The sequence below is a fragment of the Saccopteryx bilineata genome, chromosome 6 (assembly GCF_036850765.1).
Source record: "Saccopteryx bilineata isolate mSacBil1 chromosome 6, mSacBil1_pri_phased_curated, whole genome shotgun sequence".
NCBI classification, from domain to species: Eukaryota; Metazoa; Chordata; class Mammalia; order Chiroptera; family Emballonuridae; genus Saccopteryx; species Saccopteryx bilineata.
In genome coordinates, this window is record NC_089495.1 from 190,110,220 (window position 1) to 190,254,398 (window position 144,179).

At 45.1% G+C, this 144,179-nt stretch overlaps 1 protein-coding gene across 5 annotated transcripts; it reads left to right on the top strand.

The window, feature by feature from the left end:
- Window positions 1-49,395: 49,395 nt before the first annotated feature.
- On the top strand, window positions 49,396-120,704 carry ZFP64 (ZFP64 zinc finger protein). Of its 5 annotated transcripts, XM_066235875.1 has the most exons (9): window positions 49,396-49,593; window positions 52,893-53,132; window positions 66,533-66,694; window positions 68,111-68,173; window positions 73,033-73,284; window positions 103,718-103,867; window positions 104,098-104,160; window positions 115,752-116,003; window positions 119,370-120,686. In XM_066235875.1, exons 1-9 carry the CDS (start codon window positions 49,548-49,550, stop codon window positions 120,077-120,079), a joined length of 1,938 nt encoding a protein of 645 aa, XP_066091972.1. In that variant the 5' UTR covers window positions 49,396-49,547; the 3' UTR covers window positions 120,080-120,686. The 5 variants fall into 5 exon arrangements, with proteins under 5 accessions (XP_066091972.1, XP_066091974.1, XP_066091971.1 ...); XM_066235877.1 differs by lacking the exon at window positions 104,098-104,160 and having other exon boundaries at window positions 119,370-120,687; XM_066235874.1 differs by lacking the exons at window positions 103,718-103,867; window positions 104,098-104,160; window positions 115,752-116,003; window positions 119,370-120,686 and adding an exon at window positions 79,116-81,202 and having other exon boundaries at window positions 52,899-53,132.
- Window positions 120,705-144,179: the final 23,475 nt, after the last annotated feature.

The window sequence follows — 144,179 nt, forward strand, 5'->3', positions numbered from 1 at the left end:
TCAAACAGCAACTAAATTTATCTGCCTGTCATTTTGCTTCACTCTCTCCATACCGGCACTCTCTCCCGGAGCTTATGAGAACATGTCAAGCGACTGGCTTTAAACAAACGAAAATCCACCTGGTCAACACTGGTCCCAAGGTGTACGGAGAGGACATGCATGGCTGCAGTGGCTGGCGTGTGATCTGTGCCTGACTCCGGTGTTCCTCCAGCCCTCGGAGACCTCTCTCCTGAGCCGACGGGTGTTTGCTCTTATCTACTGTTCCCTCCTTATCACAAAAACCGGTGTGCTGTTCTCCAGAGTGTGACCCTGTGGCCCAAGTTCGGCTCCATCATAAAAGCAATCATTTGGAAAGCGTGCCGAAGGAGTAAAAGACACACGGTACCTGTCAGAAGTTCTTCACTTTGAACGGGAATAGGCATTTACTCATTGGCTTGACAGTTGATGGCTTTCAGCTGTAGACTGTCTGTAAAAATAACAAGGGTTTTAACAACCTAACTTCTGTCTTGCTTGCAGATGAGCATACCGACAAAGGCGGTTTGGATCCACGGAACGCACGAGAGCAGACTCCAAGTCGTGTCTTAGAGGAGCCACCGCTGTGATGACCCATTTGGCTGCCTGGGTACAACGTTCATGTGGCTCCTGTTTCCAGATGGCCACCACCTGTCCAAGGTCAAAGTCCAACGATGCAACTGGCCGACTGTCTCTGCTTCCTCGAACCCAAGATTTCTCTAAGTCAGCACTACTGACATTTGGGGCCAGATAATTCTTCGCTGTGGAGGGCTGCCCTGGGCATTGGAGGATGTTGAGCAGCCTCCCTGGTCTCTGCCCACTAGATGCCAGTAGCACACACCTCTCTACCCAAGTGCTGACAACCCAAGCATCCCAGCCATTATTACCAAGTGCACCCGGGGAAGTGAGGGGAGCAGACTCACTCTCAGTTGGAATGCACTGTTCTAGTTCTTACTGCATGTTAGAGTCACCCGGAGGGGGCTCAGATGCCTTGGCCCCATCCCAGTGCAATGAGAATGTCTGAACACAGAACCCAGGCACCAGCCTTGCTTGGCACAGCTTCCCAGGGATTCTAGAGCACAGCCTGAGTTGGGAATCCCCACCCCTAACACTGCGACGGAGCTTCTCAGGGGTCCTTCAATATTTTTACAATCAGCCTCTCCAGTCAGCAACACATGAGCAACCAGGGACAGTATTAGCTATCGTGTCAAGTACTGTCTTGTGGAATTTGCAATTTAATGAGGTCATGAGAGTTCAAGGGAAATAAATTGTTTTTCATATGTGAGTACATATGGAAAAATATCTAGAAAGGACGTTTAAAAGGAATGAGAGAAAATGAGTGCCGGTCTGCGCAAGAAAGGAACGAAAAGTTAATGGACAGATTGGAACCTGGGAAGCTCATCAGAGGTGAATGTGCCCGATACCTTCCGAGAGAACAGGGGAGGCCTGGGATACTGATTTTTTTTGAAGTTTCTGGTATATTTTAAAATGTAAGGTGTTACAAAAATTATAGCACACGTTTAACATTCACCTTCCTAAGAATAAACAGCTTTGTTATGATTCGCACACACCATAAAGTTCACTGCTTCTAAGTGGATAATCAGTGATTTTTTAAGGATATTTACAGTGCTGTGATCATCACCACTACCAAAATTCAGAATAGTTTTATCACCCCAAAAAAGAAACCCATTCCATTTAGTAGTCACCATTCCCCCATTCCCCACAATCCCCAGTCCCTGGTAACCAATCTAATTTTTGTCACTATACGTTTACCCATTTTAGACATTTCATATTAACAGAATCATGCAATAGATGGCATTTTATGTTTAACTTCTTAGAGTCTAAAAACAAGCAAGGCAAAATGACAGGGAAAACAAACCCTTCCTTCCAAGAGGTAATGAAACTTAGTGCTTAAGAGACAGAATTTGGCATCAGCCAAAACTCCAATCACATTACTCTCTAGCTGTAGAATCTTGAGCAGACATACCATTGGTTGATGACCCAAAAACACCCCAACACCCTTCTCACCACCCAACTCTTATGCCACAGAGACTGGAAAGGCTACATAGGCATTGTCCTAAGCCCTTCGGTTTTGTCAAAAAGAGAAAATGAGAGGTCTCAGGTTGCTCCTAGAAAAGATATTTCCTTCTGTAGTCAGAGAGAGATGTACTTGAAGAAAACCCAATGCTGCTTGTTTTTCACCCCTTCCTTCCTTCCTTCCTTCCTTTGGAGAATGTGTGAGGGCAGGATGTGTGGCTACCATGTTATGACCATGAGGGAAGGGCCAAGAGAATCCCAGAAATGTCAGCCCCAGTTCTGATACTGTTGAGCTGCTGAACCAGTATCAGCAATTGCCTCCTCACAGATTGGGATTTGTATACATAAAAAATAAGCCCTCATATATCTAAGCTAAAATTTCTTGGGTTTTGGTTGCTTGAAGCATCAAGCGTTCCTAACTGAGACAATCATTTTACTTCTATGCACTAGTTCACACATTGGTGGATATAGTTCCCTCACCTCTGAGCCAAAAATTTGTAACTATTTGTTGAATACAAGGAAGAATTTCCTTTTGGGAGAGTCTCTTCTCTTTGGGTGCAAGCTCATAGGACTCGTGTCTTGTTCTCCTTTAGCCAAGATGTGGGCATGTTAGCCAATGTATTCTCATCAGAAGCCCTACCCTGGAATTTGATTATTGAAATATAAAATTATTAGATTCATTCCTCCCACAAGGAGAGGGATGACAAATTAAACTTTCCATCACAGAGCTGTTCCTATATTCAATCGTGCATGAATTCATTCCTTCATGCCAAAAGAAGTATTTAGTGAGCATTTAATATGTGCCGGTGTGAGGATATGGAACTGAAGAAAACTAATTAAGAAACTTATACCCAAGCAAAGGGAGTTAGATTATATAACATCACATGGCAATGAGGCCATGAAGAAAAACAAAGAGAAAGGGCTAGATTGTAAGAGGAATGAGAAAACACTGACCTCTGTTTTACAGGATAGTTGGAGAAGGCCTCGCTATGAAAACTATATTTGAGCAGAATATAGTTTTGAGAGATACATTTCTGGCAAGACAATAGCAAGCAAGAAGCAGAAGGCAGAACAAGTGCAAAGGCCCTGAGGCAGGAAATGTTTGGTATGTCTAAGGGCAGTGAGGAGGCAGGAAGTCAGTGTGGCTGGAACAGAAGGATGGAGAGGAATTAGAATTGGTGAGAAGGCTAGAAAGGTGGGAGGAGCTGAATCAAGTCGGATCAAGCCATTCACCAAGACATGAGACATTCTTGGTAGAGTGACATGCTCCAGCTTAGGTTTTATAACAATCCCTCCGGCTGCTGGGTGAAGTATACACTGTCCACCCAGGGAAGAAGGAGAAAGGCAGGGAGACCAGTGAGGAGGCAACCGCAATGTTCCAGGTGAGAAATGATATATCTAGAACCAGGGTTGTAATTGTAAGGCTCATGGGAAGTAGTCAGATTCCAGATATATTAAGAGGACAGAGCTAACCTGCTTTACTGGAGGACTGGATGTGCAGTGTGAGAGAAGGGAAAGGTCACGGATAATTCCAACCTGCTGAGCTGAGGAACTCGGCCAATGGACATATACCACTTGCCAAAGTGGAGTAACCACAAGAAGGGCCAGGTTCTCGGTAGTCAGGGTGACAACAGACGTTAAGATGAGGGGTCCTGCTTTGTAACATTCTGGATCTGCCTCTTGGGAAGTCTGGTCCCTCAACCTTCCCATTCATTCAGAGCTCCCAATATCCTTCCAAGTACATTCCTTTTGGCTTAAATTAACCAGAATTAGAGCCTAGTGTTTTCAAGCAAACCCCTTCATTGATAAAATGGGCCAGCACAGGACACCACACTCCAGTCAGAACCATGGGCAAATGTGTGCTGCGCCACAACCAGCAAATGTGCAGAAGAGCTTTCGGACGCCACCCACGCCTCCGCTGGAGGCTGCTTCTCCCTCCTGTCGTCCTTCTGGGGGCAGACAGCTCCTGCCAGTACAAGGTGGGGAAGTGCCACACACTATTAAAACTTGATTGCTAATTCTAATGCTATCGTGCTGGACACGCCTGTCCCGGACAAACGCACGGTGTAGCTTTAATGAAATGGACAGAACCCCCTTTGAAGACGTTTCTGTCCCAGAGGTACTCAAGAAAACTGTTCTCACCCGCCCTTCTCCCTCTTCGACGTTCTGTTAGTGACACGTTTTCACGAACTGGTCCAGAGCCTAACAAAGCATGTTTTGTAAAGAATGTTGGGGTGGTTGGGGGGGGGAGGAGTGTTCAGATTTTTCTTTGCATTTCTTGTAATTAGGAAGACCTCTACCAACTGCTTAATGATGCAGTTCATCTGGGTCACTGGGAAACCAAAGCAAAGCTGTTTTGCTTCAGAGTCGTATGCGATCAAATAAATAACCCACAGAGGTTGATGAAGCTAACTCAGAAATAGCTAATTATGAATACCAAGACCAAGAATTAATCTGTTCAAAGAAATGTTTCTTTTCTCCTTGCCGCCGGCCAGCAAGTGTTTTCAGCCTGGGACCCTAGGGACTTTCAGATCTACATGCATTAACATGACAGTGGAGCTTGACGCTGTCTTTGGGCACTGCCAGGGTGGAACAGAAGTGCAGAAGTGGGTAAGTGCTTTCTTAGTGATGATACTGACCAGCCTTGCAGGGACACTGATCTGAATTCAAAACTGGGTGTTGTTGGGCAAATAATACAATCCTGGAGCTCAAAGTCCCACAACTGTAAGATGGGGACAAGATACTACTAGTAGTCCTCTTTGATTATTATTTCAGAGAGAGAGAAAGGGGGAGAGCGAGAAACATCGATCTGCTCCTGCAGGCGCCCTGACTGGGGACCGCACCAGCAACCCCTGCACAGCAGGACGACGCCCCAACCAGCCGAGCCAGCCAGCCAGGGCGAGAAGCAGTCCTCTTTTGATTGTGACAGAAAACCCAATTCAAACAGGCTTAAGAAAGCAAATGGAGATTAACTGACTCAAACACTTAAAAATTTTGAAGCTAGAGCCAATTTCTACCCCAGCCTGATTTGGGAGCTCAAAAGTCTCATCAGGACCTGGTACTTCTGTTTCTGGGCTCTGCTTCTGCCCTCCCCCCCCCCAGGCTATTGCTGGCTTTATTCTCAGGCTGACCAGCTCCATATGGTGGCAGGGTAGTGCCCAGCTACTGCTGGCTTAGAAATTTCTCTAATGGAAAAAAAGAACACCCTTTCCCAGCCATTCAAACAATGGCCCAAACTGTCTCCTGTGCCCAATCCCTAAACCCATCCCTAAATCAGTGACGCTGTGGTTGTTCTCACGCCCATATGAAGCCATGAGGGTATTAATACTACTCCAATCACATGGCTAAACCCGGAGAAGCGGAGCAGTATGTGCTGCCATCAGGACGAGGAAGAATTCACACCAGACAGAAAATATCCAACGCCAAGGCCCACGGTATGAAGACTGTTGAGAAAATTTGGTAAGATAATATTGGCCTAACACCCGTGTCAGTGAAGAATTATTTTGGTGTTAGGGTGATAAAAATATTTCTGGAACTACATAGCGGTGGTCGTTGCACTAAGTGTCACTGAATTGAATTCACTTTAACATGGTTAATTTTACATTATGTGAATTTCATCTCAATTTTTCTCTTTAAAAAAATAAAATAAAAGCATGCTTTGGCTACAAATAACAGAAACTCCTAAGAAAGTGGCTTAAAAAAAAGTAGAGCTCTGTCCATCTGCTATAGCAGTAAGCCCAAAGGCTGCAGAACAGTGCTAGTCAATGAAGTCATCTGGGACTTAGACCTTCCTTCTTTCTGCTCATCACCCTCCGCATGAAACACTGGTCCCCATGGTCACAGGATAGCTGCCTATCTCCGGACCTCACATCTGTATTCCTGATGGAAAAAATAGGAAAGGCAGGGACAACAGGGGGAAGCAGGAAAATAGAAGTTTTATAGAAAGATCAGCTTCAGTCTTACTGACTAGAACTGTGTCTGGTGGCCACCCTGCTCGTGAGAGAGATGAGAGAAGAGCATGTATTTTGTCTGGACACATTGCTTGCTTGAACAAAGTTGGGGCTCTACTAGCAAGGAAGAAAAGACAACAGATATTGGCTAGACATCTAGCGTCGTCTTTCACGTGCCTGGAGCAAGGTGGGACTTCACCAGAAGACAGTGGAGAAAGGAGGAGCAGGTTTTGATACTGAAAATCTGGAAACAAAATACATAGCCCTCCTAGTCAATGCCTCCTAAAATAAGGCTCACTGGTTTTCAGGTGTGAGTTTCTATTGGTTCGTAAACGCAAAATGTAAGCTGCTTGAACAAGAGAAATAGGTTAAAGAGATCAGTATTCCTCTTACACCCATCATTTGCCTTTTTCGTTTATTTCCTTTTCTTTTTAGGTTTTTTTTTTATTGTAGCTAAACCAAATCTGAAACAGCCCTTACCCTAACAAAACTTTACCAGACTCCAGATTTACTGCCTTTAGATGCCCCCGAAGAATAATTATTTGTAAACAGCATTATTTTTCAACCCTGATACCTACTCGTGTAATTCATGTCATTGCACAGTAAATTAACGTACTGAGAATGACTTCTCACTCAAGGGACAATGAAAACATGAGAAATGGGTTTTAATAAGGAGGGTTTGAAAAGGGATCTGAGAGACCGCAGAGGAGGGACCTGGTTTACCTCCAAACATTGAAAGGACATCAGAGGGCCCATGAAGTGGCCCCGTAATTACTCTCATCATGGAAGTTGTATCTGTTGATTGTCAATGTTTAGCTAACTATAAAATACACTTGCGGCATGATTAAATGTCATTTACATAAAGGATGAATTACACACCATCTGAACAGAAACTTCATTTTCTCACAGAAATATATTTCAGTTTTTGCCTCATGAAAAATAATGACTGTTTGCTTCTCAAAGTCAAATAATGCAGAAAAACTGAAAATCCTCCTCATAGCCCCAACCCACAGGGAAAACTACTTACTGCACATCCATCTTGGGCTCATTTTTATATCTATTTACAAAACATACACATATTTTTAAAACAAAAATGAAATCTCGTGATAACATTAGGGGCTGGGAACACTTATTCTCTAGCCCTTGTTTTCCCTGTGGAGGAGCCACAATCACAGTAACACCCCACAGAGGAAGGAGTTAAGTGATGGAAGAGCAATGGCCAGTGGTCCACATGGCTTAATTGGGCAGGCTAGCACATTAAAAGGCTAGTCATGCTTTGTTCCCTTTCCTCTCTGCCCCAGAACCAGGCAATCTTTGAGGCAGCAATCTTTGACAAGTGTGACTTTTCCTGGGGGGGGAGGGGGGGAGACACTGTACCCAGGGGATGCATTCCTACACCATATCCTCTAAAAACATTTTTTTAAACTTTCCTCAGTAATAAAGCTGACATTTTTATCTCCATCTGTTGACTTTCCTATGTACCTATCCAATTATTTCCCTAGATAAACTCCTAGAAGTGAACGTGCTGGATCAAGGCTCGGGGACGTATGAAGTTGTGGTACTTAGTGCCAGATTTCCTTTCCGAAAGTTTATATCCACGGAACTTCCAGCGTATGCTTCCCCACATCTTCATCAACACCGGTCACTTTCTGTTTAACCAGTTCCATCTCTGACATAAAAATAATACCTGAGTCGAGAAAGCAATTGATGAACAACTAAGGTGCCACAACTATGAGTTGATGCCTCTCATCTATCTCCCTATCTGTCCCTCTCTCTCTCTCTCTCTAATAATAATATCTGAGTTTATTAGCAATGTTATTAATGCCTAGGATGTATAATTTTCCTATGCTTACTACATTGTTCTAGAAAGTGTCTAAGGAACTCAATTTTATGACTATAGTCAATGACCTAGAGACCAGTGGTTCTCAAAGAGTGTGCCAGGATGCACTGGTGCACCCTAGAAGATTTCCAGGTGTGCCCTATGATATTCCAGAGAAATATTGATAATGTGCCTGTTGGGGGCCAAAACACCAACAGGGTTTTTGGAGTTTAGCTTTTTGGGGGACAGAGGTGTGGGGAATTGGCTGTAAGCTGACAGTCTGCCCAACCCCCCACCTCACTTGCCTGATTAGGTTGCAAAAGGCTGTTAAGCTGTGGCGCTGGATTGTTTACACTAACACACACACCCCCCCCCCCCCGTGTTCCCTGGAAAGACTGGAGGCAAGTTTCTTCTATCCTTTGTTTGGTGTAAAGTTAAGATGATATGTATGGTGGGGGTTTTCTGCATTCAACACAATTAAGAGTAAAAAGAGAGGAATTCTTCAATGTATTGATGAGGAATGAGAGTTTGCCTTTCAAATATATGCCCAAACATTGAAAAAATCGCTAGGACACATCAGGCTCATGTTTCTCATAAGCACAAGAATGAAAAAACGTAACATATTCATGCTGGGACCTGCCAAATTTACTAAATCTTACTAAGAATGTCTCTCTAATATATAAAAAAATAAGTTTTTGTCGTTTTTAATTTTTTAACCCCTTTTTCACAAATTCTAAAAAACATAACTCAAAAAATGTAACATAAAAATGTTTCTTAATGTCAGAATAAACTTAATTTTGTCATATTTATTTTGTTTAATTACCATAAAAGCATGCTTGGACTTTATATTTTTTCTTTAATATTTGATTTAGTTATTATAACATATTTCTCAGAAGTTTGTATATAGTTGTGCCTACAATTATTTGTAGGATTTTAAATGCGCCCCGACTTCAAAAAGTTTGAGAACCATTGACTTTGCTCCAGATCTAATTACATCACAAATGCCTTACCAGACTCCTTCTCTCACTACTCCTCCAATGCACTTATTCTAAACACAGTGTTGGAGTTGCATCAGAAGCCGTCTCTTTGTTGTTTTGGAGCGGAAAAATAACTTAATAAAGGATATCTCACGGTCAGAGAATCCTCATGAAGACAGAGAACCGTGCTTGGAGGAGCTCAACCGAGAAGAAAGCCCACAGCAGCATTGCAGGAATGCTCCGGGAAGGCCCCAGGGCCCCCTCGAGACTCACAGCCCGCAGCGTGCACCAGCTGCGGACATCCCTCCTCAAACCCCTGCAGCTGCTGCCTCCCAAACCCGGGTGGAGCTCCCACCTCACTCAGCAGAGTGGATTCAGGTGGTGCCTGCTTCTTCTCAATAGCAGGAATCTCAGGGTCTGCAGTGGGTGTCTGACTGGCTATGCCTGAACTGCCAGGGAGGCTAGGAGGATAAACATTCTATGATAGATGACCAGGACATACAATGTAGAGAATCTCTCCACCCTGGCTGTGTGGCTCAGTGGATAAAGTATTGTCCTGGAGCACGGAGGTTTCGGATTTGATCCCGGTTACTGTACAAGAAGCAATCAATAAGTATACAACTAAGTAGAACAACAAGTTGATGCTTCTGTCTCCTTCTCACTCTCTCCACCCCTTCCTTTCTATCTCTGTCTCTCAATCAATGGGAAAAAAATTTGTTTTAATGGGGAGACTCTCCCATGCCTAGGAAGGCTGTGCCACGATATGACGTGTGCCCACCACAGTTCTTGAGGACCTCATCTACAGATTACACCACCTCTGAATTTTCAGAAGCTTCCCTCAGTTCCGCCGAAGTCAGACAATTCAGAGCCCCTCCCCACCCCCAATACAACAGTATCCACGTTTACACCCGTTTCCTTTCTGAAGTGCTATCTCCTGCTTTCTGCCTGTGAAAACCCTGCTGGTCCAGGCTACGCTCCATTAAAAATTACGCATAAAATATACTGGAGTCAGCCCTGGCTGGTTAGCTCATTGGTTAGAGCACCCACCCAGTAGGCCGAGTTGGCGGTTTCACTCCGAGAGCGGGGTACACACAGGAGTCCACCAATGGATGCATGAGCGGGTCCAACCGCAAATCGATGTTTCTCTTTCTCCCTTCCTTCCTCTCTCACTAAAATCAGTAAAAATAAATTTTTTAAAAATTTAAATATACAGTTGTCCTCCTCCACTTATCCATGATTTTGCTTCCTGCAGTTTCACTTACCCTTAGTCACCACAGTCCAAAAATATTACGCAGAAAATTCCAGAAATAAACCACTCATCCATTTAAATTGCTCACCGTTGCAAGTAGCAGGATGGAATCTCGCAAATCCAGCTCCATCCGGTTGGGGGCGTGAATCGGCCCTTTATCCAGTGTTGCCACGCTCTAGGCGTAGACGCTCCCCACGCCCCCCACTCCCCTCACGCCCCCCACGCTCCCCGCCCATTAGTCACTTAGTACATCTTGATTATCAGACTGACTAGTGTTGGATCAAGGAAGGTACTTGTGTTCAAGTAACACTTATTTTGCTTAATAATGGCCTCAAAGTGCAGGACTAATAATGCTGGCACCTCAGAGAGGCCAGAGGGAAGCTGTGAAGTGCTTCCTTCTGTGTAAAAATGTGAAAGTTCTCGACTTAGGCATTTTATTACCTCCCATCGCTACAAGCAGGGCGAGAACAGTGCAAGTTATTTTGAGAGAGAGAGAGAGATCACGTTCAGGTAACTTTCATTACAGTGTATTATCATTATTCTATCCTATTAGTAGTTGTTGATAATCTCTTACTGCACCTAATTTATAAATAAAACGTTATCATACGTCTGTATGTATAGAAAATAACATGGTATGCATAGGGGTTCGGTACACGGTTTCAGGCATCCATTAGGGGTCTTGAACAACCCCTGCGGAAAGGGAGGAGTACGTATTGTGCGACCTGAACTCTCAAACAGTCTCTGAGAAGAAAAAATGAAACTCTGCTTCTTTCTTGCTACATTTAGGAAGCATTTGCCCATTCTTGTAGAAAGGCTAATTTTCCCCAGGATAGAAGACCAGCATCCTGAAACAGACGTGGTCCCTGTCTTCCTGGTGTTTACAAGTGTGTGTGTGTGTGTGTGTGTGTGTGTGTGTGTGTGTGCAGGTCCATATATATATATATATATGTATGTTTTGGGGGTTTTTTGATACTTTTTTGTTCTTTTAATGTTTGCTTAAGGAAGAGTAGAAACTTCTTCCTAAACCTGGAATTCTTTCACAACCATTCCTGCACTGGAATGATGGGCCCCTGTGGAGAAAAATAGACTAATGCTGTTAACTGACATCTTGACAAGTAACCATGTTTTGATAGGTAAATTCAGGTTGTTTGCCTCTCTCTTTGCTACACCAGCTGGTGCCTCCCAGAAACAGTGATCAGCCGATCGTGTATCCCAAAGACTGAGCTGGAGACAGGAGAGTGCAGTTTCAATTGTTAGCAACTGGAGCTCCTTTAACAGGCAATCAGGCCCTTCCCAAGGAGCTCTCAAGACAAGGAGGGACCATTTTGTTTACCTCTATGTTCAAAATGTTAGATGTTTACTGTTTGCATTGTTATGAAAGCATGTATCTATATGTTACGTGTATAATTATCAAGATTCAGAAGAAGTGTCCGTTTCAGGACATTGTGAGAATTCCCAAACATGTTTAGATGAAGACTTTTGTAGAACACCGTGGAAGTCGATTGATTATACTTTAAATAACTAAATTTTGCATGTCTACATTACATCCCTAACATATTAAACCACAGCCCTACGCTGTAACAGTTTAAGAACAATGTAATGCAGTGAAAGAACTTAAACCGAGAAACTCCTATTGATTCATTTGTTTTCCTTTTCTGAAAACTGGGGAGGAAAGCCATAATTTATTTTTAAATGCAGTTCCAAGAACGCCAACCTCTCACGCAATGCAGTTGGAGGAGCCCAAGTCCAAAAAGAAAGGTAAAGAGCCTAGAAAAACTAGAATCAAAGAAAAGAAAAGTAGGCCATGATTACTAGGGGATCTAAGACAATAAAAGCTAAACAGACTAAAGTCCTGAAACGAACATCCTGGAGATTGTTTTAGATAAAAATCACAATGGAAACACCTGCAGAATCACCCACCTGAACCACACTGCTTCTCTTTGTCTTTTCACAAAAGAGCTTAGCAGACGGTATTAATATTTACAATAAATTTTCTTGTGAAGTAACATGTAGAGAGAAACAATAATGGAAAGACCTATGGGATTACAATAATTTAAACTTATGTCTTTGGCTTCTATCATGCCATAATTCCATAGAGATTTTATACATATTGAAAGATTCGGGATCACGTTATACTTCTTAAAGTGGAATTTCACACATATAAGCTGAAAATAAAACAATGTCTGGGAGAAAATTTCATAACATGCTCAACAAGCATTGTATCAGAATTCATAGCCCTGAAGTCATTTTTTTTTTTTTTTACAAAAAGAAAGAAAATGTTCAAATGTACAATTAAAGATCGCCCTCTAGTGGGGTTTAGTGTTTATACAAAATACTCAGAATTGGACCTATTTGCAGAAAATGTTGCATGCACATTTGCTATCCATAAAACAGACTGTGCTTAGACTATATGGCTTCAAATCACAGCAATTTTATTTTTTTTTGTAAAAAGCCATTGCATTTTTTTAAATGTTCTTCTTTTCCACTATTTAATTAAATGTAATTGCTTAGTCTCTAAAACATCTTTTCCTTCTCAAAAGCACATCACGGCTTGAAACCACAATCACTTTTCCTTCTTAATGTACCCTCCTTTGTTTAGAAAACTTTGAATATAAACATGGCTCCAAATGAATATAAAACGGGGACACAGCGGTCCCCCTTAAAAGCTTCTCTTCTTTAAGCGTCAGTGCAAATCTGCTGATGCAGACGATGATAAGGAAGGACCACAATTGAAATTCCTCTTTGGGCAGAATTGAGAGGTGCCAGGGAAGCCTGCCACAGCGTATTTCAGAAAAATTCCCAAGACTGGCGATCTTTCTACAGCCATCCATCCTAGTCTGTCCCTGCTTAACACACCAAACCACATCCCACACACGTGAAGAGGGAAAAGGCTTTCCAAACCTAGCACAGTGAGGAGGTTTAACCTAGGATCAAGAAGGTCAACAGTAGGAGCGTCATCAAAACGAGAGTCTCCAAGAAGCAGAGAAACAGTAAACTGCTAACGTAGGAGGGCATTCTGGGTATATTTTACCCGACAGTCTCACCTTCACAATTTTTACCATATTAGTATCCCATCAACCAAGTTATTTATTTAGTGTTTGTCTTTAATTAGCATGGCTTCTGTTTACAAAAAGGAAGACCAAGATTGCATACTATCAAGTAGAAACTAACCATAAAAAGCAAAAGAAAAAAAAACAGTAGTTTTGCATTCTAGAAACTGGTTTGCATTGAGGTTGAGGCCTGCTCTCTTTTGTTTAAAAGGGGTGGTGGGGGCAGCTGTAAGAAGAAAGAGATGTTCAGGGAAAAGCAGCAGCACCCAGGGGGAGACGGTCGCATTCTGAGTCTAGAAGGACAAGAATCAGGAATCACTTTCCCCCTGTGAGTCAGCGTTCTTTCAAGCTAGTGCCTGGCTCACACGAATATCACCTCCCATGTGGCCAGGGCTCCAAGTCCATGTCCACAGGTTAGAAAATCCAGCTTCTCCGTAACCAGGGAAAATAAAGCTCAGGAGGGAAAGTGCTTTGCCCAAGTCTAGGGTGGGAGGGGCCTGGGGGTGCCATCCACAGCCCCCCAGCTGTGTTCACTGTAGTGCTTTCTATAGCAGCTTCACAATGCCAGCACCCACCTCTTTGCCTGGGGGCTTTCTGGTAGAGGGTACCCCCTCTGCTCCTGCGCTCAGGGCAGCCCAGGAATTCTGGAGAATTAACATTCCCCGGGAGCATTTCTCATCTAGTGACTGAGGGAATCAGTGTACAAATACCTAAGAATCCCTCTTTCTCCCGTGGGTGAGAGGCAACAGTCCGCATGGGCTCCAAACTCCTGCACGGAGTGAGGTTCCGGTTACTCACAGTGGTGACTTCCTTGATAGGACACCAGGATTGGCTGTTCAATCCTAGTCTCGCTTCTCCACTCCTTCACAGTGTTTCCTGGGGTCACCTCCCAAATAATCTACTTGTATTCAAATCTGTCTCTCAGGGTCTAATATTGGGGAAGCCCAAGTGAAGACAATTAAGTAGTGATTGGCTGAAGAAGAGTCCTTTTTTTTTTTCCATTTTTCCGAAGCTGGAAACAGAAAGGCAGTCAGACAGATTCCCGCATGCGCCCGACCGGGATCCACTCGGCACGCCCACCAGGGGGCGATGCTCTGCCCATCTGGGACATCGCTCTGTTGCAACCAGAGCCATTCTAGCGCCTGAGGCAGAGGCCACAGAGCCATCCCCAGTGCCCGGGCCATCTTTGCTCCAATGGAGCCTCGCTGCTGGAGGGGAAGAGAGAGAGAGGAAGGAGAGGGGGAGGGGTGGAGAAGCAAATGAGTTCCTCTCCTGTGTGCCCTGGCCGGGAATCGAACCCGGGACTCCTGCACGCCAGGCTGACGCTCTACCGCTGAACCAACCGGCCAGGGCCAGAAGAGTCCATTTTTAAACCCAGTTTTCTACCTCCACATCTAGGATGCCTTTTATATGGGTCTTTCTTGCCATTGCTTCCTGGACCCAAGAACTTTGGACTAATGGGGCCATCTCTAAACAGATAGTGGCTTTAAGTTATGAGAGTGCTAGCTAGAGGGTGACCAATCCTCCTGGTCTGCCCAGGAGTGAGGGGCATGCCAGGCAGTGGAACCAGACAGTGGTAGGTCCTGGGCAAACCACCCTAGCTTTCTACCCTAGCTTTCTACCACCTTTCCTGTGGAGAGGGCTATGCAGTTCTGAGCTCAGGGACCCTAACCGCCCAGGTGGGACAAATAGTGGTAATCCATGCAACCTTAGTAGCGAAGCACGTGGAGTCCCCCAAAGTGGAGCACCTACTCAAGCGGCGAAAGGGATGATTTTACACTAGTCTACCAGATACACATCCATTTCACCATGTCCACGGAAAACCTTAGCACAGCAAACCTGTGATACAGACGTTCATGTCAAAAGAATGATGAAATAGGCATGTAGGTTTGTATATTTATTTACTTATTTTAGAAAATCAGAGTTAACGGGGTGACGTTGATCAGTAAGAGTACCTATTTTCTGGTAAATATCTCTATAGCATTTTGAACTGTTCATGAGGTTGTATTATTTTCTAAAATGAGTTGATTTAATAAAAATAAGTAATAGTACACATTTTACATATCCGGGGCAGAAGTCTTGAGGAAGTTTGGGGAAACTGAGCTATATAGATATTAGAAATCATATGTTTATACCTTTTAGGTAAATTAAATTTAAGCTGTTAAGTAGCTGTCTGACTGGGCTAGAGTCACCGTTTCCGGTAACATGTTAAAGATAAGAATTTCTATTTGTCAGGATCACAGACAAATGAATCCAACAATTTCTACCAGGGAGCATATAGCAAAAAGCATGTTTCAGCTACCCTGTTTGCGAGTGGGGAGGGGGCTTACTATATGGGGAGAGAGAGATCAAATTACCGAGTAACTGTTGGGTGCCGGTCACTGGACTATCTGTTTGTTCATTCAGAACATGTGTCTGAACAACATACCCATGTGCCAGGGGCTCTCCTTAGCCCTTTAACCAGTTGTGGAAAAAGCAAATACAACCCTTGCGTTTAGGGAGTTTGTGGTCAAGAAGGCAAGACAGACATTAATTAAATAATTACACAAATAAATATACAATTATTGTAATTGGATTTTTTTACAGCACACTATGATTGGATGTGGAGGGGGAAATGTATCTTTATTTTCTATAATTTATCTAATCCTGCTCTCAGATCCCTGGGTCAGTGGGTTAGGCAGATGAGGACGATTGTGCAGAAATAAAAAATTTAAACTTGCCACATCTGGTATCTCAGTCTCTCCTTGTTTAAATACAGCCTGTTTTTAGTGTGTGTGTGTGTGTGTGTGTGTGTGGCCAAAAGGTGCAAGCTTTTTTTTTTTTTAATTATTGTTAAGTGATAGGTGTGGAGGGAGAGACACACTCCCACATGAGCCCCAACCGGGATCCACCCAGCAAGCCCCCTACCAGGTGAAGCTCTGCCCCTCTGGGGCCACTGCTCTGTTGCTTGGCAACTGAGCTATTCTAGCACCTGAGGTGAGGCCATGGAGCTATCCTCAATGCCTGGGGCCAACTTTGCTTGAACCATTCTAGCCATGACCTCAGGAGGGGAAGAGAAAGAGAAAGATGCGGGGGGGGGGGGGGGGGTAGAGAAACAGATGGTCACGTCTCCTGTGTACCCTGACTGGGAATCGAACCAGGACTTCTACACACCGGGCCAACACTCTACAGCTGAGCCAACTGGCCAGAGCCCCAACTTTTTTTTTTTTTACATTGAATATTTTGTATTACTTTCAGGTGTACAGCAAAGTGGTTAGACAATCAATCTCTTTTGGTTTAAAATAATATCTTTCGAGTAAGCTTCTCTCTCTTTTGGCTAAATACTGCGTTTTTCTGCAGCTCTCCCCGATCTTCTCGCTAAGATCAACTCTCCCCTCTGTAAAGAGGTTCAGTCTTTTAAAAACTTAATAACCCAGGAAGAGACCCTGTCTTATTCAGCTTGGGCTGCTGTATTAAAATACCACAGACTGGGTGGCTTTAACAACAAACATTAATTTGTCACCGTTCCGGAGGCTGGGAAGCCCAGGATGAGGGACCTGGTGTCTGGTGAGGACCCACCTCCTGGCTGGCTGTCTTTTCCATGTGCCCTCACAGGGCAGAAAAAGACAAGAATAAGCCAGTTGTAGCAAAGATGCTCTATTTGAGTAGCAGAATTTAGATTAGTGCCCTTATGAAAAATAAGGACATTAATCCCATCATGAGGGCTCCATCCTCATGACTTAACTACCTTCCAAATGCTACGTCATTGGGGATTAGGGCTTCAAACTATGAATTCAGTCCGTAGCAGACCCTAATGGTTATCTGTGGCCCTTCTCCCCTTATTCCTGTGGCTGTTCCCCATCCTGCTCTGCTCACCATTTCTGTCCCAGCCTCTGGTCCCTGGTCTGAATGTATGCACTTCCCCCAGAATTTCATAAATAGGGGCCACACCCACAGGTCCCTGGTTCACTAATTTAAACTCTATCACTCAAAGTAAAGGGGGCTACTTTATTTTCTACAACTGGCCTATGCTTCCTTGAGCTTAGCTTTCCAAAACAGTAGCAACAAACCACTTGTGACTATTTTAATTAAGATTAGAATTAATTAAAATTTAATAAAATTGACTCTTCCCCCTTCTCTCTCTCTCTCTCTCTCTCTCTCTCTCTCTCTCTCTCTCTCTCTCTCCCCTCTCTATAATGAATAAATAAAATCTTAAAATTTAATAAAATTACAAATTCAGTTTCTTAGGCTCACTCACTCAATAGCCCAGGTGCCTACTGGCTATCATATTAGACAGGGCGTACTGGTATACAGATGCCTGTGTGATGTGCATATCATCACAACATGTTCTCTTGGACAGTCAAGCTCAAGAGCCCACAGTCGGGAAAAGCTAACAAACTTGCCCAGTAACGGGTGGAGTCAGGATTCAAACTCTGAGACCTCAACTCTCTCTACTTCGTCCCACTGCCTTTTATATTCTTTGCAGTGCAATAAATCTCCTTGCTTACCGCACGGCCCAAGAAAGTCTTGCTTGACCATTTCAGAAATCTTTATAGGGGAACATCTGTGTCAATTGATCCTTGGCCCCCATAGTAAGGGTGAGGAGACATGTACACCCAGTGGCTTCTGAAAGGGTCAGGGGAAATAGGCAGCTGGAGTAGAAATGACCCAGCAACCTGATCGTACATCCTGGTTTAATCCAACTAGGGCTGTGGTTCAGAGGGTTCTGCATCTCACCAACTCCCCTACTGCTGAAGTACTATGATCTACTTGTCCCTACAACATCCAGAGATCCTGGATTTTATGCGGTAACTCCTCATTTCAGAATTATATGTACTGAGCACATATTGGATAACAGTGGTGGGTTAAGTGCTTTTGAGATTATTATCTTACACGGTCTTTGCACTAGTCGTGGGAGTAGATATTATTACTATCCCCATTCATAGATGAGGATTTCAACCATTGGCCGAGATGCAAACACAAGGCTGTTTGGTAGTTAGTTAAGACATGCTCTGACACTAAAGGAAATCAAAATAACCTTTGAAGACATACCTCTGAGAAGACATACCTCTGTCAGTTTCTCACTGAGATTTTGGGTAAGTCGTTTAGCCTCCCTGAACCCACAGTTGTCAGTTTATAGAATGGGAAATGGTGTACCTGCTCACCACTCCAATATGGTTAATAAGAAACATATACTCTATCAGCGTTCTTTGATAGCAAGTAACAGAAAATGGTATTGGCCAGCAAAAGCAAAAAAAAAAAAAAAAAAGGAATTCACTAGAAGGTTATTCAGAAGCCTCCAGAATTTCTGAGAAGTCTACAAATCCAGGCATGAATGCAGATCAGGAATCAAAGCAGGACCAAATGTGGAACATTTTTCAGAGGCCACTGCCCTTGGGCCATCTTTTCATCCCCAAGTCAGTTCACTCACAATTCAAATTCCTGGGAGAGACAGTCTGGTTTGTTGACCTTAGGCCGCTTGCCTACCCTCAGCCACAATGAATAAGTTTCTGGAAGGGACCCTTTGGTCTTGATAGTGGGAAGTCAGAACATTTTTATTGACCATGCTCATGGAAAAAAAAAAAAAAAGACAATTTCTGTTAAAGAAGCCAGGATACTGTTAGAAGAGAGTGGGACTATATGGGAGGTGGAGGGGAAGAGCAATGTCAACTGCAATACAAAAATCCACACAAATGTAAAGAAATGGCAACGTTACCATTTTTCTTATTCTTTTCAGGAAGCTCTGCTCTACGCATTTCAAGTGGGGGTGGCGAGCAGTATTCCCTTCTCCAAAGGGCTTTTTTTTCTCACTCCTGATTCCCAGTATTATAGTAAAAAAAATACAAGTTGGGGCTAAAGTAGGTTTACAGCTGTGAATACACGAAACACCAAGGTTCGTGTATTTTACATACAAACAACTGTAAATATACACCCTGTACATACCTAATTGTAAACCTAGGCTTTAAGTTTCAATTTATTCTAAATCCAGAGTCTTTTAACAAAAGTATCAACCATATATAGCAAAAATATAAATAAATAAGTATACATTGAACAGGAGGAAATCCATGGGCTTCATGACTCATGTATGAAATTACTGATAACAAGAGCATAATCAGATGATCATGCCTTTTTAAGGCAAAAACAATAGAGCACGTGGCCAGGATAAATGTGAGGCACGGCCATTCTTCTGGGAAAGAATGTTCTTGTTTAGGTTCAGAATAGAATAAGTCGTGGCCTGAAGGTCCAGGAGCATAAATTTTACTATCATCATTTACAAAACGTTACTCTTGAAACCTACGCCGTTATACAGAAAACATATGTCTTCAAAAGAAAATACTTCAAACATTAATGTAAATAATAATATGTTAAAGTTTTTAAAATATAACTAAGAGTGCAAGAGTTATATACATAATACTTTCTCTTTTTTTCTTAAATGCCATTCCAGGAAAAATGTCTTCTCTTGGGTACGAATATAACGGTTAAGAAATATTAGCAAATTATTTGTATATGTGGTTTAGTTTTCTACCATAAAAAAGAGAAAAATGTAGGAAAAATTAAACTTTTTTCACGCTTCATCTGAATTATATGTAGAAATATGCCCCCAAGAGGACAAGGAGAGGGGGAAGAGAAATCAAATGAAATAGAAGGGAAAAAAACCAAATTTGTTAAGCTAAAAGAACAACTTTACAACTCAAAAATTCATATGTGGTTATGTTGTAAATATTAAAACCAAGCTGTTACAAGTCACCTCTGAGAATCTTTTTTAATGTTTGATTGACAATATTTAAATAATCCACTTAAACACCAGTTGAATTTCAAAATGATTCAGCATGGCACGAGGCAGACCTGTAAGACGGACTTATTTTAAATTATATAGTATGTTACTATCAATATGTGTGGATCCAACATGTGTCTAATTTTTGCCTTTGCAGCTAGAAAATAATAGGTAACAAAAGCTTTTAAGAAATACACATTAGTATACAAGCTTCATTTTCTTTTCTCATTATTTATTGATGCTGTATCTCATGTTCTAATACTGTGGTTGTTTTGATTATACCAATTACACAGAAACTCACTATTTTCTCCCAACCTTATACTTCATTCAAATTCCAAAGTAAAGAAAAAACGTCCTCTAAATAAATTTTAAAACCTCCTCTCCTTCTTTTCATTTAAAAGAAGCACTAAGCCCCTAACAAGAGAAAAATACACTCTGTTTCATCCCACAATTATTTGCAAGTATTATATTCTTGGGGGAAAGCCCTACAGGGGGACTGTTTTTAAGTCTAGATCAATAAACATCACCCAGTGTGCAAACCACAGTGCTTTATCTATAATGCTCAGACTTGAGGAACCAGCATAAGATTTGTAGAGTAAAATCTCCACAAAGAATATTACTCTGGGTAAGAATTGGTGTGTATGAGTTAATAAATTTTTGTCAGGCTGGCCCTTAGGATTACTCTTCTGTCTGAATTTTGGTTTTGTTTTCTCTCTGTCCCTCCCTCGTGGAATTGAACCTGGAAATAGCATCACTCTAGAGCTCGTTAGTTTGATAAACTGGCTTAAGTGTACAGCAACAATGGGCACCTCCAGCACAGAAGCATTTATGGGCCTCCTGGAAATTCTAAAAAATGCCAGGAAGTGTTTAGGCACTGAATCACAGCCAAGTATTCTGAATCTTTAATTTTTTTTTTTCTATGAGGATGTCAGCATTAAAATATAAAACATGCTTTTCCCACTTGGTTTCTATTACTTGTAAAGCATTCAAGAGCTTTCTAGGTTAGAATTACCTCCTTCCCAGACAAGAGAGCAGGCAAAAATTCCAGGACCCATTAACAGTTCCTCTGCTGGTCTTCTTTTACATGTTTGACCCAACAATGTAATAAAAATGACTAAATACTAAACCTGAGCACCGTGCTTCTAAATCTATCTAATTTGTTATCATATTTATCCATGCAGTGTTCTCATCGTTGGCGGTTTAGATAATGCATGTTGAAATAAATTTCAAAAGATAACTAGTTTGTTTTCCGATACAACGTATCCATCATCCAAATAACCAGGCAATTATGACATGGCAAACCTTTGAAATAAGTTACTTTTTTAAAAGGTGGATTAGGTTACAGTTAAAAATTAAAGTTCCCAGCAGAAACAGGAAACACAGGACACAGTTAATGGGGTTTCTTTCTCACTCTTTTAAACACACGTTTATGAACTTCTATGCTGTGTATTTTACAATGAGAAGTTAAAACTGAAATCTGGGCTAGAGTGTTCTTTTGTTTGGTTAGTTTTTGTTTTCAATTGAGCTCATTTATTATTTATGCCAGAGTACCTTAGATAACCAAGAGAGGAAAAAGAGAGATTACAACTGAATAGTCTCGATTCTTTATCTTTGTTTACTGACTGCATTAGTGTTTTTAAGCAGATCATCCCAACAACTGAACATTAAGATATTTATCCATGTACAAATAAACACAAATATGGGTATGATGTTGACTACACCGAATTATAATATTTACAAATTGGAGACAATTGTCCATCAATAGGGTATGGCTAATCAATTTTGATTAGAGTCATGTAATCAGGATAGAGAATGCTTTGCAACCATTTTGAAAAATTGAGCCAATCTGCATATGCAGTGTAAATGTTTATATGTGACATAGTGTTGAACACCAAAAGCGTTCTGCATTCAAGTAGGAATAATTTATAAATTAATAAGTACTCACAGATACATTTGAGAATTGCTTGCATTTTAATAACTCACTGTGTTATTTACAAATGATTATGTAAAGGGTCTAGAAGGATACCAGACAACTTGGTAATGGTTATTGTGGTGAGCAGAACGTAAGAGAATGCACATTCACGTTTTACCTGTGTCTGTGACTCTTTTTAAACAAAAGACCCCATGTTACATTAAGCAATGCTCACTCTGTCTACATACTGGTTCAGCTAAGAATTTTTTTAAAAATGTCATTTACATGAGGTATAGGGGGATAATACTGAAAGAAGCGTGACCATCAGAAACTAGGAAATAAAAAAGATAAATATCTAGTGAAAAAAAGTAAGATGATGATGGTGATGATGAAGCTGATGCTGTCTAACGTGACAAAGAGGATATTTAAAAGATTTCAGCTGAGGGTGGAAACAAATATGGCTCAACCTTTCTAGAGAGCACTTCTACAGTATATGTTATGAGCTTTATAAACATTTGAAGGGATTTTCTAAATCTTATCTGTTGTATTGGTTTTAGTATTGTCGTATAATTGAAGGATCGATTCCCAAGCTGCCTCCCACTGTTCCCCCACAATGTACATAAAGGAATCCAGGTTTACGAGTGCCTGCTCTTCACAGAGCATCGCGCCAGAGCCTTCACAGCTGCTGTCTGGTGCAGCCGGCACAATCACCCGCAAGGTGGATGTTTCCCAGGTGATCGAGGTTCTAACCCCAGATCCGAGAGGGGCCAACTCTGACAATTTATGAATGTCACTTATACTCCCACATCCTCATTTTCTCAATCTATCCATGGGATACTACTCACTTATAATCGATTGATATTTCATTCTCATATCTTTTACAAAATATTAATAGATGTGGGAATTAAATTATATACATATATGTAACTTCTGTGATTTGTGTCTCACAAAAAACATCCCCTCCATTGGCGTTCTTTTTTTTTTTTTTTGACAGGAACAGAGAGAGACAGAGAGAGGGATAGATAGGGACAGACAGGAAGGGAGAGAGATGACAAGCATCAATTCTTCGTTGTGGGACTTAGTTGTTCATTGATTACTTTCTCATATGTGCCTTGATGGGGGGAGGGGGCTACAGCAGACTGAGTGACCCCTTGCTCAAGCCAGTGAGTGACCTTGGGCTCAAGCTGGTGAGCCTTGCTCAAACCAGATTACCCGCACTCAAGCTGGCGACCTCAGGGTTTCAAATCTGGGTCCTCTGCGTCCCAGTCCAACGCTCTATCCACTGTGCCACTACCTGGTCAGGCTCCTTGAATCCAATATTTTCACTTCTAAGAACTTAGCCTAAGGAAAGGATGATACTTACAACACTACCTTAAAAAGCAAAGAGTGGAAAACCATCTAAATATCTAGTCAGAAAGAATTAGAAGATTGAATTTTGTGTTTTTGTTGCTGTTGTTATACTGTACAGTGTGTCCGTAAAGTCATGGTGCACTTTTGACCAGTCACAGGAAAGCAACAAAAGACGATAGAAATGTGAAATCTGCACCAAATAAAAGGAAAACCCTCCCAGTTTCTGTAGGATGATGTGGCAGCATGTGTGCATGCGCAGATGATGAGGTAACACCGTGTATACAGCGGAGCAGCCCACGGCCCTGCCAGTCGAGATGTGGACAGTACAGAGGAAAGTTCAGTGTGTTCTGTGGCTCGCTAAATTTGAATCTGTGACCAAAGTGCAATGTGATATCGGCGCATTTATAACGAAGCGCCACCACATAGGAATAACATTACTCGGTGGGATAAGCAGTTGAAGGAAACCAGCAGTTTGGTGGAGAAACCCCGTTCTGGTAGGCCATCAGTCAGTGACAAGTCTGTGGCTATATGGGATAGTTACGTAAGGAGTCCTAAAAAATCTGTGCATGAGCCCACATCGAACTGCACTGAGTAGGTATGAAACTGGGAGAGTTTTCCTTTTATTTGGTACAGATTTCACATTTCTATCATCTTTTGTTGCTTTCCTGTGACCGGTCAAAAGTGCACCATGACTTTACGGACACACTGTACCATATATAAAGCAGTACAACAAAGCTTCTTTTATTATGTGTTTGATATTCACATACACTTTCTGCCTATGTGTTTGTGTTGTACCTGTAGCTTTATTTTTTAGTTGGGAAGAACCCAAATAAGGCAATTTGGCATAGACTACATGATGCCCTATATCATGGGCAGATTACCCATTACTCAGATTCAGTCATTATCAAGGATTGTCAGGACTGTGCTGAATTTACCTCAATTCATCAGGAAAGAGCTTGGAAGCAAGGCTAGGGTTAGGGTGACACAAATGAGGTACATCCCTCCAGTGAGAAATTTAAGGTGACATCAAAGAGCTCAGTTATCAAAATAAATAATATTTTAATGCACTATTTGTCAAAATCAAAAATAATGCAAAAAAAATCTATGAGGAACACATGTCAAAAATGTCAATGAGGACAGATGTACCCCTTCACTTGTGTGACTCACGCTAGTGCCAACCCTGCCTTCCAGAAAGAGAAACATGGGTGGAGGCGGAGGCCAAGCACAAGGAGGAAGAGGAGAGAGGAACAGAGGAAGAGAGGGCTCTGCGCTCAGTGGCAGATTCTAGTCCGGGAGACAGAGGAGTGGTTCGCCCCAACATACCAGAGGGCTGCAGGTGAGCTGGCCCTCCTCGAAGGCCAAGGGACGGGCCCCTGAGAACAGCCCAGGGTCTCCAGGCTCCGCCAGCAGCCAGCACATTGAACAGCTCTCACTGTCTTGTTTCCCAGGCTGAACATCGTCCCCTACAATTTGTATAAATAGTAGGAAATTTTGCTCTACGACCATATTACAGTAGAGAGGAGTTGGGGAACTACATACACCTCAACCAGCCGAAGCCCCCATTTAAATCCACAAACTTAAGGTTCCTTTCACATAGAAACATACATATGGAAAATGATAGGTGTAAAAGTTAGAAATTAAGTACATGTTATTACCAAAATACGGAGAGATTTAGTTCATCTCTTTATACCATCCAAAATGATGGCAGAGGATACTACCATCATTAAAATGTTAAGTCTAAATTGGGAAGGATTAGCCCTGGCTGGTTGGCTCAGCGGTAGAGCATCGGCCTGGCGTGCGGGGGACCCAGGTTCGATTCCCGGCCAGGGCACATAGGAGAAGCGCCCATTTGCTTCTCCACCCCCACCCACTCCTTCCTCTCTGTCTCTCTCTTCCCCTCCCACAGCCAAGGCTCCATTGGAGCAAAGATGGCCCGGGCGCTGGGGATGGCTCCTTGGCCTCTGCCCCAGGCGCTAGAGTGGCTCTGGTCACGACAGAGCGATGCCCCGGAGGGGCAGAGCATCGCCCCCTGATGGGCAGAGCGTCGCCCCTGGTGGGCGTGCCGGGTGGATCCCAGTTGGGCGCATGCGGGAGTCTGTCTGACTGTCTCTCCCTGTTTCCAGCTTCAGAAAAATACAAAAAAAATAAAAAACACAAAAAACATAAAATGGGAAGGATTCTCTGAAGACATATTTAAAGAATGAAATTAATCACATGTGCTTTCTATTTTTAGTTGTGTAGATATCCTGGAAAACAACCACCACACCAACAGAAGATGATATCATTCCTATCATGAACAGAAACAAAAACAAAAAACTATGCCCCTTCCCCCGCACAAAAACTCAGTGTTTTTATGAACAGAAAGTTCTGGTAATGTTGCCATTCATACCTAGCCACTGGTTTGAAATCTAAGACATTTCTGGAATTTCCCTAAAATGTATCGAGCACCAAGTAATAGACCCTGACAAAAAAGGAAACTCCCAAAAAATAAATTTCAGAAGAAAAAGTAAACATCATTTCAGAGGTTGAACCTCAGCTCTGACAACATGCTTAATATTTTCTGCACTCTTCCCCCAAATTAATAATTATACACATTAGAAAGGAAGCAGACAAATGACTATTTTAACATAATTAATTTGACGTTTATGCATTGTTGTAAAGTTATTGTCACGGAGTCATACTTTAATGTTCACATGTCAATAAGGCAGGCCAAGGAAGAGGATTTTAAATAGTTTCAAGAAGGAAGACAATTAATTTTTATGATTGTTGCATAAACATTGCATTAAGTGTCAAAGTAACACATTGGAAGAATTCAAATGGCTTCATAAAATCCGAGAAAGAACATCGTAATTACACCTATCAGAGAAAGACTGACTATTCTTTTAACAGAATCCCTTTGCTGAAAATGAACAAGCTGTTTTTGCCAGAAATGTTCCAAAAAATGCACCTCTGGTGGGACAAGCAATGAACATGATTCTATTTAAACAGTTTTGTGTCGGTCTTAATGTGTCTTAGAAACAAATACTACTAGCAGACCAAGCCTAAGATGCCACAACATTTTTGCTTTGGATGAGAGTTGGTTTCAAAAGAAGTTCATATAAATAGCCTGACCAGGCGGTGGCGCAGTGAATAGAGCGTCGGACTGGAATGCGGAGGACCCAGGTTCGAGACCCTGAGGTCGCCAGCTTGAGCTCGGGCTCATCTGGTTGAGCAAAGCTCACCAGCTTGGACCCAAGGTCGCTGGCTCGAGCAAGGGGTTACTCAGTCTGCTGAAGGCCTGCGGTCAAGGCACCTATGAGAAAGCAATCAATGAACAACTAAGGTGTCGCAACAAAAAACAGATGATTGATGCTTTTCATCTCTCTTCTGTTCCTGTCTGTTTGTCCCTATCTATCTCTCTCTCTCTGACTCTCGCTCTGTCTCTGAAAAAAACAAATGAGAAGTTCATATAAACAAAAATATAACGCAGTCATGGAACAAGGATGACACAGGCAGATTGCGGCAGACATTGTTGGTGTCCCCGCGTGGCCCTGTGACCCCTGCCCCTTTCCCTGCACGTGGACTCCCAGTGTGCTCCCACCCCGACGGCCAAGCCCTTGGGCCCTTCTCTCAATCCCCAAGTCTCAGGAAGTTTCAAATACTATCTATCATTGCATTCAGTACTTCCCCCAGCCTTTAGCCTCTCTCTAAATAAATCATGAACAAATACTGTATGTTCAAACAATCTGTTAGAAAGGACTTAAGTATCATTGTGTTCCAGAAGTTCCTCTTTTATTTATTTATTTATTTATTTAGATAGATAGCTAGGTAGCAGCAACAACACATTTAAATTCACATTGTTTTCCATTTTCTAAGCCAGTATGCCACAAACTTAGCAGGCTTCAGAGTCACCAGGGTGGGCTGGGGAAAAATACGTATTCTGGCGTCCCACCCTCACATCCTTGGAGTCGATATTCTAGGCCCAGAAATCTACAGTTTTACCACATTTTCCGTCTGAGGTCAGGCAAGGTGGGGAGCGTGCAATCACGTGCAGGCGGGCCTTGTTCTAAGCATTCATGTATGGCCCCCTGGGGACTGCTGTGTGGCTCAAGGGGAAAACACAGAGAACACAAGCCCACTGACTGCCCAGAGGGAGAGACCAGTCAGGGGAAAGTACAGATCTTGAGGGTGTTGCTTAGGAAATCAACACTACACAGAGTAGTCAGCAGCTAGAAGTGGTTATCGGTCAATGAAATGAACAGGTTAATTATAATCCATGCTTCTAGCTATACCTCCATAATCTCAATCAACAGAAGATTCCTAAACTATAAAGCAGTGGTGATTTGTTCTCCAGGGGACACTTGACAATGTCTGCAGATAGTCTGGGTTGTCACAAGTGGGCAGGAGCTATTGGCATCTAGTGGGTAAAGACCATGGATTCTGCTAAACAGCCTCCACAACAAAGAATGATCCAGCCCAAGTGTCAATTGGGTCATGGTTAATAAGCTGTAACGAAGTATCACAAGCTGGGTGACTTAAAATAACAAAATGTATTCTCTCATAGCTCTGGAGGCTGGAAGTCCAAGATCAAGGTGTCAGCAGGGCCATGTTCCCTCTGAAGGCTCTAGGAGGGAGAATCTGTCTCATGCCTATTGCTTAAGTGCTGGTGTTGCTGGCAATTCTTGGTGTCCTTGGCTTGTGGCTGCATCACTCCAAACTCTGCCTCTGTCTGTCTATATCTCCTCTCCTCTTATAAGGACACCAGCCATATTGGATTAAGGGCCCACCACACTCCAGTATGATCCCACTCTTACTTGCAGTAAGTATGCAATTATACTTTATACTGCAAACACACTATGTCCAAGTCACATTCACAAGTATCAAGGTTTAGACCTTCAACTCATCCTGTTGGGTGTACCCACAGGAAAAGCCGGCCCTACACTAACTTCCCTTTCCAGGAAGGGAAATGAGCCGCTGTGAGATCTTCTTGAAATCTTCACAGTCAATTCTGCTCATTTTTCTTTTTCCATTTCACTCTAAGCCTGTTCAGCCCAGTGTGCAGACCCAAAACTACCCCACAACTCCCTCCCCTACCCCTTTTTTAAAATCTTGAGCCAAATATGCTAGACACAGGACTAAAGAGTAATGACACCTTGAAGTGCTGAATAAGTTTTTTGGAAAAAAAAAAAATGTCACATATCTGCCAACAAAAAAATGAAGTGAATGGTGAAATCTCTGGTAAAAATCAAAAAGGAAGTCATTTGTGATGTTTCAGCCGTCGAGTCGTATTTGCAATGTAGGAAAAGAGATTAAAGCCAGTGACTATCGCTGCATAACTTCCTTCTGCCTCTGACACCTCCTGGACGTGGCCTCATTAACACCAGCTTTATTTCCTGTGACTACAGGAGGTCTGGAGAAGCTTTTATGTACACTGGCCCCGGACGTTAATGCTGACCCAACAGGATCTGGGTTGCTCACACTTTTAGTTGAATTTCTGTTATATTAACAGGAGATTGGGGACTTGACTCCATTTCAAAAACATATAAGTGATCATGATACAATGAAAGCTTACTTTAATTCCGGCTGCGGGCTTCATGTTGAGTTATTTATTAAGTTAGTGAGTTATTCAAGCACATCTCCACACCAACCTTTACATCTCAGACACCGGGTATGCGCATTCTCTTTGTGTTCCAAAGTAGAGGAAAGTTTTCTCTTGCTGCTTGTGCCAAATTATCCCAAACTTAGTGGCTTGAAACAGCACAAATGTATTCTCTTCCATCCCGAGGTCAGAAGTCCACACTTTGTCTCACTGAGCTAAATTCAAGGTGTGAACAGGTCTGGTTGCTTTGTGAAGGTGATAGAATGAGGTCAAAGGAGACTTCAAAGAACAGACACATTCAGGGACCAGGAATATTGAAATGAATGTACCATGAGGTGTATTCGTTTCCTTTGCTGCTATAACAAATTACAGTACCATAAATTTAGTGGCGTGTCATCTTACAGTTCTCAAAGTCAGAAGTCCTAGAACCAGGCTGCCGGCAGGGCTCTGTGCCTTCAGGAGACTCGAGGGGGAAACCTACTTCCTGGCCCCTCTGTCTCCTGAAGGCAGTCTGCACTTCTTGGTTTCTGGCCCCTTCCTCCATCTTCAAATCCAGCTGCATAACATCTTTAAATCTCTCTCTCTCCCTGACCCCTTCTTATCTCCTCTGACTCTGATCCCCTACCTCCCTTTTATGAGGATTCCTGTGACCACATTGGGGCCACCCAGACAATCCAGGAAATCTCCCCATTTCAAGGTCCTTCTTTTAATCACTGTTGCAAAGTCCCTTTTGCCATGTAAGGTGACAAGTTCATAGTTCCCAGGAATTAAGACATGGGCATCTTGGGAGGAGAAGGTCATTATTCTGCCACAGAAAGAGAAAATGGTGCCCTGGCCTGTTGGCTTAGTGGTAGAGTGTCGGCCCAGTGTGTGGATGTCCCAGGTTCAATTTCTAGTCAGGGCACACAGGAGAAGCACCCATCTGCTTCTCCACCCTTCCCCCTCTCATTTCTCTCTCTCTCTTTCTCTCTCTCAATCTCTCTCTATCTCTCTCTCTCTCCTTCTCCCTCCCTCTCCAGCAGCCATGGCTCAATTGGAGTGAGTTGGCCCTGGGTGCTGAGGATGGCTCCATGCACTAAAAAGATCATGATTGCTGAGCAATGGAGCAATGCTCCAGATGGACAGAGTATCACCTCCTAGTGGGCTTGCTGGGTGGATCCTGGACAGAGCGCATGCACGAGTCTGTCTCTGCCTCCCCTCCTCTCACTGAATTAAAAATGAAAAAGAGCCTGACCTGTGGTGGCGCAGTGGATAAAATGTCGACCTGGAAATGCTGAGTCGCCGGTTTGAAACCCTGGGCTTGCTTGGTCAAGGCACATATGGGCGTTGATGCTTCCAGCTCCTCCCCCCTTCTCTCTCTCTGTCTCTCCCCTCTCTCTCTCTCTCTCTGTCTCTGTCTCTCTCTCTCTGTCTCTCCCTCTACTCTCTAAAATGAATAAATAAATAAAAAATTAAAAAAAATTAAAAAGAGCCTGACCAGGTGGTGGTGCAGTGGATAGAGCGTCGGACTGGGATGCAGAGGACCCAGGTTCGAGACCCCAAGGTTGCCAGCTTGAGCGCGGACTCACCTGGTTTGAGCAAAAGCCAACCAGCTTGAACTCAAGGTCGCTGGGTCCAACAAGGGGTTACTCGGTCTGCTAAAGGCCTGCGGTCAAGGCACATATGAGAAAGCAATCAATGAACAACTAAGGTGTTGCAATGCACAATGAAAAACTAATGATTGATGCTTCTCATCTCTCTCCACTCCTGTCTGTCTGTCCCTGTCTCTCCCTCTCTCTGACTCTCTGTCTCTGTAAAAAATACATACATACATACATACATACATAGAATTTTAAAAATGAAAAAGGAAAAGAAAATGGGAAAAATAAAACCAACTTGGGGCCCTGGCCGGTTGGCTCAGCGGTAGAGCATCAGCCTGGTGTGCGGGGGACCCGAGTTCGATTCCCAGATAGGGCACATAAGAGAAGCGCCCATTTGCTTCTCCACCCCCCCTCCTTCCTCTCTGTCTCTCTCTTCCCCTCCCGCAGCCAAGGCTCCATTGGAGCAAAGATGGCCCAGGCGTTGAGGATGGCTCCTTGGCCTCTGCCCCAGGCGCTAGAGTGGCTCTGGTCGCAACATGGCGACGCCCAGGATGGGCAGAGCATCGCCCCCTGGTGGGCAGATCGTCGCCCCTGGTGGGCGTGCCGGGTGGATCCCGGTCGGGAGCATGCGGGAGTCTGTCTGACTGTCTCTCCCTGTTTCCAGCTTCAGAAAAATACAAAACAAAAACAAACAAACAAAAAAAACCAACTTGGCTCCAGAAAGAAACAGCCCGCCGTCACCTTGGTTTTGGAACATCAGACCTCCAGAACTGTAAGATAATAAGCCACTTAGTGTTTTAAGGCAATATGTTTGTGGCCATTTGAGAGGATTAAAGAAAAGGTCTCTAGACAGGGAACTTCAGGCATAGGGACTAAACTAAAAACTGAGGGAACAGGGGAAGGGTTGCATACTGATTGCGGAGATCCCCTTGACCTTCTTCCCCTACCACCTTCTAAGACCACCAGCTAGAAAGCTGATCTCCTTCAGGCAGATGAGTGAGCAAGAATATTCTGGAAAATCTGCCCAGTATAGAAAAAGGAAAGCTGAAGATACTGGTGGTGTGGGCATAGGAAGTTGGGGGTCTAGGCAAGGACACAGCGTGGCCAGGTCACCCTAAACTAATGCTCAAGTTTGACACCCACCCCTACCACGTGCTCTCAGAACTGCCAATCAGCTCCGTAGTGCCTCTTTCTAGAGTGAGTTTGGACTGCCAAAGAGCACAAGGCCTTGGAGAAAACCTGAAAGACAAAGCCAAACAACCAAACAGAAGAGAACCAGGCCACGTGGAAGAAACCAGAGCCATCCATGCAGGAGGGAAAAAATCCCGCCCCAAAGCATCAGCATTGACAGATGAGAGAATAACGCACCCACGAAACAAAAATCAGATGCCGTTCTTTAAAAATCAGATAACAGAGGAGATTTCTATGAAATTAAAAATATGAGAGCAGGAAGAGAAAACTAAATAGAAAGCTTGAAAGATACAGTTGAGCCTAGCGTGCAGAGGACCCGGGTTCAATTCCCGGCCAGGGCACACAGGAGAAGCGCCCATTTGCTTCTCCACCCCTCCGCCGTGCTTTCCTCTCTGTCTCTCTCTTCCCCTCCCGCAGCCGAGGCTCCATTGGAGCAAAGATGGCCCGGGCGCTGGGGATGGCTCTGTGACCTCTGCCTGAGGCGCTAGAGTGGCTCTGGTCGCAACATGGCGACGCCCAGGATGGGCAGAGCATCGCCCCCTGGTGGGCAGAGCATCGCCCCCTGGTGGGCAGAGCATCGCCCCATGGTGGGCGTGCCGGGTGGATCCCGGTCGGGCGGATGCAGGAGTCTGTCTGACTGTCTCTCCCTGTTTCCAGCTTCAGAGAAAAAAAAAAGATACAGTTGAAGAAATACCCCAGAAAATAGAGCACAAAGACCGGGACATGGAACTTGGCGACAATGATAAAAGGGAAAACGAGAGGACCAGAGCAGGACTTCTCATTCCAAATACCAGGAGTTCCAGAAAGAGAACAGAGGAAACAGGGGAAGAGAAAAATGCAATAAAATATTCCAGGTGCCTGACCTGTGGTGGCGCAGTGGATAAAGCGTCGACCTGGAAATGCTGAGGTCGCCGATTCGAAACCCTGGGCTTGCCTGGGCAAGGCACATATGGGAGTTGATGCTTCCAGTTCCTCCCCCCTTCTCTCTATCTGTCTCTCTCCTCTCTAAAAAAAAAAAAAAAAAAAAAATGAATAAATAAAGTAAAAATAAAAATAAATAAAAATAAAAAATCAAATGCTTAAAAAAAAAATGTTCCAGGACTCATATCAGAGGACCTGAGTTATGAGATGATAGGAATCCTCTGAGTATCCTGTGTGAAGGGTAGAAATAGACCCAATCAATAAATATTGCCATTAAAGTTTAGGTTACTGAGAGACAGAGAAAACTAAGAGGTGGTGGAAAAAATACAAAGTTTTCATCTAAAAGCGCAGCAATCGAAATGGCATTGGACTTATCAGTAACACAGTAAACCCAAGGACAGGGGAATAATGTTTTCAAATGCCTGAGAGGCAATTACAGTGGATTCTCCTTATTCACGAGGCAGCATTTGGAATTTAACTACTTGCTAAAATTTATTTTTAACTCTGAAATCAATACCTGAGATGCTTTCCTGCTTGTTCAGGGATATGTGCAGAGTGACACAAAATTTGAGAAACACACACATTCCCAGCTGAGGTCAACCAAGGCGACTCTCTGCTCATTTCAGCTCTCATATTCTAAGCAAGTGTCCTCTTCACTGTCTAGTGCCACATCCTTCGCATTTTTTCTGATCTTTCTTAGCAATTTCAAACTGTTTAAACTCATTTTTATTGTGTGTTTTTTAGAGAGAGGGACGTCGACCTGTTGTTCCACTCCTCCGTGCAGGCACTGACTGACTCTTGTACACGCCCTAGCCGGGAATGGAACCCACAACCTTGGTGTATCAGGATGACACTCGAACCAACTGAACTACCCGACCAGGCCTGATTTCAAATTGTTTGAAATGGTCCCCAAACATAGTGCTGGAGTGCTGTCTAGTGCTCCTAAGAGCAAGAAGGTGGGGATGCGCTTACAGAGAACATCGGTCTGTTCGACAAGCTTTGTTCAGGCATAAGCAACAACTCTCCACTGTTGGTGGAAAGTTCAATGCTAATTCATTGACAATATAGATTAAATAAGGTGTTTTTTAAACAGAAACACACATAAAGTGAGGTTATGTGTTGACGAATTGATGACAATACCATGGCGAGAAGCTGGAAGGACCGCAGCCCTGTATTTCCTGCAGGAGCAGGGGGTTCAGTGTTCCCTCATTCAGTGGTCACGGTGATGGCAGAACACAGCTGTGAATAATGAGGATCAACCATACTTCTAACCAAGAATGTTTATGTTTAGATATACATCTATATAATGTTAGTGAGGTTTTCTCTTTCAACGTACAGTTCTGTCACTTCTAACACACATATGGATTCAGATGACGATCATCACAGTGAGCATTCAGAACGTTGCCATCAGCCCCAAACATGCCCTTGCGTTGCCCCATTGTAGCCAGACCCTTCCCTCCCCCTTAACCCGGTAGCCATTGATCTGCTCTCCACCACTACTATGTTGCCTTTTTATTTGTTTGTTTGTTTGTTTTACAGAGACAGAGAGAGTGTCAGAGAGAGGGATAGATAGGGACAGACAGACAGGAACGGAGAGATGAGAAGCATCAATCATTAGTTTTTCGTTGTGACACCTTAGTTGTTCATTGATTGCTTTCCCATACATGCCTTGACCACGGGCCTTCAGCAGACCAAGCAACCCCTTGCTGGAGCCAGCAACCTTGGGCTCAAGCTGGTGAGCTTTTGCTCCAACCAGATGAGCCCTCACTCAAGCCGGCAACCACGGGGGTCTCGAACCTGGGTCTTCCGCATCCCAGTCCGATGCTCTATCCACTGCGCCACCACCCAGTCAGGCTATGTTGCCTTTTTAAAGAATGTCACATAACTGGAATCCTACAGTATGTAACCTCTGGAGACTAGCTTCTTTCACTCAATATCATGTCTTAAATATTTATTCAAGTTTTTACATGTACTGGTAGTCCATTCATTTTCATGGCTCAGTGTAATATTCTACCGAGCCTAGAATTTTAAACACAGATCATCAATAAAGTATGAGGTTATACATGTTATATCTTAAAGTGGACCCTTTTGTCCTTTGTCAGGGGAACCAACGTAAGTACAACAAATAAGATGATAAACCAAGCAGGTAAAGTCAAAAGACTTATAAAACCAGGGATTCTGTCATGAGAAAGAAACATGAGAATTCCCAGGATGATGGTGAAGAAAGACAACACCCAAGACATGGCCCTGGCCAGGTGGCTCAGTGGATAGAGCATCATTTCCACATGCCAAGGTTGTAGGTTCTATCCCCAGTCTGGGCATCTATGAGAAGCAACCAATAAGTGAACAACAAAGTAGAACAACAAGTTGATGCTCTCGCCTGACCTGTGGTGGCGCAGTGGATAAAGCATCGACCTGGAACGCTGAAGTTGCTGGTTAAAAAAACCCTACACTTGTCTGGTCTAAGGCACATATGGGAGTTGAAGCTGCCTGCTCCTCCCCCCCCTTCTCTCTCTCTCCTCTCTAAAATGAATAAAAAATAAGCAAAAACAAATTGATGCTTTCTCTCTTTCTCTCTCTCTCTCCCCTCCTCCTTTTCCTTTTTTCTCTCTCTCCCTTCTCTCTCTCTCTCTCAAATCAATGGAAAAAAATTTTTTTAAAGACAACATCCTGAGACACTAGCTTCTCAGCCATCCCAATCCAGATTGAAGGATCTTCTTCAAAAGATGAAATTGACAGAAATTGTCACATGTTTGAATACATTGAGAAGATATTCATGCAACTGGTAGTGACTCAGTCAGATGAATTAGTTTACAGAAAAGTAAGCAAACAGAAAAGAAAACTTTTTAACTCTCATGGAAAAAAAAAAGTTGTGCAGAACAGGAAAAGTAATCAGAATATGCTCTGGCCCAGCTGCAACTAGTATTTATACAATGTAAACATTGAATATTTATCTAAACATATTTCTTTTGGGGCCTTGGAAATAGGGGTGAGAATGTCTCTTCTTCATAACAAGACTTGTAGAATTATTTAACCTTTTACACTGTGTGCCTTTATAACATAGACAAAAATTAAAACCTAATTTAAAAATTAATATAAAATAATTTTTTAAATCAGGGCCAAGAGCCTGACCAGGCAGTGGCACAGTGGATAGAGCGTCGGACTGGGATGCGGAGGACCCAGGTTCAGGACCCCGAGGTCGCCAGCTTGAGCACGGGCTCATCTGGTGTGAGCAAAGCTCACCAGCGTGGACCCAAGGTCGCTGGCTCGAGCAAGGGGTCACTCAGTCTGCTGTAGCCCCACGGTCAAGGCACATATGAGAAAGCAATCAATAAACAACTAAGGTGTCGCAACAAAAAACTGATGATTGATGCTTCTCATCTCTCTCCGTTCCTGTCTGTCTGTCCCTATCTATCTCTCTCTCTGACTCTCGCTCTGTCTCTGTAAACAAACAAACAAACAAACAAAACATCAGGGCCAACAGAAGAAGGAGTGAACCATTCCTGAAAATACCATCCTTGAAGCTAGCGTCACAGATTCCTTTCAATGCCAGCAGCAGAGAGGTGAATATGGGGCTGAAGGTAAGAAAGGGCTTTCTTCTTATATGCCTCTTCCTTTTGGGGATGGAACATCTTTTTCAGAAGGCTTCAGGAGATTTCCTCTATGTCTCACAGAACTTGGTCACATGTTCCAAGGCGTGTGTTTTTTCCAACACCAAGCAATTCTCCAACACCAGCTGGGTGTCCTACAACTCTGTTCAGCTCTGACAATGTCTGCCTGGAAGTCGCAGTAGATCCCATAGTTAAGTGCTCAGTCCTGCGAGACCACCCTCCCGCCCCCAATCTGAGAAGCCAGTAGCAGGTCCAGTTTGTCCACCGTGCTTCTGACGATGGTGGTATATCAGAGCTTTCATCACCCCTTCCTTGAGTTTGGTATGTGCTAGTGTGTCCTCACAGAACCCAGGGAAGCATTTCACTTCACTAGCTGACCAGTTTATTATAAAAGGATACAACTCAGGAAGAGATGCACAGGGCCAGGAATGTGGGCAGGGCCCAGAGCTGCCGTGTTCTCCAGGAGTCTCCATGTGTTCAGCAACTGCGAAGCTCTCTGCCGCCCACCTTTCTGTTGTTGTTGTTTTTTATTTTAAGATTTTATTTACTGGTTTGAAGAGCGAGAATAGAGACAAAGCTCCTTCTGTTTTTTTGTTTGTTGGTTTGTGTTTGTTGGTTTTTGTGGAGGCTTCATTACCTAGGCTTGGTTCATTAAATCATTGGCTTGTTGATGGCTGAACTGATTCTTCAGCCCTTCTTCCCTTCCCTGGAAGCAGGAGCGTGGGGGATGGGAGCGATGGGAGCATAAGAAATCCAACAGGGTTGGTTCCCCTGGCAACTAGCCCTCATCCTCAAGTTAACTAGGGTCTTTCCAAAACTTACTTCATTAGCATAAAAAATGACAGCTTTATAGCTCTCAATGCTCAGAAAATGTCAAGGGGTTTTAAAATAGAAGTTTCTCAGAATTTGAGCCTTTGTATTCAATATATATTTTGGGAAATATTGATTCCGTGGAAAGTGTGGCCCTAACTAATTCCCAGGACATCTTAATGAAATGTCTGGATTACCAATAAAATCATGATGTGACTACCTTCTGAATTGGCTATGAACTTGGATGGGTAAAGAGCATTTAAAAGTTTGTGGGGTTTTGGCCCTGGCCGGTTGGCTCAATGGTAGAGTGTCGGCCTGGTGTGCAGGAGTCCCGGGTTCGATTCCTGGCCAGGGCACATAGAAGAAGCGCCCATTTGCTTCTCCACCCCTCCCCCTCTCCTTCCTCTCTGTCTCTCTCTTCCCCTCCCGCAGCGAGGCTCCATTGGAGCAAAGATAGCCCGGGCGCTGGGGATGGCTCCTTGGCCTCTGCCCCAGGCGCTAGAGTAGCTCTGGTCGGGCAGAGCGACGCCCCGGAGGGGCAGAGCATCGCCCCCTGGTGGGCAGAGCGTAGCCCCTGGTGGGCGTGCCGGGTGGATCCCGGTCGGGCGCATGCGGGAGTCTGTCTGTCTCTCCCCGTTTCCAGCTTCAGAAATATATATATATAAGAAAAAAAAAGTTTGTGGGGTTTTTTTGTTTTTGTTTTGCAACTCAAAAATCATCTGATGTTATCATTATGGGGAGCTGGGTGAAGTGTACACAAGAATGCTCTGTAGTATTTTCAACTTTTTCCACCCAATGGGCCTGTTTTCTTTTCTATAACATGAAAACTACATCGGGGTGTTGAAATTTTAGTGTCTCCAATGGTGTTTCAATAGCTCAGCCAATAACTGCTTTGATTTTTTTCTCATCAAAACCATTTGAAAATACACAGTATGAGTGCTGACTTTTAACATACTGGAAACCCCCAGCAAGCTCACCTGTACTTTCAGATTGGTTCTTTGACATTCAAACGTTGAAACAAAGTATCACCTTCGCCATCTTTCATTATACTTGAACCTACTTGGAGTCGTCAGTATTACACTGATTGTAACTACAATTCATTGTTTTGTTTTGTTGAAAATGGGTGTGAAGCCTGACCAGGCGGTGGCGCAGTGGATAGAGCTTCGGACTGAGATGCGGAGGACCCAGTTTCGAGACCTTGAGGTCGCCAGCTTGAGCGTGGGCTCATCTGGTTTGAGCAAAGCTCACCAGCTTGGACCCAAGGTCGCTGGCTCGAGCAAGGGGTTACTCGGTGTAAGGTATTTTTCCCCGCCAAAAAAGAAGGCCAGAGCCATGAAGTGTGGAATAATAAAAGGCTTTATTGAATACAGTGCACTTCCCGCCCAACGAGGTTCCCTAGCCCTGGGAACAGAGGTTAGGCAAGTCGCAAGGATTAAACCGTGTGAGGGATATTTAAAGGGTCCCTAGGGTGGGCGAGCTAATATGACGTGGTGAAATCTCACTGGCTGGCAGACGGTCGCTTTGTTCCAAAGGACTCCTGGGAAGTTTCTTTTGGCGTGCTTGGTCATGGGTGGTCCTAGCCAAAGTTTCCGGGAGGGCCTGAGTTTCCCACATGACCATCCCCCATTATCCACCGACCTTACATTCTGACCTTTTGTGTTAAATAGAATAGGGACGCCATTTATTCGTCTGGCTACTTCCTGCTGATTAGGGGCATCGTGGGGAGGGGGATATCAGAAGGTGGTGGCTTGGAGGGGTGTCAAGAGGAACATCTGTTTGGCCATGACTGGAGAAATTTCACGGATGCAGTCCTGTAAGGATTTTTTTAAAAAGAGGAGTAATAGGAGGATTTGCCGGGTCCAGCCTTTTGGTGAACTGGAGATGGATGGAGTCCAGAGGTTCCGACTGCCAGTGGTCCTGTATGGAGGCAAGCTTGAGGCAAAACTGCATGTCAGGAGTGGCGTAAAAAGAGGAAAGAAGGGGTCCCATCCATTCCCATAACTGAGACCTGTGAGGGAACTAGAGGTCCAGAGTGTGATGACAAAAAGAGAAGGCAGCTCCCGTGTCCACAAGAAATAAAATGGACTTACCCACTCCTTGCAGCATACCCTGGGTTCTCCGAGTCCAGGTGGGAGCGATGCACCCACCTGGCTGGATTGGCCTTCCATTCGGGTGACTTGTCCTCCACGTAGAGGCACTGAGGAAAAGCCTGTTGCCCAAAGGGACAATTGCTCTGCCAGTGACCGGGCTGCTTGCAGTCAGGGCAGGGCTCAGTGGGCAGCTGCAGGCAGGGGCCCTGCCAGGACCAATGACCCTTCTTGCCACACTTAATGCAAGCTGCTGGTGGGATTTCTCTTTGCGGCTTGGACTTGGGCCGGGCACTTCCTGTGCCTTGCCTCTGTTGCTCTACTGGCCTCAGGTCTGCCACAAGAGTTTGGGTTTGGTGTGTTACCTTCTGCTGCATGCAGGGTTTGGCCTGTTTCTACTAGTTGAGACCATTAAAAACTTTAAATGCAGGTCCTGGATAGGGATTTGGGGGTTGAGAATAAGAGGAGGGGAATCTTGTGGAGACCCCGGCACCCAGATCTGGCAGGAAATGTTGGATCCAAAGGCAGGACAGGGCCAGAACTTCCTGTAAGAAAATTGGGGTTGGATGTCCTGAAAACCGGTGTAAGAGCCAATAGTAGGCAGAGAATGGCCTGACAGAGGAGGGGTTTAAGGACACAGTGGAGAAGGGAGGGGCCCCTGGCCAGCAGGGGAGGAGAAAGAGAGACTGGTAGTGGTGAATAAGAAACAGGATTTTGCGAAGGGAGGGGAGAGGGCTCTCGGAGGGAAGAGTCCTGAGAGAGGGGCGCCCCCTGAAGGTCAGACAGGAGGGAAAGAGAGTTGGGAGTCCACGGAAAGAAAAGATCAGGAGCGGAGGTTTTAGGTGAGGTTTCTCTGACCAGAAAAAGGCCTGCACGGTGGAACAGGCAGCACAGAGATTAAGGACGGGCGCATGAATAATTAGAGGCTGTGAATGTAAGAGATCTCCAATCAGTTCCCAGCTTTTTTTGGTGATAGTTAAATTGGTGAGGGTGTTAAAACCGAAAGTCCCTTCAGGAGGCTAATTCAGTGGGTTCTGTGGCCTGGCCACAGTGGAGAAGAACACTTTCTTCTTTAGGGAGGGAAATTCCTGTGCCCCAATGGCCGCCCTCAGTCCTCCGAGTGGTCAGATTTGAGAACTGGCGTTCTAAAACTCAAGGTCTGGCCACGGAAGGAAAAGGTAAAGTGGATATGCTCTGGACATCTCCACAAGCACTTGGAATGGAAAGACTTCCCTGACGTAGCTGCGGTTTCCGCAGACAGGGAGTCTCGGTGGAAAGAACTCAAGGGTGGCTGGAGGCAGGGGACTTACCGCACCGTGCACCGAAGTGGGTGGAAGGTCGGAGATCCTGGTTCTTTCTCGGAGGGGAAGGGAAGAGAAGCGGTACTTGCGGACTTCTAACTCCTCCTGGGTTTTCGGCACCAAAATGTAAAGTATTTTTCCCGCCGACAAAGAAGGAATGGGCCGGAGCCACGAAGTATGGAAAAATAAAAGGCTTTATTGAGTACAGCGCACTTCCCGCCCGACGAGGTTCCCTGGCCCCGGGAACATGGAGGCTGGGAAAGTCGCACGGAGTGACCCGCGTGAGAGATATTTAAAGGGTCCCTAAGGTAGGTGAGCTAATATGACGTGGTGAAATCTCACTGGCTGGCGGACGGTTGCTTTTTTCCAAAGGGCTCCTGGGAAGTTTCTTTTGGCGTGCTTGGTCGTGGGTGGTCCTAGCCAAAGTTTCCGGGAGGGCCTGAGTTCCCTACATGACCATCCCCCATTATCCACCGACCTTACACTCGGTCTGCTGAAGGCCCGTGGTCAAGGCACATATGAGAAAGTAATCAATGAACAACTAAGGAAGGTGTCGCAACGAAGAACTGATGATTGATGCTTCTCATCTCTCTCCATTCCTGTCTGTCTGTCCCTATCTATCCCTCTCCCTGACTCTCTCTCTGTCTCTGTAAAAAAAAAAAAAAAAGAAAGAAAGAAAGAAAGAAAGAAAGAAAGAAGAAAGAAAGAAAAGAAAATGGGTATGAAAAGTTTGCTTTTGTTTGCTTAAATTCAGACCTTGTATCAGTTAGAGAAATGCAAATTAAGTCTACCACAAAGCATTTTTTTACCCATCAGGTTGATGGAGAGCAGAAACACGCTAGCACTGTGTGAGTGGGGAGTTCTAAATGGTACAACCCCCTTGGAATACTTCCAGTTTTGAACGCACATACTCTGACCTAGTAATTCTATTTTAGGAGATTATTCTACAGACACACTCTCTCACGTACAGATACAAATATTCAGTGCAGCTTTATAGTAACAAAAAAAAAATTTTGAAAACAAACTAAAATGCCCAGTAATAGGGATTGTTGAAGTGAATTTTACTAAATGTACACATACAATGGAAAACTGACTCTTCCTAAAGCAATGAGACAAATTTAGATCCATTATTAAGCAATATTTCCCAACATACATTGTTATGCAAAATAAAATGCAGCATGTAAAATGTTATTTGCATTACAGTATAATTGGGGGTGGAGAGAAAGAAATGGACAAGAAGCTAATAACAGTTGTTGCTTCCTGGAAAGAAAACTGGGAGGGGAGGAAGGGAAGAGGCACCCACTTTTCCCCATATACCCTTTTTTTTATCCTGCTTGAGTACATTTGTGTTTATGCACCAATTACATAAAAAAGTGAAAAGAATCAGGCCTGTGTATGCTTGCCCGTGTAGAATTATCTAAGTGAATATACTATTAAAATACAGGTGTGCCACACTCAGTTAGACACCAGGCAAGACTCAAAGCCAACTCTCACCAAATAACCGGTTTTGCAATCACCACTTAATGCCCAACAGGTTAAGTCTTGATTATATCCTATTATAGAGGGTTTCAGCCCTTGTAGCCACTTTTAAGTTTTTCTTCGCGGACCCTTATGTCTATGAGAGGATTGCAGGCAGTTGGTAAACATTGTTAGCGAATCAATTTTGGAAGACATTTTCCCCTGACCCCCTTCCAAGTTTTCAGATCAGGTTTCAGTGGTGAAGTCAGCAGTGCTCACTAGAGTCACCCAGGGCATGTCTCCTTGCTGCACACCTGGACCACACGCCATGCCAAGATTCTGTTCCAGGGCAGTGGGTGGTGCCTGAGCCTGGGGGTTCTCAGCATGTTCCCTGGCAGGTGCTAAGGCACTCTCCATTAAGAGTCACCTGCAGTGTCCGGAAAAGCAGGAATAAAATAATAGCCCCCCACACACACACACCTTAATCCAGCTATGTCAGTCAGAGACGAACCGGGCAAAGAGAAGCTGCCCTGAGGACTTAGTACATGTAATGCAGGGTATAGACACACAGGCAGTGAAAGTGCTGAAGGCAAATGGGATGGTTAGGCCACCCAGAGATTAGTAGCAGCTGGAAGCCCTGCCCCTTCTTCCCAGGGAGGAGGCTGGGAACCAAGGTGGAGGTGGTGTTTTCAGAACTAGGAACCAGAGCCACACAGCAGAAGCTGAGGAGGGACGCAGCCACTGCCCCCAAGAAAGGTAGGGAGGGGGAGAAATACTCTGGCTTCTCCCTTCCACCCATTAGCCAAAGCCAACAGGAAGCTGGAAGCCCCAGACACCTAGAGAACACAGACAAGGGTCAGCTGCCCCAACACACAGAGCTGAGCAGGGGAAGCAAGGAACGGATCAGAGGGCAACAGGCTCAGGGCCATCCCACCAGCTTCGGTTACATTTCCAGTTGCAACCTTGAGCCACAATTTTCTGTAGTACTTTGAGATGAGAAACTTTGAGTTTGTTGAAACAAGTGCTTTTGAGAATGCAAAGCCCTGATTTAGCCATTCTGGTAAAGCTTTGTCTAGAAAAAGAAGAAAGACTTAAAAATATTTGAATACCAGTTACTATACAATTTAAATGAAATCTATAATTTATCTAGATTCCGTCAGCATATCACACTTTTGTCTGCATGTTTACTAGAAAGGGGGAAATTCTTTTCTGTAACAGTCAAAGGTTGGCTTTACTAGTGATCTGCCAAAGGAACCTTGATACCATCCATCCCTCCAACCATCCATCCATCCATTCTTCCATCCACCCATTCCTCTGTCCATCTGTCCATCCATCTGTCCATCCTTCCATCCTCCATCCATTCCTCCATTCTCCATCTATCCATCTGTCCATCTGTCCACCCGTCCACCCATTCAATCATCTAACATCTATTTATTCATCCGTTCTTTTGTCCATTTCTCCATCTACCCATTCCTCCAACCATTCGTCCATCCCTCCATCCGTTCCTTTTTCCGTCCATCCATTCCTCCATCTGTCCATCCATTCGATCATCTATCCATCCATTCAATCATCTAGCCATCCACTCATCCCTCCCTCTCTCCCTTATTATATACCAGACTCGTATACAACAAAAGAAAATACAAGTTCCTGTCCTGAAAACTCAATTTTAGTGAACCAAGCATGACTGCTATAGGAAACTGCATTTGTTACCATGTTTACTGTGGAACACATTTTGGTCACCTGAAATTATGGACTATTTTTTTAAAAGAAGGATATCTTTGCTCCCAAAACTTATGACAGTTAATCCAGTGACTATGACCTCATTATTCTTATAATTAATATTGCCACAATAAAAAAAATGTACATTATCTTCATTTAAAAAAAAATATCTGAAAACCTCCTTCCAGAATTTATTTAAGCAAGGAAATAATTCTAATGGGTTGATTTTTTAAAAAACAGTAAACAAATTTCTGTTCTACCATTTTTGTTACTTGCCCTCAAAAATTCTTAACTGAGCCTGACCAGGCGGTGGCGCAGTGGATAGAGCGTCGGACTGGGATGCAGAAGGATCCAGGTTCGAGACCCCGAGGTTGCCAGCTTGAGCGCAGGCTCATCTGGCTTGAGCAAAAAGCTCACCAGCTTGGACCCAAGGTCGCTGGCTCCAGCAAGGGGTTGCTCGTCTACTGAAGGCCCCTGGTCAAGGCACATATGGGAGAACAATCAATGAACAACTAAGGTGTCGCAAGGAATCCGTTCCTGTCTGTCCCTGTCTATCCCTCTCTCTGACTCTCTCTCTGTCCCTGTTAAAAAAAAAAATTTAACTGAGATTGGCCTTTCCTGGCCTTTTGACCAGAGGAAATTCATTTAACCTTTGTGAGACTCAGTTTCTACATCTATAAAATAGTGATAATAGTGTCCACTTCTATTGTTTGAGGATTAAATGACATAGTACCTAGCCCTGGCCGGTTGGCTCAGCGGTAGAGCGTCGGCCTAGCATGCGGAGGACCCGGGTTCGATTCCCGGCCAGGGCACATAGGAGAAGCGCCCATTTGCTTCTCCACCCCTCCGCCGTGCCTTCCTCTCTGTCTCTCTCTTCCCCTCCCGCAGCCAAGGCTCCATTGGAGCAAAGATGGCCCGGGCGCTGGGGATGGCTCTGTGGCCACTGCCCCAGGCGCTAGAGTGGCTCTGGTCGCAACATGGCGACACCCAGGAGGGTCGCAACATGGCGACGCCCAGGATGGGCAGAGCATCGCCCCCTGGTGGGCGTGCCGGGTGGATCCCGGTCGGGCGCATGCGGGAGTCTGTCTGACTGTCTCTCCCTGTTTCCAGCTTCAGAAAAATGCAAAAAAAAAAAAAAAAAAAAAAAAATGACATAGAACCTAATTACCTAATGCAGATAATTCCTTGATAGCGATTTTTAGTAAACATATATATTTAAACCACAGAGAAGGACAAGTCCCTTTTTCTATTAGAAACACACTGGAAATTTTGAATAAATTCAAATACATGTAGCATAAGGGCAGTAGAGAACTGATACTCAGTCTTAATATTAGAAGTAATAAGGAGGAGTGGGTAGACTGGAGAGATCAGACCTCATGCAAAGGAGCTTCTTAGACCCAGCCAAGTGCTACTCTACACAGTCTAAGCCAGATTTGCCCGGTCTTTACATTAAAAACAAAACAAACAAACAAAAAATTATTTAAGTCCCAATTTTTATGAGAAATCTATCTCTTAAGCATTGGCAACAGATTCAAATTTATTTAAGATTCTAGATTTCGAGCATAGAGTAGGATTGTCGATATGTCTGTACCCCACGGGAAGTTTGCCATTTCTAAATTATATTTTATCTATGAAATGAGAAATGGTGGTCAAAACCTTAAGAACAGAATAAACCATGAGCATTCTAGTCAAACAAAGGCTGTTAACTTTTTAAGAAATGTAATCCTTACTGAAAAATTCATCTGGAAGGAACCCATATTGAGAAAATGATCTGAAGAGGGAAAGGAAGAAAAATCCCTTCCAAATGGTATTGGAACGAATGATACTGGCAGCTCTGTTCAGAAGAGCTGGCATGGAGATAATGTTTGCCCACGGACCAATAAAAAAGCTACTGCAGTATATTGTTTGTATCTAAAGACCATTAACATCCAGTTGTATATCAAATAAACTTTTTTTTTTGTATTTTTCTGAAGCTGGAAACGGGGAGAGACAGTCAGACAGACTCCCGCATGCGCCCAACTGGGATCCACCCGGCACGCCCACCAGGGGCGAGGCTCTGCCCACCAGGGGGCGATGCTCTGCTCCTCTGGGGCGTCGCTCTGTCGCGACCAGAGCCACTCTAGCGCCTGGGGCAGAGGCCAAGGAGCCATCCCCAGCGCCCGGGCCATCTTTGCTCCAATGGAGCCTTGGCTGCGGGAGGCGAAGAGAGAGACAGAGAGGAAGGAGGGGGAGGGGGTGGAGAAGCAAATGGGTGCTTCTCCTATGTGCCCTGGCTGGGAATGGAACCCAGGTCCCCCGCACACCAGGCCGATGCTCTACCGCTGAGCCAACTGGCCAGGGCTCAAATAAACTTTGATTCAACCTTATCATGAAATATTATGCAACATTCAAACTAAGAGTGGGAAGCAGGCCCTGTCTGGTTGGCTCAGTGGTAGAGTATTGGCCCAGCATGTGGATATCCTGGGTTTGATTCCTGGTCAGGGCACACAAGAGAAGCACCCATCTGCTTCTCCACCCTCCCCCTCTCCCTTCTCTATCTCTGTCTCTCTTTGTCTCTTCTCCTCCCGCAACTATGGCTAAATTGGCTAGAGCAAGATGGCCCCAGGCGCTGAGGATGGCTCCATGGCCTCCACCTCAGGCACTAGAATGGCTCTGGCCACAACAAAGCAGCACCCCAGATGGGCAGAGCATCGCCCTGTTATGGGTGTGCCGGGTGGATCCCGGTCGGGCATGTGAGGGAATCTGTCTCTGCCTCCCCTCCTCTCACTAAAAAAAAAAAGAGTGGGAAGCAGAGGTTTGCAAATACCAAGTAAACCAGATTCACTCAGGGAACTAGTCAAATGTGCAGAAGTCCAGCCTTCACACCAGTTCTGAGCAGTCTCCACAAATAGGGTTGGGGAGTCTATATATTTAATACATTCTCAGGTCATCCTAATGCACCAACCAAACTGTGAAAATTCTTCAAAGACAAAACAGTTATGAAACAGTATTCACTGTGTTGTGTTTGATTAGGATTTGATCAGCTGCATGTGAAAGAAACAACACACACACACACAGTAGCTTAGATAAGATAAAAGTACATTTCTCATGTAAATGAAGCTCAGAAGTAGCAATGTAGGTGATATTGCCATAAAAAAAATTAGTGACCTGGGCTATATTCAGTTCACCACTCCAACATACCTAGAACATAGTCTCATTCTCATATTCCAAAATAATAGCTACAGTGACAGTCATCAATCACATCCTCATTCCAAGCAACAAAGGCAGGGAGCGATAAAGAAGAGAGAAATGGCACATGACAACTGTTATTTTTAAGAGATTTTCCAGAAGTCACATCACATGGCCAGGACTTAGTCATATAGCCATGTCTAGCTACAAAGAAGGCTGGAGAAAGTCTTTTCCAGAAGTCCATGATCTGAGCTGAAAAATCAGAAATTCTGCTAAGAAAATTTGAGACAAACAATGTTGGGTACAGAAACAACAATCTCTAGCAGAAATATAATATTATATACAGTAGTGATATAAGCCATCTGAAATGAACATTTTTAAGTTAAAAATAGACAATTTCACCAGTTCATGTTGTTCATTCTATTATATTTCTATGGAGGGAAAATGTCTAGAAAGATATATAGTACATAAAGATGTAAATACTGTTTATCTATAATTGGTGGGATCTCAGGTAACCATGTATTATTTGTGTATTTTTAAATAATGATCTTAATAACATATAACCCCAAAAGATTAAAAACTAGCATGTAAATTATAGTAATATTTTTATAAAATAGCCTGACCAGGCAATGGCGCAGTGGATAGAGCGTCAGACTGGGATGCAGAGAACCCAGGTTCGAGACCCCGAGGTCACCAGCTTGAGTGCAGGCTCATCTGGTTTAAGCAAAAGCTCACCAGCTTGGACCCAAGGTCGCTGGCACGAGCAAGGGGTTACTCGGACTGCTGAAGGCCCGTGGTCAAGGCACATATGAGAAAGCAATCAATGAACAACTAAGGTCTCGCAACAAAAAACTGATGATTGATGCTTCTCATCTCTCTCCATTCCTGTCTGTCTGTCCCTGTCTATCCCTCTCTCTGACTCTCTCTCTCTGTCCCTGTAAATAAATAAATAAAAATAATAATAAAATAAAATATATGAATACACCAGACACGCATTAAGAAATAAGAAACAAATATTGTCCTAAGTGGCAGTGCCTTTCTGAATCATGGCATCCAGGGGTAGGTATACTAGAGGTGATGTAGTGAAGAGTACCAGGGGAGGCAGGTGCTTTAGGTTAGAGACAAGAAAGGTCTCCCTGGGAAGACGACATTCCATTTGGCTCTGAATGACAGAAAGAAGCCAGTCCTGCAAAGACCAGGGGAAAACAGCCCGGGTAGAGAGAAAAGCAGACACAGAGCCCCAGGAGCAGGGAGAGCTGGTCGCCTCTGAGCAAGAGTAAGGAGGCTGGTTGGGGTAGCTGGCTGGACACAGGCAGACGTGTCTTTGGACTGGTGGGCAACAGCCAGTTCACATCTAGCTCGCTTCCACCTCGGGGCTCTTGCTCCCCCTAATTCCTCAGACTGGAATTGCTCCCTAGCCCCGCCCCATTCAAATATTACCTGCTCAGAGAGGTCTTCCTTGACCATTCCCGCAGCCACTATCACATTCTTGTTTTATGTCTCCTGAGACCTTGTCACTCTCAAGAAACTACACAGCTGATTTGGCTGGTGTTGACTGCACTGCTGGCCACTAGCGAAGTCCCCTTTTGTGATCACCCTTACACCTAGCACAGTACACGTGCTTAAAAACAAGTGGTTGGTAGAGGAAGGAACAAACTGTTGAAGGAAGCAGCAGGGACAATTCCAGTATTTATACAGCCATGTTTATGAGTCTCCTATGTGCCAGGCACTAGGCCAAGCTGCTGGGATGGATACATCAGTGAGGCGAAGAGATTTTTTTTTTTTTTTTTTTTAGTGAGATAGTAAGGGAGAGCAAGAGAGACAGGAACATGGATCTGTTCCCTGTATGTGCCCCGACCAGGGATGGAACCTGCAACCTCTGTGCTTTGGGACAACGCTTTAACCAACTGAGCCGTCTGGCAGGGCAACAAGATTTTAGAAAAATATATCTCTCTTTCATAGAAACTTATCAATATAAAGGAGCAAGGGAAACAGGGAATACACAAATAAATTATCATCTATCTGCTAGATAGACTTCAGGTATTGCACAACGTGAGATGTAATAAGTTCTAAGAAGAAAGATAAAGCAGACAGGAGAGAGACAAGGAGTGGCTGGGTGGGGGAAAGAGGGCTGCAGTATTAGAATAGGCCAGGCAAGGATGGCCTCTCTGCACGGAGATTTCTCCTGGGAACTTAGAAATGCTCGTTCTCAGGCCTCACCCCGGATCTACTGTAGCAGAAACTCCGCGGTGGGCCCAGCAATCTGTGCTCCTGCCAGGCCCTCCAGGTGACTGCGCACGGTGAAGACCCTTGGAGCAATGGGTCTTCAGCGTTTGGTGCAAGTTTTAGTCTTATCTACATGATCAAGGTCCTTTTTATTTCACTAGCTGGGTCGGGGACCCGCCCATCGCTCCGATTTTCTGCGCGCTGACGCTCAGCCCGGGTTTATCCCAAGCCCACCGCACTCCTGAGCACCCACCCACCCACAGCCCGTGTTGGTCCTCTCTGCAGCCCTAACCACTACCTCTCATGCCTGCGACGCGGCTGCCTGGCCACCTTGGGGACCAGACGCCCAGGGTGGCAGGTGCAAAGGCGCCAGAGCCAGGGAGGCCAAACCCTTTGGTCAAGATCGCAGGGGTTCAGGCGGGGGGTGAGGGGCGCATCCCTCGCTACAGCGTTAGCCCTACTCTCCCGGACTCAAGTGTGCTTTTAAAGCCCGAGGGAATACGCTGTCAGGGGCCCGGCGGCCGGGGCAGCGGGATTGGCCCGCAGCTTCCCCCGGGAGCTACAGTTGCAAAGCCAGGTTGGGGCGGCTGAGTCCGGCCAGCGCCCTCTAGGCAGCGGAAGTGGAGCTTGCTTTACATCCGTCCTCCCTGCCTCGTAGAGTTGGGAGAGGGAAGGCTGGGTTGGGGGGGGAGGGTGTAGAAAATTAAAAGGAAAGCCCGTGTACCATGTAGACCACTGCCCTCCACCCTGCCGTCCCAGCCAGCAGGGGATCCCCCAGTCTGCTGCCATGAACGTGAACAGCGAGGGTGAGAGCTTCCCGGGCTCCGTGCAAAGTAAGTGCTTTTCCGGGCACTGTGCGCGCTCCGGGGCCCGGGCCCAAGCACGTCCGCAGCTCAGGGAGCAGGCCCGGGGCCCCGAAATCGGGGTGACGGCCCAGTGCCTGCGTCTCGGAGACCGCGGAGGGCGCGCTGTGCAGGATGCGCAGGAGTGGGCTTGGGGTGCGGGCACAAGGCTAGGGGCGCTCTCCAGTTTCGCGAGACCCTACGGAAGGGAAAGGTGGGGGAGGGCATGCCGATCAGACAATCGTTACCCCTATGGGCCAGTTCCCGGGCCCCCAAGGCAGAGATTGGGGCGATTTGGGGTAACCGCTGCAAAGCTGGTGGGAAAACTTCTGTCTCGGTGGCCCCAAATCCTTGAAGTCTGGGGATTGGAGGATTTCACGAGGTCTGGCCGGCTGGGCTTGCCGCCTTACTGCATAGCCTTGTCTACATTTAAAGGCGGAGATTTGAATGGGGAATGGAGCCGTGGTCGTTTTGAGTTTGGGATTCATTTTTATTTTCCTGAGGAAGACAAGAAGTCCCTGGCTTTGCCTGGTGCGTTGTTTCCCAAAGTGTGGTCCAGGGACTGAGTGCAAACCAGCCCTCTGGGAGCTTGAGCGCTAATTTAAAAAAAATAAATAAATTAAGTAAAGCTCTCCGGGCCCCACCCATCAGGTCGGGACACGGGGTGTGGATGATGGAGGGAAAGAGAGATTCAGCTGGCCTTCCCTGGAAGGTTCGGGTGCACATAAAGTTTGAGATCCCCTGGTACGAAGTAAGCACTTAACCTGTTAGCTGTTACTTTTAACATTTTGGGAGACTTGGCTCCCAAACTTTGCTGGGTATATAACTTACATAATGTTTGTGAAAAGCACAGATTTCCTTAAACCCCAGGGTCCCCTCACCCCACCTCCTTTATGACTCATCTCAGAAATGGGACTCAGCTCCGTCCACCTCCCCCAGGTTATTCTGATGCTGAAACAGGTTTGGAGAACTTGACAAAGATAAGGAAATTCTTTTTGTTGGTGGTGAGCATGAACTGTGCCCCGTGTTTTTCATCCGGTCTCAGTTCATTCACCAAGCGCAAGAGGTAGGTAGATTTTATCATTCCAAATTTTCAGAGGGGGATACTTTCAAGTTCGAATAGGGTAACTCAGTAATAACCCAACCAGGAGACACGCTGGAGGATGGGGACCCCTGTGCTGACCTTTTACAAGCACTATCTCGTTTAATCCTCGAAACCGGCCTGTGAAGCAGAAACTTGGGTATTAGTCCTGTTCCATCACGAAGAAATGATCAGCCAGCCATGCAGGTCACTTCGCTTCTTGGTTGCTTGTTTTCCAGTTAGTCCCAGGAGCGCCCAGCAGCTACAGGGAGGCAGTGTTCCAGAGGTGAAGAAAAGCCTTCATTCCTTCCAGCCTTTGACTCCAAAGTACTTAAGTGCGCAGGGCGCTCTGCAAGATGGCTGACGGAACATTATTACCACGCTCGGCCCAGAGCATCTCTCCTTAGCAAAGCAACCAAATTGTATTTCCACACAAAGGTTTCTTATCTGAGTTAGACTGGGGGGGGGGGGGGGGGTGAACATACTGTAACTCTTTTATTTTTTTTATAATTAACTTTTTAATAAATACTCAGAAAATCATGACACATGGATGCCAACCCTATATGCACAAAGTATTCCTCCAATTATTATTATTATTATTTTTTTTTTGCCGGGGGTGGGGGACAGACAGGGACAGAGAGATAGGAGAGATAGGAAGGGATGAAAAGCATCAGCTCCTCCTAGTTGTGGCACTTTAGTTGTTCATTGATTGCTTTCTCATATGTGCCTTGGGGGGGGGGGGGTTGTTCTGGCCCAACCAGTGACCCCTTGCTCAAACCAGTGACCTTGGTCTTCAAGCCAGTGACCTTTAGGGTCAAGCCAGCAACCATGGGGTCATTTCTGTGATCCCATGCTCAAGCCAGTGACCTTGCACTTAATCCAGTGCCCTAGGGGTTTCGAACCTGGGTCCTCAGCATTCCAGGCTGACTCTCTAGCCACTGTGTCACCACCTGGTCAGGCTCCTCTTATTATTTAAACATGAGGAGAATGGAAATAATATAAAGACCTTATAGTGTGAAGATTTTGAAGCAGGGGTAACTTGAAATAATGTGGATGTATTATTACATAATTAAATTTATAAAGATATTTTTAGAGATATAGCACAATACTTATGTGATATTATGTGAGGGAAAGATTAACTTTACAATATGTTATGATCTTAATTTTCAATTAAAAACAATTTTTAATTGAAGATGAACTGAAGAAAAGATTTTGTGACATTCCAGGCACACGTAGGTGGAAAGACTGTGATTTCCTGGCTGCTTCTCTTCCAGATTTTCTGTTATAAACATGAGTTTCCTCATAATAAGGGAGAATAAAAATTTTAAAATAAAAATTAAGGTTCTCCTATTAAAGGCTTATTACTTAGTGGTATTCATTTATTCAGTAAAGATGTACATAGCACTTTCTAATATAGAGCCAGATACTGTGGTGAGTACTTTGCAAATGTTAACACAATAATTACTTCTTGGTATTATTACTATTGAGAAATAATGTCCCTATCAGTTAGAAATGAATTTTAGCTATAAGTAACAAAACTGGATTATACTAGCCTAATGAGAAGTCTAGTTGGTTCTCATTGGTTGATTCAGGAGGTCAATGAAGTAAGGGCCAGCATCTGTAGGGATCTTAGCATTTTCCCTGTTGTTAAAATGTGGCTGCTCAAGCCCCTGCCATCACATCTGCATCCAAGGCAAAATGTCTGTTCCCTTTATATCATGAAAGCCAAACTTTCTCCAGAAGCTCCTTTAGCAATGTGCTGGAGAATTTCCCGAGTATATGAGGGACCAAGATTATTTAAACTAGTGGTTCTTACATTGGGGTGCAGGGGATAGGATTTGATAATGTGGAGGGATTGTTTTTCACAGTGAGTGGGAAGTACAGCTACTTTTTATTGGGGGAAGGAAATGTCTGCTAGTCCTTCAAAGTGCAGGGCTGCAGTGCACATCAAAGAACTTTCTCATGTAAAATGCCACTAGTGCCCCTGTGGACACAACTGTGTTATGAGCCATTACTTGCGCCTGGAGAACATCGCTGCTAGGACTAACGTAGAATTCTATTTGCAAGGAAGACAGGGATGTAGAGTGGACAGTGGGCTGGCAGTTGGCTGTGTCTGCCACCTTGCCCTTCTTTCCTGCCATGGATCTGTTTGTGTTGTCATTTCAAGCTGTTTGGAATTAATCTGTGACTATCCCTTTGTCCCATGGAGTTCCAGGTGGCACAACGGTGCTGGTCGAGTTGACTCCTGACATCCATATCTGTGGCATCTGCAAGCAGCAGTTTAACAACCTGGACGCCTTTGTAGCTCACAAGCAAAGTGGCTGCCAGCTGACTGGCACAGCCGGGGCGGCCCCCAGCACCGTCCAGTTTGTATCGGAGGAGACCGTGCCCGCCGCCCAGACGCAGACCACCACCAGAACCATCACGTCGGAGACTCAGACGATCACAGGTACAGCTGGGGGACAGGGTGTCGGTTCAAGTTGGCCATGTCCCAGATGCCTCCATGGAACTTGTGAACAATATAGTTTCCCAGGGTCTGTCCCCTACGGTTGCTGATTCATTATTTTTAACAAGCCCCACAGGGGAAGCAGCTGCCCAGCCAGGTTTGGGAACTGCTGGGTTAAAACATGAAGTGTTAGCAGTTATAAATGTTGTCACATGTTAAAACCAACCAAAAAAACAGGCTTCTCAAGCAAAAACCTATAGATGAAGAAAAAAATTACTTGCTGGAAATTCATTGCAGTTAAAAGTAAAAAAAAAAAAAGATGGTTATTTTGGGTAATAGGGATATGAGTATGATCCCTGAATTTGCATTATTTGTATAAACAGACAAAAAACCTACAGACAGGTGTTCATGCCTCCCCTCCCCTGGGCTGCAGCCAGGAAAACAGAAACACTCATGCCAGTTCTGTGTCCACTTATTCCACCGAAAATAAATTACAGGTGGATCCAAAGTTTAAATGTGTATAGTAAAACCATAAAAGTCCTAGAGTAAATAATGCACACACACACACACGTATGCACATACACACACAGAGACACATGGACACACACACACATATTTATACCTGTATAATCTGCCTTAAGGGACAGATAACTTTAAAAATTTGAAGTAACGCATTTATGAGATAATTAGTACAGACATTGTGGGGTCCTGTGGGGAATTGGAGAATGTATTCCTTTGCTAAAGGCATTCAAATTTTTAAATTAAAAAATATGTTTGTGTGTGTGTATACGTATGTGTCTATGTGTATATATATATATATATATATGTATATGTATTAATACTGTACCTACAAAGACAGGTTGTGGACACCACCCCCAAAAAAGAAAAAGAATCATATATGTGGTTGAAAATAAACTTGTAATTTTTCCAAAGTAAAAATAATGTATTAATAAGTGTAAAGACAACTGGAGAAAAAATAATTATAGCATATATATGACTAAGGCCTAATGTCCCTCATATATAAAGAACTCCTAAAATCCATAGAGGAAAAAGAACCGAGTGGGAAAGTCAGCAAAGGGCAGAAGGTGATCTACAAGAGGCCACTAATCATAGAATTATGCTCTGTTGCCTTAATATGTAGTTAAAGACATGCATCTCAACCAACAGCTTAGGACAAGGATCTACTTTTCTTCTGGGGGGGGGGTAAATTCACATACCCTGGGTGATGTTGTGAAATCTTTTAAATGTTAAATATTATATTTAAAATCTTTCATGTTTCAAAATGTATATAAGATATATTTACCCAGTAAGTTCACTTCTAGGCATTTATTCTGTAAAACCTTTACAGACTCTATACTATAAAGAAAGGAGTTCTTTTTTTCTTTAGGTGAAAGGAGGGGAGATAGTGAGACAGAAGACAGACCCCCCACATGTACCCTGACCGGGATCCACCCAGCAACCCCATCTGGGGCCGATGCTCCAGTACCGAGCTATTTTTAGCACCTGGGGCAGATGCACTTGAACCAGCCATGCTATCCTCAGCACCCAGGTCTACATTCGAACCAATTAAGCCACTGGCTGCGGGAAGGGAAGAGGGAGATCAGGGTGAGAGAGAGGGGGAGAGAAGCAGATGGTTGCTTTTTCTGTGTGCCCTGACAGGGAGTCAAACCTGAGGCATCCATATGCCGGGCAGACACTCTGTCCACTGAGCCATCAGCCAGGGCCAAAAGCATAACTTTTATATGTATATGTCAAGAGGAAATGAGATAAATCAGTATCAGAGATTCAGACAGTGGCGTATGACTTAGCCTTGAAAAGGGGAGCTAGATCTGTGTGCAGGTGTAGACAAATTCTCCAGATAGTGTAAAAAAACATGCATATGTATACATATACAGCATTATATTCAAGGTAAGCTTCTAGAACAGGAATGAGGCAGGTAATGGTAATGAGAGAAATGTAATAAGTATGTAAGAAGCATTAGGGAATGTTGGGGACTGTGGCAAAGTAGAGAAAGCTGCTTTTTGGATCCAGTCACCATGGTATTCGAGTTTTTCAGAGAAGCCAAAAAATGTGAAATTTCCCAAACTTTACAGCTTTGATGTCCAAACAAAATATATCTATGAACCAGATTGAGCCCACTAGCTTTTTTTAGCTCATTCTCAGTGTTGAACGAATTGTTCATCTGAGCTGAGGAGTGGAGAACATCACCAACTTTCACCTTATCAATTGTATATTGTTGTGGTGTTTGAGTTTTTTGGTAATAAGCAAAGTGGTGTCTCTAATTCAATAACTGTGTTTGCTGAGTTTTTAAAACATTGAAATATCATTAACTGATCACCTCACAAACCTGAATAATAGTAGCTTGAGATCTTTCCTGCTTAATTAATTAAGAGTTTATCTTAATTATCATCTTAGAGGAAGTTACCAAGAAAATGTTGAAACTAAAAAACCACCTTAGAGATGGGCCTGGTACAACCTTCTCATTTTATAGCTGGACAGAATACAGCTACGGACGGAGCTAAGGCAGGGCCAAGGTCCTACCCCAAGATCAGGACGGCCCTGGGACTGATGTGTATTGGCCCTTACCCCAATTGTCATCTCTCTGAAGACTTAGCGTTCGGTTCCCTGTCCTCAGAGACAGACCCCCAGTGACCCCCACACTCCGGGCGTGATGCTCCAGTGTGAGGAGGCTTCAAGGCCCACACTTTCTTTGTGGCTGTTATATCTTTCTGTGCTCTGAGCCTTTGCTTATGATGTTCCCTTTGCCTGAGATACCTTTCCTGTCTTGGCCTGGCTGGCGCTAAGTCAACTTCAAGAGTTCAAGGGTCGTGATGGTCTACACACAAAGGATCTGGCTCCATCCTGGAACATCCCCTTCCCCTCTGAATTGCAATAGCGGTGATGAACACCTTTCTGTTTTCCAAGTGAGCCAGGTTTCCTGCAGCCTCAGAGCCTCTATGTATGTTGTTCCTCTGCCTGGAACTGACATTTCTTAATGCAAATGTCAGAGCTGAGCCTATAGTCATTTCCTCAACCCCCCCCCACACACACACACACACCACTGTTCTCCCAGACCAGGTCGGGTCCCCGTAATTATATAAGTATTTGCACAAGAAACTTACGTCTGTCTCATCACTGAACTGTAAGCATCATGAGGTCATGGGCTGCACCCCTCATGTTTACCGCTGGGTCCCCAGCCCCTAGAAGGCACTGGGCACAGGGCCACTCGTTCTTGATTGAGCAAATGAACAACCAACAGCCCAGACCTGACGTCATCAGTGAGGCTGACCCCACACTCAGTAACTGCTCCTCCTTCTGGCCCCCTAGTCCTTTGCTCGAAGACGGTTCCCCTCTTCTCAACATGTTCCCCTGCCCCGCAATCATTCACTCTCGGCCTGTGCCTCAGTTTTGCTAACAGCCCTGTGCTCTCAGGCCAGACCTGGAGGCCTCTCTGTGCCCGGCTCACAGCGACACCCACCATACCGTGTCAGAGGGAGCTCCGAGCCCCAGACTAACACCCCCAGCCCTAGACTGGGCAAGTCGCTCACTCACTCACTCGTATTATTCCTCATCTGTATGAAAGGATTCTAATGGTACCTAACACTATTAGGTAATAGAATTAGGTGCCTAATACCTGATATCACTGGGTTAATGGGAGGACTTGGCGAAAATCCTCATAACGGACCTGGGGCGGAGTAATTGGACTCAGTGAATGACCGCTTTTATTCCTGTGGAGATGGCGGAACAGGTGACGAACAGATGGTGAGATTTGCTGCCTTTCTGCTTGACTCAGCGGCTCCTTCGGATTGTTCCTGCCTCTGTGCCACAAAACAAGCAGAATCTTGCTTTTTTTTCCCTTGCTTTTACATATTTAGTTTGGTTTTCTGGGCCCAGCTTCCCGCACGCCTGGGCTTCAATGTTCCACTGGTGACGGTTCCCAGACCTGCCTGGGGACCAGAGTCCCCAGGGAGCTTGTTAAAGACACTGGTGCCTGGGCTCTATCTCCTGAATCTGGATCTCTGAGGCTGAGGCTCAGGCATCTGTTCAGTTTTTTTTTGGTTGTTTTTTGTTTTTTTTTTAACAAGCTCCACAGGGGGTTCCAGGTCTCAACCAGGTTGGAGAGTCACTGACTGCCCGAGGCCACAACCCGAACCCGGGCGCTGGCAGACTTCTCCAGATACCCTCACTGGGACATTGTCCAGACTTACTTGTCATTCTTTGGTCCTTGATTACTCCAGACCCTTCCTCACTCAGCTCATAGGTCTCCTCTCTGTTCTATAATAAGTTGGATATCAAGTGAAATTTATATCCTAGGTTTGAAAACTTTCTGTTGTTTTTCATTTGATTGAAGAACTTTCCTATAGGAGCAATAAAATTAGATATTGATGCTATTGAAAAAAAGCATACCACATGCATTTTTTCTAAGTGCCTGGCTTAAAGTCACGGGGCTTTGGAGCCCGGGCCCCGAGTTTGAGTCTTGGCTATCTAGAGCCTGAGGAGACAGCCGTGTGACCATGCAAATTCCAAGGACTCTTAGTATCTCGTTTTTAAAGTAAGAACAGGAATAAATAGGAAGTTTGGAGTCCTGAGCCAGACTGGGTGGAACTCCTGCTATAACCACTTGCCACCCAGGTAATGTTGGCCAGGCCTCTCAGAGTCCCAGTGTCTCTGTTTCTGCGACTGGAAGTAATGGTGGCTGTAGTCACCTTAGAAGGTTCTAACCAGGCTTAGTGGCTCCTACCTGGAAGACACGCAGAACTGTCTGCGTTAGCTTTTATTTACTGATTCAGGGAGCTGTGAAAATTAAACAAAATAGCACACCAGAAGAAGCCCCCAGCCAATAACAGTTGAATTGATCACTTCACCTAGAATGATCTTTTCCCTTCTTTTGCTTAATTTTTACTCCTCAGGTTAAAAATCACCTCCACCTGGAGGGCAGCCGTGATTTCGCCCCTACCCCTACCCCTGAGTTTAGGTGTCTCCACACTTCCCCATCTAACAGTTATCACAGGGGTAATTAATCAGTTATTTGGTGACAAGCAATCTTTCCTTAGCCAGAGAAGTGAATTCAGATGCTTTTGGGGGTCCGGCAATATAGCGAACGCAGCAAATGGAGCGTGGGAGGGCCTGTGGGCATCCAGCTGGGGTAGGAAGCAGCCCAGACAGCCAGGAGCCGTCCTCAGCTAGGTCTCGGTGTTGCTAGGAGCGGGGCTGGCTCTCACAAGCCATGCTGTTCTCCTGTTGAACATAAACATGTCTCCACGTGATGCAGAGCCATGCTGTGACCGTGGTGGAACAGGACAAAACAGAAGGCCTCGGTCACCATGTTTGAGCCACAAAATACCAGACAGCCTCTCCCCCACTAATCTGAGTGACTTCTACTTCTCTACTATTCCAGCTTTAGCCTCCTCCGCTTCTTGGTTATATTGGTGAAGATGTCAAAGCATAGACTTTCCCTCACCTCCTGACAGCTTCCAGGGCAAGGCTTCCTAGAGGCCTCCCTCACAGTCATCGCCAAACCTGAGTTCTTCCTAGCACCCTGTTCCTGGGACACTGCACAGTTCTCATGGTCTGAGGGTTCTCTGCACACCATGAGTGCAATGAGTAATAAACTTACTCCCTTACAAGTGTGTCCCTGGTGGCCTGTGGCCAGAGGGACATACTGAAGACCCAAGTCACCTAATTGATTTTGAGAGCTTCACAAAAGAATCCGGAGGCTCAGTTTGGCCTATGAGCATAAACTAGTGGTATAATTTCTAGTTCACTGGACCGTTAGTCTCCCTGCAGGCAGGCCTAGCGCGGCACAGGGACTCGGTAAAACAGCGACTGAACGAGTACAGGGAAGGGCAGCTGTACTGACCAGACTCCTTAATGTGCAGGAAGCACACGGATGGTGAGGGCCCAGTGAGAGCAGCTTCGGGGCTATCGTGTGCCAGGTGCCGGAGCGAAGATAATGGAGATGCTTGTCCTTGGAGAATTCCAAGCCCATGAGCAGGGGAGGAGGATTTCGTGGTGAGACTGACAAGCCCAGCCATCTGTGTGATGAGCACAACCTTGTCAAAGAGTTAATGGAGTAGATTGGTCCCAGGGGGAAGCCAGGAAAAAAATTGTGAGATCAGGCCCTGGCTGGTTGGCTCAGCGGTAGAGCGTCGGCCTAGCGTGCGGAGGACCCAGGTTTGATTCATGGCCAGGGTACACAGGAGAAGCGTCCATTTGCTTCTCCACCCCTCTGCCGCGCTTTCCTCTCTGTCTCTCTCTTTCCCTCCTGCAGCCAAGGCTCCACTGGAGCAAAGATGGCCCGGGCGCTGGGGATGGCTCTGTGGCCTCTGCCTCAGGCGCTAGAGTGGCTCTGGTCGCAACATGGCAACGCCCAGGATGGGCAGAGCGTCGCCCCTGGTGGGCGTGCCAGGTGGATCCCGGTAGGGCGCATGCAGGAGTCTGTCTGACTGTCTCTCCCTGTTTCCAGCTTCAGAAAAATGAAAAAAATAAAATAAAATTGTGAGATCAAATGCAGAATGTCTTGAAGGACTCACCTGCTTCGGGGAGGAGGATGGTGGAAAGGGGGCATTTCCTAATGGCGGGGTGGGGATCGGGCAGCTCGGGGCACGATCCGATGGCACTGGTTAGAGATAACACAGGGAGTCTGTGGGAGGAGCCCTGCTTCGTCTCTGGCCTTTATCCTGAAGGAGCTGGGGAGCCACTGAAGGTTGTTGAGCACGTGAGTGATGTAGTAAGGCAAACTGGTGATTCCTGATAGGATGTGGCCCCCATAATACCAGCTAACTCTTAGGTAGTGCTTCTTCGGTGCCAGTCACTTTTCTAAGTACTCCGTATGAACTCCTTTTCACAACCATAAATTAAATACCAAGAATTACCATCCCTGTTTTACCAATAATGAACTAAGGGGTTAAATAACTTGTTCAAGATGATAGAGCCAGAAGGTGGCAGAACTGGATCTCAAAGCCAGGCTCCCCGGCTGCAGAACCTGTGCACTTGACCCCTTCACACTGTCCCTTAGTGAACTCCTCATCGCAGCGTTTCTCAAAAGAACCACCTGGAGCTTCAGTGAAAAATGCAGCCACCCAGACCCCGCCCCTGGAGATAATATCTCAATGGGAATCTGAATCACCCAATGCTTTCCATTGCTCTTAACAGCCAATGACAAATGGACCGGACGAAAAGACATTGATTATCTCTTAGGACAGGAATGGACAGGGCACACCCAGGGTCATTTCTGCAGTTCAAAGGCGACAGGTTCTTTTCCTCTTCTTGGTGTTCTGGTGGTGGGCTTTGTCTTTTGGCCTTGCTTCTTATACAGGCACATAGTAGGTGGTGACAGGAAGGCTGCCACTGCTCTGTGCCTCAAGTCTTCACTCAGCCATGTCCACAGATCAGGAAAGGGACAGCATCTCTTTAGCAGGAAGGAAGTGCTTTCTAGAAACTCCAGTTCCCCTTGGCTAAGATAGGACCCATGCCCAGTTCCCCTGTGGGGGAGAGGGTAGGCCATCAAGGGACAGGAAGGAGGGTTCAGCAGTGGGATCCAGTCCCAAGGGCCCCTCTGCAGAGCCCCACAACTGCCGCTGCTCTGTTAGAGCAGCAGTTCTCAGAGCTGGTGTGCAAAAAGATATGCCTAGAAAGGTCGTTTTAGAAAATACACATATCAAGCCTGGCCAGGCAGTGGCGCAGTGGGTAGAGTGTCAGACGGGGGTGCAGAGGACCCAGGTTTGAAACCCCGAGGTCGCTGGCTTGAGCACGGGCTCACCAGTTTGAGCGAAGGGTCGCTGGCTTGAGCATGGGATCATAGACATGACCCTATGGTCACTGGCCTGAGTCCAAGTTTGCTGGCTTGAGCAAGGGGTCACTCACTCTGCTTAGGCCCCCAGTCAAGGCACATATGAGAAAGCAATCAATGAACAACTAAAAGAGCCGCAGTGAAGAATTGATGCTTCTCTTCTCTTTCCATTCCTACCTCTCTGTCCCTATCTGTCCCTCTCTCTGACTCTGTCACACACACACACACAAAATACAGATATCAAGATATCCAGACTTTACCCCCAATATCTGCATTAGAATCTCAGGTACATGATCAAGTTTGAGAACCACTGGACCAGGAGAAGGGGCAGGAGGGACAGGAACTCATTGGCATCAGTTTCTGGCGCATAGTAGGTGCTCAGTAGGTCTGAGTGAATCAGTGAACCCAGCGTGCAGAGTGGGAAGGGGGCATGGGAAATGGAAGGAAGCTTCACTCCACTTGTAGTGGGGGCGAGGGGTTCTTTTTGTCCCTATTCAGTGAATTCCCAGTACAGTGCAGGTTTATTTTATTGTAGGGGACTGCGGTTTGCCTGTGACAGACTCCTACCCTGGCCATGGTAGTTTCAGCCAAAAAGGAGATTTTTATTTAGAAGGTATCTGGGCACTCACTGAGCACGGGGGTGCAACGGTGTGGCTGGCTCTCCAAGAGCCTGACACCTGAAGCTGGAAGGATTTTAGGGTTCCAGATGCTCACAGTTGACAGTGTGGCCCGAGGACCGTGACCCCTGCCCAGGAGCCTGTTAGAAATCCAGGATGGCCTGTGTGTGTGTTACACTTGGAGAAGCACGCGTCTGCGTGACAGCGTCCAACTTGTACGGCTTCTTTTCATTTTGCAGAAGGAAAGCCTGTACCAAAACGCAGTATCTTAGTCCCGATTCCTAGTTCCCGGGCAGGCGGGGACTGGCCTGGCAGGTGTCTGCTCGGACGGATCTTAGTCCCGATCCCTAGTTCCCAGGCAGGCGGGGACTGGCCTGGCAGGTGTCTGCTCGGACAGTAAGGTCTGAGCTCACAGGGCACTGCTGACATCCCCGTTCTACTGGCAGCAGAACTGAGGAGCAGAGACGTGACTGGGTCCAGACCCCATAGGAGTGAGCTGCGGAGACAGAAGTTGCTCCCAGGTCACACACACTCCACCATCAGACTGCACGCAGACATCAGAGCAGCCCCTGGGTGATCGAGGCCGCCTGAAGGCTTTCTTCCCTGGGGTATCTGCAGGCCCCACTGCTCACAGTGGCTCCTGGAAAGAAGCCAGGTGTGGGGGAAAGGGGGGAGGGGATGACCTGACAGCCTGCCAGGAGGCTCCGACAGGACAGCTTAACTAGATGCCCTGTCGTTTGTTTTTTTTGTTAGGGGTTGAATTCCAGACACCTGCCACAGAACACTGTGAATAATCACATGCTTCTGTGTTTTATATAAAAAATATTGTCCTTGCACTGCAGCCTGGCAGGGTGACCTTACCTAAAATGACCTGTCCCCAGTGCTTCCTGTACTGCTTCCCTGCTTTATTTTCCTCCACAGCGTTTAGGTATGTCATATTCATTTAAGTGATGTATTGTCTGCACACTCCCAATAGAGTGTCAGCTCCACAAAGGCGGGGGTGTGCCTAGAATAGTGCCTGGCATACAGTAGGTGCTTAGTAAATATTTTCTAAATAAATCCATGAATGACCATAGCAGTAACAGTTCTACAATCCTGATCTCTAATCCTCGTAACAGCCCAAAGAGACAGGAATGGGAATTGCCCCCATTAGTTTAGGTGAGGAAACTGAGGCTCAAGGAGATAAGACTTAAGAGCCCAAGCTCTTGAACAGAACCATTCCAGTCCAGCGCCATGTGTACTGGAGTGACTCGCCTGTTATGCGCGATGAGCCCTACCTCCAAAATGATCCCCCCGACCCGTTGCTTCCTGCTGCCTCCCCAAGGCAACAAGGGCAAAAATGGACAAATGTGGCTGAATCAAGCTTCTTTGCATCAAAGGGAACAGCAAACTGGAAAGACAGCCCGGGAAAGAGGAGGAAATATTTGCAAACCACGTATTTGAGCAGCGGTTAATATTTGGAACACTCTCATGTTCCCCCTCTGCTGTGACTTACCACGAAGGAGACACTGAGGCTCGTGGTGGAGGGGCAGGTGGGCAGTTAGGAGATGAGGCCAAGCCCACCTCCCTGGAAAGGCAGGAAGTCTCATGCTCAGGAGGATAAGGACCCAGCATTTACTTCCCCAGAGGACTGTGAGGACTCCAGGAAGTAGGCGGTGGGGAGGACCCAGCCACTCCCACAGCCCCTCCTCAACCCCACAACTTCCAGCTGCCTTTTTGTCCAAAAAGTTATAGAGCAGGAAGTTGGGAAGTCATGACAGTATAACCAGCCATCCTAGTTTAGCTCTGAAATTCCTGTGTCTTAAGTAGCCCTCTGTCCCAGACTAATGAATGGCGGTCACCCTAGGTCTTGATCAAACTGTCTCTGAAAGTTTGGTGCTATTGCCCAGTTCTGTTCAATTACAGTGGCTAATGTTTATTAAGACTTGACCATGGCCACATCCTTGCTTGTGCCTCTCATTAAAGTTTGCAACCGTATGCAGTGGGAACAGTGATGATCTCTACTTACAGGGGAGGAAATCGAGGTTCAAAGAGGTTCCAAAACTGGCCTAAGGTCACACACACACACACACACACACAAAATAATTATCCGAACCTGGATACGCTTTAAGATATCGAAGATGGAGGTGCACCCTAGCATTAATGAGGTTGCCGTCAGCCAGCAGGCAGCCGCAGACAAAACCATCTTTGTGGACCTGTGCACAAGCTTGATCGTAGTTGATCGCATTTGTGTCACTTCAACAGGGTCGTGCGCCTTTTCTGGAACTATATATGTTGAATTTAATAGCTGTTTTGAACATCTTCCAAGATATTGCATGATGAGGCCCTGGCCGGTTGGCTCAGCAGTAGAGCGTCGGCCTGGCGTGCGGGGGACCCGGGTTTGATTCCCGGCCAGGGCACACAGGAGAGGTGCCCATTTGCTTCTCCACCCCCCCCCTTCCTCTCTGTCTCTCTCTTCCCCTCCCGCAGCTGAGGCTCCATTGGAGCAAAGATGGCCCGGGCGCTGGGGATGGCTCTGTGGCCTCTGCCTCAGGTGCTAGAGTGGCTCTGGTCGCAACATGGTGACGCCCCGGAGGGGCAGAGCATCGCCCCCTGGTGGGCAGAGCATCGCCCCTGGTGGGCGTGCCGGGTGGATCCCGGTCGGGCACATGCGGGAGTCTGTCTGACTGTCTCTCCCTGTTTCCAGCTTCAGGGAGGGAAAAAAAAAAAAAAGATATTGCATGATGATTCAGGTTGAAGGTGAAAAGCAACTGTACTCTGAATGACCTGGAAAGAGTCAGAGAGTAATGAAGCACATGCTTGCTGTTGGAGGAACAACCCTTTGTTCATGGAAAGCAGAACAAGAAAGATAGATTCCCTCCATTAGACAAAGCTGGGCTAATTTTTACTGCTGAAATGCCTGGAAAATGGTCATCTATGCCAGTGCTTCTCAAACTCAGAACCCCCTGGGCAGACTGTTAGAACATAGAATGCTGGTTCCACCCCAGAGTTTCTGATTCAATAGGGTTGGGTGGGGCCCAAGAATTTGCCTTTGTAGCAAGTTCTTAGGGAGGTCCAGTGCTGCTGGCTGAAGTCCAAGAAGAGCAGGGGAAACAGGAGCAATGGCCACATCCCACTGTGTGGAGGAGAACATGTCAATAAGAGGCAGGTATGGTTGATTCACACCTAAGAGATTCATGCTAAGAGACTCAGCATAAAGACAGAATATCAGGGCCCTGGCCGGTTGGCTTAGCGCCAGCCCTGCATGTGGAAGTCCCGGGTTTGATTCCTGGTCAGGGCACACAGGAGAAGCGCCCATCTGCTTCTCCACCCCTCCCCCTCTCCTTTCTCTCTCTTTCCCTCCTGAAGCCGAGGCTCCACTGGAGCAAAGTTGGCCCTGGCGCTGAGGACGGCTCCATGGCCTCCACCTCAGGTGCTAGAATGGCTCCAGTTGCAATGGAGCAACGCCCCAGATGGGCCGAACATCACCCCTTAGTGGGCCTGCCGGGAGGATCCCAGTCAGGCGCATGTGGGAGTCGGACTGCCTCCCCGCTTCTAACTTCGGAAAAATTAAAAAAAAAAAAAAGGACAGAACATCAGCTCTTCAGAATATTTTGGCCAACTTTAAATAAGTCACTTAACTTCCTTCTGCATGTTTCAGTTGAGAAAAATTGAAAGCATGAGGTTACTCAAACACCAAATGCTGACAGAACCAAGGTGTTCTTTGACATGCATCAAAATGATGTTGTCATTCAATGTCAAAGGTATCCAAATAGCCAAAGAGGTCTAGAAGAACTCATTTAATAAATAAACAAAATTTCTAAGGCATGTCAAATACTAGATATAAAAGAAGGAGTATGAAAGCGTTGCATCCTCATGTGTTTAATTGACAGCTTTTTAAAATACGTTATACATTAAATAATGTTACATCTTACAAAGAATGAAAGTGTTTAGGAGAAAATCTAACCCCTCAGCCCTATGGCTTAGATATTGTTGCTTCAGGCACAGCTAAAATAGGTTATGACGTTAGGTCTGTGTTGATTTAAATAAGTATATTCTGTAACTACAATGTCAACAATGTCAAAGGTAGTGCCTTAGGACTGAAATTTGGGGAACAGAATAGTCTAGGCCAAGCAAGTTCACCCAATGAAGGAGCCCCTGTTGGTCATAGTTACTCCTTATTTGAAGCCAAATCTCTGTGTGACAAACTACATGTAATAAAGAAAGGAAAAAAAATATTTACAAACCCCAAATCATAAACTTAGTTAACAAAATAATTACAAAAAGTAAAGAAAGAAAAAGGAAGAAATTTGAGACTACCTATTTTATATATTTTATAATGGTAAAAATATTTGGTCTCTCTTTTTGTTTTTTCCTCAAAACTTCAGTAGAGTATGAGGATTTCTTTAGGAGTACTTGTGTTCAATAATGTTTTTGAAAGAACTGTAGTTTTATACAGATTTCCTTTTATCAGTTCTTTCCCAGTTGTTTGTTAGGATTTTGTGGTAAAGCTTATGAAAGTACCTAATGCATTTGGCTGAATTAACAGAAAACCCCTCCTGGCATAAATGATAGGGACATTTCTTGTTTATTTAAGAAGTCCAGGTTTGGGATGGTTACAGAGCTCTGGCTCAACAATTGATTTTCTTGCAGTTCCCTTATCTTACAGAATGGCTGCCACAGATCCAGGCATCGCATCCTTATTCCAGCATGTCTAAAGATAAGAAGTGAGGAAACCAGAGCAGCAAGAATGAGCTTTACTCAACTGTCTTTCTGCCCCTACTTTGTTTGTTTGTTTGTTTTTAACCAAGGAGAAAATCTGTTACAGAAGCCCCACAGCAGGTATTCTCTAATGTCTTATTGGCTGGAACAGGGTCACACAAAAACCCCTAAACAGCGAGGGAGGCTGGGAAAGCAATCTAACATGTTCATTCTCTAGAAAGGAAGGTAGGCAAAAGGAATAGCTGTTGGGTATTTATATTATGAAAACTAATAACCATCCCTTTTTTTTTTAGTTTCAGCTCCAGAATTTGTTTTTGAGCATGGCTATCAAACTTACCTGCCCACGGAAAGCAATGAGAACCAGACAGCTACTGTTATCTCTCTGCCTGCCAAGACACGTGCCAAAAAGCCCACCGCCCCACCTGCTCAGAAAAGGCTAAACTGTTGCTATCCAGGTAAAGGCAGCGTTGTGTCCTAGTGGTATAAGCAGTATGACATTTAACAGGTTTCAGGCTTCTAACTCCCAACTCTTTTTTTTTTTTTTTGTATTTTTCTGAAGTGAGAAATGGGGAGGCAAAGAGCCAGACTCCCCCATGCATCTGGCTGGGATCCACCCGACATAACCACCAGGGGGCGATGCTCTGTCCATCTGGGGTGTTGCTCCATTGCAACCAGAGCCATAGCGCCTGAAGTGGAGGCCGTGGAGCCATCCTCAGCGCCTGGTCAACTTTGCTCCAATGGGGCCTTGGCTGCATGAGGGGAAGAGAGAGATAGAGAGGAAGTAGAGGAGGAAGGGTGGAGAAGCAGTTGGACGCTTCTCCTATGTGTCCTGGCCAGAAATCGTACCCGGGACATCCACACGCCGGGCGGACGCTCTACCACTGGGCCAACTGGCCAGGGCCTCTAACTTACCAACTCTTGACGACTTGACATAGATATGCTCCAAACTGCCTGGCTGACACATCAGAGCCCCACAGTATTTGCATCGTCATTGTCCCTGGTCACCACATACACAGGCTCTTAAGACTTTTGGACTTTGAAATGGGACTTGTGAGAATTTCCGGTTACTGTGAATTTTTCATGTTGTGCTGTAGCTTACGAAGACATCCAGAAAGATTTTTCTTTTCTTTCAAAAAAAACCAAAACTTTTTATTTGGAGATAATTTCAGAATTACAGGAAAGGTGTAAAAACGGTTCGGAACAGTTCTGTATTCCCTTCATCTAGAGTTCTCAAATGTTAACATTTTACATGTGCTTTGCCATTCTTGCTATATCTACATAGTTATATATATTATTCCACTCAGACCATTTTAGAATAAGTTATAGACATGGTGTCCCTTTGTCTCATGATGCCTCAATGTGTGTTTCCTAGAAAAAGAAAATTCTTCTCTATAACTACAGTATAATCATCAAAATCAGGAAATGAACACTTACGCAAACTATTGTCACATTACTGACCTTACGGAGATTTTACCTGTTGTCTCCAGAGCAAACGAAAAACACTTTTCTCCTGGTCCAGGTTCCAATTCATGGTCACGCATTGCATTTAGTTTTCACGTGTGTCGTTTCCTTTGATCCTCAGTCTTTCTCTCATGACCCTGGCATTTTTTTTTTACAGAGCACAGGCTCTCATTTTGTAAAATGTTGCTCAGTCGGGGTTTGTCTGATGTTTCCTCGTGATTAGATTTGGGTTATGCAGTTGGGTTAGGAAGCACAGCAGTGATGCTCTCCCCTTGGTGCACGAGATTGCTGTGTGTCCCGTTTCCGTGGGGCTAACTGCCATCACTCGGTGAAGGCAACCTCTGCCCAGTTTCTCTCCTCTGCAGTGACCATGTTTCCCTTTGTAATTCATCTGCCTTTGCCTTTTTAAGGTTGCCAGTTCAAGACTGCCTACGGCATGAAGGACATGGAGCGTCACTTAAAAATCCACACGGGTAGGTAACGTCTCTTTGGCACATAATGCCCTAAACACGGGCTCCGTGCTAGGAGCTGGGGATCCAGGCAAGTCAGACACGCGAGACGACGTAGAACTTCGCTGGAATGCTAATACGAGTTAAAGAAAACTAAGCTGTGGTTTCCACACGTGATTTTGGCAGAAAATGTTTAAGGCAATAAAATGCAGTGTACGCCTGACCTGTGGTGGCGCAGTGGATAAAGCCTTTACCTGGAACGCTGAGGTCGCCGGTTCGAAACCCCAGGCTTGCCTAGTCAAGGCACATATGGGAGTTGGGCAAACGTAACTAGTAGAAGGGTGAACTAATACAGCCATTTGGAACAGTCACCTGCCAGAATTAATTAAAAGTAAAATGCACCTATTTTACTCATTTTGAGGAGATGATCCTATAAACGTGTCCCTTTGTGGACATGTGTGTGAGAGAAAGATGGTTGGTAAAGAGAGGAGCAAGGAGGAAGAATAGTAACTTTCCTTTTATGTGTCTTTACCTTGTATTGTTGAATACAGTAACTGTGTTATTTTTGCCACTTTGAAGGAGGGATTTAATAAATACTTTTTTAAGAAAAGAAAAATGATGGATGCATGGAAAAAGAAAAGTGTGATTATTTCTACTGATTTTAATTTAATATATTATTTTTATGTCTCCCAAATTTTCTGCATGGAGAAGGAATTGCTTGTTTTTGCACCACTTTTAACAAAGTGTGAGGTGCTCAAAGTTCAATAATACAGACATGTATAAATTTAAAGACAAAAATGTGAATAAGGTAGGGTCACACTGAAATTTGGCTTCGGCATCACTAAGTATCCAAAGTCTACATTTTAGCCTCAGCCTTTGGGAGATCAGTTATTCCTTATGTTCCTTGGCCATGGCCAACGATTGCCTTATTGCCCTGGGGAGGTCACCATCGCATCTAATCTACCTCACAGTGACGTGTCACTTGAATTTATTCTAATTCTCAGGATGTTAAGTTACGGCGTTTCAATTATTGGTCAGCACTCTTGATGTTATGAGCAGTGCGTCTCTCCATGGGGCTTTCAAAGGTTGACGTTCCATCAGCCAAGCATCGCATATTCATCACTGCAAGAGGACAGTGCTGTTGTCATTAATGAGGATTGGGGAAGCATTATAAAAATAGAAGTAAGGGCAACAGTCTTCCTGTCTATTTCTGCAAACCTTCAGAAAGCATCTTTTACATACAGTTAGCCAAGCTTGGATTTGTATTGTTTTGTTTTGTTTTGTATTTTTCTGAAGCTGGAAATGGGGAGAGACAGTCAGACAGACTCCTGCATGCGCCCGACCGGGATCCACCCAGCACGCCCACCAGGGGGCGACACTCTGCCCACCAGGGGGCGATGCTCTGCCCCTCCGGGGCGTCGCTCTGCTGCGACCAGAGCCACTCCAGCGCCTGGGGCAGAGGCCAAGGAGCCATCCCCAGCCCCTGGGCCATCTTTGCTCCAAAGGAGCCTCGCTGCAAGAGGGGAAGAGAGAGACAGAGAGGAAGGAGAGGGGGAGGGGTGGAGAAGCAGATGGGCGCTTCTCCTGTGTGCCCTGGCCGGGAATCGAACCCGGGACTTCTGCACGCCAGGCCGACGCTCTACCACTGAGCCAACCGGCCAGGGCCCAAGCTTGGATTTTGTAGGATAGTTTCTACCTAAGTGCAGTCTCTCCCTCAACGTGCTTAAGTTGGAGAGGTGACAAGAAGGTGTCCTCACCTTAGCTGTTACTTTCCAAGAAGAGGATGTGGTTGGGAGCAAGAGAAACAGAGCTTTGTGCCCACAGAGCTAGCCAGCACCTGCTCGGTGTTGCAAATACACGGGACGAGGACTCCGGCAGCTATTTAACAGCTGACAATAATGACAAATCATTGTTCCTGGATTTTTAAACTTGATTATTAACATTTTAATAATAAAATTATAATATTTAATACACTTTTCAATGTGTTCTTCAATGCCAGGTGTTTGTTCTGTGACGTTAGTGATCAGCTTTGGCTGACAATTGGTAGGAGCGCTTGGCTGTTTAGGATTTGTCCAAAATACATATTGGATGTATAAAATAAAAGGTGAAGATCCTGATTCGCATCCCACCTCCTTCCTATCCAGTGCCCAAAAGTCACCAGTCTTAATCGTCTGTCTCCTTCTTAGATTTTGGCATGCCTAAACCGAGCCTAAAAGCACACAATTGACTTTTTCCATCTCACAGCAACTTGCTGTTTTCTATTTACTGTTGGACATCTATCTACGTCAGTATATACATATTTATTTTATTCTTTCCAATGGCCAACGAAGGAATTGGTTCAATAGTTTACTGTACATCTTTAGAGGACATGCTTCAGCCTTAAAAGTCATGGTGTGGATATTGATGATGTGAAAAGATGTGTCACTGAGGAGGCAGTGTTGTATTTGGATAAGAAAAAGCAAGGCTGCCTGACCAGGCGGTGGCACAGTGGATAGAGTGTTGAACTGGGACACTGAGGACCCAGGTTCAAAACTCCAAGGTCACCGGCTTGTGCACAAATTCAACTGACTTGAGCGCAGGGTCACTAGCTTGAGCACAGGCTCACTAGCTTGAGTGTGGGATTATAGGCATGATCCCGTGGTCACTGGCTCGAGCCCAGAGGTTGCTGGCTTAAAGCCCAAGGTCGCTGGCTAGAGCAAGGGGTCACTGGCTCGGCTGGAGCTCCCTGGTCAAGGCACGTATGAGAAAGCAATCAATGAACACCTAAAGTGATGCAACTCTTGAGTTGATTCTTCTAATCTCCCTTCCTGTCTGTCTGTCTGTCTCTGTCCCTCTCTTGGTTAAAAAAAAAAAAAAAAAAAAAAGGAAAAAAAAAAGCCAGTCCTGGATTCTAATCCCAGTTGTTGAGAGAATGAAATAAAATCACTCAGAAGTATAGTGCCTTTCAAAAAGGAAGTGTTTCGCCCTGGCCGGTTGGCTCAGCGGTAGAGCGTCGGCCTAGCGTGCGGAGGACCCGGGTTCGATTCCTGGCCAGGGCACACAGGAGAAGCGCCCATTTGCTTCTCCACCCCTCCGCCGTGCTTTCCTCTCTGTCTCTCTCTTCCCCTCCCGCAGCCAAGGCTCCATTGGAGCAAAGATGGCCCAGGCGCTGGGGATGGCTCTGTGGCCGCTGCCCCAGGCGCTAGAGTGGCTCTGGTCGCAACATGGCAACACCCAGGATGGGCAGAGCGTCGCCCCCTGGTGGGTAGAGCATCGCCCCTGGTGGGCGTGCCGGGTGGATCCCGGTCGGGCGCATGCGGGAGTCTGTCTGACTGTCTCTCCCTGTTTCTAGCTTCAGAAAAATGAAGAAAAAAGAAAAAATAAAATAAAAAAAGGAAGTGTTTAAATGGATGTCAGCCAGGAGGGGTTTGTTTTGGGGGGGGGGCATTGGTACTAAAAAAATGTACACATAGAGACTGGTACAAAAGGGATTAGAAAAATATACGTCAAAAAAGTCATGGATGACAAGTTGACAGGTGTCTAGTGAGTCCAGAGGAAGCTGCTTTAGTAAAGAAACGCAAACAGCAGCTCAGAGAGCCAGGGCTCTATGTCTCCCTCATAACTGAGCGGAGGGAAGCAGGTGGTCCGGGCCAGGGGGGCAGTCTGTCCTGTGAGATCGTGCAGGGATTTAAGTCCCTCTGTGCCCTTGCAGTACGTTGTGTTTTATCATCCAGCAGCTGCAGGTGCACTGCCCTAACCTGCCCAGTTCACCGCCGTATCTTGGTTGCATCTGGCAAGAAGTAGGGGAAAGAAGAGATGATAAAGCATGTAATTTCTTGTTACGAAAGGGACACATTTACCTTCTCTGTCATCTCCTTGACGAGAATTTCATCGATGAAGGAGGCTGGGAAGTGTAATGGTCAGCCATGAGCTCTTAAAATAAGTGTTCTACGTGACCTGTGGTGGCGCAGTCGATGAGGCAGCGACCTGGAATGCCGAGGTCACCGGTGCTGAGCCCTGGGCTGGCCCGGTGAAAGCACATGTGAAAGGCAGCTATCAGTTGATGTTTCCCATTTTCCTCCCCCACCCCCACCTTTCTCTCTCTTTCTCTCCTTTCTCTAAAATCAATAAATAAAATCTTCCAGAAAAAAAAAAAAAGAACTTCAGGGTTCTGAGTGTGAGGGTATATCTTTTGTGGAAAAGAAGATGGAGAAAATGGATATAAGAGACAGCAGAGACTTAGCTATCCTTCAGAAATTTGAATTGCATTCTGTTTTTAATAAGTAAATTTAGCCTGACCAGGCGGTGGCACAGTGGATAGAGCATCGGACTGGGATGCGGAGGACCCAGGTTTGAGACCCCGAGGTCGCCAGCTTGAGCGTGGGCTCATCTGGTTTGAGCAAAAGCTAACCAGCTTCGACCCAAGGTCATTGGCTCGAGCAAGGGGTTACTCGATCTGCTGAAGGCCCGCGGTCAAGGCACATATGAGAAAGCAATCAGTGAACAACTAAGGAAAAACTGATGATTGATGCTTCTGATCTCTCTCTGTTCCTGTCTGTCTGTCCCTATCTATCCCTCTCTCTGACTCTCTCTCTGTCTCTGTAAAAAAAAAAAAAAAAAAAAAAAAAAAAGTAAATTCATATTCATATTCAATGTAGGAAAAATTTAAAAATACCCGGTAATGTCATATTCATCTTCAAAATAAAAGACACCCCCCCCCATCCCTCTTTCCCTCTCAAGATGTTAGCTTTTTGCTAATCACCCATCAGCTTTGGGGTTCTCTGAATAATCTTTGGTGATCAGATGTTCCTTTTTTTCATAAGGCAGTGGGAGAGAAGCCTTTTTCTTTTATTACGACTCTTGACTGATGCCCTCTGTGTGTGTGTGTGTGTGTGTGTTTGAAGGAGACAAACCCCACAAGTGTGAAGTCTGTGGCAAGTGCTTCAGCCGGAAGGACAAGCTGAAGACCCACATGCGGTGCCACACGGGCGTGAAGCCCTACAAGTGCAAGACGTGCGACTACGCCGCCGCCGACAGCAGCAGCCTCAACAAGCACCTGCGCATCCACTCCGACGAGCGGCCCTTCAAGTGCCAGATCTGCCCCTACGCCAGCCGCAACTCCAGCCAGCTCACCGTCCACCTCCGCTCCCACACAGGTAAGTCTCCATATCGTTCTCACTCTGCACCCCCGACTGCCCATTGCTTCAGCCGTACGCACCGTACGGCATTTAGTCACAACGTTAAGTAAATGAACTGGGGGTGTCTGGTGACCCCATTCTATGCAGTTGTGCTTTTCATCTGCCCAGAGTGCCTTTCTCGGTCAAGTGGGGGAAGACATCCAATTTATAATCATATATATATATATAATCTTCATGTAACTTTACAACTTATTCACTAGTAAACTATTTAATTAGGAGATGTACAAAATGAAATAGAGAGATAAATGATACATTTTTAATACATTTCTGCATAATGATTGGTCAGTCATTTCATTCCCATGTTCAAGTCTGCTCTGAGTAGTGCAGCAATGGGACAGCTTGATGGAAAAACTCAGAAGAGTAGATAACTTAAACAAATTATGTTTGTTTTCCTTTTGGCAACTGTATCTGTCAACTATTGATACAATGATGCTGTGTAACAACCAAGGCAGAGCCTCCGTGGCATATCATGTTAAGTATCTATTGCTCACATACTTCAGATCAGCAGGGGGTTGGCTAGATTCCTCGGTTGATCTTGGCTGGGCCTAATCACATCTGTGGGGAGGACTGGCTGTATACTGGCCTTGGCTGGGGCAGTCTGGCTCTGCTCCCTATAGCTCTCATTCTCCTTCAGAACCAGTGGGCTACACCAAGTTCGTCCTTCTCGTGCCAGTGTATGCCCCAATGTGTAACCCCATCTCAAACCTCTACTCGTATCCCGTTGGCAAAGCAAGCTATATTTGGGGCCTGGTGTCAAGAGACGGGGCTGAGCTCACCAACAGAAGGAGGTCACCACATGGTTACATGGCAAAGGCCAGAGTACGAGGAGGGATAAAGATTTGGGGCCATTTTTGCAAACAGCAGCCCACCCCTCCATCATTCACATCCTTCTGACATGCAAATGCATTCACATCCTCCCAGGACCCCCACAAGTCACATCCAATCACAGGACCAGACTTAAAGATCAAGATCTCGTGATCTCCATCAGGTCTAGCTATGGGTCCCCTTGATCTAGACATACCTTTGCCATAGAAAGACAAGTTGTGTGTCCCCACCCGCCCAGTGAACAGAGCCAGGATAATCACAATAGCCTTGCTGTCTGGAAGGGCAAGAACAGAAGGCACTCGGCAGTCACCGATCCACACATTTCTGAAATCTCTCGGACAAGAGTCCAGGTGCCCCCACTCTGTCGACAGGGGATGGGCCTTGGTCAGGCTTTGGCTCCCTGGTTCCTGAGTCTGTAGCTCCCTTCCCCTCACCTCCCTCACTACCTCTGAAAAGGAGTGAAAAGCGTTCCTTTGAGAAACGTTCTCAGTCTGTGTCCTGTCTACCAAAAGCTTGGGGACCTCTTTAGATTTTGTTTTAATCGAGGTGGGTGACAGCTCTCCTGATAGAACTGCCAGACAGACTTGGTACATTTCCTGTGTGTTTCTGTGCCGAGAGCCACGCCCACACCCACAGTTCTTTTGGAGATTTGCCTTTCCTCTGGACCCGGCGATAGGCATTCTTGGCGTAAACCCTTCTGTGCGTTGAACCGTCGGGACTGCTAGGACTCCTTGTCCAGCTGCGAATACCCACTTGGCACCAACTTCATTCTTCGGGAGATTTTATCAGAGAGCCTTACATTCCCACCCTCCATTCCTCATTCAGTCTTCCCACTACCCCCCGCCCTGAGCTCTTGGTCCACAGGCTTTTTCTTACTTTGAAAACCTTTTGCTGGCTGGAGGGGAGACTCTTTATCCAACTCAGGACATCTTTGATTTTCTGTATTCCAAGTTCCATTTAGGAAATGTCCGGTTCCTTTTTGAGTTCATCTCTCTCTCTCGTGGTGGCTTTCCGTATGCAGCCTGTGGGACACTTGCCATGATTTGCCTAGAATCGATCTCTTAGATGAAGTCCAAAATTCCGTATTTCCTATCTTCCTAGTTACCGCCTGTGACAACTTGACCGAATGTTTGCCATCGCCTAGTGTGCAGGCGGCCGCTACCTGGTGACCAGTCCAAACACCGGTGCTACCTAATTCCATTTTCTGTTGTGGCTGCGCTTCATTTCTCGATCCCAATGTCTGTATCAGTCATCTACTGGGTGCACAAAAACTCAGTGGATACAGCAGCATGCCTCTTCTGTTCACACGTGGGGATCAGCTGGCTGTTGTCCGGGCAGCTCCGCCCATCTTGGCTGATTTGGGCTTGCTTACCAATCGGAGACTCTGCTGGCGGTGGCCTGGTATCCGCCGGGCTCTGGTCCACGTACCTATCGTCCCTCTCCTGGGACCAACGGGCTAAGCCAGCCTCGCGCTTCCCGTGGCGATGAGCAATCGCTGTGCAAGCGAGCGAACCCCAGGGCACAAGCCCATTGCAAGCCGTCACTTGTGTCAAGACCATGCTGCATACCGTCAGCTGAATCTAATGGCGTGATCGGTCCCCTTGTCTGAGGTCGTGGCAGGTCATCCTGCCCCAGTCAGGAGAGCACGCATAATTGACACATAAGACAGGGCCATGGCTACAGGGGAGGGGTAGTAGCTGAGGAAATTTGGGGACATTTTTATGATCTGCGCCAGTGTGTGAGGACATTGACATGACTGATGTAGATTGGTTTTCTTCAGAACTCTCCCCTCCCTGCGTTAGAGGAGCTGAAGGGTCACTGAAGGAAATGGTTCAGAATCGTTCTGACTTGTCAGGAGAAACATACCATTTCTAGGAGCATCTTTAAATTGCTCCAGAAAAGCTGTATTTTCTAAAACTTGGAATGTGTGCCGTTTACGCAGTGTCTCTGTGGAATGTTCATTTCCCCTTTCGAGGTCTGTGACGCTTATAAAATTTTAGATTGTAAAATTAATAGGACTTTGTTTTTACCCTTTCTTCGCTTTGATCGTCTACAATCCGGCGTCCCCAAACTACGGCCCACCGGCCGCATGCAGCCCCCGGAGGCCATTTATCCGGCCCCCCGCCACACTTCTGGAAGGGGCACCTCTTTCATTGGTGGTCAGTGAGAGGAGCACTTATGTGGCGGCCCTCCCACGGTCTGAGGGACAGTGAACTGGCCCCCTGTGTAAAAAGTTTGGGGACCCCCAGATTGTCAATTAATCGTCTTAGGAACAACCTAAACTCCAGAAAGATCTGCTGCTTAAATGTGTCAGTCACCTTTTCATTCAACAACGTTCATTAAGTCCCGCTGCTCTTGGACTTGGACGCTGAGGACCAGGGTAGTGGGCAGGAGTGAACAGAGTCAGTAGTTTTGGAGAGCGTGTGCTTCTGGGGGACTCTTAGTGACTAGTACGCCTCATGTACGAGACAGATCTATGGTTAGACAGAGAAAGAGAAGATGGCAGAGGGATTCCAACCTTTGACTTTTATTGTCGAAAGGGTTGTTAAGCACTGTGAAATGTGCTTATCTGCTTTTTTCTGCGTTTCACCTCTGCTGATTGCTTTTTTTAAAATGCCAGAAAAAAAAACCCCACAAAAGATTGTCACTAATTTGGGCAGAGATGTAACAGGAAAACCTAGTAGAATATTCTGGAGCAGAGATTCTAACTCTGGGACCGTAGACACCTCTGCCATGAATAGACTGTGGGCGGGCCGTGAAGTTGGATGGGGAGACGTTTTACATCTTCATTTTCACTGACCTGTACTGAGATTTGATGTCCGTCAATCATAAAAATTGGCAACCAGTCTGATAACAGTGTGTGTGCACTTGTTGCCAGTGGAAGTCACAGATCTTTTCGTAAGAGTTCAGAATTTCTTTTATGTTCTTCCCTGGTTAGAAATGATTGTAGTTATTAGACCCACCATTAGATCTTATTATTTAATACATTGACAAAGCACATACATTAATTACCACAGCACAGTTTTTCTTCTTTCAATTTTAATAACTTTCAATATAATGTATTTCTTTTGTATCCCTATTAATTTTTAGTTTACTTTGTATATTTAAGCACTATTCTGAGAAAGGGTCTGTGGGTTTCTCTGAACTGGGAAAAGGGGGCTGATGGTATAAAAAGGGTTAAGAATAACATTCTAAAGCAGAGGTTAGCAAACATTTTCTCTAAAGGGCCAGGTAGTAACTATTTTAGGCTCTGCAGGTCATACAGCCTGTCACAGTTGCTCACCACTGCCTTGAGAGTATCCATAGACAACACATAAACGAATGGAAGTGGCTGTATGCCAATAAAACTTTATTTACAAAGACAGGCTGTGGGCCAGACTTGGCCCACAGGCTGTAGCTTACCATTTCTTGTTCTAGAATTTAGTGTGCATAATCTAGGTGGTGTCCAGTCATACATGAAGCATTGTATAGGCTTTGGGCTTCTCAGTTTTCTTGAAGCTTGCTGTATTGACTCCCTGTCATCTTGAAGTGCATGTGTTCAGCAGCTCATGGTGACGTGTGAGGCCTTATACCAAAAAGCTGGGTCACGGTCTGACTCTTTTGAGCTTATGGCCTAAGAAGACGAACATCATCACCCTTTTTTTTTTTTTAAGATTTATTTATTGATTTCACAGAGAGTAGCGAGGGTGGGGGGAGCAAGAAGTATCAACTCATAATTGGTTCACTTTAGTTGTTCATTGTTTGCTTCTTGCTGCTTATACGTGCCTTGACCAGGCAAGCCCAGGGTTTCGAACCAGCGACCTCAGTGTTCCAGGTCAGTGCTCTATCCACTACGCTACCACAGGTCAGGCCATCACCAGCCTGATATACAGATATTTACCTGACATCTAAGAATACCAGCTTTGGAGTCAGCCTGGTTTGGAATCCAAGCCCTGCTTCATACTCCTGGGTGACCATGGACAAGTTATGTAGTCTCTCTAGGCCTCAGTCCCCGCATGTGTGCAGAAGTGTTAATAATAATGTTACTGATAGTACCTAGCTCCTGGGACTGTTGGGAGCATCCGATGAGACCCCTCTTGTGGAATGCTCAGTGGAGTGTCTGCCATCCTGGAAGCCACCGTGAAGAATGTTAGCTGTTGTCATTTTGCTTATTTGCACTATATTGAAATGGGCAGGGTCACCGATGTGCCTGACGTACTGTGGACGTGGCATTCATTGACAAAGTCAATTTGGAATATCATGGCCATTCAGACGTTTGCAATTTCACTTTCCCTGCTCATCTTTCAGCGAATGTGAATTTAAAATTAAAAAAAAAAAAAAAAGTCAAGCAGCTGGATTTGGTAACTTCACAAGAACGCAGCTGGCAATCTGGGATAAATGAAGTTTGTGCAGTAAACACATCTTTATTAATAAAAATCTGCCTGAAGTATATAAACTGGGCGTTTCAATCATTGTAAAAAAAGAGAGAGAGAGAATATTCTGATGAGTGAGCACAGAGATGACTGATTTGAAAATGTGTCCTTCAGTCTGTTACAACTTGTAACTCAATCAAAATCAACGGATTGTGCAAAATGGTACAACTGTGAACCGTTAACTGGCAGAGTGGTCACATTAACTCTTAAAAAAAAAACAATAGCTTGATTGTTTTAAAGATTGTGCTAAAGATATTCACACGTCTTATTTTATTTGGGACAATTAAAGAACTCTTTTGAAACTCCGTTTTCCTCCTGGGTTTTGTAAAGGTGGTGGTGCACCAAGCATGTGGGGGTGGCTTAAGTTTGGGGAAAGAAGAGAAGGCCCCCACCCCCACTCCCTTTTTTTTCTCCCAGGGGCTGCTAGGAGCTGCAGTTAGAAGGTCTCCACTCGCCCGCCTTGGTGTAAGCGATTTTCTGGTGTGTGCTTCGGGGGGATCCGCTGTGGTTGTTGCCTGCCTGTTCTCATCGAAACTCACCTTGTGTTGACAGGGGACGCCCCCTTCCAGTGCTGGCTCTGTAGCGCCAAGTTCAAAATCAGCTCGGACTTGAAAAGGCACATGCGCGTGCACTCGGGGGAGAAGCCTTTCAAGTGCGAGTTCTGCAATGTCCGCTGCACCATGAAAGGAAACCTCAAGTCCCACATCCGCATCAAGCACAGCGGGAATAACTTCAAGTGTCCGCACTGCGACTTCCTGGGTGACAGCAAAGCCACCCTCCGGAAGCACAGCCGGGTGCACCAGGCAGAGCACCCAGAGAAGTGCTCTGAGTGCAGTTACTCCTGCTCCAGCAAGGCGGCGCTGCGCATCCACGAGCGCATCCACTGCACCGACCGCCCCTTCAAGTGCAATTACTGCAGCTTTGACACCAAGCAGCCCAGCAACCTGAGCAAGCACATGAAGAAGTTCCACGGGGACATGGTCAAGACTGAGGCCTCGGAGAGGAAAGACACGGGCCGCCAGAGCAGCCGGCAGGTAGCCAAGCTGGACGCCAAGAAGACTTTCCACTGTGACATATGCGATGCCTCATTCATGCGGGAGGACTCCCTCCGCAGCCACAAGAGGCAGCACAGTGAGTACAATGAGAACAAGAACTCGGACGTGGCCTTCTTACAGTTACAGATCGACCCCAGCAAGCAGCCGGCTGCACCCCTCACGGTGGGGCACCTCCAGGTGCCGCTCCAGCCCAGCCAAGTGCCCCAGTTCAGCGAGGGGAGAGTCAAAATCATCGTGGGGCATCAGGTACCCCAGGCAAACACCATTGTTCAGGCCGCGGCTGCCGCCGTGAACATCGTGCCGTCCACCTTGGTGGCTCAGAACCCAGAGGAACTCCCCGGGAATAGCCGGCTACAGATCTTGCGCCAGGTCAATCTGATCGCCCCTCCTCAGTCCTCCGGGTGTCCCAGCGAGGCGGGCACGATGGCCCAGCCGGCTGTCCTGCTGACCACGCACGACCAGACACTCATCCCCACCGCCCCGGCCTGCCCCCAGGAAGGCTCTGGCAACCAGACTTTTATCACCAGTTCCGGTATTACCTGCACTGACTTTGAAGGCCTTAATGCCCTGATCCAGGAGGGGACAGCTGAAGTGACTGTGGTGAGCGACGAGGGCCAGAACATCGCTGTGGCCACCACGGCCTCCCCTATATTCTCCTCTTCCCAGCAAGAATTACCCAAGCAGACTTATTCTATCATTCAAGGAGGGGCCCACCCAGCTCTGCTCTGTCCAGCCGACTCCATACCAGATTAGTGGTTAAAACACAAAAGAAACGGGGAGGGGGAATGTGACTAAAAAAAAAAGAAAAAAAAGTCATACATAAAATTTTGTGAGGTGTGCCCTTTATGTTTTTAATGATCATTGTGAAAACACACACCCTGTTAATAAATTGTAATTTTATACTGCTTACTATAATTTTTTAATGCCGTAATAATAACTTAGAGACCCCTCCCCCCTTTGAATCGCTGTATTGTAACCATTGTAGAATCCTAAATGTTGCCAGATGATTCCAATTAGGAGTTGGAATTAAATGCACTGAGGAGGGAGTTATATTTGTTTCCAACTTGATTTCCCAATTCGAATAAAGGGTTTTTTCCATCTCATTAAACTTATGTAGTAGATGGTACTTCCCAGCCTCTTTTACTTGCCATTCTGAAATTGCCCCCTGGAGTTTGGGGTATTAGTGTTTTAGTATATGGATACAAATCTATTGTATGAAGGACCATTTTCTATATAATGTTACATGGGTATTTGACAAAAAAAGAAAAAAAAGGCAGTGCTAATGAGATAAAAAGTGATTTTCTAATAAATTGATACATGATTAAAATACACTGAATGTTAAAGATTCTATAGTCACAGTATGATTTGGGGTTGAGAGGATGTGGATTGTCATATCATTAAAAAGAACTTGAACAAGCAAAGGTTTGTAGTCTTTGCTCATAAACATTATAGAAACGTTTTATCTCCATACAAATTAAATATGTGTGGTAGCGAAAGTGGCGCAACTATTGTTTTCATTTTGAAACTTCAGACTGACTAACCTGACATTCTGTTTAGATACAAATATGTTACAAGTTTCTACTAATCTTTAGGACAGAGTTTTCTAGGATGTCATTATTTGAGATGTCATTGTATGTGCAGTCCCAGGGACAAACGAGAAGCACCTAGGTTTTTCCAAACCATAGGCTGTACTGAAGAGGGAAATTCAAATTTTATTGTTTTGAATGGAAATGCTGTGTGACCAGTAGGTGGTGCAAGAGAGCAAGCTAGGATTATCCATGCTTACACCCAAAGACATGAATGAATTAGGGTGGTAATAACTGATTTCTAGCCTCTAGCATGATCTTCAGCTCATGATGGGCTCCTAATAAGTATTCAGTGAATGAAGCATGCTCTCACAGAGTGTCAGCCAGGATTGTGACTTGGAGAGGTTACTCTTGTGAAAGAAGTATATTTAGAATGTTAAAAAGAACACTTAGATACTTTTTAATCAGTCTTCACACACTTTTACTTCCCTAACACACAGACTTATTAAAGTTATCATGCACAGAAACTCAGTTTTACATAAAAGATATATAACAAACTAACGATGCTAGAAACCTTGGGCATTGCCTGTTGGAAAGTCAGCTGTTAGGAAATACAGAGTTTGAGCTGGGTTTGTCTTCTTGTTTGCTCCTTAATATTTGAACACAATTCTGATAACTCGTGTTTTCCTTGCCAGAATTAATTTATTTTCATATCAGCAATAGTAATAATGATTCATGAGCTATGGTTTGATAAATTGGAAAAGCTTGCAGTGTTCCTGTTAGTATTTTATTTTATTATTATTTTTTTTTTCATTTTTCTGAAGCTGGAAACAGGGAGAGACAGTCAGACAGACTCCCGCATGCGCCCGACCGGGATCCACCCGGCACGCCCACCAGGGGCGATGCTCTGCCCACCAGGGGGCGATACTCTGCCCATCCTGGGCGTTGCCATGTTGCAACCAGAGCCACTCTAGCGCCTGAGGCAGAGGCCACAGAGCCATCCCCAGCGCCCGGGCCATCTTTGCTCTTGGCTGCGGGAGGGGAAGAGAGAGACAGAGAGAGAGGAAAGCGCGGCCGAGGGGTGGAGAAGCAAATGGGCGCTTCTCCTGTGTGCCCTGTCCGGGAATCGAACCCGGGTCCTCCGCACGCTAGGCCAACGCTCTACCGCTGAGCCAACCGGCCAGGGCTTCCTGTTAGTATTTTAATAATGTCATTGCTTTAGAATTACTGCTTGCAGCTCTTTAGGAAGCTCAGCTATTGAAATTTAGCTGGGAAACTTCCATTGTCATGAAACTGTTTTCTCTCTCTCTTTCTCACTCTCTCTCTCTCTCTCTCTCTGAGTGTCCCTTTTTTTCAGCTTTTAAATAATTTTTTCCCTGATTATAAATATAATGTGTATTCAAGATAGAAAGTATGGGCAATATATTATTTAGAAAAACTAGTCACTAATAAGCTTACTATCCAGATGGAAAAATTGGCATCATTTTGATGGACTTTCTCCTCATCTTTTTTCCATGCTTATATCTTTTTATTCCTATTCCAGTCACAACAGTTGGGGTTGAATTGAGCGTACTATTTCCTTTTTATATTTCTTTTCATATCTCTATATCTCCAGCTAGCTGCTGCTCTCCATATAAACATTCGCATACACACACACATGCACATTTGGATTTTCTTGAAACACACTACAACAGAAAAACTTGTTTCTTGCAATAGATACAGAATTATACAAAAAACATAACTTCCGTCCCACTTTCTCACTGCACCCAAGGTAAATTAAGTTTTCTCTGTCTTCATATCAACATGCATAGTCTCAAAATATGACATAGGAAAGGCTTTCTCCTATTTTTGCATTTATCGTATCACACTATGTTTCTCTACAACCTCCTCTTATTTCATTACTAAGTCCTGAGGGTCAGTAGAGCTATTCCTTTTTTTTCTTCTTCTTTTTGAGAGAGAGAGAGAGATAGGCAGGGACAGACAGGAAGGGAGAGAAATGAGAAGCATCAACTCGTAGTTGCAGCATTTTAGTTGTTCATTGATTGCTTTCTCATATGTACCTTGACTGGGGGGGGGGGGGCGGGTAACAGGCCTGGGGGACTCCAGCTGAGCCAGTGACCCTTTGCTTAAGCCAGTGACTTTGCGCTTCAAGCCAGTGACCATGGGGTCATGTCTATGATCCCACGCTCAAGCCAGCAACCTCGGGGTTTTGAATCCTCAGCATCCCAGGTTGATGCTCTATTGCACCACTGCTTGCCTGGTCAAGCTATCCCTAACTATTTTTTAAACAAAAGTTAGAATATGACTAAAACTAAACCATGCTTTGTTCAACCATCTTCTTATTCATGGGTATTTAGTTTGTTGATATTTTTGTTTGCTATTACAAACTGCTACAGTAAGCATCCTACATAACTCCTTATATTCAGTTGTATAATACTGTTGGAGTTTCAGTGCGTTTCTATAGAGTTTAGATTTCAAAACAGTAGTCTCATCTGGTGTGGGCCCAACTATCACCAACCCCGGTTGTTCTCCATCTTCTGAAACCTTGTCAATCTGATGAAAGGAAGGAGTAATCCAGTCCTTGAGCATTTTCCTGGTTGGTATTTTGATCTGCTCTTCTGTGACATTTCTCCGGGTGAGCTGATCATTTTCATTTTTCTTTTCTATGAGCTTTAAACTTATACACCCTCATTTTTCTCCCTGGCTTGTGGAACTATGAACACCATGTCTGTCACATATTGCTGAGTTTCTGCCCCTCCTATCCTTTCTCTTGACTTTCTTGTGGTGCTGTTTCCAAATAAAAATAACTCTTTTTATGCAGCTGGATTTTTCATTTGCTTAATTTGTGGCTCCTGTGTTTTCTATACAAACCCTCCCTTCTGAGGTTTTCCTTTAATATTTTTATTGTTTGTTTTCACTTACTGCAACCAGAAGTTATATTTATATGCTTGTGATAGAGGAGTTTGGTTGCCCACATATAGCAGGATCATTTGTTAAACAAAGTATTATTTTCCTTGGAACTGAAATCTTAATTTCACCTTTAGATGAAGTACCCAAATATCCTTGGATCTCTTTCTGGAATTGCTATTTTGTTCCATCAATCTTTATGTCTTCTCTGGTTTGCCAATATCACATATTTGATTATATTAGCATTAAGGTAAACCTTAATATCTTTTAGACTTATGAAGTCTCTCTGTATTCTTTTCCAGAATTTTCTTAGCAATACTTAGCTATTCATATTTCTAAATTAGTTGTCATTTATTGAGTACCTCCCTGACACCCAGAAAAAGAAAACTTTTTTTTTTTTTTTTTTAATGAGAAAGACAGACAGGAAGGGAGAGAGATGAGAAGCATCAACTCATAGTTGTAGCACTTTAGTTGTTCATTGATTGCTTTCTCATATGTGCCTTGACTGGGGTGCTCCAGCTGAGCCAATGACTGCTTGCTTAAGGCAGCGACCTTGGGCTCAAACCAGCGACCTTGGTCTTTAAGCCAGTGATCTTTGGGATCAAGCTAGCTACCATAGGATCATGTCTATGATCCCATGCTCATGCCAGTGACCCTACACTCGAGCCAGCAACCTTGAGGTTTCAAACCTGGGTCCTCAGCATCCCAGGCCAATGCTTTATTCACTGTGCCACTGCCTGGTCAGACAAATAGAAAACCTTTTCAAGATTTTGATTAGAATTAAATCTATCCACAGTTGGCTCAGTGGATAGAGTGTCAGCCTGGCATATAGATGTCCCAGGTTCAATTCCCAGTGAGGGCACACAGAGAAATGACCATCTGCTTCTCTCCCCCCATTCTCCCCTCTCTTTCCTTCTTCCCTCACACAGCCAGTGGCTCAGTTGGTTCAAGCGTCACCTTTGGGTACCAGGTAGATTCCCATTGAGAAGCATGTGGGAGTCTGTCTCCATATCTTCCTTCCTCTCACTTAAAAAAAGAATTAAATCTATGTGATATATGAACTTAGGAAAAGAATAACTTTTTTTAAATGTTAAATGTTTCACCCAAAACTTTTATTCAAATGCTGTTGTAAACATTATTCAATGAAATTAGTTTTCTTCATATACAGTATAGTGTTATTATATATGCCTGTATTTTCTCATTCAGATTCTTATCCAACAATAAGTATTTATTAGAAACTCTTGGTCTATGACAAATATGATTTATGATGGTTGTGACATAATTTCATAATGAACCTAATTTCTAGATTTCATCCCTTTATTACAATATTTATACTAATTTTGTTTTCTTGTCATATTGCATTAACTAGAACCTCAAACAATGTTGCTACAGTTGGTGTCCTTATTGTGTCTCTAACTTTTGAATGGCTTTAGAATTTCCCAATTTAATGTACAATATGTGGTCCCATTGAGTGTTGCTTTTCATGAACTTAGGTCATTTTCTTCTACTGTAATGTTTTCTTAGAGTTTATATTAGGGTGAGTTGCTTACTATTACCAAATATATTTTTCCTATCTTTTGATATAAATGTTTAGATTTTGTACTTAAATATGTTGATGTAGTGAATTGGTGTAGGACATAACCTGGTATTGAGTCACCTTGCTTTCCAGAAAAACCCTTTTGGTCATGTTGTATTCATTTTCTGATGCATTTCTGAACCTTATTTATTCATATTTAACTTGAAATCTTTACAACTATATATGTAAGTGCCGTTGCTCTCAGTCTTCCTTCCTGGGTGTGGATTTTTGCTTGTTTATTTTAGTTCATCCTACTCTGGAAATAAATTGGGACTCTTTCTTTGATTCTCAGTAACTGGCAAAATTTAGTTCTCTCGGTAGTCAATCTGTTTATTATCTGGGCAGAGGCCCTTTTTCATTATACATCCTTAACAGACTTTTCCAGTTTCTTCTATAATTACTGGTCTGTTCAGGTTTTATCTTTCCTCTGGATTAATTTAGGTAATTTATATTTTGCAAAAGAAAAAAAAAATCACTCACTTTGCTCTAACTTTTCAAATCTGTAGCCTTATATTTTCCTAACACTCTCCTAAAACTATTTTTAAACTTTGACGTTTGTTTATCGGTTTTCTTATTTCCATTGTTTTTGTTTTATATTTGCAGCCTTCCTCTTAGGTTGCCAAGGGCTTATTCTGTCATTTGAATTAATGTAAAAGCAAAACTTTTGCTTTTATTCCTTTTCTCTGCTCCCCCAACTTATTCATTTCAGCTTTTACCTTTTATCTTTATTAATTCTTTCCATGCTCTTGTTCACTTTATTTTGCTATTCTAATTCCCCTAAGTGTACTTATTTTCAGCCTTTAGTAATGAAATCATTTAAAACCATATATTTTTTCTTTAACCTCACCTATGTTAAAAGATAACTTTTTAAAAAAACTTGAAGTCATGTCCTGGCCAGTTGGCTCAGCGGTAGAGCGTCGGCCTGGCGTGCGGGGGACCCGGGTTCGATTCCTGGCCAGGGCACATAGGAGAAGCGCCCATTTGCTTCTCCACCCCCCCCCCCCTTCCTCTCTGTCTCCCTCTTCCTCTCCCGCAGCCAAGGCTCCATTGGAGCAAAGATGGCCCGGGCGCTGGGGATGGCTCCTTGGCCTCTGCCCCAGGCGCTAGAGTGGCTCTGGTCGCGGCAGAGCGACGCCCCGGAGGGGCAGAGCGTCGCCCCTGGTGGGCGTGCCGGGCGTGCCGGGTGGATCCCGGTCGGGCACATGCGGGAGTCTGTCTGACTGTCTCTCCCCGTTTCCGGCTTCAGAAAAATACAAAAAAAAAAAAAAAAAAAAACTTGAAGTCATGGCTTCAAGTTTAAATGAACATATAAAATGAATATATTAGGAATTTCATTTAATTCATTAATTAATAAAGGAGTCAGTAAGATAGAACAATGGTGCAACAGATATGAAGGAGAATTAATTCAACGAATGCATACTTACACGGGCAATCAGGAATGCTAAAATAAACTTACGGACAGATGCAAAACTGGTCCTTATCTCTAGGGAAACAGTCAGTTGCATTTCACCAGACAGTCTTTGCATTTATGTAGATGGTTTATTTTCATTGTTATATGTTTCTGTAACTCAAAAAGTTGTAAAATACCTCAAAAACAATGAAAGGCACTAACTCCTACAGATTTAGATAACCCAGAGCTGGGAATTAACAGGACACTCACTAATTTTTTTTTTTGGTTATTTCAAAGTCTTTCAAAAACTTTCATGACATCTGTATCTGTATAGATCTTTCTCTCCAGTGTCCTTTCATAACTTTCTAGCTTCTTAGTGCAGAACCTCTTCACTACCCCGAGAGAATCCCTAGCAGTCGCTCTATCCCTTCCCACCTCCCCGCCCCTCATAACTGCTACTGTCTGTCTCTGGCTTTGCCTAGTATTAGCATTTTACAAAATGGGAATTCTCCCTATGGGATCTTTTGTGCCTGGCCTCTTTCACTGAGCATCGTGTTGTCAAGGTTCATCCATGTTGTAGCAGGTATCAGCGCTGCATTCCTTTTTTATGACCAAATAATATTCCATTGTGTGACTAAGCTACAATTTTTTTTTATCTATTTGTCAACTGATAGAAATAGGGGTTGCTCTCGCTCTTTGCCCTAATTTTTAAGAAATCAGTATATTTGGGCTTTTAGAATTATTTGTGAATCTGTATCATAATGCCCGTGTCGGCCGCATTAACTCACTGACCATCCCCACTAGTCCTGTTCAGGAGCTATTAATTATTACCATCACCATTTAGGACTGATGAGGCTGAGCAGTAGAATGGCTAAGCAGCTGGCCTAGGGTCACACAACTAGTTTATTTCATTTGACTTGAACCATAGAATGATTACGGTCTTGCTCTCGAGCCAGAAGCCCATGTTGGAAATCTAGTCAAGAGAAGGGTCCATTCATCCGTCTTTGCAACAACACAGAGACAAAGCAGTGGACTCTAGCCCCGTGGCCAACCTGAGAACAGCAGAGCACGACAAGGAAACGGCACACTTCTCTCTGAGATGGGCGGAAACGGGTGGTGCCTGGGCCAGGGGCTGCTCTGCGGCCTTAGCTGTTTATTGAGCGCTCATGGTGTGCCAGGTATGGGCGGGCGTGTAACGGCTGCTTCCACCACCATCTCTCAGAAATTCAAGACTGGGCCTGAGGGAAGTTCCAAGATTTCCTCCAGTGCTGACATTGGCACAATATGAGTCCCCAGGAAACACACCTGGTTGTGTGTTTTTTTGTTTGTTTGTTTGTTTTTGTATTTTTCTGAAGCTAGAAACGGGGAGAGACAGACAGACTCCCGCATGCGCCCGACCGGGATCCACCCGGCACGCCCACCAGGGGCTACGCTCTGTCCACCAGGGGGCAATGCTCTGCCCCTCCGGGGCGTCGCTCTGCCACGACCAGAGCCACTCTAGCGCCTGGGGCAGAGGCCAAGGAGCCATCCCCAGCGCCCGGGCCATCTTTGCTCCAATGGAGCCTTGGCTGCGGGAGGGGAAAAGAGAGACAGAGAGGAAGGGGGGGGGGGGGGAGTGGAGAAGCAAATGGGTGCTTCTCCTATGTGCCCTGGCCGGGAATCGAACCCGGGTCCCCCGCACGCCAGGCCGACGCTCTACCGCTGAGCCAACCGGCCAGGGCCTGGTTGTGTGTTTTTTAAGGTTGGTATTTCTTGGTGAGTGTTAGCTCTTAGGAAAGTTGTTTATTTCTGGAGAACGAAATACTGCACTTATACCATGTTTATGAGACAACCATATAGTTCGTCATCCAAACAGGGACCCCTTGAGAATGAATGGCACTATTGATAATTATGCTGAGAGAACAGGTATAAATCAGCTTCTAATTTACTGTTGTTACTGATAAAAGGCCAAGCCCAGAAACTGTCAAATAATGACCAATACTTCACCCTATTGGTGCAAAGCAGCACAGATTAGAATTTCACCGCCCATGGGTCAGTTTTCCAGAAAAGTAAGTCACACACAGCTGATCTAAGATTGGTGGTTACATGAGTGTTCATTTTATTCCTTAAATTGCACATTTGTGTTTTAGGCACTCATGTGGGTGGCAAATTTTATGATTTTTCAAAATTTATAGCTTGAAAGATTGCAGAAAGGTACCTAGCAAGATGTCGGTCCACTCAGACAATTTATTAGTGTCCCTGTCCTCAGGGATAACTCCTATAACCAGGTCTCTTGTGCTTCCAAGTTTGTGTGTGTGTCCATATACAGGGTGAGGCAGAAGTATGTTTACAGTTGTATGTGAAACAGTTTATTCTTGTACTATTTATTAATTATTGTGTTATCTTCCATACAAACAACTGTAAAGCTACTTTTGCCACACCCTGTATAAATGTAAATTTTCATAGAGATGTTGTTAGATCTTTATGTATTTACATACATACATATACACACACACAACAGTATAATTAGTGTACTTTTCTATATGCTGAACATTTCACCTCTGTATCTTGAAGAATATCCCCTATTAATGCACACAGAAATGCACTACTCTTTTTATGGTCCGACAGAATTTATTTCATTGTGTGACAGAACCACAGTTTAGTTTAGTTATTTATGACTTTTTAAATTCTAAAATAGTATGCAAACACATTCACCTGTTTTTTCGTTTGTTTTTTAGTGAGAGTAGGGGAGATAGACAGACAGACTCCCGCATGTGCCCCGACCGGGATCCACCTGGCAACCCCATCTGGGGCCATGCTCTCAACTGAGCTATTTTAAGCACCGGAGCTGAGCTGATACACACTTGAATTAATCAAACCATGGCTGCGGGAGGGGAAGAGAGAGAGAGAGAGAAAGGGGAGAGCAGAAGGGGTGGAGAAGCAGATGGGCACCTCTTCTGTGGGCCCTGGCTGGGAATCGAACCATGGAATTCCACACTCCAGGTTGACACTCTAACTCTGAGCCAACCAGCCAGAGCCCCCTGGTTTTTTGTTTGTTTGTTTGTTTTTTAAAGGAAGTATCACTCATGATAATGTTCTCTTACATGGGAAACTTTAGGTTCTTCCATCCTTCTGCCCCAAGCTACTCCTCCACCCCCACCTTGTTTAACACGTAGCCAGTGTGTTTCCTGTCAATACCTTTCACTCTGGATTTTCACCTTTGGAAATGTGGACAGACTTGAACGTGTTTATATCTAGGTGGAACTTGCTTTCTTCACTGCAGTCTATCTGGAGCTCTAGCCAGGCTTGTATATGTCCATCTGGCTGATGACTTTCATCTGCTGCCTGGTATTCTATGGCATAGCTACACCTCCGTTTAATCTAACCACTACCCCGTGGTAGGGCATTGAGTTTGTTTCTTTCTTTCTTTCTTTTTTTTTTTTTTTTTGCTATGGCAATGGCGTCACAGCAAACGTCCTCGGACTTGCTCCCTTGGGCACGTGGGAAGATGTTTCCCTGGAGGAGAATAGCTGGAAAGGAAAATGAATTGCTAGATCATTGGCAGGGCACATTTAAAAATTTATTGCCAAATTGCCCTCCAAGGTGGCTATAAACATTCACACTCCCACTAGCACTGCATTAGAAGACCAATTTCGCTGCACTCCCGCTAACAGTAGATGTTATCAGCCCTCTTAATTTTTATTGATCTGGTAGGTGGAAAAAAAAGAGAGAGGAATTTATGGCTATTTAATATTCACTCCCTTGTAATTAGCGAGGCTAAAACACCTCTTGCCCATTCGTTGCCCAGAATCTGCACTAAACAAAATCTCCAGGTCATCCTTCTGCCCATTAAAGTTTGAGAAGCACTGAAGTCAGAATCCGCTTCCTAACAAGGTCCCCAGGTGATCCGTGTCTGTGGTACATTTTGAGACGCACTGGAGTCAGAATCTGCATTTTAACAAGGTCCCCAGGTGATTCTCCTGCATGGCGAGTGAGAGAGTGCAGGGTGGGGGAGGAATAGTTGTCATAGCACCTTTACTAATATGTGTGTTTAATCTCTTCTGTTCGGACAGGGTATAAAACAGTGTCCCAATTTATTTTAACTTGCGTGCCTGTAATCGTGAGCTTGGACTTTTTTTCCCCCCCTAATCATTACAAGCCAGATATTTCTTTTCTGGGAACCAGTTAGTCAGTGAATTTTCTTACTTTGCTTCAAGCACATCAAAGCTGATCTCCTTCCAGCCTTTGCTATTGTTTACTTTCCCAGGAATGCTTTCTCCCTGGTTCTTCCCATGGCTGCCTATTATACTCAGGTTTGTCTTTTCTAGCCAAGCTCAGGTATCCCCCACACCCACCCAGTGACTCTCCATCACACCACCCTGTTTATCTTGATTGCAGCATCCATCGTTATCTGAAATGACCTTGTACATTCATGTATTTATACATACATGCCTGCATTTGTTTTTCCTTCCTTCCTTCCCCCTCCCCTCCCCTCCCCTCCCCTCCTCTTTCTTTCCTTCCTTCCTTCCTTCCTTCCTTCCTTCCTTCCTTCCTTCCTTCCTTCCTTCCTTCCTTCTCTGGCTGCCCTGCTGGATCTTGTTCGTCTTGGAAATCACCCTATATCTGGAACAGACCTAGGAAGTCATGTGGGCTCAAAACATTGCTATCAGGTGAACAAATAAATTAATTCCTGGCCAATGAAGAAATAAGATTAGCTTCTAAGTGTCCACCCATTTGTTTTTAATTTTATTTATTCATTTTAGAGAGGAGAGAGAAAGGGAGAGAGAGAGAGACAGAGAGAGAAGGTGGGGAGAAGCTGGAAGCATCAACTCCCATATGTGCCTTGACCAGGCAAACCCAGGGTTTCGAACCGGCGACCTCAGCATTTCCAGGTCGACGCTTTATCCACTGCACCACCACAGGTCAGGCAAGGTGTACACCCATTTGGAAATCATCTGTACCTGGATAAACATATTCTCATTCAGTCCTGTGTTCATAGTGGAGAATAGTAGTGGTGATGACAGGAGTCAAATAAGGTAGCTTGGGAGAACATGACCCAGACAAGGTGTTCACAGCCCCAGGAGGCCCGAGACAATTATAATTTATTTTTATCCATTTCTCTTGAAAGATAAAGCAATTACTTGAACAATGTTAAATGAAGAGTATTAATTACTTATATATATGAGTAATATACATATATGTATACATATATATGTAGAGAGAGATACTAGTATGAAAGCATTTCATCCAGTTTATTTCCATGTAAAACAATAGCTGTGTCTAGTTCATTAAAACTGCCGATTCTAGACGAGTGTTAGCTATTATTGCAGCTAACCGGCACTCTTGCCCTATGGTTGTAAATAAGAACTGTTAACGCTAGAGTACTGCCAGGATGTTAGCACGGGCTGGCCGCACCTGTGCACTCCGTTATTCCGTCCTGCTGCCTCTGGGGTCTTTATAATGCTTTTTCTCTTTATTTTCTTCTATTTTTTATTCTTTTATTGTTATTGAATCCAGAGAGAGGAAAGGGGTAAGGGGGAGACAGAAGCATCAATCTGTTTCCGTATATGCCCCGGCTAAGGACCGAACCAGCCACCTCTGCATTGCAGGACAATGCTCCAGCCAAGTGAGCCAGCCAGCCAGGGCTATAATGCTTTTTGAAGGGTGTAGACCAGGGGTCTCAAACTCGCGGCCCGCCGAACAATTTTGTGCGGCCCGCAGACTAATCCACGAAGTTCAAAATATTTTGGATAAAATTAAGTAAGCCTAGGGGCCTACTTGTATTTTTCATTTCTCTAGCATCCTAGCTAGATATTAGCTTAGTTAACAGCAGTTGTGATGCGAACTACAGTTTCTGGTCGTTTTGTGACACTGAGTAAACTGCATGTACGATTGTGCTTGTTGTACTGATTTTTTTTTTGTTTTCAACTGCAGTGAGAAAAGTGTTGCGTAACAGTTGCCTTTTGTAGACCTAGTGTGGCCCGCCTAAGGGCTGTGATCTTGCTCTGCGGCCCACATGCTGAGTTGAGTTTGAGACCCCTGGTGTAGAGTGACCAGGAGAATCTTTTGTGTAGTTCAAAGGTGTACTGTTTATCTTGTGGCAAAATACTTAAGAGTTATCAAAATTACAGATATTCTCCGTTTTTCTTTTACAAAGGGACAAGAGTTGAAAATGTATTGATTTTATCCGTGAAGAAAGGGACGACTTAACAATGACTTTTTTTTTAAAAAAAAAAATCAGGATAGAGGTGATACATAAAGAATGAGAAAGTAATTAGTTTGCAAGAGAAACATCCTACGGAGAAAGTTTTTGGAAATGCATGTTTGGCCTCTGTTCCCTTGTTAAGTGATTCTGTTGCTGAAACCAATGAAAAATTACCACATAAGCCTTTATCTGCGTGTTTCAACTTAGCAACACAATTTCTAATCTGCTTAAACATCTTCCAAATAAAAAGCCTCAGTTGCCTCTGAAATCCATTTGTTAAAGATTAACACTGATACACCCTCTTCAGTTGAATTTGCAAAAGCCCCGGGTTGATTATCAGGGAATGTGAAAATTTTAAAGCTGGATTTTTTTTTAATGACTAGTCAATTTGCATAATTGGTGAATGGGATGAAAAAAGGAGAATCATAACTTATTAAGAATAGCCAATGATACCTTGCTTTCAATTAGACCTCCATATCCTGAGTTATATTTTTCCCATTTTTCATTATGACCCTTGAAAGCACGCCATTAAAACCAAACATGGCACTAAACTTAATTTAGTGCTATAACTTTGAATGCATATAGTATAAAATTTTAAAACAATGCCTTTGGAAAATGAAACAAATTTAATCAGTTGCTGTTACATTTGTAGAAAACGATCATTTTACTTGGTATTTTTCTTGAAACATTGCACACAGGGAAAACGCAAGATCATAGTGAAATATCACTGTATATCAGTTTGCTTGACAAAAATTAAGATGTGGCTCCACAGTATCTCTTATACTGCTAGACAAGTATAAATTACTGTCAGTACTTTGACATTATCTTTTAGTCACTTGCAATCCAACCATTGTGGACATTCAGGTAAAAACTCTGACACTTTTTAAAGATTTTATTTATAGAAAGAGGATAGATCATAGTCACGCTATACACATAGCAAAGACCAGGAAACCACCCACGCGCCCATCAACAGGAGAGCCGATGAACGAACTCTGGCATGTGCACACCATGGACTATAAATGGACAAGTGCCAGTGACAGCAATCTAGGCGATCCTAGCAATCTAATAAATGTGGGAAAAGGAATTCCTGGGAGAATCTGTACCCTTTTTATGACGTTCTTTTAAAATTATAATGGTATATATTTTTAAGGATTTTTAGGAGGCTCTTTTTTTTTTAATTTATTTATTCATTTTTAGAGAGGAGAGGGAGAGACAGAGAGAGAGAAGGGGGGGGAGGAGCTGGAAGCATCAACTCCCATATGTGCCTTGACCAGGCAAGCCCAGGGTTTCGAACCGGCGACCTCAGCATTTCCAGGTCGACGCTTTATCCACTGCGCCACCACAGGTCAGGCTAATGGTATATATTTTTAAGAATACTTGTAGGTGCACAAAAAATAAGTTGCTATAAAGAAAAAAAAGCAAAGGGCCCTGGCTGGGTAGCTCTGTTGGTTAGTGTCCTCCCCAGATGCCAAAGTTGCAGATTTGATCCCTGGTCAGGGCATTCAAGAGTCAACCAGTGAATGCATAAATAAGTGGAAAAAACAAAACGATGTTTCTCCCACCCCCTTTCCTCTTCTCTCTAAAATTAATAAGCAAACAAATATATAAACTAAGAAAAAGAAAAGGAATGAGTATGTAGGATTTAGGTTGATGGCTATTAGATTAGAGAAGGGGGGAAAGGGGGACGAGACGTAGGTTATGGTTAAGGTCGCAGTTTTGGGTGGTGGGTTCCCTGATGTTTATTATATCATAATAAACCAAGGACCAGACAAGCAACCAATACAAGCCAATGATGGATCAGTAATGACAAGGCGCCACGTAGCAAGGACTGATTAATCCAGTTGTAGTGCCCCCGAGCAGAAGAAGAGCGCGCGCGCGCGCGCGCAAATACACTCGCACACACCCCAAGGAGCAGAAAGGGTGTCAGACATCACCCATCCTCCTGGCTGGGCGCCCTTCCCCTTTCCGCTTCCCCTGAGTCAACCGCGGCCCCCAGTCTATCCAGTCTCCTTCTGAGACGTTCTAAAAGGAGACACGAGAAATCCAAGCACACACGGAAGCTACAGGCACATCCCAAAGAAAACTCGAGAATTGCTTTAAAAATCTTTCCAATGTAACTCCGGGTGACTTCACCGCTCAGTACACAAAAACATCCCTAGAATCCATTCACAGCATTGAAAACCAACAACAAGAAGGTTGAGGAAACCAGGTCCGTTTTGAGAAATATAAAAATGCTCTTCTCGCAGGCGGTCCCCCTAGGGTTGGCCAACGGTAACCTCACCGCGGGCGCCGTACAGGACGCTGCGAAATCCCACCGGGCGCGCGCGCGCCACAGCGGACACCACCCTCCGCGGCGCTGTTGGAAACACACGTCCCCAGCCCCACCTCCCGACGCAGCTGAACCTGGGGCTTTTTGAATAAGGCTCCACGTGATTCTCAGGTTCGGGCAAGCTTGGGGCACAGCCCCGCGTTCAGTACAATCCCAATTGGGAGAAAAGAAAACACCTGGGGCCTTGAGGTGGCTTTCTGGCTCCCCGTAGGATGATGTCGTTCACCTGGTGCAAGGAGGGGTTCCCCACAACACCCCCACGGGTCTCCGCGCGCGGTCCCAGCCAGTCTGAGCACGGACGCCAATTAGTTTGCCCCACCCCCACCCAGAGGACCACGCCTCAGTCGCCTGCTGGGCGGGGCCCGCGCCCCTGGGCCCAAAGGCCGCTCCCGTGCGGCCTCAGACCCGGGGCGGCGCTGTGTAGACAGATCTACAGACTCCCGGGCTCCGCCGCCCGAAACCAGAACTTTCGGAATCTGTCTGTGTAATCGGCTCCTCCAGGAACAGCAGTAGTTCACCCTCCAGCTGGGGATACTCGGGCCTCATTTAAATTTTAAATTCGAATAGACAGCCAAAGTTGAGAACCGCGCGTGGAGGTCGCGCCTCTCCACCTTGGCTACCTCTCAGAATAACCTGGGGGGGGGGGGGGCTTTAAAAACAACAACCACCACCCCAGGGTCCAGGCTTCAGTCCAGGCCAATTAAGTCAGCGTCAGTCTGAGAGCGTGGCCGGCTCAGCAGCCGTCGCAGAAAGATCGCCCGGGAGCTCGTTAGAAATCCGGACTCTCGGGCCCCGCCCCAGACCCACCGAGTCGGAATCTGCATTTTAACGAGATCCCCAGCGGATTCCCCGCGCGCATGAAAGTTGGAGCAGGGCTGTGCTTCTGAAATTTTAATGGGCACACGAATTACCTGGGGATCTTGTTAAAATGCAGGCACGGTTTCTCGAACTTGAATGTGCACGCGAGCCACCTGGGGAGCTCGTTAAAATGCAGATTCTGCGGCAGCGGTTCTGGGGCGGAGCCCGAGAGTCTGCATTTCTAACGAGCCCCGGGTTGGGGCGGACGGGCCGGGCTGCGGAGCACGCTTCCCCGGGACCCCGAGGCCTTGGCTCCGGGCCAATCAGCTGTCAGGACGCGTGATAAATCGCCCCGCTCCGCTGAGGAGCAGCGTTGCCGGGACATGCGCGCTCTGGCGGAGGGGGTGTAATTGCCGAACTCCGAGAACGGGTGGTAAGAAGTAGGCCACTTGTAGGGACTCGCCGGGAGCCCGGATCGTCGCGCCATGTCGCGGCGCAAGCAGACGAAGCCCCGGCACTTCCACTGCGAGGAGCCGCAGCCGGCGCGCGCCGAGTTGGCGGAGGCGGCCCGCGAGGTGGTCGGGGAACTGGGTGAGTGGCGCTGCGAACCGCCCCGCCTGGGGTGCGGAATGCTGTTCCTCGTTTTTGTTTTTCGGACTAAACGCGAGTGGGAGGTCCCGGCGCCAGGCGTGGAAAGGGCAGGTGAAACTTCCAACTTAATCCTGGCGTCGGACGTCCGCGCCCCCGGCCTCCCCCTACCTGGTAAAGTCACCGTCCTTGGGTAAATTATTCCGCTCTCCGCGTGCGCGTCTTCAGCCGCTACCCTTACCTCCCTCTACCCCCACCCCGCCCCCAAATAACACGCTAGTAAACGGCGGTGCATCTTCCGAACACGCTGCGAAGGATGTTCTAAGACCCCTTGCTGGGCTGACGCTTCTTCAGAGTGTTGGAGCTCGGGTCGCAAACTCCCCGGCGCTGCGCTGCGGCTGCGCGCCTGGAAAGTGGGCATTGAGACCCGCGCGTAGGGCGACCGTCTGGAGGCTGGGGAAACATGTGAAAAACGTCTGAGCCTTAGCGGGTGCACGCGCCTCAGTGCTGGAGAGAGACACAGCAATGGACAAGGAAAACAAAACTCTGGCTCTCCTGGAGCTTACGGCCCAGTGGGGACGAGAGAGAGAGGGAGAGAGAGAGAGAGAGAGAGAGAGAGCCGTCCATCTGGGATAAAACCGGGGAGGGGGTGCGCGCTGGGGGAAACATCCTAAAAGCAGTGGAGGGAAATAGGAGGCCTAAGGGCAGGGGGCCCTTTCAGAGGCGTTGTCCAGGTAGGCCTCACCAAGGAGGGCACCGCTGAGGAAAAATCCAAAGCCGTGGGGATGGCCTGGGGTTAGAGCATTCCCAGCCGAGGAAACAACTAGTGCAGAGACGTGGGCGTCAGCGGGCTGGAACCTGAAGCGGGTCAGATGAGGTCTGAGAGGTGATGGGGGTGGCGGGGGCTCCATGAAGTTTTAGCCTTTTACCCCAGAGAAGTGGAGCCTTTAGGGCAGGGGTCCCTAAACTTTTTACACAGGGGGCCAGTTCACTGTCCCTCAGACCATTGGAGGGCCAGACTATAAAAAAAACTATGAACAAATCTTTATGCACACTGCACATATCTTATTTTAAAGTAAAAAAACCAAAACAGGTACAAATACAATACTTAAAGAACAAGTAAATTTAAATCAACAAACTGACGAGTATTTCAATGGGAACTATGGGCCTGCTTTTGGCTAATGAGATGGTCAATGGGCTCCTCTCACTGACCACCAATGAAAGAGGTGCCCCTTCTGGAATTGCTGCAGGGGCCGGATAAATGGCCTCAGGAGGTCGCATGGGGGGGGGGGCGCGGCGTAGTTTGGGGACCCCTGCTTTAGGAGGAGGGACGTGGGACAGGGCGGTGCCACAGACAGACTTAACGTGCTCACTGAGGGTGCCACTTGGCAGGAGGGGTCCTTGCGAAGCAAAAAGACTCGGCTACCCTCACACCTCGCGGTAGTATTTCTCACCCCGTGGCCCCTGGAACCACCAGTGCCTGCTACAGCAGCTACTCCCCGGCGCCCCCACCCCCACCCCTTGGAATGTCGGGGGTGGGGTGCGTTCGGGGAATCTGCATTTCCAAAGCGCTTCCCCTTCTGATTATCTTGCACTCAGACTAAGACAAGGTAGGTTCCTACTTGATCTCGCCTCCGTCCTTTCCCCCACCCCCGCCCCGTGGTTAGCCGATACCTTTTTCTTAGGAAAGGAAGTGGGGAGAGGAGTTTTAACTGCACGATCTTTTCCCCTTCCCCCGCATTCTCCTGGCAAGGGGGGATCTCGGGTCTCTTCTCCGAGAAGGCTCAGACCCCCTCACACAGGGAATAAGGTGGCGGAGGGGGAAAACCTTACAAGCCACTCCAAAATTGATAGTTTGTATTTGAAACTAAGCTTGGCTGCACGAATTGCCATAATAAAAATACCCTGTCACTGTACCCACGGCCTAGAATGGGGACAGGGATTGGGCCAGGATGGTCTTTCCGTAGTGGGGGGCGGGGCTCCTGCTGATCTTCAGAAAGAGGAATTGGGAAGTTACTGAGGATATGGAATCTTTAGGGAGAAGCGATTATTGAAGACTTCCTGAATTACTCCAGGCTGTTTTTTCAAAGTTCTTGCTATGGGCTACTTTTTATTTCTGCAGACAGCGCTGGTCCTGGAGCCACGCCCTGAGATTAAAGGGGTTGGGAAGGGTGTTCTGTGTTGTGCAGTACTGGGGTGTCCCGGGTGGGAACAGAGCGTAAGCAGAAATATGCCTCCAAGCACACTTCAACACCAGCCACCACTGCAGAGAAAACGCAGCCTTACAACAGATGAGGGGGTTTTTCACCTATATTTTAGGTTTACCTTGCTAAGCAAGAGACTCGCTTTCCCCTCCACGCCCCCCCTCCCCGCCCCCAGGTTGGGCCACTCTATCAAATGGCTTTGCAACCAGAGAAAGTGTAGCTGGAGGAAGTATAATGGAGCAAGTCACCTGGTAGGCTTTAATCACCACCGGTAAAAATAAAACAAATAACAGGCCCTGTCTGGTTAGCTCATTTGGTTAGAGAGCATTGTCCCGAAACACCAAGGTTGTGGGTTCAATCCCTGGTTAGGGCAGCACATACAAGTATCAACCAGTGAATGCATAAATAAGTGGAACAACAAATGGATGTGGATGTCTCTCCCTCCCTCCCTCCCTCCCTCCCTCCCTCTCAATCTTCCTCAGTCCCTCAAATCAATTTTTAAAAACTTAAAAAGGGGGGCAGGAAAACAACCTTACAAAGTAACATCGGCAGTTTCTCAAAGGGTTGAAAAATGCCCGTTGTACTAAACTAGGTACTGTCAAATGTGCCCCCCACCACCACCAGGTTTCTTCAGGTTAGAAGGGTCTCTGCCCAGCTGTGCCTTTCCACCTTTCCCAAGAGTGCCAGCTTCCCCAGATGTCTAAAGTGCAGGGCTCTTTTTTTTTTTTTTTTTTGTATTTTTCTGAAGCTGGAAATGGGGAGAGACAGACAGACTCCCGCATGCGCCCGACCGGGATCCATCCGGCATGCCCACCAGGGGCGACGCTCTGCCCACCAGGGGGCGATGCTCTGCCCCTCCGGGCATCGCTCTAGCGCCTGGGGCAGAGGCCAAGGAGCCATCCCCAGCACCCGGGCCATCTTTGCTCCAATGGAGCCTTGGCTGCGGGAAGGGAAGAGAGAGACGGAGAGGAAGGGGGGGGGGTGAAGAAGCAAATGGGCGCTTCTCCTATGTGCCCTGGCCGGGAATCGAACCCGGGTCCCCCGCACGCCAGGCCGACGCTCTACCGCTGAGCCAACCGCCAACCGGCCAGGTCCAAGTGCAGGGCTCTTAAGGAAGCCCCTCATGCCCCTCCCTCACATTGTACCTGGGTGGCTCTTGATAGATGTTGGACAGTTTTCTGGTAACTGTAACCCACCCATCTCCCTTCTACTTCTTACGAAGTTTGCATTGCACAATGCACTTCCCTCTCCAAGAATCTGGTGGCTCACATGTGTACACACACCAGTGAATAAGACCAATAATGTTTATATGGTGCTGACTTACAAGGTTGTTTTACGGATGCTAAATTTAATACTCTTCATGTAAACCTATGAGTTAGGGGCTAAATCCCCTTTTATAGATGTGGCAACTGAGGAACAGCGTAGTCGAGTAACTTACCTAGAGTCACACAGGAATAAACCATAGAACTGAAATTTGAAGCTTACTAGCTGGCTTCCAGGCAGTTCCCACCACTCTGCTTTACAGCCTCTCACTTAGATTTGTTTTTCAGTCTTAACTTGGTTTCTACGGGATTAAAACATTCAAGAGCTGGATGGGTTTCCTTTTAAAATGTGAATTGCTAAATAGTACAAGGTTTTGCATTTTCCCCTGAGGGGCATAGTGATGAATTTCAGATATGGCAAAAGTGGGTTCTAGTCAGCTGGAAACTTCTAGCCCTGCGACCTTGAGCGTCTCCTCTGAGTCAGTTTCTTTCCATACAGAAGTTCTTAAAAGTGTGGCCCCCAGACCAGCGGCGGCAGCAGCCAGACCTACTGAATGAATAAAGGACTTTAGAGGTGGGACCTAAGGCGGGCCCTCCGGGTGACTCTGATGCACATGTTAGAAATGCGGGCTTGGCAGTGTGCTTCTCCGGCTGCTGCTGTGCAGAGTTCACCTGCAGGTTGCTTCTGGAGAAGGGATGGAGTCGGGTAGAACCTGAGGTTCTGCGTTCCTAACTCACTCCCAGCTATGCTGATGTTAGTGTTCTGTGGACCACCCTTTGAGTAGCAGAGGTTTAGAATAGTATGACAGTCATTTGGCGAGTCCTTTAAAATGCATGTTTCTAGGATCTACCCTAACCCATCCCACTGGGAAATTACATTTAACCCAGAATTCAAGTGATGCTGACCCAGGGATGGGGGCCCTTCTTGTGCACTGTAGGGTGTTTAGCATCCTCCCTCTACCTGGTAGATGCCACTGTCACGCACATTATCCTGACAGTCAGAAATGTTCCCAGGCATTGCCAAATGTTCCCTGGGATCAAAATGACCCTCAGTTGAGCGTCACAGGAAGGACTGGGTCACTTGTTCTATCCTGTTAGGCTTCCAGCACCGTAACTACTTGGATGTGATAGCTGTAGTCCTTTCCAACTGAGGCGCGTGCTCAGTTAGACTCAGGCTGGGTACTGTGCTGAGAATTGTCATTGCTCATTTCTAACAACCCTGAAACAGGTCGGCAGTTCCTTTTTCCAAATGCGTAAACTGCGGTCCAGAAAGATGAAGTGAGTCGCCTAGGCTCACAGCTAGTATTATAGCTGAGCAAACCTGCCTAGATCCAAAGCCCCCGCCAATGTGCTGCACAGCGTCTGATGGTAACAGAAGGTTTACCTTGATAAACCCTCAGGGCAAATGGAAACAGCCTGTATACCTGGGCAGACAACAGGTCTCAGACCTTGGCCTGTAATTCATAAATTAGTCGAGATCTTTTATTTATTTATTTTTTTTAAGATTTCAGACATGGATAGGACCTCTTTAATCTTTGTTATAGAAAATTTTAAAACTACATGTTAGATCAAACCATATGAAATTACTATTTGACCATTAAGGCCCATGAAAACAGAGATTTCACATGGTTCCACCTTACTAAAAAAAGAATTCACAATGAGCTCCCACACATTCATTGCTGGGCTTCAACAATTAACTATGTGGAGCCAGTCTTGTTTCTTCCATACAACTCTTCCCTGCCCTGGTTTATTTTGAAGCGAATCATACATATATGCAACTTATGAATACTCATCCCTAAACTATGAGAATAGTTTAAAATCTCTAATTTTTCCTTCACACCTTAAAAAAAAAATCTCTTGTGGAACTTTCAGTTAGGGTTCATCTTCTTGCTGCCTTACGTGGTTTTACAATATGTGTAAATCTGAATCAAAATCCCGATATTGCCTGACCAGGTAGGTGGTGGTGCAGTGGATAGAGCGTCGGACTGGGATGCGGAAGGACCCAGGTTTGAGACCCCGAGGTCTCCAGCTTGAGCACAGGCTCATCTGGTTTGAGCAAGGCTCACCAGCTTGAGCCCAAGGTTGCTAGCTCGAGCAAGGGGTCACTCGGTCTGCTGTAACCCCGGTGGTCAAGGCACATATGAGAAATCAATCAATGAACAACTAAGGAACCGCAACGAAGAATTGATGTTTCTCATCTCTCTCCCTTCCTGACTGTCTGTCCCTGTCTGTCCCTCTCTCTGTCTCTGCCAAAAAATAAAAATAAAAATAAAACCCTGGGCTTGCCAGGTCAAGGCACATATGGGAGTTGATGCTTCCTGCTCCTCCCCCTCTTCTCTCTCTCTCTCTACTCTCTCTCTCAAAAAATGTATAAATAAATTTTAAAAAATCCAGATATTATACACCATCATCTCGAGCCTTGCAGTTCCCTGGCTTTCCCCTCCTTCTTTCAAGTTAATTGAAACACCTGTGTTTTGTCCTGGAGAGCAGTGGTGCTTGAAGTGTGGTCTGTGACCTGTTACTGAATTGGGACAAAACACATTGAGAAATCGAGAGTGAGCATATAAAATAGCTTGACATTGCCTTGACGTCCAGCCTTCTGCTATAACGTCTGGGCTTGTCTCTGTCTCGTTTCACTTCGCTTGGAATTTGTGTTTATTACTTTTTATAAAATATCGGCTTGCAATGGATCAGAAATTACCTTACAAACTAGGTCTTTGAGAAGCGCTTTTGCGAAGTTTTACAGTCTAGATCAGGGGTCCCCAAACTTTTTACACAGGGGGCCAGTTCACTCCCTCAGACCGTTGGAGGGCCGGACTATAAAAAAAACTATGAACAAATCCCTATGCACACTGCACACATCTTATTTTAAAGTAAAAAAAAACAAAATGGGAACAAATACAATATTTAAAATAAAGAACAAGTAAATTTAAATCAACAAACTGACCAGTATTTCAGTGGGAATTATGCTCCTCTCACTGACCACCAATGAAAGAGGTGCCCCTTCCGGAAGTGTGGCGGGGGCCAGATAAATGGCCTCGGGGGGCCGCATTTCGGCCCGCGGGCCCATAGTTTGGGGACCCTTGGTCTAGATCTTGCCAATTGCGTCCCTGTCACGATACCATGCTCTTTTGTCCCGTCCCGTCCCCCCCCCCCCCCGTAGTTCCTGGAAATTGGTCACGAGAGGAAGATGACTTCTGTTAAGACCAGAATACACATCCGTTTTTAATTTTTTTTCGAGAGGTGAGGCAAGCCCACACCAGCTCTCATGTACGACTTGCCATAGTAGTTGCATTTGAAAAATTGAGCAGCACTTCTTTTTGCCTCCATTTCAGCTTCAAAACTAGATCCCGATGCTCCGAAACCAAGCTGTCCCTCCACCGACGGCAGTGACGCCCAGAAAGCCCCGGCCGCGGATCTTCCCTCCGAGTCAAAGGAACCAACGGCCACCCTGGCAGAAAGGACCTTCAACTGTTGCTATCCAGGTAAGGAAGAGGCTGGCACAGTGCCATGAGGCGAGCCCCGCGCGGACTCCCTCCCTGAGCCAAGCCTCGCGTCCCTCTTACGCACACAGGGCACACAGCCTCCCAGTGGGTCCTGAGCCTCCGTGCTCAGCGTGCGACTCACTCACCAGAACGTCAGTTCACGGTGGCCTCCTCTCTGAGGTTATGTTTTAAGAAGAGCTAGGTTTTTTTTTCTTCCCCTTCTCTTCTAGGTTGCCACTTCAAAACTGTTCACGGCATGAAAGATTTGGACCGCCATCTACGAATCCACACGGGTACGTGTCTATTCATTTGCTCAGAAATTTAGTGTTCATTTATATCCCTTTTTTCTTTTTTTTTTTTAAGTGCTGGGTGTATAGTGGTGAGCAGGACAAGATAATGGTCTTTGCCTCATTGAAACTTAGTCTAGTGGGGTGGGCGGGCTGTGACCTAAAGAGCAACAAAACAGGCAGAAATGGTGGCTGACAGAGGCGAGGGAAACGTGCTAACCGATTTGGCCCTGAGGGATTTGATCTTGGCTGCTGCTCATGAAAGGCTCTCTGAAGAATGGAATGAAAGACGGTCAAGTATGAAAGACGGTCAAGTCACCAAACAAGGGAGAAAAGGAGGCATTCCAGGCGGAGGAAGGAGCAACAGGTGCAAAGTCTCAGAAGGACCAAACTTTGGTAGAAGGGGCGTGAACTTAAACACACTATCTGGCCCCAGTCAAGCCTTGACATTGTTGCAGATCTAGCTAACATCTTCATTATAACCTAATGAGAAACCTTTAGCCAGGACTAAGCTAGTGTGCTGTCCTCAGAAATTTCCTGAGATAATGTTTGTTGTTGTTTAAATGGGCATCAGATGAAGTTGGAGAGGTTGGCAGAGGGACAGCAGAACAAGGTCTGTGGCCATAGCAACCTTTGATAAGAGCAATAAGGTTGCTTATTACAGGTGTTTTGCCCACATGCAACCAGCTGCTGAGAACACAGAGAAATAAGATACGCTGGTGCGAAGGAGTTCCCTGACCTGTGACCAGCGTCGGCACACTGGCCCGTGAGCCAGATCCAGCCAGCTGCTGTGCCCCTCTGTCCACCCCTTGTCTGTGGCGGCTTTGCCCTGCAGTGTGGCCTTATTAAGCAGTTGCTAGAGCGACGGTATGGTGTACAAAACCTGAGCTATTTACTCTCTGACTCTTCACAAAACTTTGCCAACCTTTGCCTCTAGTGTAGACCCCATCCTAGGCTGTATGCGTTGTGAGGATACTGGTCTGTTAGCTCTTACAGAAACTCAACTAAATGGCTTAAACATTATCAGGGTTATTTCTCTTGGGTGCAATTTAAGAAGCAAGAAATCCACAGCTGGTAGACTGGTTCTGTCATCCTTAGTATAGCATCCCTCTCTGAGTCCCAGTTCCTTAACCCGTGGAAAATGGAAATGGGGTGGGGGGGGGGGGCTGACAGCCTCCCTCCCTTGGGCTAGTCCCAGAAGCAGCAGACCTTGTGGCTAGTGGGACATGAGCGGAACCTAGACCCGGCTACATCAGGTGGCAAGGGGGGCGGCTAGGAAATGGTTTCATGAAGGGCAGCCACATGCCCAGCTAAAACTGCGGCTCCATTATTAAGACAGCTTTCTGGACAATGAGCATTGTGCTATGGGAATAGGAGAATGAAGGGTCATTTTTTCCCGGGAAAGGTGAACCATGGAAGGCCAAGAAAGGAATGGTTGACCTTCACTTTGAGAGGCTGCCGGGATGACAATGTCAGTAAGAGCCTGCAAACTGCAGGAGCCACTTGAACAAAGAAGAGACCCACCAACAAGGGTTTAGACAAGCTCAGGTGACTGCCCTGAGGATAATTGTGGAGCAGCTGTTCTTGGCTGTGGCTATGGTACTGCCCTCTAGTGGGTGGTGGCCAAAAGTGCTGCCAGAAGCCTACAATGCACAGGACAGGCACTACAGGAAGAATTATCAGGCCCCCAAATACTAGGGTGGACCTAGAGAGAGAGGCAGCATAGAGCATGATAGGGGTATAGAAAGTATAAGTCAAGGTCCTGTCCTTGGATACACTGTCAGGGGCGCAGATGTGGTGCAGACTGATTGCTCCTTTAATAAACATGGGCTTCGGCTGCCGCTCTGGGTCCAAGGCAACTGCTCCAGTCCTCTGAATCTCTTAACCAGTGACAAGCAGGGGAGGAGCCTGGGGTCACACAGCATCTCTCCCTCGGGGCATCACCCAGAAGTATGTAGTATCCTTGTGATTAGTGGAATAGTGAGATCCAGCTAATGGTGGCTTAAAACCAAAGTATTTCTGTGCTGCAACACGGTCCAAGTTGAGTATGGTGACTGGCCCTGTGGATTCAGGGATTCTCAGGCTCTTATTTTGTAGCTTGGACGACCCAAGGATGTCGCTCTCACTGGCATGGTCTGAGATGGCTCACTGCCACCTGAAAGACACATCGTAGAAGTTACACACATTAGTTGGGTTAGTGAAGTCTTAAATCTGTGTGGCCAGGTGCCCAGCGACAAAGAGAAGGTTCTCTTACCAAGAAAAAGGGAAAATGATACATAGGCTAACTGGTAGCTCCGACCCAGCTGTCAGGGGGAGGCAGGGGTGGCCATAGATGTGGAGGTGATCATTTAAGACTTGAGCCGGTCTTTGCTGAATAGGTAGAACAGTGGTTCTCAAACCACTATTTTGAAATCTTTTTACACTTAAAACTTGAAGGGGGCCCTGGCTGGTTGGCTCAGTGGTAGAGCGTCAGCCTGGCGTGCAAAAGTCCCGGGTTCGATTCCTGGCCAGGGCACATAGGAGAAGCGCCCATCTGCTTCTCCACCCCTACCCCTCTCCTTCCTCTCTGTCTCTCTCTTCCCCTCCCACAGCCAAGGCTCCATTGGAGCAAAGATGGCCCGGGCGCTGGGGATGGCTCCTTGGCCTCTGCCCCAGGCGCTAGAGTGGCTCTGATCGTGGCAGAGCATCGCCCCCTGGTGGGCAGAGCGTCGCCCCCTGGTGGGCATGCCGGGTGGATCCTGGTCGGGCGCATGCGGGAGTCTGTCTGACTGTCTCTCCCCATTCTCAGCTTCAGAAAAATACAAAAAAAACACAAAAACTTGAAGGGACCCACCCACACCCACCAAAGAGTTTTTGGTTTATCTATAAATTATGGCATTAGCAATCCATAACTTTAAAATATTTATTCACTTAGAAATAACAGTTAGCCTATTATATATTATATTAATATACAACTTTTTATAAAAAGTATTTTCCAAAGCAGAGTGGCAGTGTTTATAGCTTTGCAAATCTCTTACTGTCTGGTCTGATAGTTGGCTGGGTGCTTCCAGCTGATTCCGTCTACAGACCAGGGCATGTGCCGTTCCAGTTGAAGCAGGTGAAGAATATACGGCCTCACGTGCAGGGTGGGCAAAAGTAGGTTTACAGTTATGGTTACACAAAATAGTTTCTTCTTGAATTATTATTTATTAATTATTGCGTTATTTTTCATAAGAATAACTGTAAACTTAGTTTTGCCCCATGCTGTATGTTATTGGAAACGGAGGGGTATGTTGATAACCTTTTCAGATCATTATTTTTCTCTAGCACTGTACACCACAACACAACAAATAGTGGCTTTTTTTTTAATTTTTTAAATTTATTGTGTTAACGTGGATTCAAGTGTTCCACTCAGTGTTAACACCCTCGATCCCGAGTGACGTGCTCCCTATTATCTCCCCCCTTCCCTCTGGGACTTGCTGCCCTGTTGTCTGTATCTCTGTGTTATGTATATATAATTTGGCCCATCCCTTCACCTTCTCTGATCCCGTCCCCTCGTCCCCCTTCCCTCTGACTGCTGTCCCTCTGCTCCCTGTGACCCCGCCTCTGCCTCTATTCTGTTCCTCAGTTCACCTTGTTCATTAGATTCCACATATAAGTGAGATCATATGATGTTTGTCTTTCTCTGCCTGGCTTATTTCACTTAGCATAATAATCTCCAGGTCCATCCAGGCCATCGCAAATGGTGGTTTCTTAAAGATTAGTTGCTAAGTAGAATCTGCAACCACATATACGTCAACTTTTCAAGCTGTTAAAATCCAGTGGTCTGTTTTCTACTTTGAATGCTTTCACTCCAGCTTGATTTTTGACATGTGTGTTGGTCATTTGGAATATAGGTTGACCAACTTATGTGATTCTTCCAGATGTTGACCCATTTCATCATATCTATCACCAGGAAAAAATCCCTTCTGTTAGTAACACTAGTCTCATTAAAAAGAAAATCTAAAAAAAAAGAAAAAAAAGTAAGAAAATCTAAGAACCAGGAAGCTGCAAGCCCATATTAGCAGATGTTCTGAAATCCTAACCTTCATTTTTAGAGCTCAAATGTTGTCATTGCAGTATTGGTCACTTTCCTTGAAATGACAGGCTAATATAGTTCATTCTGCCAACTACCATATCTAGGGGGAAAAACGCAAACAAACCCGTAGGTAGTCTGAAGATTGTTTCAAATCACAGTGGTGCTATCTGGATCAAGTTTGCAATATGACCTCCATACAAGTGCTGTTCTCAGACAACCAGTGGATTGTGGTTTGCAGCGGAAGCAACTTCTAAGTACTTCCCATTTTATCACACAGGGTATTAAAAAGGTATATTCAGGGGGAGAGATTTAATCATAGTTTCAACTGCTCCCAACGATATTCCCAAGTGAAACTGACCACAGCCTCCTTGGGAGGCAGGACGGTGAGGACTGTCAGGACCACGGGGGGGGGTGGGGGGGGGGAGGTCAAGGGGCCAGCAGGCCTGCCCACCACTGCTCCTGCGTCAGTGGTGATGCCGATGATAGAAAAGGCCAAGCATCACAGTAGGAGTGTGAAAATACTTTTGACCACAGACCCAACCAGAAGAGTCTCAAGGAACCCCCTGGGCACTCCCAGACTGTGTACTTCAAGGACCATGGAGGTCGAGCATGGCTGGCCAAGATAGGAATGGCTAAGAACAGGCAGCTGTGCACCTGGAAGGCAGGCTTGCTGAAGGCTTCTTTGAGTGTTAGAAAATCAGGCCTTGAACTTGCATTGAATCTTTCTTTTTTTTGCCTTTATTCTAAAGTCATATTGGTGGGTTTTTTTTTTTATTGTTGTTTTAATATATGTATATATACCTTAAATGTGAGTCTGTCCTAGGGGGAAAAACAGTTTTAAAAAATTGTTTAAAGGATGGTCCTATGGGATTTATCTAGCCTCATAAAGGAGATTGACTTACAATGTTTGTATTTTTAATATCACTTTATATTTCTTCATTTGGCATGGATATCTGAGTTAATCTCTCATGAAGTGAGTTGAGGCTTTTTTTTTTTTTTTTTTTAATCTTTCCTCATGCTGTTAAACAGTTAATTGAATATAGAAATACTTCTAGGACATTTGATAGAATATGCCCACAATCCTCTCTCTGCTTATGACTTTTCTCAGAGGATGGAGAGGCGGTGTAGATTCGGCTATGACGACAGTATCAATCTCAGTAGCAACTCCAGGCTGCTCTGCTCCTCCCGCGGCCCCTCATCAGTCCCAGCTCAGCGCTGCGGGCTTCCCTCCACGCCCCAGCGGGCAGAGCAGCCTCGCCTGGAACACGCCAGATAGAGGCATTCTTGACCTTTCGTCTGCTGGGGACGCCTGGCAGTTCTGTGAAGCTTATGAACCCTTCCCCTAGTAATGTTTTTAAATGTAGTAAAAGCCCATTAAAGCCTGTGTTTGAGTACAAATTGCTACCAAAGTGTTAAATGTGTGCTATTTTAACACACTAAAACCAGGGGTCAGGAACCTATGGCTCGCGAGCCAGATGTGGCTCTTTTGATGGCTACATCTGGCTCGCAGACAAATCTTTAATAAAAAAAAAAATAACGTTAAAAATAGAAAACATTCTCATGGATTACAATCCATTCATTTCCTACCACTCCTGTTCATGGTTGCAAGTGGCTGGAGCCAATCACAGCTGTCCTCCGGGACAACACCAAATTTTTATTGGATAATGCGTAATGTACACGGGTCGTTGTACGGCTCTCACGGAATTACATTTTAAAATATGTGGCTTCCATGGCTCTCTCAGCCAAAAAGGTTCCCGACCCCTGCACTAAACCCTTGTGAGCCGACCTCTGGTAAAGGCCAGAAATGTCAGCATCCCCTGGGAGTTTTTTGGAAATGCAGAATCTCAGGCCCTACCCAGGCCCACCGAGTCAGAAACTGCACTTGACCTTTTGTTTTTATAAGTTCAGCTTGAGAAATGGGGAGACTTCCAGTTTATAAGATGAACAGGTCCTAGGGATCTGAAGTACAGCATGGTGACCGTCGTTATCAACACTATTAAGTGTCATATACTTGAAAGTTGCTAAGAGTGATTCTGAAATGTTCTCATCACCAAAAAAAAAAAAGTGATTATCTGAGGTGACTGCCGAAGGTGTTGCCACAGTAAGGTTAATCGTTTCTCAGTATACACAGATATTAAATCATTACATTGTATATCTTAAACTTAATGCAAGGTTATATGTCAATTATGCTGTAAAGCCGGGAGTGAAAATCTGCATTTTAATGATGCCCTCCCCATACCCAGATGGTCAATATGCACACGAGCACTTGAGATGCTGCACATTTAATGTTACAATCTCTTTTCATGGCCCATCTACAGACTTCCTTCACTGTGAAGTAGTGCAGAACATAAACAACACTGAAAACTGCAGCCAGTGCAATGTCATAAACATGGCTCATGTCTATCATAAGGGTCTCAGGTACCATTATTAGTGTGGTCTGTTAACTGCATCCAAAATGGGAGGAAATGCTAAATTTAAGTTAGGTTTTAGAAACGAAAATGTGGCTCTGGCCGGTTTGGCTCAGTGATAGAGCAATGACCTGGCAGCATATGGACGTCCTGGGTTTGATTCCTGGTCAGGGCACACAGGAGAAGCCACTATCTGCTTCTCCATTCCTCCCCCTTCTCTCTCTCTCTCTCTCTCTCTCTCTCTCGTTTCCTCTCTCTCTTCCCCTCCAGTAGCCATGGTTCAATTGGTTTGAGCTAGTTGGCCTCAGGCACTGAGGATGGCTCCATGGCCTCTGCCTCAGGCGCTAAAAAAATAGCTCATTGCTAAGCAATAGAGCATTGGCTCCAGATGGACAGAGCATTGTCCCCTAGTGGGCTTGTTGGGTGGATCCTGGCCGGGTACATGCAGGAGTCTATCTGTCTCACCTCCTCTCACTGAAATTTAAATAAAAAGAAGAAACAAAAATGTAATCAGTGCCCATACAAGGTCTTTGACCCTCAGAATTTTTATCTACAAGTCCCAGATTAAGAATCCCTAATCTGCCCTGGCCAGATAGCTTGGTTGGTCAGAGCATCCTCCCAAAGTACAGAGGTTGCCGGTTCGATCCCTGGTCAGGGCACATGCAGGAACAGATTGATGTTCCTCCTGCCTCTCTCTCTGAAATGACTCAATTAAAAAAAAAAAAAAAAAAAAAAAGAATCCCTAATCTAGAATGTTTCAGGTCATCTTGTACAAAAGAAGTGAATATGGCAGATGACACAGTGGCTTGTAAAAGTATTTGCCTAACAGTGACTCATCAGTTTTGATCAAGTTTCAGTGGGCAGAGCAAGTCACATGCCCAAGCCTGCAGTCACTGGGTCAGGGGAGCAGAATTCTCATGGGAAGAGGATAGCAAACACTTCACTAGTAACACAACTTACTTCGGTGCATCTCTGACATAGCTTTTAGAATTGTTATCCATTTTACTTCGTACTTTTATATCTTCCTGGACCATCATTTTATCAAGTCTTCTAAATGTATTGGGGTGAAGTTCTACTTAATAATTGTGATTGACAACCCTGGCCAGTTGGCTCAGCAGTAGAGTGTCTGCTTGGTGTGTGGAAGTCTTTGGTTCGATTCCTGATCAGGGCACACAGGAGAAGTGACCGTCTGCTTCTCCACCCCTCCCCCTACTCTCTTTCTTTCTCTCCCTCCCTCTCCCTCCATCCCTCCCCTTTCCCTTCCTCTCCTGCAGCCGTGGCTCGAATGATTTGAGCAAGTTGGTCTCTGGCACTGAGGATGGCTCTATAGCCTTGCCTCAGACACTAAAATAGTTGAGTTGCCTCGCGGTGGAGCAGCAGCCCCAGATGGGCAGAGCATCACCCAGTAGGAGGCTTGCTGGGTGGATCCCAGTCGAGGCACATGTAGGGACCTGTCTGTCTGCCTCCCCACCTCTCACTTAATAAAAAAATAAGTAAATTGTGATTGACTGTCTATAGTCCTCTTTCTCTTTACAATGTCTGTGTCCTCAGTCGGGACAAGTTCCCACGCCTCCCTCCACAGGGGACATTTGGCATTATCTGAAGGCTTATTTGACTCTCACACCTAGGGAGGGAGGTGCTACTGGCATCTAGTGGGAAGGGGTCAAGGATGCTGCTAAATATGCCACAATATACAGGACACAGCAAACAGTCACCTGGCCCTAAATAGCAGGAGTGCCCAGATTGAAAACCCGGGTCAACTGGAATCTTCACTTTTTGAGCAAGCTGCCTCTTTTTAACAACCAGTTTTGGTTTTACTGGTCAAGGAATCTTCATTTATTCCTTCTAGTTTCTTGACTCACATATGGTTCACTTGCTTTCAGTCTTTTGTAAAAAGTCTTATAAACCTTATTCTTAAAAATGCTATAGGCTATAGGTTTTTTTTCTTTTTTTTAACAGAGACAGTCAGAGAGAGAGACAGGGACAGACAGACAGGAACGGAGAGATGAGAAGCATCAATCATTAGTTTTTCATTGCGACACCTTAGTTGTTCATTGTGTTCATTGATTGCTCTCTCATATGTGCCTTGACCGCGGGCCTTCAGCAGATCAACTAACCCCTTGCTCAAGCCAGCGACCTTGGGTCCAAGCTGGTGAGCTTTTTGCTCAAACCAGATGAGCCCGCGCTCAAGCTGGCGACCTCGGGGTCTCGAACCTGGGTCCTTCTGCATCCCAGTTCAACGCTCTATCCACTGCACCACCACCTGGTCAGGCAGCTATAGGTTTTGATATGTGGCACTCTCACTTCCTACCTCTTAAGAGGTTTATAATCAGATTTGGATTCTTGAACAAAGACTTTTAAAATATGTCCTACAACTTTCAACCTGACTTTTTGAAAAACCTTTTGTAAAACCATGTTAGATTAATAAAGGCTTTTCTGTTGTTTTCTATTCTCTGTCATTTTTAGGCATCATAAGCACATTAAGCTGACTTTTTAAATTTAATCCATTTATATTTGTTGTACTTACATTTATTGATAGTTTTATTTTTTACCTTATTTTGGGTGCCTTTGTCCTTTTCTCCTTCTTTTGTGGTTTGGCAGCAGTACTTTCCATTTCATTACTTTCTCTTGTCCCACATTTTATGTACTTCCTTATATTTTTCTGTTGTATACACAGTTCAAGTATGATACTCTGAGTCATCTGTCAGCTGGCTTTTCTTTTTCCATTTAACGCTAGTTCAAGTATAGGATTCTTTTTTTGTTTTTTGGGTTTTTTTTTGTATTTTTCTGAAGTTGGAAACGGGGAGGCAGTCAGACAGGCTCCCGCATGCACCCAACCGGGATCCACCCGGCACGCCCACGAGGGGGCGATGCTCTGCCCATCCCAGGCGTCACTCTGTTGCATCCAGAGCCATTGTAGCACCTGAAGCAGCGGCCACAGAGCCATCCTCAGCGCCGGGGCCATCTTTGCTCCAATGGAGCTTTGGCTGCGGGAGGGGAAGAGAGACAGAGAGGAAGGAGAGGGGGAGGGGCGAGAAGCAGATGGGCGCTTCCTGTGTGCCGTGGCCAGGAATCAAACCCGGGACTCCTGCACGCCAGGCCGACGCTCCACCACCGAGCCAACTGGCCAGGGCCTAGGATTCTTTTTAAATAATTTCTACTATAGAACATTACAGGTTTGTTCCCACCTTGCTACCATACAGTGCTGTCTAAGGAATTGTGCACCCATCTGAGCATTTTTCTCTCTGAAAGTGTTAAGAGCTTATCATTCTGGGTTCCTGAATTTGGCCGCCCTGCCTCTAGATAAGACATCTTAAGACCCCGTGGCCATCTTTAATGTTGTGGAATAATTATTTGCTCTGTTTTGTCCTACATAATCTAAGACTAGTTTTTATGTCTTAACTTTTCTTGTACTTTTCCCTGTTGTCCTTTTGGGGAGCCTGCTGGTAGATTCTTTCGCTCCATCTTCTAAGTTACTTCTTTTTGACACCCTTTCCGCTAGTCAGCTTACAGGAAGTTTTATTTTGGCAATCAAAGAATGGAAATTATTATGGGAATGAAACTGCTTTTATAACTTCGGGTTCTTGATTTGGACATGTCCAAAAGAGTGTAGCTGTTTCATGCACCAATACTGGAGCCAAAATGCCTAGGTTCAGACCCCTGCTTCAGCCATGAATGTGACCATGAGCAAGTTGATTTAGGCCCGTCTTCCTGGTTCTGGCTTTCTCCAAGCATTCGGTTCCTGGGTGGAATCATTTGTATTTGGATGTGATCAGTCTGCAGCGGTTGTAGGGGGAGGAAAGGAACACTGTGTTTGATGGAGATGTTCCGGGCTTGAGGCTCTCTGTCTTCCAGGGTATCTCTAGCTACTACTTGGGGCCTTTGCATTACTTTTATGGTCTGAGCACCTTCATTTCCTCATAGCTAGGGCCGGGGAGGCGTGGGAGGGTAGATACCAATGCTACTTGCAGTTTGGTACAAGGAATGGAGGTGTTCTCCTGACCTTTCTTCATGTGGTTCATCAACTAGTGAGCCAGAAAGCTACTCTAAGACGCTTAAACCTGCCAGTTCTGGTCCTGAATACTTCTATGACCACTCTCATTTTCCCAAATGGGGTTTGGCCTATGATTTTCTCCTTCATTCTGATTTTAGAATTCTTGCACACTTGCTGAGCCATCAGTGAACAGCACACCTCATCTGCCAGTCTGATAATCTGGACTTAGGTACCTTTTTATCTCTAGGCATTTGGGAAGAAGGAAAGGGCAGACCAGACCCATATGCCCAGGCTGCCATTTTGGTCAAATCTCTTTGTAGTCATCTCGATAAAGTAACCCTTAAAACCTTGACTCTTTTGCCTGACCAGGCAGTGGCGCAGTGGATAGAGCGTCGGATTGCGATGCAGAAGGACCCAGGTTCGAAACTCCGAGGTTGCCAGCTTGAGCGCGGGCTCATCTGGTTTGAGCAAAGAAAAAGCTCACCAACTTGGACCCAAGGTCACTGACTCAAGCAAGGGGTTACTCGGTCTGCTGAAGACCCGCGGTCAAGGCACATATGAGAAAGCAATCAATGAACAACTAAGGTGTTGCAATGCGCAACAAAAAACTAATGATTGCCCTGGCCGGTTGGCTCAGCGGTAGAGCGTTGGCCTAGCGTGCGGAGGACCCGGGTTCGATTCCCGGCCAGGGCACACAGGAGAAGCGCCCATTTGCTTCTCCACCCCTCTGCCGCGCTTTCCTCTCTGTCTCTCTCTTCCCCTCCCGCAGCCAAGGCTCCATTGGAGCAAAGATGGCCCGGGTGCTGGGGATGGCTCTGTGGCCTCTGCCTCAGGCGCTAGAGTGGCTCTGGTCGCAACATGGCGACGCCCAGGATGGGCAGAGCATCGCCCCCTGGTGGGCAGAGCTTCGCCCCTGGTGGGCGTGCCAGGTGGATCCCGGTCGGGCGCATGCGGGAGTCTGTCTGTCTCTCCCTGTTTCCAGCTTCAGAAAAATGAAAAAAAAAAAAAAACTAATGATTGATGCTTCTCATCTCTCCGTTCCTGTCTGTCTATCCCTCTCTCTGACTCTCTCTCTGTCTCTGTAAAAGAAAAACAAAACAAAACAAAAAAAAACCTTGACTCTTTTATGTATTTGAAGGAGACAAACCCCACAAGTGTGAGTTCTGTGACAAGTGCTTCAGCCGGAAGGACAATCTGACCATGCACATGCGGTGCCACACCAGCGTGAAGCCCCACAAGTGTCACCTGTGCGACTACGCCGCTGTGGACAGCAGCAGCCTCAAGAAGCACCTGCGCATCCACTCCGACGAGCGGCCCTACAAGTGCCAGCTCTGCCCCTACGCCAGCCGCAACTCCAGCCAGCTCACCGTCCACCTCCGCTCCCACACAGGTAAGTCCCTGACCCAGAAACCTCTGTGCCTGCCTTGCTCTCCAATTTCCAAACCTTCCTGTACCTGAAACACAGGCAACTTAAGTCACTTGGTGGTTAAGTACAGAAATTTGGAAGTTCGGTGGTGATTGTGAAGCTTGTGGTTTTTCATTTGCCAGGACAATAGTTTTTAGTAAAATGTGAAATCTGGCAGCTGTGTTTTCTAACTTGACTGCATCGACTATAGCAGGGGATGAGTTCCCCGTACAGCAATCAAGAAGCAAAAATGTATCTTGAAGAATCTGATGTGTACACTAGGTGTCTCGATCATTTATTTCCCTTACCCTCTGATGCATAGCTTAATGCAGAAACAGGGACCGAAATCAGTTGAATATAGAAGTTAGACTTTGCAAAGAGCTTTTCATTCTCTTTTTTGTGAGACCCCACTAAAATAAGGAACAGTCAGTCCAAGCAACCCATCATGGCCCAGAAAAGTGGGGTTCGGGAGGCTCCCAAGGGGGTTCATAAAATGAGAATTTTCAATGAATTTATGGAAAACGGCAAGCAGATAGAAATAGGCTGACATCTAAAACTGAGTGAAGAAAACTGTCCCAACAGATACAGTTAGGAGCCAGTCTGTCCAGCCAGTGTCTGGTTGTCCTGAGAGTTCTGGACTTGGAACTGGTATGTAGACTGCCAAGGCCGCAGAGCTCAGAGAAGCTGAAGCCTTATTGGCAAAATAGCCCAAGCTACCTAGCAGGTAAAATCTATGGTACCTGTGTCTAATCCTTAAACCAACCCACTTTTCCTAAACATAGTATCAACTATGGATTGTGAGTCATCGGTGAAAATTGATGGTATAGAAAGCACTAAAACCTAACAAGCAATAACAGAGTACTTGGATGATAGACAAGAATTTTCCAGTTCTAATTGGTATCTGCCTGCTTGCAGAAATGTTGCAAAACAAGAAGAGTTCTATGAAAAGGTAGTAAGAACAAAGAGGTGTGAATTAAAACTAGGATTACTGGCTATAAAGTTGAAGGGGAAAAAAATCCCAGAGAGATCAGGGGAGAAAAAAGGGTTTTTTGAGTTGAAGAATTGAGAAAAAATAAAGCTGGAAGTCTGGTGGCTGACTAGGTCTAGCAAGAGGGAAAAATAGAAAATCAAATGAGAAAAAGAACTTCACAGTTCTAAGGGGCCACGGGAGTGAAAGGACTCATAAGATGGTAAGCAGGGCAAGGGAGTGGCCGGAGCGATTTATACCTGCAGAGACTTCTCAGTAACAGTGGCTTCTAGCAGACTGGAGAACAGCATCTTCAAAGTTGGAAAATCGCTTTGAACATAGAGTTTCATATCCAGCCAAACTATCTCAAGTATGAAGGCAGAATAGACAAAGGTGTATGCAAGGACTCAGATTTTTCGCCCAGCCACCATTCTAACAGGAGATACTGGAACAACTCTAGCAAAACAAGGGAGAAAAAATGTGACATGAGGTATTTGATGTGTGAATATCTGAATATAGCTAACTGGGATTGCAGTAAAAGAAAATATCAGGATGATACTTGTGGGTTAAGAGAAAAAAGGTTAGCAAACCAGAAATTCAGACAATCCATTAGCACAGGGATCCCCAAACTTTTTACACAGGGGGCCAATTCACTGTCCCTCAGACCATTGGAGGGCTGGACTATAAAAAAAACTATGAACAAATCCCTATGCACACTGCACATATCTTATTTTAAAGTAAAAAAACAAAACGGGAACAAATATAACATTTAAAATAAAGAACAAGTAAATTTAAATCAACAAACTGACCAGTATTTCAATGGGAACTATGCTCCTCTCACTGACCACCAATGAAAGAGGTGCCCCTTCCGGAAGTGCCGTGGGGGCCGGATAAATGGCCTCAGGGGGCTGCATGTGGCCCGCGGGCCATAGTTTGGGGACCCCTGCATTAGCAATTCCATGTAAATACTTACATAATTAAGAGACTGGACAACTTGAGATCATGGTGGGATATATTTTTCTCAAGAAATACACAGTCTAGTCAAGAAGTGTGGATGATAAAATGTGACTCAAAATGAGCACACAGGGAAAGAGGATCAATTTGTCCTTGATGCTAGCAACACTATCAACTAGCCCAGGTGTGAGAGCTTCCCGGAAAGGGGGCAGACATAATCCTGGTGCACTGGTTGGCTCTGATGAATATCACATGCCCAGTTGTAATATATTGTATATTACTATTACTGTTACAGCAGGTCCTCGAATAACACTGTTTCATTTAGTATCATTTGGCTATAATGTTGATAGGAGCGTAACTCTTGTTCATATCAATTAGCCTACGGTAAAATTGGTTTCATTATACGTTATTCCCCTTAAAGTCAAATAACGATCAACGACTTAAGAACAGACTTAGTGGGGCTTGACTCAAATGTTGAAAACAACTAGTTAAAAAAAATTAAAATAAAAAACCAACTAGTCAAAAGCATGAGAATTCACAGATCAGAATGCAAATGTTATTGAACTTAAATATAAAAATAAAGCTATTCTTGACAAGAGGAGCGAATCTCCTCTTGTCAATCAAAAAACCTCAAGCTGAGGGACTAAAAGTTGTGAGGCTGTCACTCAATTTGGAAGGTAATTGCAGAAGAGTAAAAATCCCAACCAGCCATGCAGGAGGACGCTGTGGGGAAGGAGGCATGTGTAGCCTAAGTGAGACTCTCATCTTGGCTTGTAGTCATTGACGATGACGTTTAAAATACAACTTCCAAAAGAAATAAAAACCCTTCACAGTGCCTCCAGGAGGGGACTGTGGCTTTTCAATATTTGTCCCCTGCCACCATATTCATGTGTTAACTTTTATAAATAAAATTCGGTCTTGTAGTTGTAAAACTGTGAAACTTGCACAGTAATATACGCCAACTAACCGGTGTAATCTAGTTTAAACTGTAGAGTAAGCATGTTTCTAAGCCTTAGCTGGATTTGGAACAGTTGTTTGTAACACTGTGTACACCTCTTCCTTCTTCCGTGTTCAATTTTGAGATGTCAGGTTAAACAAGAGTTTAGAATCGAAACTGAAGTGTCCTGACGAAGAGTATGGACTTGGATGCCATGATGCCTGGGTTCCAGCCCCTGCTATTTAGATCAATAACTTGCCCTCTCTGAGGCTCAGTTATCCCATCTGTAAAATGGGGGTAATAGTACCCACTTACAAGGTTGTTGTGAGGACTCAGTGAGTTACTATACATGGTAAATGGTGGTGTTAAGAGGCTACAGATAGCTGGAGTTCAGAAGACCCAACTGTCTCTTTGCAGCCAAGTATTCTGACACGTTTGGGGGGAGTTCTGTTTTGCCTGCCTGCTCTAATGGAAACACACCTTCCGTTGCTAGGGGACACCCCCTTCCAGTGCTGGCTCTGTAGCGCCAAGTTCAAAATCAGCTCGGACTTGAAAAGGCACATGATCGTGCACTCGGGGGAGAAGCCTTTCAAGTGCGAGTTCTGTGACGTCCGCTGCACCATGAAAGCGAACCTCAAGTCCCACATCCGCATCAAGCACACCTTCAAGTGCCTGCACTGCACCTTCCAGGGCCGGGACCGGGCTGACCTCCTGGAGCACAGCCGGCTGCACCAGGCCGACCACCCCGAGAAGTGTCCCGAGTGCAGCTACTCCTGCTCCAGTGCGGCCGCCCTGCGCGTGCACAGCAGGGTCCACTGCAAGGACCGTCCCTTCAAGTGCGACTTCTGCAGTTTTGACACCAAGCGGCCCAGCAGCCTGGCCAAGCACATTGACAAAGTACACGGGGACGAGGCCAAAACGGAGAACCGGGCCCCGCAGGGCAGAGAAGGGCCCCGGGACGGCAGCTCTCCGCACGTGGCCAAAATAGTGACTCAGAGGGCCTTCCGCTGTGAGACCTGTGACGCTGCCTTTGTCAGGGACGACTCTCTGAGATGCCACATGAAGCAGCACAGTGAGCAGAGTGAGAGCAAGAACTCGGACCTGGTCACCTTCCCGCCTGAAAGCGGCGCCCCGGGGCAGCTCAGCGCCCTGGTCTCAGTGGGGCAGCTGGAGGCCTCCCTGGAGCCCAGCCAGTGCCTATAATTCGTGCAGAGAGGGCGGTGAGCTGTCCGGAGTTCCAGGCAAATGCTGTTGCCCAGCCCTCTTAGGAGAGGCCGTCAAGCCAGACTTTGGTCACCGGCTCTGGGTATGGCTGCCCCCAACTTCACAGGCCTCCAGGGGCTGTGGCTGCAGTCACGGTGGCGTGAGGGCAGGTGGCTACGCAGCGCTGTGGAGGCACCTCTCCATGTGGCTGTCTTCCCTCCAAGAAGCCTCTAAGCAAGTTGACCAGTCGTTGCCAGGTTGAGGGGTGTGGTCCACTGAACACTGCTCTATCCCATAAGGGATAGTGTGTCTTTATGATGGACTTCGATTCTAAGACTGGCCCGTCTCTGATGGGATTATTAAACTATTCAGATCACCTGGGAAAACTAAAACTAAACCGATCTGTATAGTGGGAAAGGTGAAGATGAGGAGGGGTCCACGGGGGGTCTGGGAAAGCTGGGAAAGGTCGAGTGCTTTACCTGAGCGGTGGTTCTAAGAATGTTCGCCTTATACATTTGTGTGTGGTTCCTTTTATCGGTTGTCTTATAATAAAAAGGCAGGCTCATCTGCAGAATGATGGAAGAGGAATGCTCCATTTTTCTTCCGTAGACAGGCGATGGTGTTCTGGTCTCCGTCCCCACCCCCGCCTTCAGTAATGATCGCTGCGCGCAGGATCTCGCGTGTCTTCCTGCTGCCGTCCTGTAGGTGGCAGCAAAGATCAAGCTAACACAAGCTCACCCTGTCATCATGAGCTTGGAAATTAAAGATTTGGGAACTTGTATTCATTCATAAAGAAAAGACTAGAGGCCCAATGGTCCCTGGGCTTGGTTCTGGGATATACAATGCGTGAGACAGCCTGAGACTACCGTCTTTCATTACAGTAAGCTCCGGGTGTTTACTGAGCAAACAAACCAGTGAAAATCCAAACCTCGTGTAAGTGCACATCTTACTTGACTTAGGCTGTGGAACACCAGTTCCATATAAAATCAAAGTTGCTCTGTTCTACTTTAGCGTCTTTTCTTCAAGTATAGTCTCTGTTTAATAGGAATCCTTGTGTGCCCCTCATCCAAGTAAAGATTCATGCTCTTCAAACAGGTGAGATAGATTCCTTGGCTTCAGTAAGCGAGGAAAGCAGACATGAAGACAAATTTTTATAGATTGTATACCGGGGCATATTTCACTTATGAAATAGGAAGAGGTACATAGCTTCTTTTGTTATGAATTTTGTTGTTTGAACAAATCAGATGCCGTTTAAAGTTAGACATAAGGCCTCTGATACATGCTGTCCAGACGCTTTGTTGTAAGGAGAAGAGACGAAAACGAGACCCCCCTGATAGAATCAATCATTGCTTTGTTTTGGAGCTATTGTTTTCGGCGGCTCAGAAGCATTTGGTCACTGAATGCCGGTACAGCTTCTGCCGTTACCTTTCTGCTGTTTGCCATGAGTCTTAACCTAGGTGTCTGTTCTAATAACAGGAAGGTTGTTGACCTTTCAAGTGGGAACCCAGAGATCAGATCGCAGAAACGTTACTCAGCCTTCTGGTGTTCCGTCTCTTCAGATGAAGGGGAAAGACATCAGCCTTTTTAGAAGGCACTTCTTTTTAACAGCTGTGTGGACTTAAAGGGTCTTAGCTCTACCCTAGCTAGCAAATTTGGATTCCCAGTGGAGCAGAGGTCAGCAAACGGTTTTGGACCAGATAGTACTAAGTATCGGAGGCATTGTGGAGCTATAAGGGTCTCTGGTGACTAACTCTGTGGTTTTCTTTTTAAATTTATTTTATCGATTAGAGAGAGAGGAAGAAAGGGAGAGAGAGAGCGCGCCAGAATCATCGATCTTTTATCTTGTGTATACCCTGTCTGGGGACTGAACCAGCCCTCTGTGTATCTGGACGATGCTCTAACAGCTAACTAAACATGCTGTAAGGCCAGGGCCTAAACTATGTGATTTTAGCATAAAAGTAGCCATAAGAAAAAGAATGAACAAGTCTATTGCAATAAAGCCTTATAAAATAATTCAAAAAGCGGGAGAGTAAACCACCGAACCCTGCTAGGATGAGACTGAAGATACACAGGTTACCAGCAGGTAAGACCAGGGAACAGCCTAATGGCCAAGGAGCTGCTGGTATGGTGCCGACCAGGTAAACAAGGTGTGCAAGGTCAGTGTGGGTCAGAAAGGGGAAATTAGTTACTGAGTGTGTTTGCAGTTTGCCTTCACTGGGACCAGGGTTTGGGCGAATTTTTTTAGTAAAGGGCCAGATAGTAAATATTTGGGGCTTTGTGGGCCTTTGATTTTGTCAAACTGCTCAATTTTGTTCACCTCTGCTGTTGTAGCACAATCACTCCGCTCTACCATTGTAACTAAAGCAGCCATAGATAATAGGTAAGCCAATGGGGTATCACTGTGTGCCAATAAAACTTTATTTACAAAAAAATAAGGCCATGATTAGGAGGGCCATAGTCTGCAGACCCCTGAGCTGGACTGGTTGAGTGCAGACAGCAGGGTAATTGGTCATGGGTAACTGCTGGGGAGAATGACTAAGAATGCTACATTTCCCTGGACCCCTTCGAGGAAGGTGCTGCTTCATGCAGAAGGTAGGTGAGTTCCAGATGGGAACTGGGCAGACTGTTTTTTGGATCCTGATTCAGGCCAGCGATAAAATCCACAGTGAGGAGCCCAAAAACCAAAGTGACATCCTCCTGCTTTTCTCTGCGTAAACCTCTAAGCAAGGGATCCTGGCTCTTAAGTTTTGCATCGGGTCCTGCAAATTGTGTAGCCAGTCTTGTGAAGGCAAGAAAGGAACGTGCCTAAGAAGGAAGCCTGTCTGCATCACTGGTACAGAGCAGACCTTGGCCGCTGAAGTCAGGACCCCCGCCTGGGGCTGGGCCGCCAGGCTCTGGTTGGGAGGAGCAGCGCTGTGAGCCGTAGCAGTCAGGCGTCTCCTGCGCATTCCCGTTCCGACCTCAACAGTGAAGGGCATTTGCCTTCATCCTTAGGTGAGAAAACCGATGTTAGAGAAGTTACTTCTCTCGGTGCAGCTAGTACCAATTGCCTGACCCAGGTGGGCTGGACTCCAGTGCCCACCTGGTATTTGCTGTGTGCCTGCCCACCTAGCTGAGTCTAGGTCATCTTCCACCAGCAGAGAGGCGGAAGGGGGAAGTGGGTGTGGGACCTTTTGAGTTCTTAGTGTTGACAAAAAAAAAAGGACAAAATCTTTTGTGAGAATAGTGAGATCTATAATCGGGGAAAAGCATCAAAGATGGGTATTGTGGGATGATTGGGAGCTAGGCTGTCTAGCCACACGCTGGGGCAAGTACGCCCAACATAACATTCCCCCCCAAATAGGGTATAAGATTGCAGAGTGGCTTCTGCTTCGGTAGCAATCTTGTGACGATAGCGCTTGACCTCACGTGAGTAGAGATGTCCACGTGAGCTTGCGTACCAGCCACCTTCAGGAGACGCCTAGGACGTGCCCCTTCTCTATTTTCATAGAGAAGAAAGGAAGGTGAAGAAGCCTGTATAAAGTCAAGCAGTCTGCCAGGATTAGAACCCGTGTCTGAGGCCTCCAAGCAAAACTCCTAAAGCCTCATGCTGCCTGCCTGGGAGACGCACCTTCAATCCAGAGTGCATCGTTTCTGAGTCACGGGGCCCTGTGTCAGTCCAGCGAAGTCTGAGTTCCCTCTCAAAGTGGTATTTGAAAGAATAAGACAAAATGCATAGGTTTGCAAAGGAAAACAATTATGTTGAAGTAGTTATTAAAGTATTTTTCGAAATGCTACATGCTTTTTTTTTGAGAGGAAGAGAGGAAGAAAGGTGGGAAGCATCAACTTGTAGTTGCAGCACTTCAGTTGTTTATTGATTGCTTCTCATGTGTGCCTTGACCAGGGTCTCCAGCTGAGTCAGTGACCCCTTGCTCAAGCCAGTAACCTTGGACTTCAAGCCAGCAGAAGCATGCCTATAATCCCATGCTCAAGTCAGCGACCCTGTGCTCAATCCTAATGAACCTGCGCTCAGGCAGCCTCAGGGTTTCAAACCTGGGACCTCAGCGTCCCAGATTGACACTCTATCCACCGTGCCACCACCATGCAGCGTGTAGTCAGACGTGCTACATGCATTTTATTAGCACATTAAATAACCAGCTCCAGCAGCAGATCTGGTACCCACTCTTATTTTGAAGTAGCAATGAGCATAAATGGTATGCCGAGATCTGTGCAACAACCATGATGTTATTTGGAAATAATCTGATTTATTGACCAAATCACAGGTCCTGCTAATGCTACTGTGGTTTGGTGCCCACATCCGGAATTGACAAGAGTTGCTCAATTTCAGCCAAAAGCTAGTGAAATAAAGATTTGTTTTCTTTCTCATCCAAGCTTTGGCCGATCTAAATTCCATCCACATTCACGGTCCCCTGACCATATATGTTAGGACCTCCAATGCTAAAGAATTCCTGGAGTCTGCTTTTCTTGGTAATCTTTGAAGTTGCTTCCATCATAACTAGATCAAGTGGCACCAGTATTTGAATACTTATCCCCCCACCAGAAAACAAAACAGAACTAATCTTATATTAGGAAGGGCTCACCACAGGGCTCTTTGTAATACCTTTGTACAGTCATTTTCTGCTAAACTGCTCTTCAGATAGCTCAATTCTCACCTGTTAGTACAAGGGACCCTGGCCTCTAGGAAACAGACATTGTACATTTGTCAATCAATTCTGAAGTTCTTGAGGAACTGCACGCATTCATGTTCTACGAACAGTGTGTGATACACACTGCTCACAAAAATTAGGGGATCCGGGAATGTGTAAATGCTCCAGTACTTTCAGCCTTTCGTATAGTGCATTTTCACCAATGAAATAAAAGTTGGTTTTGCATCTTATTTGCATAGTCGAAAAACATCCTTTGACTTGTCGTTTGCTTTTCTGATGTTCTTGTTTTGTTTAATTTTAAAAAATCAAATGCTTCCCTTTTTTAAAATCACTTCATATTCATTTTGAAATATCCCCTAATTTTTGTGAGCAGTATATTTCTATAAAGGTTACAGAGGCCTGTTTCAAATGCTACCTCCTAACCTGCTCCAACCGGAAGGACTGTCTCTTCTTTCCGAAAGCAGACAGAAGCTCGCATTGCATTCTGCTTTGGGGGTTGTTTTGTTTTTGTTTGCACATCTCACTTGCCCCCAGTGGTAAACTCCACTGGGAGACAGACCCTAGGACGCCCAGTGTGCTAAGCTCTGTGGACATCTAGTCTCGTTCAGATTTGCGTGAGACACCCAGTGATATATGTTTCAATTAGGAATTTTGGAACTTTGCCTCTGGTGTCTCCGTGGTTTTGTGGTTTGAGGTCGTAAAACCTCCTGATGCCGAGTGGCTGTGGTAGGTAGGTTGGGAAAGACATTAGAGATGAGCCACTTTCCAGTATTGAAAGTGTTCTGTCCTTAAGAACTGTCAACATTCTTTTTTTTTTTTTTTTTTTTTTTGTATTTTTCTGAAGTTGGAAACGGGGAGGCAGTCAGACAGACTCCTGCATGCGCCCAACCAGGATCCACCCGGCATGCCCACCAGGGGGCGATGCTCTGCCCATCTGGGGCATCGCTCTGTTGCAACCAGAGCCACTCTAGCACCTGAGGCAGAGGCCATGGAGCCATCCTCTGCACCCAGGCCAACTTTGCTCCAATGGAGCCTTGGCTGCGGGAGGGGAAGAGAGAGACAGAGAGGAAGGAGAGGGGGAGGGGTGGAGAAGCAGATGGGCACTTCTCCTGTGTGCCCTGGCCGCGAATCGAACGGGGGACTCCTGCACGCCAGGCCAACACTCTACCACTGAGCCAACCGGCCAGGGCCAGAACTGTCAACATTCTTAAATAACTTTGCTTTCTTATTACAAAAGCAATACGTGGCCTCTGGAAAGCAAAATAAACTTTAAAAACCTGTAATCCAGTCATTGCAACAGCTTGAGCTTGGGAACACCTCCCACCCAAAGGCAGGTAAGGACCTCTCCCCTTTTGTAAATGCTATGATGAAAAGCTCCGTGGGGAGCTGGGGAGTACATCGTATTTCCTGAAGATGAACTTGAAATATACCGTATTTCCCCATGTATAAGATGCTTCCATGTATATATAAGAGGCACCTTAATTTGGGGGCCCAAAATTTGAAAAAGAAAATGTATTACATAAAGTTATTGAACTCAAGTTTTATTCATCATATAATTCATACAACTCCTCATCCGTGCAAAAAAAGCGGGAAATGCAAGCAAAAAATCTGCAACCACTGTGTAAGACGCACCCAGTTTTGAGACCCCACATTTTTCCCAAAAGGGTGCGTGTTATACACAGGAAATACGGTAGCATGGCTTCAGTCAGGATGCCTGACTTGAATTCTGACTGTCAATTTATTTGCTGCATGACTTTGGTCATATTACTTAAGACCTCTGTACCTCCTTTTCCTAACCTGTAAAATGGAGATAATCATAGTGAGCTAGAACAGTGTCTGCTACATCATAAGCCCCAGATCAAGAGCTGGCTAATTAAAATTCATATCTTTAAATGAGTAGTTAATAACTGTGAACAATTCTCAATTGCCCACGCCTACTAAGATGTGCAGGACTTTCCTTAATCCCCAAGTCATTCATGTGTGACCTTGTAATTAATTACACAATTCTTGTATTGGATTTACTTTGCTAATAGTAATTTCCAACACTCAAACTTAAATTAGGACAAAGCTACTCATATGTTAGGACAAACTTTTATCCTCATTGCTCAAGTTAAAAAAAAATCTGTATTTTTAAAATAAATGGACATGATAAAGATAAGTGAACACACTGGAATAGTAATCATCTATACATTATAAACAATTTAATTCCACAGCCAGAGACAGGAGAAGAGACTTCTTATGGTCTGCTAGCTAGAGGGAGACTTATTGGAGAGCAATTTAGTGATACTACCAAAATATAAACTGCAAATACCCTTTGGCCCATCAGTTCTGCATGTAGGACTTTCTCCCATGCAATTAATTGGATTAACTAAGCAAATGAATATGTGCAAGAATGTTTAGAGCAGCCTTGTCCATAAGAGCAGTTACCAGGATGCAACCAAGATTTTCATGAGTACAAGGGCTGGTCAGATTCATGGGTGACCACAAAAATCTTTTCAAAATCACAAAGGGCAGCCCTGACCATTGGCTCAGTGGATAGAGCATCAGCCCAGCGTATGGACATCTTGGTTCAATCCCCAGTCAGAGCACACAGGAGAAGGGACCGTCTGCTTCTCCTCCTCCCTCATCCCCTTCCCTGCCCCTTCTCTCCCCCTTCCCCTCCTACAGCCAGTGACTCAATTGGTTTGAACGTGGCCCCAGGTGCTGAAGATAGTTTAGTTGGTCCGAGCATGTCAGCCCCAGGCACTAAAACTAGCTCAGTATTTGATCATTGGCCCCAGACAAAGTTGCCCGGTAGATCCCTGTCAGGGTATATATGGCAGTCTGTCTCACTATCTCCCCTCCTCTCGCCTAAAAAAACACAAAGGGTATGGTTGAACCACATGTGTTGACATGGAGAGTGGTTGAAGGCCAATTATTAAATGAGCAAAAAGCAGGTTGCATTGCACTATACAGTCCCCCCTGTTGTTTAAAAACAAAAGGATATGCATGGATATTGTCTCTAAAGTACATGAAGTAATTTGAATGGTGGCTATTTCTGGTAAATGAAGGAAATGTGGAAAGGTAAGGAAGGCTTGTCTTACTTTAACACCCTTCTGCTAGGCCTTTTTTTTCTTCCCTGAAGTGAGAAGCAGGGAGGCAGAGAGATAGACTCTCCCACATATGCCCAACTGGGATCCACCCAGAAAGCCCACTAGGGGGCGATGCTCTACCCCATCTGGGGCATTGCTCCATTGCAACTGGAGCCATTCTAGAGCCTGAGGTGGAGGCCATGGACCTTCCTCAGTGCCCAGGCCAACTTTGCTCCAATGGAGCCTTGGCTGCAGGAGGGGAAGAGAGAGATAGAGAGGAAGGAGAGGGGGAAGGGTGAAGAAGCAGATGGGCACTTCTCCTATGTGCCCTGACCAGGAATCTAACCTGGGACATCCACACACTGGGCCGATGCTCTACCAATGAGCCAACCAGCCAGGACTGTTAGGCTTTTTACAGCAAGCCTGTATTAAGTAGATAATAAAAATCACTTTTAAATTTACCTGCTAGTTTATTCATATTGATAACCATGTTTTAAATATATATGATACATTGATTTTAATGTAAAAGATCTTTGGAATTTAACAATTCTATGAGCATCTTCTCTCATAGTTTATTCTTCTACTCTCTGCTTCTCCACTTGTCTGCCACCTTTGGGCCTTGTGGCCTCCTTTTCTGCCAGTCTCGGGAAGATCCTTGGGTAGCAAACTGAAGAGAGTTCTTTACAAGGTGGTCTGTGAATTGTACAGAATCTCTTTTTTCTAAACAGGAGTGTGAAAGAATTGATTGCCTTCATGCATTTCTCTGTTATCCTCTGGGATTCTGACTTCAGGATAAAATCGGAATTTATTCAATTAGTGCAGTAGGCATTTCAGCAGCTGACCTTGTTTCTGCCTATGTGTGTGTGTGTGTGTGTGTGTGTGTGTGTGTGTGTGTGTGTGTGTGTGTGTATTATATCAGTCATAGGGCAGATCTGTTCCCTCATTCCATCTATAACTAACCTCCCACTCTGGTGCTTTCCTTGAATAAAATATTGCCAAAGAACATTACTACATCTCCTAAGAACAAGTAATAATACTGTACTAGGAGACAATATAGCGTGTCATTGATATTTTCACACCAAAAGAAAATACTGATCTTAATTTTAAAGAGCTATTGCAATATAGTCAGTTATTTTTATTATATGTTAAATTTATGCTTGTAGAAAATTTGGGAAATAATACAAAATAATGCAGAGAAGTAAAATTACCTATAATCTAGCCCCAAACCTATAGGCAATAGTTGCTAATGTTTTCCTCTGTTAGTTTTTTGCTCAACTTAGTATGCTTTTTTTTTTAAGGATTTTATTTATTTACTTTAGAAAGAGGACAGAGAGAAAAGGGGGAGGATGGGAAGCACCAACTCTTAGTAGTTACTTCTTGTATGTGCCTTAACTGGGCAAGCCTGGGGTTCCAAACCTGCACACTCAACATTGCGGGTCAGGGCTTTATCCACTGCGTCACTGTAGGTCAGGCTCGACTCAGTATGTTTTTATATCATTGTCTAATGTGTGTTAATGGATGCACATGGAACCCTAATATGGCATTTGCATGTTGTCATGTACTACTTATACACATAAATTACTTAGCATTACTTACTTAGTGGACATTTGGATTTCTTGTAATTTTTTTTATTATTATTCATTTTAGAGAGATGGAGACAGAAAGAGAGAGACAGAGAGAGAGAGAGAGAGAGAGAGAGAGAAGGGGGGAGGAGCAGGAAGCATCAACTCCCATATGTATCTTGATCAGGCAAGCCAGGAGATTTGACCCGCAACCTCAGCGTTCCAGGTCAACATCTTACCCACTGCGCCACCACAGGTCTGGTATCTTCTAATTCTTTAAAAGTAAAAGCTACATTTCTCGCCCTAATGCATACATCTCTTTCTGTATTTAGGATTGTTTTCCTCAGATAGATTCCCAGAAATTGAATCAATGGGTCAAAGGCTATGAACATTTTTTAGACTCTTGCTGAATGTTGCCAAATTGCTTTCCACAAGGTTATACCAGTTTACACTCATCAGCGATTCTGAACGGCCAAGCTTACTTTCCCCTTCTCCAAAATTGGGTGTTATTATTAAGTACCACACTAGTTTGGATAAGCCACTCATTGTTATTACATTAGTAACTTTCAGTGGCATTAATTGAGGAACTTTAAAAAAATTTAAAAACTGTACATGGCCATGGCCGGGTAGCTCAGTGGATAGATAGAGCGTCGTCCCAGCACACCAAGGTTGCAGGTTCGATCCCAGTCAGGGTACATATGAGAAGTAACCAATGAGTGCACGACTAAATGAAACAACTAAGTAGAATAATGAGTTGATGCTTCTGTCTCTCTTTCTGTCTTTCCCTCCCTTCCCCTTTCCTTCTCTCCCCTTCCTCTCTCTCTCAAGTCAATGGAAAAAACTTTTTTTAAATCCCAAACATGATTATATGATTGCATAGTTTAAATGATGTATATTATATTAAATAGAAGAATGGAAAACAAAAAAAAAGGATTATGAACAGTCTGATGACCAGGTGTCGATACACAAATATAAAACCCACCAACCCCTTAGTTCAGCAGCAGAGTAAGCACTGTGTAGACGTGAAATCATTTGGAATTTGACCATTGTTTAACCTATAATTATTGTAGCAACCAGCAAAACGGGAAATTATTAAAAATCTGGCCCTTTTTGCCCCAAGAATGTTGGGAATTTATCCCATGTGCCTCATCAATATTAAATACCATTTGTATATAAATCACAGGACTCCACAAAGGCTGTCACTTTAATTGGAGAGTGATGCTCATGATGACCACAAGCTGCAAGCACAATTGGTTTTTGGTGATGACTCCCGCTTGAAAACTGTCCAGCAGGGAGCCATTTCCAATTGATTATATTTCATTGCTAATAGCCTCAAAGACTCTTTCTACTCCTATAATTAAATGTAATACTTGATAGTTGAGGAAAGCAGTGATCAAGGAAATGGTATGGGGGTGGGGGGCACAAAAAATAATTACTGTGCAGCTTGGCCGGATTTTCAGTAACTCTGAGGGCAGCCTAAACATTGGAAATGGGCAGCAGTTGACAGGGCTCCTCAACTCAGAAAATGAATGGGCGCCTTGGGAAGGGGGTGGGGTGTGGAGGGAGGCGATGACTTAAAGCTTTACATATTTATCAATAAAAGGAAGGAAGGAAACATGCTTACCTGGTATCTCTTGAGGGCTACGCACTGCGTCTCCTTTGTGTGACCTTGCTTAGTTGGGAAAAGTTTCGAGATTGCTGTAGAGTAGTTTTGTTTAAAACTAGCTGAGACTGGATGATATGAATAATCCATCAAGAAGGCATCATTAAAGGGCATAAGAGAGCTGGAAGATTGTATCCAGTTTGCTGATTTCATTTTTGTTTTTTTATGGGGTTTGGTTGTTTTTTTTAATGTTTATTATATTGATTTTAGAGAGAGAGGGACAAGCACATCGATCTGCTCCTATATGTGCTCTGACTGGGGATCGAACCGGCAACCTCTGCGCTTCAGGATGATGCTCTGACGAGCTATCCAGCCAGGGCTGTTGATTTGATTTTTTTGAAACAGAATCCTGGCACGCAACATCGCTGTCTTTATATCCGTAGAATGGGATCCTGTTTAATCTCACTGAAAAGCTGGCACTAAGAGAACAAAACCCTCAGAATTCTGATCTTACCCTCAAAAGCCTGTCCTGATGCCATTGCTAACACAAGGATCATATTGCCTATAATCCTGTTAAGTAGGAAACGGAAAAGTTGATGCCTTCCGTTCAGAAATATTTATTGAGCACATACTGTGTGCCTGGCGTTGTGCAAAAACACTAGATGCAGGAGAGATAGACATCGCTATGTGACTGTATTTGTTTATTGTTATTATAAAAAGACACGACAATTTGTAAAATATTTAAATCTTTTATATACCACTTTAAAAAGGGAACGATAGGAACAAGTCGATAAATTTGGCTGACTATTGAGTTGGAAAGAAGTACAATTAGATTTCCTACTTTAGTTACAAAAATAAATCCCTTTGTCATATAAATAACAAAACCCAAACAGCAAAACAGACGGTTGTGGAAGACAATATGGAAGAATACATTTATGACTTAATTCAAAAGACACAAATCGGCCTGACCTGTGGTGGCGCAGGGGATAAAGCGTCAACCTGGAAATGCTGAGGTTGCCGGTTCAAAAGCCTGGACTTGCCTGGTCAAGGCACATATGGGAGTTGATGCTTCCAGCTCCTTCCCCCTTCTCTCTCTCTGTCTCTCTCCCTCTCTCTTTGCTCTCTAAAAATGAATAAGTAAAATAGAATTTTTTTAAAAAAGACACAAATCCATCAAAGAAAGAGATCAGGCAGTTCAAAGTGTAAAACACCAGTAGTAGAAATAGCAATACATTACCAATAGCAAAGTTAAAAGACAAGCAGAAGACCAGATGAAATATTTGCCACATATGTTAGAGAAATGAATCACATTTGGAATAAACCAAGGACTCCTTCCAATTCATAACTAAAAGACAAACAATTCAATAAGGAGAAGCATGTGGACAGACAGATGATGGGCATGTCTGTATGAGGGGCTAGACCAAGCCTGACTTGGGAAAATGAACCTCAAAAGACAAGCACGGCCTGACCTGTGGTGGCGCAGTGGGATAAAGTGTCAACCTGGGACACTGAGGTCGCCGGTTTGAAACCCTGGGCTTGCTTGGTCAAGGCACATATGGGAGTTGATGCTTCCAGCTCCTCCCCTCGTCTCTCTCTCTCTCTCTCTCTCTCTCTCTCTCTCTTTCTCCCCTCTCTCTAAAAAGTCAATAAATAAAAAATAAATAAATAAAAAAATATTAAAAAAAAAAAAAAAGACAAGCACGCTCTTTTCTTTCTCTCTCTCTCTCTCAATTCTTCAAACCTATCAATGTTTTTATACCTCAGGACCTTTATACATGCTGCCCCATTTGCTTGAAATGCTCCCTCCACCCTCTTCCGAAAGATAACTTTTTTTTTTTATCTTTTAGGACTCAGATTGAAGTGTATACTGACTGGGCAAGGCCTTCCCTGACCCCTCCTGTTTAAAATCTACTCCCCTTTTACTGGAATCTATCTTTGCATCTCAAAGCTAAAGGACTATGTTGTTCCCTGTCACATCTCTGGGATTTAGAATCGTGCCTGGCACACAGAGGTGCACAAAACACTTATTAAAAAATTGGCAAACATTGCACCTGCCTATCTACTGTATTTATTGGTCGATTGATCATTGTTCTGCTTTCTGTGTCCGTATAAACTCTTTTAAAGCAGGAGTTAGGAGTCTGTCATTTATTCCTTTTTACCCAGCCCCTAAAAAAGAGCCAGGAGTAAAGTAGGCATTCGGTAAATAATTTGTTAAACAAATAAATATGTGAACCTCACAGATTTAAAACAAAAACAAACAAAAAACCTTATTATGGATAGCAGACAATTATGGGAATCAGGTAAAATTACGTGCATGCAAAATTTTCTTTTTTCTGTTGTCTAGACTTGTATTTCTGTGTGGCAACCCATCCCAGGAGGGGAACTCTGGATGGGGAAGGTCCCCGTGAGTTTAGGCGCACCCTGTCAGTTCTTTGCCTCACCTTAAGATGTCACTAAGCGACTTGTCCATGGCTTCCGCCGGCTCGCCAGGAGAGAGCTGGGAGGTCCGGACAGGAAGGGAGGAAATGACCTGATGTTATGAACAAATCTCCCGCTTCCTCCAGCGCCTGGCAGACAAGGTGACAAGGTGCTGATGTGCCCCGGCTTTACAGGACGTCCATCAGCACACCTGATATCCCGGAGCCCGGAACCTTCTGTTCTACAGCCAGAACCTTCACAAGTCAGGCCAAGCCCAATAAATCATGTCGCGTGGTGTCGACGCCATCCTGCGGGCCCGGCTCTGTCTCGGGGGGCACTGGGACAGACCTCAAATGTCCCGATAGTATTTCCGCTCTCGAGTAGTGGGGGAGAGGGGCCCACACAGGAAAGAACTAAATGTAATGGGAAATCCTACGGGCGGCGTAGTATTTGGGATGGGATTCCAGAGCAGAAAAAAAGGACATCAGTGGGAAAATTGGTAGAAACAAATAAAATGTCTAGTTTATAAATAAATAAAAAATAAAATGTCTAGTTTAGTTAATAGAGTTGAACTGAGTTGATGTCATAGCTTGTTGGTTAGGAGAAGCTGGGGGATTGTATATGGAGCTCTGGGCAACCTTTCCATTAACCTACAAGGACTTGTAAAGCGTACCTACTGGGCTGTGTTGGAGTGAGTGGTGTGGATATGCAATATATACTGTAGGATTCCCAAAGCAACGCATGAATTCCTGAAAACAAACAGACCTGGGAATGAATATTTCCACCACATACCAGCTCTGTGACTTTGGGCGCGTGATCTCTGAGAGCCTCAGCTTTCTTATTTTTAAACAGGATCTGATGGGTAGGGTTGTCGTGATGGCTCCAGGAGATAACATACGTCACATAACACATCTCCTGCTATGGTCCCCACACATCATAGATTCTCAATAAATGCTAGTTTCCCCCTGCCTGTCTTTTCAGAAAAAGCAGCAGTTAGCTGCATTTAAAGATTAGGAAGAGAAATAATGAGAGGTGGGATGTGTATGAGGTCATCAGTGTTGGCCTGTTTGGATTAGAAAGACAGGAAGAGGAAGGGGATAAGGGTCCCACCTGAAAGTGAGCCAAGAGCATCACTTTTGATCGGTTTTTTAATCTATGAAAACCATTGAAAGAAGGCATTTTCTCATTAAAACTGGTCTTAAAAGCTTGCATTGTTTTTTTTTATTTTCCAAGTTAAACTCAGAGATGAGCAGTATTTGTGAAAGTTATTTATTGCAGGACATTATAAAGGCAAAAGATTGGAAACTACCTAAATGCCCCCAAGTAGAGAGGACTCTAGCTAAATAACTTCTGATCATTTATTCCATGGAATTCTCTGAAGACATTTAAAAAATATAAAGCAGGCCCTGGCCAGACAGCTCGGTTGATTAGAGTATCGTCCAGATACGCCAAGGTTGCAGGTTCAGTCCTTGGTCAGTGCACTTACAAGAATCAGCCAATGAATGCATAAATAAGCAGAACAAATCGATGTTTCTCTCTCTCTCGCCCTCCCCTCTCCCCCTTTCTCTCCCCTCTCCTTTCCTCCTCTTTCCTCTCTTCCCCCCTCCTCCTCCCCATTCCCTTTCCACTCCCCCTTTCTTGCCCCTCTCTAAAATCAATTTTAAAAATAAAAAGTATTGAGAAAGTGGGCCCTGGCTGGTTGGCTTAGAGGTAGAGCATTGACCCAGCATGTGGATGCCCCAGGTTCAATTCCCACTCAGGGCACACAGGAGAGGCGACCATCTGCAGCCATGACTTGATTGACTCAAATGCATCACCCAGACACTGAGGATAGCTCTGTGGAGCCTCTACCTCAGGTGCTAAAAATAGCTCGGTTGCCAGCGGCCCCAGATGGGCAGAGCCCCAGACAAGGGTTAAGTGGATCCTGGTCAGGGTGCATGCAAGAGTCTGTCTCTATATCTCCTCTACTCTCACTAAAATATATATATATATATACATGTATATAAAGTATATGTGTGTATGTATACTTTAAATTTTTATTTATTGATATTTAGAGAGAGGATAGAGAGAGAGAAAGGCAGGGGGGAGGAGTGGGAAGCATAAATTTATAGTATATAGTTGTTTCTCATATGTGCCTTGACCTGGCAAGCCCAGGGTTTCAAACCAGCAACCTCAGCATTCCTGGTCAATGCTTTATCCACTGTGCCACCACAGGTCAGGCACATAAAAGCATTCTAGATATCAATTTTAAAACATGCAAGGGAGCACATTTTTAAAAAGTTATTTTAAGGAGGGGGTGGGGGAAGGGTGTAAAGAGGGGCAAATATAAGGTGATGAAAAATTATTTGACTTTGGGTGATGGGTATACAACAACATAATTAACAGTTCAAATGCTATAGAGATTGTTCATTTGAAACCTATGTACTCTTATTGGTCAGTGTCACCCTGTTAAAGTTAATTGTCTAAATAAAAATTTAAAAAATAATAATAAAGAGCATTTGTCATCACAACAACAACAAAAAATTACTTTAGAGGGTACAATAGAAGTCAGAAGTTATCTGGACTGCTCTAGAAAACCTGGTATTTATTTCCTAGTCTCAGGGAGTTTCTGTGTTGTTTGGATGGAAAGTCTCGTCTTCCTGAAGCCCAGAGAGAGGAAAGGGAGCCTGGAGCCTGAGGTTGAGGTCCGATCAGTGTGTCTGTTTCCCACTAGGCATCATGACAGAGTTGGATGACAGTAGGAATGCAAGGTTGGTTTAATACTTGAAACCCAACTGATTTGATTACCCATCCAAAACCCAGGGTCACAGATGGTAAGCTCCCTTGACCATTCCTTTCTTGTTTCTTGTTGTCCCGGTTCATTGTTCCAGAGGAGCTTACAGAGAGCACGGTGTTTCTGCCAGTTGCACAGGGCATTTAAGAAACATTTTGTAATATTAAACAATTCATATCACTCTCACATTTGCTTAATATTGGTCCTGATGTAACATGCTTAGATTTACATTAGCAGTAAGATGAGCATTGAATGCTAGAATTTAAAATAGTTTTATTTTAAATTCTGACCTGTGGTGGCGCAGTAGAAAAAAAACGACCTGGAATGCTGAGGTCACTGGTTTGATATCAATTATCATTTTTATTTTACCTTTCCATCTTAAGTAATTTTGAGTGGTTTAGAGGAAAATATTTTAAAACGTTTATAAAGTATTTATTGTATTTTAACATTTTATTTTTGATGAATATATGTTCAGATTTTTTTATGCTTTAAATATATTTGATTTTTTTTCATCTTTTAAATGATTATTGTCAATATCAGGGGTTGACAAATGACAGGATTTTATTTCTAATACCTTAAGGACTATATTTAGCCCATGAGCTAAGAATGGTTTTTATATTTTTAAAGATTAGTAAGACAAGGCCCTGGCCGGTAGGCTCAGTGGTAGAGCGTCGGCCTGGCGTGCAGAGGTCCGGGGTTCGATTCCCAGCCAGGGCACACAGGGGAAGCGCCCATCTGCTTCTCCACCCCTCCCCCTCTCCTTCCTCTCTGTCTCTCTTCCCCTCCCGCAGCCGAGGCTCCATTGGAGCAAAGATGGCCTGGGCGCTGGGGATGGCTCCTTGGCTTCTGCCCCAGGCGCTAGAGTGGCTTTGGTCACGACAGAGCGACCCCCCCCCCCCCGGAGGGGCAGAGCATCGCCCCCTGGTGGGCAGAGCGTCGCCCCCTGGTGGGCCTGCCAGGTGGATCCCGGTCAGGCGCATGCGGGAGTCTGTCTGTCTCTCCCCGTTTCTAGCTTCAGAAAAATACCGAAAAAAAAGATTAGTAAGACAGACAAAAATATATGAGAGAGGTCATATATAGACCACAAAACCGAAAACATTTACTATCTGACTCTTTACAAAAATATTTTGCCAACCTTTGGTTAATAGAATGTAAATTATGTAAAAACTTGACTGGAATGACATATTTAGTGATTTTTACTGAAATGGAAACAACAAAAAGAAATGGAATAAATTTATAAATTCTATTTATTACTCATATTAATGATATCACTGGCCCATTAAGAGAACACCCACTCCTCCCAAAAGAAAGTCATTCAGGCAAATCCTATCTTTCTTCTTACTAAGCACCATCACGTGTTGCAGATGCTTTGGGCCAGTTTCCATTCCATCCTCTCAAAACCTTTGTGCTGATATTTCAACAGAAGGGAAGGCAGAGACAACCTGGTGACTTGGTGGAGAAAATAGCGCAGAGGCAAAGAGAGAGGCTGTCGATTTCTCCCCACCCCCAATGGGAGGCAAAATAATAAAGGAAGAGGAGGAAGAGGAGAGGAGTGAGAAGGAAGAGGAGGAGGAGGAGAGTGGCAAGGGAGGAGTTGAGAAAGGAGAGGGGGGAGAGGAGGGAGGGAAGGAGGGAAGGAAAGGATTCTTCCAGGGCTCCAGCCCCCTACTGAGTGCATCTCAGCCTCCTCACCGTTCACTGCCTTCCTCCTCTTAGCTTTCATCAGTTACACCAGTTCCTTTCACAGTGGAAACAAGAGCTGCTCCCAGTAAAGGTGAGCCTTGGCTCTTTCTCCTGATGCACAGCTGACGGGTCCTGGCTGGCACACACAGCTTGTGAGAGCAAAGGGACCACCCTCCCCCAGGGATGCCCCTGGGAATGTTTGCAAAGCGTCTGCTCATTCAGATGGCAGCCCCAGAGATTCCTCCGGCTGCACCGAGGTCTTAGCCCATACAGGTTGAGAAGTGAGGCACGTGCAGAATCATATCTGGAATCCTCTCCTTAGAGGGGAGGCTGGCGTGCTTCCCGGAAGGTAGATTGCTTTTGCATACGGGAATCGGTAATGCCCCTCTTCCACGTTTTAATTCACATCCAACCCACATTTTGTCCTGCTCTGTAAACTACTCCAAGTTGCCTGAAATTTTCCTAGGTCTTACTGTGGATTTCAGTTTTACGCATTTACCATAATCGGAGAAATAATTTATGCAATTCTAGGTCATTATACTTAAGTATTCCTTTAGGAACGGTGGTGGCCAGGGTGGGGGGTGGGGAGTTTGGTCTAAGAAATTAAGAAAGATTTTCATCTTTGTTGGATAATAAATTTAATTCTGCAAATCATTCTAACACACTTGGTACATGTTGAACATTCCTAAAATTACCAACAGTGTATTTTGGGTTAAAAAAAAAACCCAGCTAGTATTTAATCACATTTTATCTACATGTTCACTTTGATACTCTGATTCGGGGCAAAAAAAATGTCTCAAGATCTATTCTGTCTCCTGGTTTTTGAAAACAATGATTCCAAAGGGGAAGGTCAGGGGCTTTTTCCATACCAGATTTTATTTTTAAATTCAGATCTACTCTCCTGACATGCTAGGACAATAAGGTCTTTTTGAACCTCTAGATAAATTTTCTTTTAATTCCGTCATAGGCATGGGTTGCTGTCTATAAACCCATTTGGCAGGAAGGGGTCCCACACAAGCAAACACGAGTTAGTCCAGAGAGGAGTTGGGGATTCTTACGGACTCTGACTCCTCTTCAGAACTGTCTTAAAAGAGATGGGCCATTGACAATTTAAATCTTCAGTGCTTTATCTCTTTGTTTGACTCTTGGAATGCCATAGATACCCTCTTTGTATTTATAATTGTTTTAATTAGCCACCCAGCAGGGGCCCCTCTCCCAGCTGCTTGGCAGGCAGCACAGCTGGACCCTTACAACCCAGTTAAAATAAAAGCGCAGCCTTTACGACGCACCTAATTTCTTTTATCTCTCCATTTTTTTTCTTTTTTCTCTTACTCTTCCCTCATTTTCACCTTTTTCCTCCCCTCCCCCTTGTTTCTGTAGAGGACTGAGAGACAAAAAGCTTTGACTCCTCGAGAATGGTTTTGGCTTTTGAAGAATCAAAGAATGACGGGGGTGGGGGAAACCCCTAACGTGGATTTTATCAGACTTTCACATCTCAGGGAGAGAAAAAAAATAGCACCCATCTGCGTGTCTACTACTGCTCTTCGGAACAGTTGCTGAATCTTGGTGGGTGGGGCGGGGGGGGGGAGGGGAAAGTTTGCAAAAAAGGCTTCTGTTGCCCTGGTAGGATTTTTAGTGACCACACCCTCCTTTTGCGGGTGGAAATCTAGAGGATCAGTTATGATGCAGATCTGACACTATTTCCATTTGTGGAAGCTGCAGTGGCCAGGGATGTTTGGACTTTGGGAAATTCTTGCATCGTTAAGATCATCCTTCTACCTCCCTTGAACTGGGTGCCGCTGCTGGTGTGATCCCAAACGAACCACAGGACCCGGAGCATTGACCAGAATGAACAGAAACGCAGGGCTTGTCTGTGGCTTTAGAGAAATGGCCAGGGTCTCTCTTAATTTGTGGATATTATAAAACTGCCTGTCTAGAAATTAAAACAGGCTGCTCCCTGTAGAAACAGCCATTCTTTCTAAATACTCAGTATTTGGATGGCTTTAAAACTTAAGTATGATTGTAATTAAAATTTCCTTATTGCCACAGCCGGGTAGCTCAGTTGGTTGGAGTATTATCCCGATCTCCTAGGGTTGCGGATTCGATCCCTGGTCAGGGCGCATACAAGAATCAACAAATGAATGCGTAAGTAAATAGAACAACAAATCCATGTTTACCATCCCCCTTCCTCCCTCTCTCTCTCTCTCTCTCTCTCTCTCTCTCTTTCTCTCTCTCTCAACTCAAGTTTAAAAAATTGTTTTTCATTTTTTTCTCGTCACTTGGATTATTTTTGGCTTTGTAGATAATCAAAGGTGCAGACATTCACTCGCTCTGTAAGACAGACACACAGAGACTGTGAATAAACACCCATGGTGATTTGTTGGGTGCCAGGGCAAGGCTTTGAAATTCAATGACCAGACTGAGAAGAGGCAGGAACCCCTGGGTGAGCTAGAGGCCTAGGGGTCGGGAGATTCCTGCGCGAGCCCGGTGTCTTTGAGGGGCACCAAATTACTAAAGGATAGAATAACAAAGTCTCTCTTGTGCCCAAAATTGTCACATGCAACATGTATGTTCATAACGACAGTGTACTTGGGTGCTTGAACACCATCGTGAATACACTAAGTGCCTCTTAATTGCACACTTTGAAATGGTTAATGTTTATGTTGTGTGAATTTCACTTCAATAAAAAAATAAAATGGCCTGACCTGTGGTGGCGCAGTGGCTAAAGTGCCGACCTGGAATGCTGAGGTTGCCGGTTCAAAACCCTGGGCTTGCCTGGTCAAGGCAAATATGGAAGTTGATGCTTCCTGCTCCTCCCCCTCTCCCCCTCTCCTCTCTCTCTCTCTCTCTCTCTCTCTCTCTCTCTCTCTCTCAACTCTCTCTCTATATAAATGAATAAATAAAATCTAAAATATAATAAATAAATAAAACGAGACAGTCTTTTTAAAAATAAGATAATATGGTAAGTAAGCCTTAGCTAGCACTTTAAAATTTGCAAAACATTTCTCTTTTTTTAACGTGCACTCTGTGGCTTAATCCTCATGGGACAAGGACAATTTGGGCATCCATATTTTGAATATTCATCTCATTTTGTAAGAAGAGAAAGGACCCCACTCATCTACTGTCCTCCCCCCCAACCCCCGACAGGGAGTAATGGGGACTTAGAAATCCTGATCTTGCCCGCTTTTCTCTGGTGGCACTTGCTTCATCGAGTAAGAACAGCAGCGGACAGACAGGAGCCTAGTTTTCTACGTGTAGATTCACAGGTTTTCTGGATGCTTTTGTTGCTGAAATGGTATTATAGTGGGAAGTGCTGTGTTTGGGAGCCACGCAGATCTGTGATGGTTGCTGTCAGGTACTTGCTCTGAGCCTCCCTTGCTCATCTCCCCCCGCCCCCGGGGGAGGTGGGGAGGGGGCTGTGTGATTTCCAGAGCCGGCCTCGGTGACACGCGTTGTAGTGTATCTGTCATATAGCCAGACCTCAGTCACGGAGCATTTTTATTTCTGTGGTTATTGTCATAGCTGTCATTTGTATCTACATAAATATGGCAACGTGGACCCATGATCAAAAGCAGAACATTCTTTTAAATATAAAATATGTTTCAAAGTTTCAGCAGTTTTAAGGACAATTCTTTGTAAAGATTAAAGATAAACAGGAATTTTTTTTTTAATCACTGATTTGGGAGATTTTTTATTCCCTTCACGGATGTTATTGAGAATATCTACATAGCTGGTCAAGTGTATACATATACACACAAGAAATCCCCATTGTTGTAAAATATATGTTAGCATATGCATTGAAGGAAAAATATTAGAGAAACCCATTGTCCCTGGAGTGGGTGAGCTCATGGTCTTTCCTTCCCGTGGGACAAACACATGCCGTGAGACTTGGTATTTTTTGGTCATCATCCTAGATCATGGGTCCTGGAACCAGGCCACAGACAAAGTGGACCCTCCAGAAATACCTGTGGAGGTATTGTGCACAGTAAACATATGATCAGAAAAGCGATAAAGGGAACTACATCAAGTAAGCGTTACTAAATGATTGCCCTTGTTGGCTTAAGGAAAATGCCCTGTGACAGGATACTGGTGTTTTTTGCTTTCTTTTTTCTTACACTCAAACTGAATTCTTCGGAGTTCTTTAGAGACCCTTGAGCTCCTGAAGGGACAAGCTGGATGTCCCTCAGGTTGGCCTAATCACATAGTGGAGGGACAGCCACGTGGCGGGCTTACGTTGCCGTCCTCACCTCAGGTGATTTTCCACTGCAGCTCCCGAGGTCCCTCTGAGTGACATCACTCGCATCTGCGGTGACTTCAGCCTGTTTCTTTGAAGACGGAATTTGAGACTATGAAGGGTTTATGCTCTCTAAACTAATTAGCGCGACCAGTAACTTGAGGAGGCCGCGCGCCCTCTAGGACACTCAGTTTACCCACGCGTCCCGCCAAGCTGGCCTTGCCACTTCTAGACACGTTAGCAACCCCAGGGTGGGAGGGAGGCATGCGCTTTCTTTTTAAATAGAGAACTAATTAAGTATGGTTCTCTGGAGGGTTTGGGTTTTTTGTTTGTTTATTTTTTTGTGTTTTTTTATTTTAATGATGTAAGCGGGCATCCAGGATTACAGAAATGTATTTTAAGGGAAAAGACTGTACTTTGCAGTAGTTTAATTACACAAAGCAATGGGTTAAGTCAGTACTTTAAAAGAGAAGACCATCAGTGAGTTTTCTTGCATCATTCTAATATATGAAATCTATATTTATAATGTAACTATGTAATATGTTTTATTCTCAAATGGAACAATCTGGAAGATAACAAGAAGTGAAGCAAGCAAGGTATAGAATGGTGTGGCTCGTGTAACAGAAAGCATACGTGTTGTTCACAATAGCGAAGATCTGGACACAGCCCAAGTGTCCGTCAGTGGACGAGTGGATTAAAAAGCTATGGTACAGGCCCTGGCCGGTTGGCTCAGTGGTAGAGCATCGGCCTGGCATGCAGGAGTCCCGGGTTCGATTCCCGGCCAGGGCACACAGGAGAGGCACCCATATGCTTCTCCACCCTTCCCCCTCTCCTTCCTCTCTGTCTCTCTCTTCCTCTCCCGCAGCCAAGGCTCCATTGGAGCAAAGTTGGCCCAGGCACTGAGGATGGCCTTGTGGCCTCTGCCTCAGGCGCTAGAATGGCTCTGGTTGCAACAGAGCGACGCCCCAGATGAGCAGAGCATCGCCCCCTGGTGGGCATGCCGGGTGGATCTCGGTCGGGCACATGGGGAGTCTGTCTGACTGCCTCCCCGTTTCCAACTTCAGAAAAATACAAAAGAAAGAAAGAAAGAAAAAAAAAGCGATGGTACATATACACAATGGAATACTATGGGGCTATGAAAAAGAAGAAAATCTTACCTTTTGCGACAACATAGATGGACCTGGAAACTATTATGTTAAGTGAAATAAGCCAGGCAGAAAAAGAAAAATACAATATTATACGACCTCACTCAGTTGAGGAATCCAAGGAACAATGTGAACTGAGGAGCGGAATTGAGACAGAGAAGGGATCAAAGGGACCAGAGGAAAAGAGAGCAGAGGGAAAGGGGATGATAGGATGAGAGAAACCTGAAGGGGAGGGGGAAGGGCGCTGTGGGGAGGGGGCAAGGGAGATGTTGAGGGGAATACAGGGGAGGGGGGATGCATTCAGGGCAACACTAGAATCTATGTAAACACAATAAATTAAAATCAATAAAAAGAAAAGCGTGCCTGTAGGTAGTAGGCCTGTCTATATTGGTTGCATGTGCGTGGACCCTCTCTGGAAGAACACGCAGGAAACTTGTAACAGCTATCATCGGCAGCGGAGCCTATCCAAGTCCGCTTGGAGCCGGAAGCAAAAGGACCAATTAGTGATACTGACCCTGCTTTTATTTTTAAAACTCAAACTTTGTTCATCGTAGATATTTTCCCCCCCCCAGTGGATTTTTAAATTTCCATTAATATCAAGTTTTTTTAATAGTGCATTAAAATAGAATTTATCTCGATTCCTGCATTTTTTTGGCACCCGCTTTCAATTTTGAGCCCAAGATGAGTGAGGGGTTTCCTCCCCTTCACCTTGCGTCTGGCTCCCCTTTCATACTATTGGGTCTTATTTTCACCGCGTGCAAGTATGTGGTAAGCTCATTCAAAAATAGAAAAGAAACTACATTTAGCCAAGAGTGGTATTTGGAACCCTTTGCAATCATGGTTCTTAATTTTTTGGGGGGGAGGGTTATAGATCACACTGAGACTCCTATGAAAGCTATAGTCCCTCTGCACACACAAACTATGTTCTGCATTTTATTTCAGGTCTGTGAGGAGTTCATGTTTTA

Bases quoted from the DNA above. Each gene is read 5' to 3' on its own strand.
- ZFP64 (XM_066235873.1), top strand. From the start codon at position 49,548: ATGAACGTGAACAGCGAGGGTGAGAGCTTCCCGGGCTCCGTGCAAA. The intron at 53,133-66,532 runs GTACAGCTGGGG...TTTTTTTTTTAG, and splicing joins GGAGACTCAGACGATCACAG to TTTCAGCTCCAGAATTTGTT. The intron at 68,174-73,032 runs GTAGGTAACGTC...GTGTGTTTGAAG, and splicing joins TCACTTAAAAATCCACACGG to GAGACAAACCCCACAAGTGT.